At 43.4% G+C, this 139,077-nt stretch overlaps 3 protein-coding genes across 9 annotated transcripts; 2 read left to right on the top strand and 1 right to left on the bottom strand.

Moving 5' to 3' along the window:
• Nucleotides 1-1,977: 1,977 nt before the first annotated feature.
• RPL5 (ribosomal protein L5) lies at nt 1,978-11,255 on the bottom strand. Its single transcript, XM_083445061.1, has 8 exons — nt 11,084-11,255; nt 9,569-9,638; nt 9,353-9,468; nt 7,075-7,209; nt 6,012-6,214; nt 5,254-5,431; nt 3,767-3,855; nt 1,978-2,136 (listed from the first exon to the last, which is right to left on the bottom strand). Exons 1-8 carry the CDS (start codon nt 11,084-11,086, stop codon nt 2,037-2,039), a joined length of 894 nt encoding a protein of 297 aa, XP_083301187.1. The 5' UTR covers nt 11,087-11,255; the 3' UTR covers nt 1,978-2,036.
• Nucleotides 11,256-17,801: 6,546 nt separating this feature from the next.
• Nucleotides 17,802-82,793, top strand: EVI5 (ecotropic viral integration site 5). 5 transcript variants are annotated; one of them, XM_083444871.1, is made up of 20 exons: nt 17,802-18,365; nt 30,871-31,088; nt 35,961-36,150; nt 36,476-36,700; nt 41,561-41,635; nt 42,880-43,005; nt 43,580-43,723; nt 44,164-44,253; nt 44,346-44,443; nt 46,530-46,590; nt 48,286-48,339; nt 51,993-52,025; nt 52,564-52,710; nt 56,010-56,144; nt 57,748-57,888; nt 58,919-59,077; nt 60,657-60,803; nt 61,930-62,025; nt 67,882-67,977; nt 81,530-82,793. In XM_083444871.1, exons 2-20 carry the CDS (start codon nt 30,940-30,942, stop codon nt 81,830-81,832), a joined length of 2,469 nt encoding a protein of 822 aa, XP_083300997.1. In that variant the 5' UTR covers nt 17,802-18,365; nt 30,871-30,939; the 3' UTR covers nt 81,833-82,793. The 5 variants fall into 5 exon arrangements, with proteins under 5 accessions (XP_083300997.1, XP_083301000.1, XP_083301001.1 ...); XM_083444872.1 differs by lacking the exon at nt 17,802-18,365 and adding an exon at nt 29,679-30,009; XM_083444874.1 differs by lacking the exon at nt 52,564-52,710.
• Nucleotides 82,794-90,114: 7,321 nt separating this feature from the next.
• GFI1 (growth factor independent 1 transcriptional repressor) lies at nt 90,115-131,791 on the top strand. 3 transcript variants are annotated; one of them, XM_083445017.1, is made up of 8 exons: nt 90,115-90,224; nt 99,714-99,874; nt 106,875-107,140; nt 107,726-107,923; nt 120,485-120,891; nt 122,223-122,360; nt 125,716-125,881; nt 130,168-131,791. In XM_083445017.1, exons 3-8 carry the CDS (start codon nt 107,026-107,028, stop codon nt 130,344-130,346), a joined length of 1,203 nt encoding a protein of 400 aa, XP_083301143.1. In that variant the 5' UTR covers nt 90,115-90,224; nt 99,714-99,874; nt 106,875-107,025; the 3' UTR covers nt 130,347-131,791. The 3 variants fall into 3 exon arrangements, with proteins under 3 accessions (XP_083301143.1, XP_083301144.1, XP_083301145.1); XM_083445018.1 differs by having other exon boundaries at nt 90,149-90,224; nt 99,610-99,874; XM_083445019.1 differs by lacking the exon at nt 90,115-90,224 and adding an exon at nt 92,519-92,589.
• The last annotated feature ends 7,286 nt before the right edge of the window (nt 131,792-139,077 follow it).

Below are 139,077 nucleotides of genomic sequence, written 5' to 3'. Positions count from 1 at the left end.
CAGTGGCTGCTAGAACACTAATAGCACAAAACTGGAAAACATCAAAAATCCCAACTACAAATGAGTGGCAATCTAAATTATTTGATTATATAGAATTGGCAAAAATGACACAGAAAATAAGAAACCAAAAAGGTACAAAGTTTAATAATGAATGGAATAAATTTATGAAATATATTGAAACAGATGTAAAAAATCTAAAAATCACAGTAGGCTCAATATAATGCCTGCGACGCAGAGTTTTAAGAAAACGAAACTGCAGATAGAAAGCCTTTTGTAACATATTCCGAAACAGAGTTGAAGGGAAGTCAATTATTGTTGTGTGATTTAGTTATTTAGTTACTGTAAGTTTAATTTGTTGGTGTTTTATGTTATGTAATGTTTTTCTTTTTTGTGTGTGTTTTGTTTGTCTTTTTTGTTGCTTTAATGTTTGGTGTTGTATAATGAATTGAAACTAATAAAAATTAAATGGGAAAAAAAAGACAGTTCAGTGCCAGCTGGACTTACCTTTATATTAGTACATAGTCAGGCTGCTACATGATGTTATCCTCCCAAATGAGGCTCTGAGATAACAATTTGCTCCAGGAACAAAGAGGCACCAAGGCAAAGTAGGGACTACACCCGAAGTCTCATGTAACATCAACTATTGTGTCACACTGCTCACCTTCAGCAGCAGGGATGAGGTGGATAAGGCAAGTCTTGCTACAGAGAAATGTAGAGGGAATCTGATACTGGGCAAGTTTCTCAAATTTGCCTTGTGTTCTTCCCAGAAGAAATCTGATAAATCTGCTAGATGGTTGGGCATTATGTCTGGTCCTGGCACAGCTAGCCCTTAAATCATCTATCAGATTATCCTTCCTGCGTTTAACATTGGAATTTCTTCAAGGTCTAACAGCACGTCATTCTTTAGTGGAACATGTGAGGAAGTAGGCAGGTTTTTCTAACACTTTTGCTTTTACAAGTATTTACAGCACAACTTTCCTTTTGTCAGGCCTGTGGATTGGATTCAGGCATAGTCATACTTAGACCCACTGAGTGCTACCATCTGACTCTTCCCACTCTCCACTCATATTTTAAGATGGACTGCTTGGTTTAGAGGAAGGTGCTGCCATCTCTCTCAATGTCTCGTACCTCAAATGTTAGAACTGTGCCTGCTACCCCACAGAAGGGAAGGTGTTTGTTTTAAAAGGAGAGCCAACACTTTTCTCCAAAGTGCCTGTTCTGCCATTTTGACTGAATTAGACAAGCAACACAGAAGATGCTTCATGCACACATACGGCAAGCATACTTGCATGCCAGTTCCATTCTCTAAAGCCCACCCCATTTTCCTCCTCCCCTACTGGCACCATGTCATTAAGGCTTGGGAGTGATGCTAAGTTCATGGAAAAACAACTACTGTTCCCAGAGCTGAACCCAGTTGAGGGATTGGGGTTGGTTTGCATTTCCAAGACCTGAATGGACTAAGAAAGTGGACTTCAAATATCCAGAGAGGTCCTCAGCTGAGCACCAACAGACTCCATGATGGAGCAAGGGCAGCTCTGAACTGCATCCCTCTCGAGGTTCCATTTTGAGAAAGCCCTAATTTAGGCTATGGAAGTTGGACAGAACAGGGATTCTGGTAGTGTGCCTTAAAGCTTTTTCCCCGATTGACTCAGAAATCATTCTCTATAATTAATCTGTACTTGATAAGCAGGAGCCCAACACATGCAAAAGAAGCAAACTCCAATCTTCTCACATGGTCTGAAGGCCACATGAGACCACCACTTTCCTGAAGCTAAGCCCTTAGATGGGTTAACTGCCCAGAAACCACACTTATGGCACCTTGGACTCCCTGACAGAAGAAAAGAAGGATATAAATGCAAAGGGATGGAATCTGTATTTTAAATAAAAGAATAAAGCAGGTAAAAAGAAGAAGCCAGCAGGTGTTCAGTTATCCAACAGCAGCTATGATGTAGCATCAGTAAGTCAATGCTTACAACATTGGTTCAATAAGTTTATTCTCTTTTCTGACATCTCCATAGAAAATTATGGAAGGCCTCTTAGCTATCAGCCACACGCTCCTGGGCCCTTAGGAAGCTAGCCTTCTTTTGGGCCACACGATCTTTCTTCTGGGCAAGGGACAACTTGGGACGGTTCCACCTGCAAATAAGAAATTGGGTTAGTGTTGCTGATGTGTCAAGCATAAGGCATGAGCCTTATGAACAATCTTCTTTTTTTTTAAAGGAAAAACTTGACCTCAACCTACTATTTCAAAGTGCCACTCTACAGGCTACCATTGATTTTGTTTACCTTTTTAATCCATCACTGTGCCACTCAGGACTATCTTATTTTACCATGTAACATAGTCAGGTATTGAGAGGCAGTGACATTCTTCCCAGGAATGTCAGATCATTCTAAACATGCCTGTATGTTATAGCTCCAACAGCAAGTATATGACATCAATACAGTCCATCCTCAGAAGGCAGGGTTATTATAACTCTGCATCATATGCTTACAGCAGAGGACCTACCATGTCACTGCCTCCCCTCCCCCAATTTCTGGGGTTATCAGTTCTGCAGTGGCTTAATTTTCCGACTATATTTAAGTCTACCTGATGTGAGTCTTAACATGGAAGGGAAGGGGAAAGTTTTCTTATGCGGCTGAATAAAATAATTCAAATCACTCAACTCTGGCCAAGGTTATAGCGCAGAGATGGGGAGCCCTTGTTTGCTGTGCTGAGAACCAAAGATCACCTAACTGGGACTTTTGAAATTTAGCCAAATATTGCATGTGGCCCTAAAGCCACAGGTTGTTCACATATATGATCACCTCCCTCAAATACCCTTCAAGACCCTCAGAGATAGATGGCCCCATTCCATCACTCAAGTGTTCACTGCTAGATTTGCTAATTTATACCAAATACAGACTGGCAGGTCCACCAGGAATACATCCAAGTTCTGTGAGATTTACACTCTCCACTAACTAAACTAGGTAGGCAAATGCACATGGCTGGGACCCTTGAATGCTTTACAAATGCCTGTGGAAAACTCCTAGAAGAGTAGGATACAAGGTGATTTAAAGGTTAAGATGACATTCACAGAGCAAAAGGTGTTCTATTAACTTGAAAACTAAGCAACCACTGTCCTTAGCTTTCAACCAAGAATGGAAAACTCTGTGTTTGTCATACCAAAGAACACTAATAACCAATGCAGCCAAACACCTCTGGCCTATAGAATCAGGCCAGAACAATCATAGGAACTAAGTGAAACTGCTGCTTTTCTCCTGCAACCGAATTAAGAGCAGCCCATGAAATTACATGTTAAGTGATAACAAACGGAATGAATTGTTATCAGTTCTGTTCTACAGCTGCTCATATTCAAACTGCCAGTACTGCCATTTCTAAGATCCCTTCTTGTTTTGATCTACATTAAGCAGAGATCTTAAGGTTCATAAGCAGCACCCAGCTTGCAAAAGCAGAACTTCCTGCCGGGAACAAGCTCATGAAGGCAACACAGGAGGAGCTTTAGCAGCTTGGATGCAACCCTCAAGCCTAAAACGATCTAGCCCAAGCTGTTAAAGCACACAGGGCTTTAACACTAAGCTTCCCAATAAGCAAAAATGTTTCTGAAAATGCAGATTCCTGCCACAAAACTAAGACATCTTCCCATCCTAGTATTCGCCAATTTTCAGTGTTAATGCATTTCAAAAAGTTTCAGTGGCACAGCACTTTCAGTAACAAACATTTCTTTATGGCGTATCATCTTGCAGGAGGAGAAAATGACCATCTCACCTCTTCTTTTTGACTTCCCTCTTGGGTTTCTTTTCGTGGACTGGATTTTCACGTATTCCAGCGTGGGCTTTTTTATACAGTTCTTCGATCTGAAATAAGGATTTTAGAAACCAGTTTTACATTTTGTACATGTTGACCAAAATTTACTTGGCACTCCCGCCCCCGCGCTGTAATGTATTATAGGAAGTAATGTTTTAAAACTAACTCATATACAATATTGTCACAACTACATACCCCAGAATTATTCTAGATAAGGACACAGAATGAATGCACAAATCAATATGGAGTTCATGCGTATGACCTTTCTTCCAACATTTAAGTACGTATAAAAGAGACCCACAATTAGAGGAACTTGGGGCAAATTCACATTTGGGATAAGTGGGAGGCAGGAAACACCTGTGTATGAACAGCCATCATATGCGCAGCACTAGTTTTTACAATTTTCAGTACTCAAGCAGGCTGGGACTAGTGACCACTGACCATTGAGTACCAACATCCTTCACAAGAAGCGGTCAGCCACTTTGCCACTTGAATATTTTGATTCCTTCACAGAAGCAAAATTAGCTTAGTCAGGCTCTAACTTCACACACACAAACAGAGATCTATGTGGTCCAGAGGTTTTCAGCCTCCTCCAAATCAACGGAGGGGGTGGGGACTAACATCTCCAACTAGGAAACTTGCATCTTACTTTCAACAATAAATTATGATTTTGCAAATGTGTGGACATCTGTTCTTCTGCCTAACCACTCTGAAGCAGCCAACCTAACAGTTTCTTGGTTACCAGCTCATGAACTCGGGCAAGCAAAATTTCCACAGGGGCTCTGGAGTTCCCAAGTACACCAAATGGCTTAATACTACAAATGCATTTCCTCTGAAGGGCAAATTATGCTAAAAATTTATCACAAACCAAAGTACTCGTGGTTTAAAGTAGCCTTGCATATCAGCAATTTTATCTGTGACTCCCAACAAGAGTGCTGGATGAGTGGCCACCTGCAAGGCTGGATTTAAGACTCATTTCCTCATATCCAATTAGCAGTGCAAGAAAGAAGGAATTCATGCAGCTCTGACTGTTCACGTCCAACTGAATTCCCAGTGCTTTCTGCCCCCTGCTTCCCAATCCAAGGCTACTACTATTAAGATGCTCTCTCATCAAACAGGAACTCCAAAGGTCTGAGCAAGCTTTGAGCCTTTTAAACAGCAGAAAGGAAGACAATTTAGGAGTTAACCAGGGAATTTACAAGCAGTCAGGAAACCAGACACGTATTTGTGGTGGGTTTACAAATGGAATGATAGGTCATTATTTAATAAGATGTTTTCAGAGATGTGCAAAGCTCATAACACAGAGATACTAGGCCTGAGATCTGAAAGATCCCAGATACTTGCTAGTATTTTCCCATAAAAGTGTCCATTGCCAGCAATATCAGTTTGACGCAAGACACACTCCTAGTACTTGCTTTTTCAATCACTGTGAACAGCAAGCATCTTACCATATCAGGCGTCACGTTGTTCTTTATATACTGGGAGAACTGTTTCTTGTAAGCATCTTCGTCTTCCTCCATCAAGTAACGCATGTAATCAGCAACATTCTGGCCCATGATGTGCTTGCGGTGGACCTCTGCATTGAATTCTTTGCTCTCCGAGTCATAACCAGGGAAACGTTTGGTACTGTGAGACATGAATTGAGGACCCCTCGTTAACATTTGGGAGAAAGCATTTCTTAAGCAAAAATCAGTCAAGACCAGCCAGAAATTTCAGCCGCCATCAGTCCCGTCTTGAAACACTGAGCTCTCTCATAGACATGCCAAGGACCAACTACAACATGTTCAAGTCAGTGGGACATCATCACATAGCAGCCAGATTGAAGACAAGAACAAAAAAAGGTGAATTATTAAGGAGGACTGTAATAAAGGGTTTTTTTGGTGGGGCAGCAGAAACGACAACCTGTTTTACTCTTCTGGGTATTGCTTGTACAATCTACTGCTGCTGTCAAAGTGATGAATGGTGGTAATTATCGTATGAGCCATATCTCTGAGCGTCTGGTGTGTGGAAGACTGTGGTAGAGAGGAGGCGGCAAGTGAAGTCCGCAATGGGAATATCATACCCAGGGCCAAGATGCAGCAAGCAGCATTAAGCACCACCACCACCAATGGCGAAAGTTAAATACAATGAATTTAAATTTCAAAACAAAGACATCTCCATTTCTAGAGGAAGTGCCTGAACTATCAGTCGGAGGGGGGGAGGTTACCTGTGTGGAATGGAAAGACCACCATCCACAGCTCCTTTCAGAGCACCGAAAACTTTGTTCCCAGTGGTAGTGCGAGCAAGGCCTGCATCCAAATAGCACGTAAAGGCACCAGGTTGCCCATCCACGCTTTCTACATTATACTCATCACCCGTCACTTCAACTTGACCTTCGTAGATCTTATCAAGGCCAAATTTGTTCAGAAGCTGCAAAGAACAAGGCAGACAGGTCTAAGTTCTTCTTCATATATCTACTGCACTGGAGACCAAAACAGGCTTTCGGTGAAACATTCCACATATCATGAGACAGAAAGACAGGCAGCTTGCAACCCATTCCAAGGGCCAGTTGTGACCAGAATGGTAAGCTATTAATTTTCAAGAAATTAACTCATGCACCAACAATCTTTTAGGAGTCAATCGTGTGCACAAGTGATTCTACAGAAGCAACTTTTTGAGACCACAGTCAGCAAAATGTTTTCCAGCCCATTTTCAGCATGGGATTTGCCATTTGGATAACACCCTGATGCGAGAATTCTAAGTTACTAAATGTAAGTTGAACTTGCCATACCTCTACCACATACAATGCAAGGAAATCTTTAAAGCCATGGCTGAAAGGTGGGAGAACATAACAAGAGCTACCGAGGAAGGAAAATAGAGCCTTGCAGTAAAGAAATTCCACTGATATAAGAATTCTGCGAAAGTAATTTTACTTTCATCAAGTACTAAGGAATAACTGGTGGCCGATATGCTGAAATGACAGAAGCACAGACACGCCCCCCCCCCAAACCCAACGTTCTGCCATCTTCTCTAACCCAGCATTTATTTCTTGCCCAGTTCATTTTACAAGGTGCCGTCTTAATACATACAAAATCCCAGGTTTGTACTTGAGGACTAAGACAGAAACAGACTGGCTGAGTGCTGATGTGCATATCCCACCTCCTACAGACATACACTTTAAGCCAGTACTATAAAACCCTTAATTTCCATTATTTGTACATTGTGTGTCCCAATTTGTGTCAAACAAGCTGGTGCAGATGTTATTCTGATTTTTCAGAACAGATACATACCCTGCGGGCCAGCAGCAAGCCTGTGCAATAGGCAGCAGCGTAGTTGGTCAAGCCTACTTTCACTCCGTACTTTGGCAGCTCGTGAGCGTATGCAGCACAGACAATCATGTCGCCTTCAATTCTGGCATATGCGATCTGACAACAAAAGCAAGGTTAGTGGGCGACCTCCAACCAAACAGCTGCAATATTAATTCACCACAGTCTTCCCTCTATTTGAGAGGAGCGCCATCAAAGTCAGCAGTCCTGTAGTGCCAACCTTCCCTCATACCAGAGTGTACCCACAATGTGTGTAAACACTGTATATCTACCTAAGAAGCATGCGTGAGTAAAGCACATATAAGCGACAGCTAGATCTTTGTCGGAATAATAAAACCTTATAAAAGACACTGACCAAATCATTCTCTCCCTTCATCATCTGCTCAGTTCCCACCTTGCCCCCTACTGTTGATCTATTGATCTTGGACCTCCTTTCCCATGCCCTCAGAGGGACATGTTGAGACTCTCTTGACTGTGAAGGACTACTGGTACTTTAAGCCAGACAAAGGGAGAATACACATACACAGTAGCTACAATAGTCCTACATTTTAGTTATTCAACTAAAAAGAATGGTGGCAGCAGCAATAAGGTCAGTTAGGCAAGTGCTGCTATAAGACCAGGACAGTTTGCCACTCAACTTCTCATCCAGGACAGCTGGTTCCTCAGGACTGTATGGCACATGATTAACCTTTTCCAGGTTTTCCAAGGCATTCCAATATGAAAAGATAACAGGGGAAAGACTGCCAGTGATGATATACATATTTAGTCCAATTTTTTTTCAGTTTTTGCACCCCAAATTACAAAGACTTTTGAACACTGTTGTCAAAAAGTAAGAGATGTGTAGACTAAAGAAACCTGTTTCATTCATAGCTTTGGAAATCAATAGTACTTCTGGAGATTTGCTTAGCACATGGCAATTTCCACGTAAAAGGGTCTACAACAGCAAACCATCAAATGCAACTTTGCCAAGTAGAATAGAAGCATTGCCAATCAATCCTACCCCATTCATCATTTCCCCCCTCCACCTCTTTCCCCCTTTTCTTCCTAATGTAACATAATGTCTCAACAAATGAAACTGATCTGCAGAAAATGTAACCTGAAAAACAGACATCGCATACTTTTGTAAACCAAGAAATCGTTAATATTTTTTAAAAATGCAACTTTGCCAATGATATTGAAGTGAGTTTTTTTTAAAAAAGCTGTCCAGCAGTCCTGTCTTCCAGATTCATGTAAATTAAGCATAAAATCTCTCTCTCTTTCACACACACACAATGAAAGATCTACAGCTTTGAAAACCACTGACATACACTTATCCAAGATCAGAAGTTACACTCAAAATGGAATTCTGACAATTTCTGTGTCGGTCCTTACCAAATTCAGAAATGCAACACATGCAGTGTAAGTTTAAAACTGATTTTACACTAGTTTAAGTTATGGCTTCCTCAAAAGAACCATGGGAATTCTAGTTTGGGAAAGGCACTGAGAGTTATACTAGTGAATACTAGCCCTTTTGCAAAACTACAATTCTCAGTGCTTGTTGGTAGCCAAGCCAGTTAAATAGCTAAGAAATGTCTAGGCAATTTGTTCCCTGCTTCTTTTCTACATGATTCTCATAAGCAGGAAGGGTCAGGGGAAGATTTTTAGAAGAACTAATAGAACAGTTAAAAGAAAATGCCACACAAAGATTTGTGAAAGAATAATTTCACCTTCACTCTCAGCATTTTCTACAGGCTGGTAGCTCTTTTGTTCCTAATGAAAGCATGCTGAACATTTTGAGATGCAACATGTATCTTTGCACAGAGAAGCACATCAGAAATTAAGTGGCAGAAAGCAGAGCTTGTTCAATAAGCTCCTTTGAGCCAAAAAGTAAATGTGGATATGAAGTAACACATATACCTGGCAAAGAATTCCAGGGGGTGAAAAAATGTTTTGAGATGGTAACATAAAGGGCCTATTTTGCTTATTTTAAAGATTTCTTCTTAGAAAAAACATTCAAGACACTTCCTCAAATTTATCCATTACCAAGTCTTGCTTTCCTACAAAAGGAAGTATTGTCACAGGATATGGCCTATTCTAGAGTTTAGAATAGTTTCTGCCCAAGAACTACCTTAGAAAAATACGAAGTTCTTCTCTTCCTTTATAAAGGCTTATGTACATGTTACATAGGCATTTCTATGAAGGAAATTTGTGAAATGCAAAGCATCTCTCTGCAGTACAATCAAGGACAGAAAGGAGACCTTACCTGGCAAATGATATCTCTGTTGGTGACACGTACAATCATCCTATATTTAGGGGTGTTGTACTTGTTTTTATCTTGAATCACCAAACGTTTACGAGCATAGTAATCAGTCTTTCCCTCTGAAACAGAAAGGTGGCAGATTGGAATGTATTTAGAAACTGCAGGTTCAAGGCCACAGCCATCTAATTTATTGAAAGCTTGCCAAGAAATAAAACATACCTCTCCTTCTTCGGAATTTGACTTGATACCTCTTGAAGTAGGCCTTATTCTTGACAACTTTCACGAACCCCTTGAATAAATGCGACACAGAAACGTTAATGTCAAAAATGTTTGCATAAAAATCTTGCAAGTGAAGATAGCAGGAACTTAAGTCAACAAGGAGAAAAATGGAAATGTGTTTGAAAAGTGCACACACTTATTCAGACACACAGCCTAAAAAACACATATTATAAACTTAAAAGACTTCTTTATGGCTGTGATGCAGAGGAAAGGAAAGTCTTCAAACTTGCTCAGTAGCAAAGTGCTTAGCACCCATTGACACCTTCATCTCCAATTATGAAACACTTACTGTTTTAATATAACATGTCACTGAAAGTTTCAAGGCTTTCCAGAATCCAGCAACTACAACTGGACTACGTAAAGCATTTATGATAGGAAAAATATAGTAAATACTAAGTCTGAAAGTAGCAAGTAGCAAAGTGTCTGAATGGCACCGTGGAAATCAAGTCTTCCCAAAACTGAAGGATTTATGCTGACCATCCACTAGAGGGGAGAAAACGTTAATAAAACCATCTCACCTTACTTCAAAAAGCCATCACACCTTGGCATCATTACATTTTCCTATAGGCAACAACGAGACAGTTCCACAGGCCCTGGGTTGGGATGGCAGCTAAAGCTCTAGAACCTGCCTTTCAGCAAGTTACACACATGCCAGCAAATCCAGCTTTGCCAGTGACACGTATTTGACAAAGTCGGGGTGAAACTGATGTACTGTAGATGTTTACACGTGATAAGACATGTGGCTCTTCCAAGACAGTCTTTAAACGGGACCAAAGGGGGCATCGCCTGACCCCCCCCCGGGAAACAACACAGCGCAAAGCTTCCAGAAACGAGGGGCGCTGCTTTACGCGAGACCTGCGATTCGAGACTCTCCCCTCCAATTCCCCGCAACGCCTTCAGACGGGTCCTGACCTGCAAGTTATCCATCACGCTTCCCCCCACCCCCGCTTCCCGATCGCGCAGCTATCGTGAAGACAGGCCCGGAGTCATGTGTGCACGCCTTGGGGGGGGGGCGGTTTCAGACACGCAAGGCCCGAACCTTTCGCCACTGCTGCGCTCGCTCAAGGGCCGGAAGATTTTGGGAGGCAGGAGGAGAAAATGCAACCAAGTCGGAGAGCGGGGGGAAGAGGCGCTGTGCGAGCGGGACCGAAGAAGGGGAATGCAAACGGAACCAAAACGGGGGAACCCGAGGCGGGGGGGGGGGCCCAAAGAAACCGACCCGGGGAGGCGTGTTTGGGGGGAGCACCAGCCGCGGCCCTTCTACTGGCAGCGGCTTAAAGGCGGCTGGTTGCAGCCATTAGGCCACGCTGGAACTCGCTTCTGCAGCCGGGCCTGCCAGCTGCGCAATCCGAATCCATCCGGCCGGCAGCGGGCGAGGAAGCGGGCAGCCGGGGTTCGAGAAAGCACAGCCGACTCTCCCCTTCCCATCCTGGCCCATTTGGTGCCGGTACTGACCATGGTTCTCGGTTCTGTCCGCTTTCGCTTAGGCCGGGGGCCGCTCAGCGAAACGTCCGCAAGCCGCAGCGCTGGGGGAAAAGGCCGAGCTCAGCGCGCAGGCGTTACACGTCACTTGGCCGACAAGGCAGAGAGAGGTTCCCCTACCCGCCCGCAAAGGGAGGGAGCGCTGCCCCCTGGAGGCTTGGAGGGGAAGTGCCCTCATCCTCTCCCCCCGCCCCGCCCCGCCCCGCCCGCCGCTCGCTCTCGCGTCCCTCTTCCTGCGGCGCCAGCGATGACGCCAATCCATGTCGTCGGAGCTCATGGTGTCCTCCGCCGCTCTGAGTGTGACGGCAACGCGCTCAGCAGAAAGGCGGCGGGTGCGCCACCTAGTGGCGCCACGGTGCTAAGCGGCTTTTGCTCATACATTTCAACGCGAATTCTTCATACTGAGCACTGGGATCATGTGGTCCTCCAGATGCTGCTGGACTCCCTTCAGCCCCAGCTGGCTTAGCCAATGCTCAGGGGTGGTTGGGAGTTGTAGTTCAGAAACGTTCAGAGACATATAGGTTCCGCCAGCTGTATGCTATTTGCATATATTTCTTAATTTGGCTTTTGAGATCCACATCGTCTCTCATTAATGCTCACTCTCTCTGTGGGAGCATTGCTGGGAGTGGGAATTATATTCAGGAGAATGTGTTTGTAAAGTTCAGCCCATTTCACAGAGAGGATGATTGGTTGGCCTTTAGGGACCTTCCTCCAAACGACCATAATGAAAGAACTGCCCCCTTTTTAATAGGGTCCCTTGATCAAAACTGGGAATATGTGTCCCATTGTGCTGCTGGAAGAAGCAGAGAATGACTTCCAGCAGCAAGAATTTGTCCTACTCTTTTGTTGCAGAAAATGTCTAAAAGGACTTTATTAAAAAGGGAGGAAAAATACACCTGTATCTTACTCTTCAATTAAAGGAAGCCATATGTGGTTATCCCATTTTATAGTCATAACAACCCTGTGAGGTTGGTTGAGGTAGTTTTTTACCCAAGGAAGGCTGCTTCCTCTCAATGAGCTTATGACTCAGGATGAATGGATCTTCTTCGGCCAAGGCCAATACTGCACTATTCCATAACAACCACTCTCAGTTGTTTCCCCACCTGTCAAATGTTAGTTTGTATGCTTTTAGAGACAGTGATCTGTTGAGGGAGGAGGGTTTTTAAAAATCTTATTTCAATTATGTTGGTAATAAAGTAAATATACTACACACAAAAATATACTACAATATAAAATAAATATACAATATACAAACAGTATGAAATAGTACAAAAACAGAAATCGAATCCTGTGGTCTCCTGATGAACTTTTAAAAGTATGTTTTATACATTTGATTCATTTGTCATTTTCACTGGAATTATGAAGCCTGAGCCCATAATTTCAGAAAGTTCACTGTTGGTGCAATGCTGCTTAATCCACAACTCACTAGTAAATTTCAAGCAGCGTGAAATGAGGAAACAGCTAGGGTCTCTCCCCTATAGACAATAGTAATTGTGACATGCCCATGAATCACAATGTCCCTCACAAAAGTACAAGTCATCCACAATTCATAACACTGCAAGTTTTGTACTGCAACCAGTTGTGAAGCTATTTCAGTGCTGTACTGTACATCCACCAGACATGATACTCTACCCATGCCCCATTCAGGATGTTGAATCTATACCGTAGTTTGTCACACTGCCAAATCCATGTTACACCTGTAAGCTGAAAAAGGTAAAGGTAAAGGACTCCTGGATGGTTAAGTCCAGTCAAAGGCAACTATGGAGTGCGGAACTCATCTCACTTTTCAGACCAAGGGAGCCAGCGTTTGTCCGCAGACAGCTTTCCAGGGCCATGTGGCCATCATGACTAAACCACTTCTGGTGCAACAGGACACTGTGACGGAAGCCAGAGCGCACGGAAACGTTGTTTACCTTCCCACCGCAGCAGTACCTATTTATCTACTCGCACTGGTATGCTTTCAAACTGCTAGGTTGGCAGAAGCTGGGACAGAGCAGCGGGAGCTCACCCCATTGCACAGATTCGAACCACTGACTTTCCGATCAGCAAGCTGAAAATAGCTGCCCTGCTTAGTGTAGTCCTCTCTTGTTTAGAAATACTTCAGGAGTTGGCACGTATATGTCAACCTCCTGCCAAAGCAGGTATCCTGTTCAAAAGTCCAAGTCAAAATTTATAAGCGTGTTCAGTAGAAAGATAGCAATTTTGCAAAGGAAAGATGCAGGGCTACAGGATTAACAAAGCAGAACTGATGGGAGTAGCCTACTAACAAGGATGCCGCAAAAGGAATCTAAGTACTGTATTCCTCCTCTCATCTCTCTCCTTTGCAGAACGTTCCACCACACAAACTGTTACATGGACTATTATTAAGATGGTCTGAGCAGAAAGACTGAGACCATAGCAGAGTCCCAATTCTTCTGCGGAGGAACTTGTCACATAAACATTCTAGGTTTGACCTTCCTGGAAACCCACTTTATAAAAGGGCAAGCAAAAGTGATCAGGCAGCTGGAACAAAGCCTCTGTGAGGAAAAGTTACTACATTTTGGGCTTCTTTTGTTGTTCAGAAAAACATGGACACATAATGGAGGTGTACAAGATAACCGTATGTATGTAGTGGAGAAAGCAGATAAGGGAGAAATCCCCTCTCAAAATGCTAAACCCCAGGGACCCTTAAGGGAAGCTGAATGTCGGGAGATTCAGGTCAGACAAAATACACTACTTCTTTATACAGCACATAGAATTTGCTCCCACAAAAAGCAGTAATGGCCACCAACTTGGACAGTTTTGAAAGAGGACAGGACAGATTCCACTATCAATGGCTACAAGAGCCTAGGAGACTCACCGCTCTGGTATTGCCTACTATAATAGTTTAAAACAATGCTGTTTTGCTCTCCTGTGCATGCAAAGCAAGGGAGGCTACCACATAACAATGGTATTAAGTTGATCACCTCAAGGGAGATGAAGTTGTAAATCATTATCACAGGAAAAATGTAATACAATCAAGACAACATTCCAGTAGGAATGTCCTCTGGAGATAGGCCCATTCAATCAAGAGTCTAAATTTAATTATAGTCTTTCAAAGACTGTACCAAGGCCGAAATATGGTTTGAAGCTTTTGGGTAGAAAGCCACATAAACACAGGGCTTCAGGGACCTTGGTTCTGCCGCTCCAATTCTATGCTGATTACAGTTCTGTCGTAGGATGCTGAAGTCGTCCTTTGCCCAAAAAATCACTTTGCTACCTGAACATCTGAACTCTCAACACAGAACCCGGAGCCTGACTCTGTTTCCCCTCCTGCTTTTCTTTCACTGCCTCTGCCTTCCTGCCTCTCTGGACCCCCAGTTGCTGAAGCAGTGGTCCTTACTCCAGCTGCTCAAAAGTTTTTATCGGCGCTCCCTCTTGACAGCTTTCTCTCACTGTTTCCTCCTCACCCAGGAATTTCAAGACTCTGATCCTAAACCTCCAATGCTTTGCGGAATATCTTCGGGAGAAGGAAAGCCTAAGAGGTATACTCTATGTGTGTCTGTTGTTTAGTCGTGTCCAACTCTTTGTGACCCCATGGACCAGAGCACGCCAGGCGCTCCTGTCTTCCACTGCCTCCCGCAGTTTGGTGATACTCATGCTGGTAGCTTCAAGAACACTGTCCAACCATCTTGTCCCCTGCCGTCCCCTACTCCTTGTGTGATCTTTCCCAACATCAGGGTCTTTTCCAGGGAGTCTTCTCTTCTCATGAGGTGGCCAAAGTATTGGAGCCTCAGCTTCAGGATCTGTCCTTCCAGTGAGCACTCAGGGCTGATTTCCTTCAGAATGGAGAGGTTTGATCTTCTTGCAGTCCATGGGACTCTCAAGAGTCTCCTCCAGCACCATAATTCAAAAGCATCAATTCTTCAGCGATCAGCCTTCTTTATGGTCCAGCTCTCACTTCCATACATACTATATGTGTGTCTACTCATAAGTAAATTTCACTGAATTCCCACTCTCAAGTAAATATCAATCCCATGATCTTTAAACACCTATTATCCTGTAATCTGTTAGAACTCCCCAACCAATGCTATGCTGAACAGAACAGGAGACAGGATTATTCCATATAGGAGGAATCCAGCCAAGTCACTAGCTCCGCCTCTTCTGAGGGGTGGGGTAAGTTATCTATATAAGCCCTAAAGCCCCTTTTCCGGGGTGTGTCATTTAGCATTGAGAAATGCTCCTTTCTTCTACTGTGGATACTATCTCCAGACGCAGGGGTTTCAAGGCAATAGTAAGCACAAAAGTATTTTTTTATAAGCTTTATGCAATAAAGTCCTTAAAATGAAATGGGGGGGGGGGGGTTGTGCCCTAATGTGATGGTTGGTTGTAGTCAACCAAGTTCTACTCAAAGCCAATGAACTTAAATTAATGTTTGCTAATTTCAATGGTTTTATTCCGAGTATGACTAATGTTGGATACAACCCAGTTAGCTAGTAGTTGTTGTACGCATATATATATTTTTAAAAAATGTATTCAAGTCCAGTATTAAAGGTTCTGTGAGAGGGCAACAAATAACCTACTTAAAGTGATTTTGTCCCTCCTCCTTAACTTTCAGAATCACTTCCTAGTGGAAGTTTAGAATCAAACTGCTTTGAGGGTTTGTTTGTTTACAATCAAAACGTATATAAATTTTATGAAAAAAGTAGTTACAGACTTACATGGTTGGGTTTTATTCACTTCACTCACATACGGTTCTGTAGAATATAGTTTTATTGGTTATCAAAAAGTTTAGGGTCTGTTCTGATACTGTTATTGCTAGGAGTGATGCTTTGTGTAGCAGTATAAATGACATATTCAAATAAGTTGTACTCAGTGTAGGCTCATTGAAATCAATGAACATGGCTAAGTTAGGTCCATTAAGTTCAGTAGGTCTACGCTGGGTAAAACTTAGTTGAATACTTAGTTGAATTCAGCTTAGTTGAATACCACGCTTCATTTCATTTCGCTACTGGCATTGAAGCTAGGTCAACTAATTTATATAGACCAATTCTCTGATGAATTGAGCATCACTAAGTCCTTCTTAAATAAAAAGGCTGACTTGTGCTTTGGCCTTTTTAAACTGTGTCGGGGTGGTTATTATTTTGGTTTGTTATTATGCTATGCATTTTTGTGCTTTTATATTGTACACTGCCCCGTGATCTTCGGATGAAGAGTGGTATAGAAAATTAATAAATAATAATAGAGGCTAGTTTACATTGCTGACTTATACCTCATGCAATGAGGTAATGGCTCCAGGTTGTTTCACAGTAACTTGAGTGGAGGTACCGTATTAAAAGATTTCCTTGACATGAACCTATATTCTGTAACAAAAAAGGTATATCTGAATTTGTGTTGTTGGGGCTGTCACTACACTCAAGAACTTCAGCCATTTAACAATCTGGCTTTTAACCCAAACACTAATTAAACAATTAGAACTTTCAGTTTATCCAAACAAAGCTACTTCCCAGGTTGGAAGGAAAGGCTACCTTTAATGTTTTCATTTTCTTGTGGTAACACACCAAAAGCAAAATAGTTAAAAAACTTAAATATGCATGCCTTTAATTAGAGCTGCCACGTTTTATCAACCCCTCTGCTCCTGAGTCTTTAAATGCATTTAACATTAGCAGGTGAGACTTACTCCCTTGTCTGTTCAGGATTCCTACCTTGTTTATGTAGCTGGAACCTTATTTCCTACATTTTTTGGACTAGGGGGAGGTTGAGGTGTTGTTTATTTGTTAATTAGCGGGTATGAGTATTGCTTTATTATTTGAGTGTGTGTGTGTGTGTATATATATATATATGGATATTATGTGATATGAAATATTAATGGATTATGATTTCTCCCCCTTTCCCCGCATGGTAATACATATTGTAATATATATGACTGTAAGTTGCTTGTAGACTTTTGGGTGACAAGTGACAAATTAAAGTCTAATACTGGGGAAATAATAATAAATGAATTGTGAGTGTTGCCACCTGGTTTGGTAATAGGTTGGGCCCAACAAAACAGCGATCTCCTGACTTGGGACAGGGGTGAAACTAGGCTTTATTTCACCTGGATCAAAGACCAAGTTTCGCATTCCAAATGCATTTGTGTACACACACACACAAACAGGCTGGGAGTCTCAATGGTGCTCCTCTAGAGGCTAGGGGAGAGGGGAGGGCTTTGGGAAATCTGTCAAAGAGGACCATTGAACTGCTTGCGTGTGTTGTCTGTGAAAAAGGGCGAGTGAAAGTATGGTTTTATATTATGATTCTAATTAGGGTTGATTTTTGTAATTTATCATTAAAAAGCTCAAAAACTATTTTGTTGTTGAGATTTGGCAAAGAAAGCGGAATGTCCCTGTTTTCCAGTGGTAGTCCCGGATTTACAGAAGCCATTCTGATTTCTGATTTCATCCTGGAATGTCCCGCCTTTCCTTAGGACGCCCCTGTTTTCATTGAAGAAATGTTGGAGGGGATTGTAGGATGTCCCTGTTTTCATTGGAGAAATGTTGGAGGGCATGGAGTTATCTGACTCCCGAACCGTCTGAAGGCAATCCTGTATAGGGAAGTTTTTTTAATGTTTAATATTTTATTATGGGGGCCGTATACAAATTTGAGGAAGAAGCAAGAGGAGGAGGAGGAGGAAGGAAGGAGCAGAGGAAGAAGTATGGTTAGGAAGAACCCATGTGTTATGACAACACAGTTCCCATCATAGATCTTGTTTTCTCCTAAGGAGACAGTGCCCTTCCCCCCGCCGGGAGAAAGCAGAGAATCAAGTTAGCATTCAAGGCAGCCAAACCAGGCGCGAGAAAAGCTGCCCGGCTGCTGGATGCCGCGCAGCCCGCATTATTTCCTCGGTAGGGAAATCAGCCCCGCCGAGAGGCCGGCCTTCCTCCCAAGCCAACCCGCGGGGCGTTGCAGCCCGGCTGCCCGGCGACGTCCCTTTCCCCGCCGTTCGCCCTCTAGTCCAGCCTCGAGTCGCCTGCCCCGACGGCGGAGGGGGCGCGTGCGCCTGCGCGCGGGTCTCTCCCAGGGACGTGGCCCGCTTTCTCGAGGCTGGAGCTGCTGGAGAAAGGGTGGAGAGAGAAGGAGGGAGGGTAGGAAGGAAGGAAGGGGGAAAGAGAGGACGAAGAAAGGCGGGACGCCGTCCGGGCGGGGAGCACCGAGGCAGCAGCAGCAGCAGCAAGCAGCGGCGGCGGCGGCTCCGGGCCGGGCTGGCTGCCCAGGAAACTGATGTTCTCGCCTCCTCTCCCCGGCAAAGGCTTCCAAGGTGAGCGAGCGGCGCCCCTCCTGGCCCCCATCGCTCCTTTGCACCCCAGGGGGGAGGAGGAGACCCCATGGGAAGAGACCACCCACCCACCACCCCGGGGGAAAGGGTGCCTGGGTTGGGGAGCCCAGTGGCCTTGGAGAGGGCCAGGGCGCACGGAGCCCCCTCGCCGCGCTGCGCCCTGGAGACGCGAATGACAGGAAGGTGCGGATGCCTCTCTCTCTCTCTCTCTCTCTCTTTTTTTCTCTGTCTTCTCGGGCCTGTTGTGACCTTGCAAAGAGGGCTGCTCTGCATGCTCTCCCTTCCCCGCGTCTTGCAGGCGCTTGGCTGCAAAAGGAATCGCAACCCAGCAACATCGGAGAGCGCGCTGCTTGCGCCGATGCGGGATTTCGTCGGGGTTTCCTCCTCCTCCTCCTCCTTTCCACCCACCGGATTTCCTCTCTGCGGCGGGGGGAACGACCCCTGTGTTGTGTGTGTCTGTGGTTCGTCTTTGTGGCAACGTCCCTTTCTTGGCTCTCCCAGGCTGAGCACCAGCTCCAAGTGAAGGGACCTGATCCGGCTTTATCAGACAGGGCATAATCCCTCAGAGATGCGGCCGGGTTTTTCGTTGCAGATGATCAGCCATCAGCAAGAGTGCCCCTGAGTAGGGCAGAGCGCTTTCTGCTTAAGCACAGAAAGGTTGCACTCGCAGATGGCGTGACACAGAGCGTCAGCCTTCTAGCTCACTTGTTGAGGATTGATTTCAACCCATGGGATGCACCCAACCTAAGAACTGAGTGGCTCCAGTCAGTCCGCACTAGGTCCACGAGGGGCCTCTACAATCTCATCCCAACCACATATGGCAAAGAATATTTTTTCTTGTCCTGCATGTAATTCTCGGTCAGAGGTGGAGGTGTCTTAAATCAGATGCGCCCATTTTAGAGATCCGTTTATGGCAGCGGCAAGCTACATACATGCACACACGATGGCATGCATTTTAAGATCTCTGCATTCTCTCCTGCAAAACAGTTGGTTGAGATGGGGAGGAGGGAGGAGCCCCAAAGGAGCTCAGGCGTGGAGTTAGTTCCTTAGAGAAGCTTAAGTATGTCTGAGACACTGTTTTGGAAAAAATAAGCTCTAGGCCTCTGGTCCTTTTGACTTGGCTTAGTTGCACCACCCATTACGGAGACTGGTATGTTTTCCCTGTTTAAGGCTCGAAACCATTTTTCCTGAGCTGCTTTTTCCCTTCCCTTTGCCCAGCTATGGTATCCCATAACGGACACTCTGGGATAACAGCAAGGTTTTATTACTGATACTGCTCATTCTCATAAGAAGATTCCATTACCCTTGCAGTGGAAGAAGAGAGATTCTGTTGATATGTGTGGATCTTGCCTGGGGGAGTGAATTACCCAAGACATCTAGTTTGAGCCCAGTGGCTTTTACAAGGGGCAACATGTTGATTTCAGCTGGCTTGCAAGCACCTAACAGAATCAAACCGAAATACAAGTTTCTACATGAACCATGTTAACTGATGCTTATCTCTTGCTTAAATGGCAGTAGAATGAATTGAGGTGGTCCTTAAGAAGATGCTAGATATTTATTTAAAAGTGACTGATCCTCTTGCATCCCCGAGGCATTGGAAATATTGATCCGTCTGTTTAAACTTTCATGAGTCTCTGCTTGCTAGTTCAAAACAAGATTTTGTCCATTATAAATACTCATGTACCAAACATTCTTCTGCCGAGTTGCAATTTGGACAGACATTAACTTCAGATTGACTAATTCTAAACCAGAAGGCTTGCATAAGAGTGATGAGCTTGCATAAGGATATTGTCATTTTTCCACAGAATCATAACCCACTTCCTGTAAAAAAAAGTGTTTTTAAAAAATCCCTGTTAAGTCAGCTATTTGTATACTCGGCATGCTGAGGTTCAGTCCAGGATAGCTTTCCGGGAAGTTCAGTTTGCTTTTGGAAAGAGTTTATGTTTCCTCGAAAATCCACCTCAGAAGATACTGTGATGAAACTTTTGAGAGAATAAATGACGTTTAAAGCAGAGGTGCATACTCAGATCTGCGAGGGTTGCTCAGACCAATGATGGAGGCTTGGGTAAAGTGCATCATTCAGCATAGCCAAAAACTATGCACTTCTGAATCTAGGAACAGCGTGTATTCCCCTCCCTATTCCCACTCTTGATTTGCCTGTGGGGCTTAGCTGATCCGCAAAGATGTGGGAAAAGCTGCAGACAATGGGTGTTTGGAATTCCCCCATGGAGTAGCGAGTGGAGGAGGTCGAAATCTTATTTTGTGCAGGCGTCTTTGTAGGGAGGAGAAAGCTGACCTTGAGGGAAAAACAAAAGCTTGCTACAGTTGGAACAACGTTTGTTTCCTGAGTTAAAAAGAGAGAGGGCTATCCCCTTAGGATATCCAACTTAAATACTCTGGGAGATAGGCTGAAGGCCAAGCCACACATTACAGTTGGTTTATTATATCACTGGTCTCCTTTTGTCTGTACTAAATATAGTTGGATTGGGCAAAGAGGGGGTGGGGGGAGTGGAACTGATTTGATTCCGCAAGTGGTGCCAGGGAGGAGATGTTTAAAACTCTCCCTTGCACAATTTTCCCATTCTAAATTGCTTCTCTCACGCTTCTATCTGCTCCAAAGGGAAGTATATAAGTGCCTGTATCATGGCTGCATTCCCTCCCATTCCCTCCCTCCCCTTGCAAATTAGCAGACAGTATTTTTGGGGAAGGGTTATTTAAATTGAGGGAGGTAACCTTCCTCCTCCCGCTGCATTTTTTCACTGCTGCTTTACTGATCAAATCAGCGTCTTCTTTCCCTGCATGCAGATGTATTTAGTTAAAAACAAACAAACACCAGGAGATCAATCGAAGATTTCCCAGCATAGCATGCAATTTGTCCCTAAAGCAGCTCAGCACTTGTTACCTTCCTGCGGCAGGCTACTATAACCTAGTTTGAGATTAAGATTTACTTACATTTTGACACTATTTTTTCGTTTTTTTGATGGTTGCTGGGATTTTGAGCAAGGCCAGAGAAGCTCACATCAATGTTTGGGGGAGCGGCTGTCAGGTGCATATTGAAAAGTCAAGGGGGTTACTGTGTGTTTTTCCCTTGACCCCATTTCCTCACCATTGTTTGATGCTGAGGCCTGGTGTTTTGTGATTAGAGGGAAATTACATGGTTTTTCCAGCAGATGGTTGATAAGAAGGTTGATAATACAAGACAGGGCTTGTATTCAGGAGGTTCATGAAGACTAGAGGAAGACTAAGAATAGGCAACTGGTGCATGGTTTTCTAGGATTTTGTGTTTTTAATGTGGACAGTTGACTTTACCCCAACATAATTCCCTTTTCTTTATTTTACAAATAGGCGACACGCTTAAGATTCTCATTTGCCCTTCAGTTTTTTAAGCTCCTGCATACTGCTAACTGCATTTAAACAAAATCTCTTCAGGAAATAAAATCTGTAAGGTCTGTAAGGGCCAGGTGCTAGGGCTAGGGTTAAGCTGACACTAGTGGGTTGTGGGAAGAAATAACAGGGGTAGAATCTCACTCTTTTAACAGCTGCATTTTCCCCTCTGAAAGGAAGGGAAGGAGACCTGCCATTAGCAGTAAAGTATTGAGATAGCTTGAAAGTAAATGCAATTAAACCCAATTGGACCTCTTTCCAAATAAATGTGGTGAGGGCTGTGTGTATCTCTTAGGTCTGTCCCCTAAGGCTGCTTTCCACATTTTTTTCTTTTTTGTACCAGGGTAAAGGTAAAGGGACCCCTGACCATCAGGTCCAGTCGTGGCCAACTCTGGGGTTGCGGCGCTCATCTCGCTTTATTGGCCGAGGGAGCCGCCGTACAGCTTTCGGGTCATGTGGCCAGCATGACTAAGCCTCTTCTGGCGAACCAGAGCAGCGCACAGAAACACCGTTTACCTTCCCGCCGGAGCGGTACCTATATATCTACTTGCACTTTGACGTGCTTTCAAACTGCTAGGTTGGCAGGAGCAGGGACCGAGCAACAGGAGCTCACCCCGTCGCGGGGATTCGAACCGCCGACCTTCTGATCGGCAAGTCCTAGGCTCTGTGGTTTAACCCACAGCGCCACTCATGTCCCTTTGTACCAGTGTACAAAACGTTTAATATATACACCCATAAACTGTTGCATGCATGAGGTAAATGTGTATATATCCCATTGGGGCAGGACCGAGGAAACCCAAAAAGCAGTTGCTCCTTGTTGCTTGTTTAGCTGGGGGAACTGCAATCTGCTGATATATAATGGGCAGAGCGGCCCTAATTTTTACTGGCTGATCCCCATGTAAAACAACCTTGAAGCACACAGTTCTGTGGGTTTGGAGATTTATAGACGGTGATGAAAGGTAAGATCTACTTTAATGTAAGGTGAGCATAGGGTTAGCATAAGATTGGCATCTGTTACTCCTCTAAATTGTTTTTCCATTCTTGTGTCCTGATCCTAAACTTGCTTTGTAAATAGAATGGATGTTTCACGGGTACCGATAGAATTTTCATGGAAATATGATTAGCATCCTATCACACAAGCTGGGTTATAAACGATCAAAAACTGTCCTCTATTGAACTTTTAAGACTAGCAACATTTTTTAAAATATTGCCTGTCAGACAGCCCTTACTGTCAAAGTTCTTCCTGGTGTTTAATCGGAATCTCCTTTCCTTTAACTTGAAGCCCTTGATTTGATTCCCAGCCTCCAGAGCAGGAGAAAACAAGCTTGCTCCATCTTCCAGGTGACAGCCCTGTAGATGTTTGCAGATGGCTATCATATCTTCTCTCAGTCTTCTCTTTTCCAGCCTAAACACCCCAACTCCCTCAACTGTTCCACTTAAGGCTTGGTTTCCAGACCCTTGATCAGCTTGAGTGCTCTCCTCTGCGCACGTTCCAGCTTGTCAATATCTTTCTTAAATTGTGGCGCCCAGAACTAGACAGAGTACTCTAGGTGTGGTCCGACCAAGGCAGGATAGAACATTACTATGATTTCCCTTGATCTGGGCACTAGACTTCTGTTGATGCAGCCTAGAATAGCATTAGCTTTTTTTGCTCCAGCATCACACTGTTGATTTGTGTTAAGCTTGTGGTCCACTAAGACCCCTAGATCCTTTTCTCATGTGCTACTGGCAAGCCAGCTATCTCCCATCTTATATTTGTGCAGCTGGTTATTCCTGCCTGGGTGTGTAGTACCTTAACATTTGTCCCGATTGAAATTATATTGTTAGTTTGGGCCCAGTTCTCCTATCCCTTAAGGTCATATTGAATTCTGATTCTGTCTTCTGTGGCATTAGCTAGCCCTCCCAGTTTGGTGTGATCTGCAAATTTGATGAGCATCCCCTCAATTCCTTCGCCCAAGTCATTTATAAAGATGTTGAACAATAACGGGCCCAGGGCAGAACCACCCTCTTCTCACTTTGTTCCAGGATGATAAGAAAACCATTAGCGAGCACTCTTTGGATTCGGTCAGTCAACCAGCTACAAACCCACCTAACAGTTATCTTGTCCAGCCAACGTTTTACCAGCTTTTTCACAAGAATAACAAGGGAGACTTTGTTAGAAGCCCAGTGGCGTATCGTGGGTTGTCAGCACCCGGGGCAAGGCAAGTAATTTGCGCCCCCTAACCCGTGGATTTTAGCAGGGGGCAGAGAGCTGTGAGTGCCTGCGCGCCCCCCCCAGATGTTGCGCCCGGTGCGGCTGGCCCCCCCTGCATCCCCCACGCTACGCCATTGTAGAAGCCTTACTGAAATTGAGATCCACAACATTCCTCTGATCCACCAAGCTTGTAACTTATCAAAAAAGAGATTTGTCTGGCCTGGTTTAATAGTTTCATTCAGCAGGTGTACATCAAAGATAGGATTCCGTTGTAAATCTTATTTCAGTTCTTGTTGAGTATAAATTGTTTTCTGTTTGGCTGCTTTCCCATCTAACAAGAGCTATCTGATGGTTATAGTTGTTATAACCTTTTTTGCTCTGCCTGTTTGTTTTTATTGGTTGGATATTATCTTGCTTACCCTGATAGTGCAGGAAAAGGAAAGTTAAGTACATCTGTAGGTCATTGCAAATACAAGACTATGCCAATTCTTATCTAAAACAGTACCGTAATTTTGTGCCAATTCATGTTATTTTTAACAGAAGTTTTTTCTTAAGTGTTGGGTTTAATAGCTCTGTTCACCACAATCCACTTACGGAATAAATAATGTTCAAAGAGAATAAAGTAAAATATATTAATATATGATAATGATTGGTCATATTGAAGAGCTGAATGTGAGGAGTAATTTATATCTCCCATCTCGTTTTTTAAACAGGATATTCAGGACCTTGCATTCCTGTAACCTTTTAATAACATTTCTAGTTGGCATTTTTATTGCAATTTGAATATACTTATTCTTAATTGGAAAATTCATTCTTAATACATATTAGTATTCCCTGTCTTAGATTATCTCTTTAATCTTTCTGAAGGCTGGGATTAACAAAATTTCTGAATGATTTCTGTTTTATGGGGAAATGCTATAAAATTGTGAAGTCTTAAAAACATCATTTGGGGTTTTAGTCTTCTACTTCCTCTATAATTACTTCCCACAAAATAATACGCATTACCATCTTGCAAACACCTCATTTAGACATTGGCCCCCTGTTAGAATGACAACATAATTTATCGTAGCATAATATTTAAGATACTGGCTATCATTAAACAGCAGTAAAGTAACCATTAGTGTGTTTTATGGTACATGAAAGCATTAAGTAAGTGTAGATTAGTAATGCCCATGGCTTAGAACTTGGCGAATCCATTTTCCATTCGGCAGTGGACCATCAACTTCACAGATGGCTTATGATTTGGCTACTGTACTTCCATTTAGGAATAAAAAAATATTGCCACTGACCCACCAGAGAAGCATCATTAGCACTTAATGGGGGAAAGAAATAAGGTGCACAGGTCTAGCCTTATAAGAAGTGTTTGCTCAGATAATAAATTCCCTGTTGTGTGGCCTGAGGGCCATATTGCCTCCAGGGGAGTGGGGAGATTAATTTCCAAGGCTGCCATTTGTTGGGGTGACTGGTACATAACAGATATGGTGTGATACCATTTGGAACTGCACTGCTCAGTATGGGCTGGGTGTTGCTGGCAAGTATCAGGGTCCATCTTTCATCCCTGTTGTGTATTCCTATTTTCTATAGATTACAGTGGTATCCTGGGTTAAGTACTTAATTCATTCCGGAGGTCCGTTCTTAACCTGAAACTGTTCTTAACCTGAAGCACCACTTTAGCTAATGGGGCCTCCTGCTGCCACCACACCGCCGGAGCCCGATTTCTGTTCTTATCCTGAAGCAAAGTTCTTAACCTGAAACACTATTTCTGGGTTAGCGAAGTCTGTAACCTGAAGCAGATGTAACCTGAAGCTTATGTAACCCAAGGTACCACTGTATAGGAATTTCCTGGGTGCTTTGAGATCAATTGAAGGGCAAACACTTTAATATTTGTTGTTTCTTATTATCATTTTACTATTGTTTGCTTTACGCGCTGGGAAATCTAGGTGATCTCCCCCACCCCCCAAGGTGTGCTGTTCTTCCTTCGCATCTCGTCAATTCAGCTGTCCTCACTTAGGTTCAAATGCATTTACACTTGAGTTTGGATACAAAAGCAATGAATTTTGAGGTGCGGATTCCATTAACCTCATTAAGTCATGAAAAATCTGACACGCTTCGTATAAGTCAAGAAAACGGTATTGGAGAGCTAGTGATTTCCGGTACAGGTTAGCGAAAAGCAAGAGCCGTTGGCATCCGTCCATCCTGAGAGAAAATGGAGTGTGCCTCCAGGGTGAATTCGAACCATTGCATCGAAGAGCTCTTCCGCGGGGCACAAGCCTGGGCAGCGGATATGAAGGTCCTGGATTGCCCAGAAGACAAGGCCTGCGCCACCTTGTCCTCGCTGATGGGGTCCAAAGAAAAGCAGAGCAATGCGTTTGGCACCAGTTTGGCTGTAGCAGTTGCAGGAAGGAGGTGTAGAAGATGCCAGTCAACCGTCTTAGGGACTTTACTCCGGAATTGTGAGGGGTTTTCTCCTCAGCCTTTTCTTCTCCCGAAGATGTCCTGCAAGGCAGCAGAGGTTTAGCACCAGAGTTTTCCTTCTCTGAGATCAGCTGCTTTCCCAGGTTGATGAGCCCAACATGCACCTCACTTCCCTCTACAGCTTATACAGAAACCACTTTCTTGGCCACTGGACTCACTACTTGTCTCATCTGCTCAACCTGCCAGAGCCTGTCTCCACGTTCAGGGGAAGTCCCTAACTCACCAAGGGTTTGAGACCCTTGTTTAGCCAGCCAGTCAGAGTCATTCCAGCTGTTTAGGGCTAACTACCCCAGAAGGAGCACAGTGTGTACTTACACTCTTACTACTACCCTGAGTGGGACGCGGGTGGCGCTGTGGGTTAAACCACAGAGCCTAGGACTTGCCGATCAGAAGGTCGGCGGTTCGAATCCCCATGACGGGGTGAGCTCCCGTTGCTCGGTCCCTGCTCCTCCCAACCTAGCAGTTTGAAAGCATATCAAAGTGCAAGTAGATAAGTAGGTATCACTCCAGCGGGAAGGTAAACGGCGTCTCCGTGCACTGCTCTGGTTCTCCAGAAGCGGCTTAGTCCTGCTGGCCACATGAGCTGGAAGCTGTATGCCGGCTCCCTCAGCCAATAAAGCAAGATGAGCGCCACAACCCCAGAGTTGGCCACGACTGGACCTAATGGTCAGGGGTCCCTTTACCTTTACTACCCTGAGTAGACCTGTTGAATCAATAGACTCTAGTTCATAATTAATTCATTGAGTTCATAGACTGCAATGCAGGAATCTGAACATTTTTTACTCCAATGCATAATGTACATTTCCTTTAAAGCTATCCTTTAAACATTGTATTCTGTAACATGTACTAACAGGAGTAAAAAATCAAGTTTACATATATGTACAAATACACAGAGAGAGTATTCGGTACTGTACATGTATTAAGTAGATTAAATCAATAGGGGTATGTCGGTGAGGAAAACTAAATATCTGTCACCAAGGGCAACCTCTTTTCAGCTGACTCCAAAACCTGGAGTGAGCAAATCTGGGCAGAAAAGTGCTTGAGGCAACAGAAGGGGAAAGGAAAACTTTCCTTCCCCATGTGCCCTTTTAGTTGTAAAAAATAATAATAATCCCTCTGTTTAATGTGGGTTCAGAGAAGACATGTGAATAAATAACAAGGCTGCCTCAACTTGTTTGATTTGGCCCTTAAATGAGTGTGTACGTGAAATCTCCAAAGAGCATTTTCAGTCGGTTGCTGTGTGAAACCTGGATATACTTGTGCCCGGCACTTGTATGAGACAAACTGGAAAGGTCAAGCCTACCTTGACATGTCCCTTTCTTGCTTTTGCCAAACATGGCGATACTGTTACCTGAGAAACAAAAATGCTAACCTGTGCTGGCATTTACAGGCACATAGTGACCGTGTTTTGCAGTTCTGCGGAAATATTTCAAATTAAAGCGTCAACAAGTCATGCAAATTAGAAAACCCCTGGGCTCAGACCAAACAACATTTTCAAGTTCTCTGGAAACTTGCTTTGTGGGGGAATAAATACCTATCATTGCTTTAAAAGAAGAGGGAACGTTGCTGTTCTTTGAGGCTTTGTGGGTTTTTTAACATGTTAAAATTATGCATATTTACTTCTTCAGTTTTTACTTCTCCTTTCAAGTTCAGTCAGTGGCTATTAAAAAAACAACAACCTGGTGTTTTTGGGTTCCACTAATGTAGAAGAACTTTCTCGGAGTGAAAGTTTTTCTCTTTTCTTGGCACAGAGCAATTTCTGCCTTGCTCTTGGTTGCTTCTATTGTGCCAAAGAAAACAAATGTCTTGGCTTGCGAAGTATCACCAACAAGAAGAAACCTCTTGCATGTAAATACGGCTGGCAAATGAGATAGTCGGTTCCAGGTTGGAATTGTTCTCTGTATTCAAATTTATGGAGGTGAATCAGAGACAAACATTGGCACCAGAGGCCTGTAGGAACAAACAGGAGCAGGATGAGTACAGCTTACCCTGTAGCAAAGCAAAACAAAAAATCCAGCATCCTTGATAAGGGGAGCTCTGTTGACTCGGGTCAGCGGTTTATACAGTGGTACCTCAGGTTACATACGCTTCAGGTTACAGACTCCGCTAACCCAGAAATAGTGTTTCAGGTTAAGAACTTTGCTTCAGGATGAGAACAGAAACTGTGCTCTGGCGGCGCGGCAGCAGCAGGAGGCCCCAGTAGCTAAAGTGGTGCTTCAGGTTAAGAACAGTTTCAGGTTAAGAACGGACCTCCGGAACGAATTAAGTACTTAACCTGAGGTACCACTGTATAGTCTAGCAGCCTATTCTCACAGTGACCAACCAGATGCCTACAACAGTGGTTCCTAATTGGTGGTCTGCAGACCCCAGGGTGTCCACGTGACCCACCCAGGGGTTCTGTGGCACATGCCCTTCAACTGTCTGGGCCATCCTGTTGGGGCGGGCAAATCATCATCATCATCATCATCATCATCATAATATATTATTTATACCCTGCTTATTTGGCTGGGCTTCGCCAGCCACTGTGAGTGGCTTCCGACAAAATATAAAAATACAGCAATGCATCAAATATTAAAAGCTTCCCTAAACAGATGTCTTCTAAAAGTCTGGTAGTTGTTGTTGTCTTTGACATCTGGTGGGAGGGTGTTCCACAGGGCGGGTGCCACTACCGAGAAGGCCCTCTGCCCGGTTCCCTGTAACTTGGCTTTTCGCAGTGAGGGAACCGCCAGAAGGCCCTTGGCGCTGGACCTTAGTGTCCAGGTAGAACGATGGGGGAGGAGACACCCCTTCAGATATACCGGACAGAGGCCATTTAGGGCTTTAAAGATCAGCACCAACACTTTGAATTGTGCTTGGAAACGTTCTCGAGTGAGAGCTTGGCGCCCAAAAACGTGTGAGATCACAGCAAAAGCGCAGGTCACGTGACTTGCATGAGAGTGCGGCTTGGTTTTGTGCTGGGACATGTCGGAGGGTATGGTGACACTGTTCACGTAACAAAAACTACCTCAGAGAGATCAATATTTTCAGAAGTAGACAGTGCGCATTGGTACTGAGGCAGCCCCGGTTGTTTAAATTTTGCGCCCCTAATGATTTTCAACCCGGGGCAACCGGGTAGTATGGAACACAGTATTCCAAGTGTGGTCATATCATAGATTTGTATAATGGCATTGTGACATTGGCAGGTTTTTTCCAGTCCCTTTCCTAATGATCCCTAACATGGAATTTGCTTTTTCATAGCTGCCACACACTGGATCAACAACTCCATTGATCTTTCCACTGTATCTAAGGATCTAAGGTCTCGCTTCTGGTCAGTCACTGAAGTACAGACCCCACTAGTTTATATGTGAAGCTGGCAAAAAAAAAAAGACCCAGTGTGAATCACTTTATATTGAATTCTGCTTGCCATTTTAGTGACCATTTTAGTAATTTAGCTTTTCTGGAGCTCCCTGAAATCCAATTTTGTTTTAACCAAGAATGATTTCATGCTTAATCCTGAAGCAAACCTGGGTTTCTCACTGCACGTCATCTCAGCAATGCTGAGAAAAAATTATCACCCATCTGCTACTGTAAAAGGTATTTAACATACATTTAAATCTCTTAATTATCACCTGCTGTAATTTTCTGCCTTCCATTTCCCACCTTGATTCTTTTTTCTTCATATACCTGCCAGCTAAGATTTCACTTCATGCATCTAAAGAAGTAGGTTTGAGTCCACAGAAGCTCATGCCATTAAAAAATGTTAGTCTTTCAGGTGCTACAAAACTCCTTTGTTTTTACTGTAAATGTGAAATAGCACTGGTCATGGGTATAGCCAAGGGAGGCTGGAGTGGGGGCAGCTGCTCCCCTTAGATCCGCAAATATTATTGAAAAGCATTGAAAGTAATCACTTATCTGAGGTTCTGCCCACCCCCAGCAGAAGCCTGCCCTCTGCAATGTCCTATTTATGAGGTATTTTTACCCATGATTTCCCCAAAAAAGCTCAACAACTTAGATTTCATTTTTTTAAAAAAAAAAGCTCAAAAATCCATTGCACTGGTTCTCTTCTTTGTTAATACACAAACTACTGGTAAGATATCTGTGAGCAGGCCAGCTAGTAAAATTTGGCTGTGGGACTAGGCATTTTTGCAGAAGTCTTATTAGCAAGGCTGATGTACCTGCAAGCTTTAGATGTCGCTTTTTCAGAACTTGCAAATGCTCACTTTTCTACCAGTTCTTTCGTCTCATTAAATAAAAGCACCAGTGATCATTAATAGATACCTGAGATGATTCTATGTGGTTGAACAAATTACAGTTGCATGGAAAGGGAAGGAGAAAAAACAAAGATGGGGTGTGTGTGGAACCACTGGAGGGATCCAGCTAAACACCTATGGCTATGTGCTTGCCATTCCTGACCAAGGAGCTGTTAAATGCCTCCTTGTATGCTTTCCTCCTCAGGTGGCGACAGACAAGGTTACAGGGAAGCTGAGTTCTACTCTCTCATGGGTGAAGAACACTGTCAGTCAAATGGCCAGCCAGGTGGCAAGTCCATCTGCTTCATTACACACGGCATCCTCCTCTACCACGCTCTCGACTCCAGCGTTGTCTCCTTTGTCCCCTGCGGAATTGAGTCCCGATGACTTAGAGCTATTGGCCAAATTAGAAGAGCAAAACAGGTGAGTGGCAGCTTAGCTTTCCTGGCGGTGCTCAGGTTCGGAAATCGGTTCCAGTGGCGGGGCATGTTTTCCAGCTTATTTGTCTGGCCGTTGGTCGCGAGCCGTATAATTACCTGGCAAGGCGATAAGCTCAGCTTGGAAGGTATCCAGTAGCCTGCGGCGTAGCCATTCTGTCATATTCGTCTGCTGCCAGGTGAGTGAGTCTGGACAACCTGTGGCATGTCGAATTGTGCAGGTGGGTGGCTTGGTTTTAAAACAACAACAGCAGCAGCACGTTCCTGTGCTTTCTTGGAAAGCTAAGCTAGTGTGTTCAGAGATGTGGAACATATAATTGCCTTTAAATCTCCCAAGTTTCCATCTGGTTTTTCGGAAGAACGCTGGGAATTCTTTCTTAATCAAGACTTACATACCTTGCATTCCGGTTCAGTTTCATATTCCTCCCCAACCAGACGGACCATAGCTTTTGTCACAATAAAGGGTTGTGGCACTACAGCCTTACCTGAATATACGTAAGACTGCAGTACAATTGTGTTGTTGTTGTTTTTAATGCCTTCTCGATAGGCTTGAATGCAAAAAAGATCACATTACGGTCCTAAAAGTACAATAGTTATAAATACAATTGACTTGAGCAATGTCTCTTCATCAAGGTCCCTGTGCTTTGGCATTTTGTGTTCTTACTTGGCCTTGTCCACACGGCAAGCCAAACCATGGCTTAATTTGTGATTGTGCCTCCGCCCACCCCCACCCCCAGCTGCTACGTGCAGCACAAATAGTTCCCCCTGTTTTGTGAACCCAGATCATAGTTCACTTGCTTGTTGCAAACCAACTGTGAGTGCTAAACAAAAAAAATAAGCCAAGAACAAACTTTGGCTTGTCTTTCTAGTTTTCCATGTGTAGTTTGTTTGAAACAGATAAAGCAAACCACAATCTGGGGCCATGCAACAAGACCAGGTAGACTATGGTTGGTTTGCGACTCGTGCGTCATCCACGGGGGCTGGCAGGAGGAACATTCACAATTCAAAGCAAGCTGTGTATGTAGTTGTGGCTGATTGCTATAAACAGTGCAACTACAGGAGTGTTACAGGTGCCCATTGTATACCAGCTGTCCCTTATCACCACTGTCAAAACTATCCCTTCTGTGTCATTGCCCAAGTATTTTAAATTTTAAATTACTATTTTTCTTGATGGAATACGGTCTTGCTGTGCTAAAGCTGTATGTTGGTGCCCTCTAGTTTGGTGGTTTTTTGTTTTGTTTTGTTTAAGAAGCTGGTGTTTCATGTTTCGTGTATTGATTTGTGACCTTTTGATGGCCGCTTTTAACAATTTTTGTTTGTTTCTTAATTTGGTTGTGAGTCTCTGAGAGACTGTGTTAGGCAAATAAGATGAATATATTTTCTTCTAAATCCTCTCTCCCTGTAGCACTCAGCTAGAACAGTAGTTATCTGTCCTCCTAAAAACAAGTCATGAATGCCAGCAAGGATATATCCATGTGCCTATCTTTCTAATTTTATACACTTCAGTAGGTTTTGTTGTTGTTGTGTCCTCTTTTTCTTTTAGAGTGCCTTTTGTGTCATTTCATCTTATCACAGATCTCTCCTAGTCCTTCCATTCTCTGTTTCACTTTTGCTCTCTTTCTCTGTTTGGGTAACACTTATATTCTTCGGAAAACGGAAGTAACTATTTTCAGGTGCTTGTCTGTGTGTGTTCTTAAAATGGGAAATTCCTTTAGATTTACTGTAATCCTAAGAGATCAAAGCGGAATACCAGTGTTTAGAAAGCCTTATTGAAAACGTGCTTAGAAACCTGAGGAATTGCCTGCTTTCACTCACGAAACGTATGAACCTAACAGTTCTTCAGAGCTCTGCAGGATTCAGATTACACATTCCGTCACTGTGGAAAACAAACTTTGACCTGAGCATGTGCATGAGCATTTGACAAAAACCGGAAGTGTGAAAAAAAGGAAGTAGGGAACCTTTCTCTGGACAAGTACTCGGTTTCTTTATTTTTTTAAGTCACACGGGGTTAAGTTCCCCTCCAATATAAATTGGGATGGTTCATTCTTAACCAATCACGAATCTGTTTGGGGAACGTAAATCATTGATGGAAATGAAGTGGTTTCTTTTCTACTGACTGCTTACGTTATCATAAACTGCAGATTCTGAATTAAAAAGGAGCCATGGACTTATCAAGGTAAGGATTACAACAGAGAATTAGGATAAATACTTCAAAATACAAACCTTTGCCCCAGTCCGGGTTGCAAAATTATGACTTGTTATGGTGAAGTATTTGTTTCATTCTTCAAGAGTAGACAACCGCGCTTTCTATGCTTATCTGGAGTTTGGACTTGTTTACTGCACTGCTTGTAAGGGAAAGGTTTTCTTTGTGTTTTGCAAATGTAAGGAACGTAGCAGTTTTGCCTTGTAGGCCAAGTCGGGTAAGAAATTATTAAATTTCATGAGCCATGTCTTAACATTCGAAAAGTAGTCCATCACTTGCACACTGATGGTAAGAGTTCCAGTTCCAAATCTTGTATTTGGGCCTTATGCTTCCTTTTCTCCCTGCTTTCCCGTCCTGTGCCCTACCCTAATATTTAGTTACGGATAATCCTCATGTCTTGCCTGTTCAGGTAAATAATTGCTGTTTTAACTGAGTTCAAGGTTGATTTAAACATAAACAGTGACAGAAAAGCTATTGTTACAGCTGATTCATAAGCTTATGATAATCTTAAATGCTAAAAAAGCTAAGGAAGTAGAAATGGAGCAGCGCCTGCTGTAAGTCCCCCTTCCCGCCTCCAGAACATTAATTCTATATTCCCAGGATTAATGTTAAGCCATAAAGTGGTCTAGTTCTATCATAGGTGGCTCATTCCCTCGACAGTTTATGAGAATTTGTCGTTCTCTTTGTTAACTGGCAATTTTCATTAAGCTAACAACTGGAAATAGGGATGCGGGTGGCGCTGTGGGTTAAACCACAGAGCCTAGGGCTTGCTGATCAGAAGGTTGGCGGTTTGAATCCCCGCGACGGGGTGAGCTCCCATTGCTCGATCCTGCTCCTGCCAACCTAGCAGTTCGAAAGCACAACAAAGTGCAAGTAGATTAATAGGTACCGCTCTGAGGGGAAGGTAAACGGTGTTTCTGTGCGCTGCTCTGGTTTGCCAGAAGCGGCTTAATCCTGCTGGCCACATTACCCAGAAGCTGTAAATCGGCTCCCTCGGCCAATAAAGCGAGATGAGCGCCACAACCCCAGAGTCAGTCACAACTGGACCTAATGGTCAGGGGTCCCTTTAGCTTTACCTTAACAACTGGAAATATAGAAGCATTTGGGTATTTGCTTTTCAGCATAACAAGTGTTGCACATGCTTGTTTAAAGTATTTCTATAAAGTTGATGAGCAAACAACTATTCCTTTAAGGCAGCCTTTGCCAACTTGGTGTTCTCCAGATGTTTTTGGACTACAACTCCCATTAGCTCTAGGCAGCATGAGTGGCCGGGGGTGATGGGAATTGTAGTCCAAAACATCTGGAGAGCACCGGCTTGGCAAAGGCTGCCTGAAAGGAAAAGTGCAGAGTAAGTTTATTAAACTCAACTCATTTGCTCAATATATTTAGTAAGGAGGTGGTAAATGGAGCAGGGAAATTGGGTGCATGGGGGTGGGAAGCTTACAATTCTAACTTGGGCATTTTGGCAGAGCAAACCGCAAATGAGAAAATAGTTTGGGATTTGTTTCTGTCATTGATAAATCAAATGTCCCAAAGTAGAACCATAACACATCCAAGTGAACGGCAAAATTGTAAGCAATATATAACTGCTGATAGGGCTTCTGACTATAAGAGGAGAGGAAAGTGAACTTTCCCCCAGTTATTGGCAGATGATAATGATGATGATAGCATCAGTTCAGTCCAATCAACGGGACTTACTCATTTCTTAAATGAGGCTTAGTCACTACTTAGTATGTTCATGGTTTCAACCTCACTTATTTTACTAATAAGTTGGGCTTAATACTTAGCTAGGGACGTGGGTGGCGCTGTGGGTTAAACCACAGAGGCTAGGACTTGCTGATCAGAAGGTTGGCGGTTTGAATCCCCGCCACGGGGTGAGCTCCTGTTTGTTGGTCCCTGCTCCTGCCAACCTAGCAGTTCGAAAGCACGTCAAAGTGCAAGTAGATAAATAGGTACCGCTCCAGCGGGAAGGTAAACGGCGTTTCTGTGCACTGCTCTGGTTCGCCAGAAGCGGCTTAGTCATGCTGGCCACATGACCAGGAAGCTGTACGCCGGCTCCCTCAGCCAATAAAGCGAAATGAGTGCCGCAACCCCAGAGTCGCCCGCGACTGGACCTAACGGTCAGGGGTCCCTTTACCTTTAATACTTAGCTACAACTTGTTCACACATCAAGAATGGAATTGCCGGCAAACACATTTCCCCTAAATGTGTGTATTCTATTACTGCAAATATAGAATGGGGAAACATGGACAGATCAGGAGCAGGGGATATACTTGAGCTTTTCAATACCTTCCGATTCTTCCTGGCAAATGCCCCCTTTCCATTTTTGGAGTCTGGCTGTGACACCCATCCACACCCACCTGTGTGTTCCATTTCTCCCCTTAATAATTCTACCTTTTGATTTGTGAGCTTCATTAAATACACTCTTACGGGGGGGGGGGACCATTTCAAAGAACAAGATTCTGATTCCAGCGCTAAAATATTTAAACTTGGTTTGTTTGTTACTTTGCTTAGTCTCAAAGGGTAATCAAGGAGGTCGTGCAAACAAGCGTGCTTAAGTTTAGTTCATGGCAGAGCTGTCAATTTCAAATGCAAAATCTGGCCTGTTCTTTTCAATACGTCCAGAAGATTCAAAGCGTTTTGTGTTTACCGCAGATTGTTGGAGACCGACAGCAAATCGCTGCGCTCCGTCGATGGGTCAAGAAGAAACAGCGGATCCTCACTTGTTTCTAGTTCATCAGCTTCTAGCAACCTCAGCCACCTCGAGGAAGATTCCTGGATCCTTTGGGGAAGAATTGTGAACGATTGGGAAGATGTGCGGAAAAAGAAAGAGAAGCAAATTAAGGTTTGTTGATTGGCAGTGATCAAAATCATTAGTCGTTGGCAGTATCTGTATTTAGAAATATAACTCTCTAAAATCTGGTGGTTCAGAATGTAATGCCTCGCATCGTAGACTGTGATAGACAGTAAAACGTAATTGTGTTCAGTTACATGTTCAATATTATCCTTTTTGCCTTTTTTTGGTCTTTCTGCTATCACATCCTTCTTAAAAAATGAGAACATGTGCGCATGAATATGAAGATTTTGGTAAACTGCATGCTTTGAGATTATTGCAAGTAGAGCAGTTAATAAATAAACGCTCATCAATTTATTTATTTTTTACGCTCTAGGAACTTGTTCGAAAAGGGATACCGCATCATTTCCGAGCAATAGTTTGGCAGCTTTTATGCACAGCTCAAAATATGCCAATTAAGGATCAATATTCGGAACTCTTGAAAATGACTTCACCTTCTGAAAAGCTTATAAGAAGGGACATTGCTAGGACATACCCCGAGCACGACTTTTTTAAAGAAAAAGACAGCCTTGGGCAGGAGGTTTTATTTAATGTAATGAAGGTAAGTCAGCAGCTCATATCTCTTAATGGAAAAGTAATTGTTTTAAGCAAATATTTGCTTTAAAACTGCCATTTTATTTATATTTTGCTTTAAAACTGCCATTTTATTTATATTTTGCTTTAAAACTGCCATTTTATTTATGTTTTGTTGAAATGTAAGTCCGTTGTGTTTTATCATATTTTAATGGTTTTTAAAACGTAAATCATAAATCTTAGACTCTTTCATTGATTAAGCAGTATATAAATATGACATGTTCACTCTGGCACTAAACTTAAGCCGTGACACCCAAGCTATGTCTCTATATGCTGAGCATATTGTTGCACGGCACTCCAGTCTCCAAGCTGTGCATGATTCCAGGGGTTCCAAGCCTTGGATTCAAACAGAAATCAAACATTGCCCTGTTTTTCTCTCCCCCAGCATTGGCGTTTTTCTAACTACAGTGGTTGTTGTTGTTTAGTTGTTTAGTCGTGTCCGACTCTTCGTGCCCCATGGACCAGAGCACACCAGGCACTTCTGTCTTCCACTGCCTCCCACAGTTTGGTCAAACTCATGCTGTCCAACCTTCTTGTCCTCTGTTGTCCCCTTCTCCTTGTGCCCTCCATCTTTCCCAACATCAGGGTCTTTTCCAGGGAGTCCTCTCTTCTCATGAGGTGGCCAAAGTACTGGAGTCTCAGCTTCACGATCTGTCCTTCCAGTGAGCACTCAGGGCTGATTTCCTTAAGAATGGATAGGTTTGATCTTCTTGCAGTCCATGGGACTCTGAAGAGTCTCCTCCCGCACCATAATTCAAAAGCATAAATTCTTCAGCGATCAGCCTTCTTTATGGAACTACAGTTCTTAACCTGAAGCACCACTTTAGTTAATGGGGCCTCCCGCCGCCGCCGCACGATTTCTATTCTCATCCTGAAGCAAAGTTCTTAACCCGAGGTCATATTTCTGGGTTAGCGGAGTCTGTAACCTGAAGCATATGTAACCTGAGGTACCACTGTACCACCTAGCCATTTCCCATCTCACACAGATCCACTTCCTTCATTCCCCTGAACAGCCCATCACCCAGACAGATCACTAAAACAATCTTTTACTTAATAACAATTTAAACAATTTATTTAACTAAAACAATAACATTATAGCATATGTATCCATGTTTGCTAACTGATGTGGTTAAACTTTTTTTAAAAAAACAAAACCCAAAAACCTTAGACTGAGTTTTAGCACACATGAAAAACTCAAATCCTTATTTCCTGATGAATAGCCTTTGGACTATAATGTGACTTAAATAGAAAACTATCTTTAGATTTTTCCTCCAAAAGCAATTTAAATCCAATTTTTAATTTTGTTTTTTTAAAAAAAAAACCATTAATTTTTAGCCACCCTCGTCCCTTGGCATAACCTAGCGTAAGACTCACTTTTTTTACGCTCGTGTACATACATGCACATGAATTTATATTTATGAGTATTCATCGGCTGTATGTGTACCCCAAATTAGAAGGCAAAATGGAGTAGTTGGCAGAAGGTTTTTGCATTTCTGAGTCAGATCCCATCATTAACAAGGTGTCTCATGACAGATGAGGACTCCCCAGTCTGCTACTGGGTATCTCTGTGGTTTGGCTCTACGGAAAAATTCGCCACCCTAAGCAATGAAAACAAGTTGACTGGTAAAAGTCCCAGATCTTTGAAGGGAGAAAGGGAGATCTTTTTGATGGCTAAGACTAGCTTTCAGTCACAGTGAATTATTTTCCTATGGTGTACCAATCATAGTGATTTAAAGGTAAAGGGTAAAGGGACCCCTGAGCATTAGGTCCAGTCGTGACCGACTCTGGGGTTGCGGCGCTCATCTTGCTTTACTGGCTGAGGGAGCCGGCGTACAGCTTCCGGGTCATGTGGCCAGCATGATTAAGCCGCTTCTGGCGAACCAGAGCAGCACATGGAAACGCTATTTACTTTCCTGCCAGAGTGGTACCTATTTATGTACTTGCACAGCATGCTTTCAAACTGTGAGTTCGGCAGGAGCAGGTCCTGAGCAACGGGAGCTCACCCCGTCGCGGGGATTCAAACTGCCAACCTTCTGATCCACAGAGCCCTAGGCTCTGTGGTTTAACCCACAGCGCCACCCGCGTCCCTCATAGTAATTTAGGGGAGGGCTTTTGGTGCAGGGCACTGTTAAAAGTTTTTTGTTTTAAAACAAAGGAAACGTCCATAACTTTTTGCTTCTCAAGCAGCGTAGCATATAAGCCAGTATATCGTAGATCTCGACTGTCCCATTTTCTTCCATCTGTATTTTTCATCTTTCAAAGACACGAACTGCTGCTAGATTGGCTCATGTGAGTAAGACTTCCATGAGAGAAATACTGGAATGTAGCACGTGGACTGACCTTTGGGAAATTACTTGGGCTCATCAATTGCAATTAGACTTTCTGACAGCGAAGGGAAGAATTACCCTGTTGTTGCAAGTCAGGCACATCTGTTGTAGACATTAAGCCAGCCAAGAGAATGAGCTCATGTTGAACTGTCAATTGACTTTTTCATGCGAATGCACTCGAAACATTTCCTGCTGATTGCTGTTTCCTTTTGATTGGAAGTGTGGTGCAGCTCGTTATTTGTGCATTGCGCAGCACATCAGAGGTGGTATACGTAATCAACACGCTTTCCTTTTTTAATGCCCTGGAATATAAAACATGCAAATATACAGCTGGAAGGGTGGGGATAACCAGGAGACGGACACTCATATCTCTCAAATCAAAAACCTTAGAAAGGAAGATCTCAGCTCTGTTTTGGACATGTATCTAACAGCTATAGTGGGAGTTCTTGTACAGCATGGAGGGAAGCCTTCTTGATTTCAAGGATAAGTTCAGCCTTCTGCCCCACTTTCAACCAGTAGCACACATGCAAATGTTGACCGCCTACCAGTTAGGATTGCTGGTTTTTCACTTAGCAGGTTTGCAGGTAGCAGATAGGGTAAAATTGCAAACATTTTTTGACTCTACACTCCTTCCCACAATCTGCACACAGCCCCTTCTGTGCTTGTGTCCTTATACCAGCCCTACTAGTACAAAGGTTGAGAAAAGAGCCCATCCGGCAAATTTCCAGGTACATCTGTTGCTCACCGTTCTTTTTTTTCCTTTTCCATTCCTCGTATTCCATTCCTGTTGCTGCCTCCAGTCTTCCTTCCTGAAGCCCTCTGCTTCCTTCACTTCCCCACACTTTCTATGAGTGGTCATTTGACCTTTGGGTACTGTACTTTTCCTCCGACGTACAGATCTGCTTCCATTATAGCACCGCCACGTAATTGATTGCCTCTTCCTCTTGCCATGTGTTTGTGGCATCCTAGCATCTCAGCCTGTAGCCAGGATCCTTGCAGGCTAGCATGCATACAACCTCTGGGTTTCAGTAGAATGTGAACTTAATTCAGTATTAGCAGAACCTCTGTGCACTTCTTGTTTCTTGTGTTAAAGAATAATAAGGATAATATTGACGGTGATGTGCCCAAGAAACCTGAAGTCTACAACCTGCATGAATTAAAGGGTGCCAAAATGACTTCTCGTCTTCCCCTGAATTGGCTCTGGAGGGTCTCTCTTTGGAGCAGATTTTAAGATGCTCATGGCGGGCTCGGGGGGGAGGAGATGAAGGGGAAGTTCCTTTGCATGTCTGGGCAGCCATTCTTGTGCATGAACACTATTGCATACGATCCTGTACACATTGATCAAATTCGAACCATTTCTTTTGGCTACTTCTGCATTTACTGCTTAAGACAGGGGCAATGATGCAGGGGCAGAAATGGAAAACCTTATCCAGCGACTTCTCTGAGTTTTGAAATGTTAGCAGGCAAGTCCCCACATGCTTCTGCAACAATAAGAGCTAAAAACATGCTTGAAAGGTAATAGGTAGCATCCTCAAGAAGCAGAATTTTGTGACCACCACCATATTCTGTGCTCCTTTGAATACTGGAAGTGGTTTGCCTTGTAGTGTAAACCAGAGTGGTGTAATATTTGTAGAGTGTGGCACCAGGACCTGGGAGGGCAGGGTTCGAATCCCCCACTCAGCCATGAAGCTCACTGGGTGAGCTTGGAGTCAGTCACCAACTCTCAGTCTAACCTACCTCACAGGTTTGTTGTGAAGATGAAATGGGGGAGCAGGAGAACCATGTATGTACCCCGCTATTCTTCTTTGTGGCTTAGGGCCCTTGTATTTACGGGATCTCCTCTCCTGGTATGCCCCACAGAGGACCTTAAGGTCCATGAATAATCATAGTTTAGAGGTCCCGGGCCCTAAGGAAGTCAGATTATCCTCCACCAGTGCCAGGGCCTTCTCGGTGATGGCTCTGACCTGGTAGAATGCTCTGTCCCGTGAGACCAGGGCCCTGCAGGATTTAACTTCCTTCCGCAGGGCCTGTAAGACAGAGCTATTCTGCCTGGCTTTCAATTTGAACTTAGCCTGATCTTTTATTCCCCTCCCCTCTCCTTTTTATGAAGATTACCCACTTTGGGATCCCACAGCTAATTCTCCCCTGGTCTCCTCGCTGGCCCAAATAGAACTAATTTAGCCAGCTAGCCCTGGTACTCATCAATGTTTATTGGATGAATTTCCCCTCTAAATTGATTTTTGAATTCCAAATGTATTGTTATTCATGTTTTATACTGTATTTTATGCTGTTTTTGTTGCATCAATTAAGTGTTTTAAATTTGTTGTTAGCCACCCTGAGCCCAGTTTTCTGAACCAGGAAGGGCGGGGTATAAATAAGAAATTATTTATTACTTATATTAGGAAGGAAAGGTGGTATATAAATGTGATGGGTTTTGGAAGCAGATGTGCTGTGATTTCTGCTGCTTGGAGTCTTACCAGTTTTTAAAAAACCTTTTCTAGGCTTATTCATTAGTGGATCGCGAGGTTGGTTACTGCCAAGGAAGTGCTTTTATTGTTGGATTGCTTCTCATGCAGGTAAGTAAACCACGCGGCTTCGCGAAACTATATATTACTTTGGAATTTTGCTTTGTCCAAAGCAGTATGGGATGATGATAAAGCGTAACACTGGATCCACAAACTGGGGCTCTTCTTGTGGGGTATCTTAACTGGTCTTTACCACAGACTTTGAACGCACATTGTTTTACTGTAACAGTTTAAAAAATTCTAAGCCTGGGCTTAATGTGAGTCAGGTTGGAGCCTTGCTTCTTGTTGATCTTCTGGCAGCTAGCCCCTAGAATGTAAATGTGTATTTGTTCGCTGCTTGTTAAAAGAGAAATGTTTGGCCACAGGTAGCTTTTCCCCTGGCCCCAGGCACAATGACATTCATTCTGCAGAGATGTTATAGAATATAGTAATAGAAAACCTGTTCTACAGGATAAAAATTCCTGGGCAAGCTTGAGATTCCCCAGCATGGCTTTCATAACCCACTAACTCTCCTGGCTATTATTTTTATTATTATTTAATTTAAAAAAACCCTACTGCAATGTTTAACATTGGCCAAAGGTTGCAAGTGTTTGAAGGCAATGACAACATTCAGACAAACAAATCTCCGTTTAATAAGCCAAGTTATGCCTGATCTTTCGTGCAAATGCTTCATTCTTCCCTTCACACAAGACTCAGGACAAGCCAGGAAGCTTAACTATGGCTTGCCTTTACATCTGAACCAGCAGCTAATGATTTCCACAGCGCAGCTTGTTTGGAAGCCAACTTTAAGCCCCTCTGGCATCCTGTTCTGCCTCTTTGGAAGCCATCAGCCATAGTTTCCTGGTTTAAATGCAACGATGAACTATGGTTAGCTTGCAGCTTCCTGTCTTGTTCCCTCCCATGGAGAGGGAATGGTGTGCAGGAGCCAAAATCTTGTACAGGCTCATTAATCCGAAAATGGATAATCCAAATATGGCCAGTGCTTCCAAACCTGGGTGTGAGCTCGTAACGGAGGGAGTATCTGCAGTGCTTTTTCCATGTAACCACAGCTGTCACAATGAGATTACCAAGCCACGAGGACTTGAGAAACAGCAGTTCTCTTTTCACTTGTTCAGATACTGCAATAAAAAAGAGCTACAGATGAAAATTGGTTGTGAAGGGCTAGGAAACATCATTCCCCCCCCCCCCCGATGATACCTGTATGTAGCCACATGGTATTGGAAACTTTTGGGGCTTTTTTAGGGTGACTATGACAATGAGTAATGAGCTCCTAACTCGGTTCTCCTTCGAAACAGATGCCTGAGGAGGAAGCGTTTTGCGTGTTCGTTAAATTAATGCAAGATTACCGACTTCGAGAACTCTTCAAGCCAAGTATGGCTGAGCTTGGCCTTTGTATGTATCAGTTTGAATGGATGATACAGGTATATATAGATATATATGAGGTCGTTTACCAGTTGCATGCTTTGTAGTTCATTTCTTTTTGTTTTTAAAGTTGCAGATATTTCCCACTTTCTCAGCAGTGGGTTAGGAGAACTGGGTGGCAGAGAGGTGGAAGGCCATAAATTAAAAGCACTTCCGAAAGGAATGGTGTGTCGAGAATTGGCCAGAGTTCAGGAAGTGGAGAGCAGCGCTTCAGTCTATAAACCCTGCTGAACTAAGAAAGTTGAACAGCTTTGTCTCCAGGATTATGTTCACACTCCCTTGTTATCCCTATTTTAATACTCTCAGTAAGAGAGAACATCAGTGCTTCATAACCATTAGATGGGTATTGATGCTTTCACACAGCAAAATGCAGAGCGATTCAGTCTGAGGTAAATTACATGGGAACTGTCTAAATCAGTGTGTAGACTTCAGATGATATAAATCATATTATTGAAAGAGGGAGACCACCATTTCAAAGTGTAGTCCTTTAAATATATAGATAGATAGATGCTTATTTTATGATTTATGAAAGCCTTAACTAAAAAAAACCAACAACGGTAAATTTTCTTTCAGGAGCAACTGCCAGAGCTGTATGTACATTTCCAGGCTCAGAGTTTTCATACCTCTATGTATGCCTCGTCATGGTTCTTAACTATTTTCCTTACATCTTTCCCATTACCAATTGCAACAAGAATATTTGATATCTTTATGTCTGAGGTAAGTTATTGTCTGATGCCTGTTGTCACAATCAAAACACTGTATCTCCCAAGGCAACTCTTTCTGATGTAGACTGTGGTTGTTAGTTGGGTTCAGGGGTGCCAACTTGAATGAAATATTACACAGGTCCAGGTATAATTGATCACATGACACAACACATGCACACCATTTGAATGACAATGCCCATCAATTTGGGGGGGGGGGCGATCCCCTTAAATATTTACCGGGGGGTAGAAAAGACCTCGGTCCCTAGCGGTTGGCTCCTATACTTGGGTTAAACTTGACATTCTGTGTCAATCTAAGTGGAGCCTCATTTGTTTTAAGTGTGGCGCTGAAATCTGTCAATATTAATTTTGTCAGTATTCAGCTAAATGGGAAAATATATTTATATTAGATATCAGAAATGCTTACCTGAAATAAAACACATACCTTATTCCTAGGGTTTGGAGATAGTGTTTCGGGTTGGCTTAGCACTACTCCAAATGAATCAAGCAGAATTGATGCAGCTCGACATGGAAGGGATGTTACAAGTAAGCTAAATGTGACATTGACATATCAAATTGCTGGAATGTTTGCCTATAACGTTGGTATTAATTACCGTGACGGTGTGCTTTGTTTTTAGCACTTTCAGAAGGTCGTTCCGCGTCAGTTTGATGGTGGGCCAGATAAATTAATCCAAGCAGCTTACCAGGTCAAATACAATGCAAAAAAGATGAAAAAGTAGGTAGTACGTTTTGCATAAATAGCATCTGTGCTCTAAAACAGTTCCTGGGTTTTGAATTGCTTTAAAATCTTGTTAACGTGCTTCCGTTGAAGAGTCTCAGCAGTTTCTTTGCCAATGATACTAGCTAGAGTACTGTGTATCACACTTGGGGGGGGGGATACATCAGCCACCTTGGCCTATGTTACTGTGTTATCATACCTCATGTTATGGACACTTCAGGTTTCGTGTTTTCGGGTTGCGGACTGTGGGAAACCCGGAAGCACCGGAACGGGTTACTTCCAGGTTTCGCCTCTCGCGCATGCGCAGGCGTGGCGCTTCAGGATGTGAATGCTGCGGGTTGCGGACGTGCCTCCGTCATGGATTACGTCCACACCCTGATGTTCCATTGTACGCAAAAGCATTGTTAGCAAAGTAACTTTATCCAGATCAACTGAAAGTCACAAAATGGCAAACTAGGTATTGAGCTTCAGAAACTCTTCAGGCAAAGCAGACAAGCGTGCCACTAAAAAGAGCTCGATGGAGATTTGTGTTTCAAAAGCTACTGTTTAGGACCTGATGGGCAAAAAATAAATAAAATTAAAATCTGTTTTTGGATAGTGTCTATTCCTGTTGTTGCATTTATGGAAACTTTTGAGCCAAGTGGAAGCTTCTGTTTTTGCCTGTGCCCTTCATCCCCTCTCAGTTCTTTTAGTCATATAAGTCTTCACTGGATCACAGAATCTCCAGGGAACTAAAGGGGTCCCATTAGATATAAAGTCTTAACTTCCTTTCTTTTAAGAAAAACAATCTTAGCAGATCTACTGCTAAGGCCCTTTTTTTGTTTTGTTTAGAAATCAGTCTTATCACACTGCACTCTAGCTATGGGCTTTTGAAATGGGCTTCACAATTCCCATTTATAATTGCTTATTGAAAGCAGTACAACTTGGTGTGTGTTTTCTGTTGAGTTCTAAATGAGGCCTCAATTGCTGAAGCATGGGCACTTAATTCATATATCAACAATTTCACGCAACAATTTTCTTACAAGCGGATAGCTCAGCTGGTTAGAATGTGGTGCTCATAATGCCAGGGTTGCAGGTTCGATCCCTGTATGGGACAGCTGCATATTCCTGCATTAGAAGGTCGGCAGTTCGAATCCGCATGATGGGGTGAGCTCCTGTTCCTCGGTCCCTGCTCCTGCCAACCTAGCAGTTCGAAAGCACGTCAAAGTGTAAGTAGATAAATAGGTACTGCTCTGGTGGGAAGGTAAGCAGTGTTTCTGTGCGCTGCTCTGGTTTCGCCAGAAGCAGCTTAGTCATTCTGGCCACATGACCCGGAAAAACTGTCTGTGGACAAACGCCGGCTCCCTCGGCCAGTAAAGCGAGATGAGCTCCGCAACCCCAGAGTCGTCTGCGACTGGACTTAACTGCCTTTAGCTTTACTTTTTTAAGGATATACATAGGAAGAAGAGATTTACTTGTTGGGTGCCGATTTCACAAGTTTTCATTTTGCCAGGCACAGGCTGGCAGGTATTGCTTTCCAGCAAGTAAACTTACAGCAAAATAGGCACTTGTGTGAACTGCTCCATGGTGATGTTTGGTGTGGTTTTCTTTTTCTACTTCACTATGTGTGTTAAAACAAAACCTCATGTACCTTAAGACCATAGACATGGTGAAAAGAATTACAAAGAATCGTGCCTTTTTCATGGACTTACAGTTTCAGGGTAAAGGAGAGGAAAATCAGGTTTAGTGAATGTAAAACAAAAGCTTTGGTGGGAGTCAAGCAGAGGAATATTGACAGACAATCTGCACATTACTTATTCTGTTCAGCACATGCACACAATACAGTCATTCCTCGGGTTGAATGTGCTTCAGGTTGAGCATTTTCAAGTTACGCTCCGCGGCAACCCGGAAGTCACGGAGCGCGTTACTTCCGGGTTTCGCTGCTCGCGCATGCGCAGCAGCAGCAAAACACGACCTGCGCACACGCAGACGCACAGTCGCGTCTTACGTTCTATTCAGGCTGCGAACGGGGCTCTGGAATGGATCCTGTTCGCATCCCGAGGTACCACTGTACTAAAAAAAAGTCTTAATTTTTTCCCTTCAGGTTAGAAAAAGAATATACCACTATAAAAACAAAAGAAATGGAAGAACAAGTTGAAATTAAAGTAAGTGGAATTTTGTGAGAGAGTGTTGTAACTAATGTGGATATTTTCAATCCTTACCTGGGCAGCAGGGACTATATGCATGCTGTCCTGAGGTTCTTGGAAGAAAGGCAGGATACGAAGGTAATGAATAAATAACAAGTCTTTTGTGGAGGCAAGTTTCCATAGTGCATCCTCATTTATTATGGAAAGCTAATATAGTACCTGTAACTTTCCACTTTTCAAAGGTACATTTAAAACAAAGCTGCAGTGAAAGATGTGTGGGCTGGGATATGATCGTTTTGTGGAGGAATATGTAAGAAAATAAAACCCTGATGTGGCAGGCTGAGGGTGCTTTCAAACTTAGACACTCCCTGGGAGTAACGCTTGAGAGGTCTGAGATTCTCTGTACGTGGCAGGGTTTGCTAATATTGATGATGTGAAAAGAAAAGCCGTGACCATTTATCCCTCAAAGTAAGGATCAGTCCCGACGGAAGCAAAACTGGAATTTTACTTAAACACACTCAATGAGGATTAAAGCCTAATAGTGACCCTGATAAGGCCCAGAGCTTTTGTTCCAAGCAGAAATGCTTTACAGAAATAACTGAGAACTTTACTTAAAACTTCCACTTTAGAACTGTTTCTAATTAAACAGATTCCTCCTTGAATGGCTGTTTGTCCTGCCTGTAAGAACTTCTAGGATCTTTTCCTCAGGGAAATACTCGTGAGTTGCCCTGTCTAGCAAATCCCTATCCACCTATCCCAAGTCCTTTCCAAGCACTAACTCACAGTTTTAACTCTCAGCTTCTCTCTTTTAACTCTTTGTTCTCTCCTGACTGGTTGACACTCCACCCTGCTGTTTCCAGCAGCGTCACCCAAAGTGACCATCAGACCTTAAACTTAGAGTATTTTTTGCTCTATAAGACTCACTTTTCCCTCCTAAAAAGTAAGGGGAAATGTGTGTGTATCTTATGGAGCGAATGCAGGCTGCGCAGCTATCCCAGAAGCCAGAACAGCAAGAGGGATTGCTGCTTTCACTGCACAGCAATCCCTCTTGCTGTTCTGGCTTCTGAGATTCAGAATATTCTTTTTCTTGTTTTCCTCCTCCAAAAACTAGGTGCATCTTGTGGTCTGTGCGTCTTATAGAGCGAAAAATACAGTATTTTTCTCAAAGGTGCCACGTTGCATTCCAGCAAGGTTTCTTTTCTTTCTTTCTTTCTTTCTTTCTTTCTTTCTTTCTTTCTTTTAAAGAAGCTATCAGCGTTGTGATAGCAAGCAATTTAGTAACACTGATAATTTCAGAAGGCCTTCTACTGATCTGAATTAACAGGCTGCATCCACAGTCTTGCTTTCAAGGGAATGTGGTCAGGATTTAGCTCTTTGTGATGCTGGGCATTAGGTTGTATAATTTATAATTGATCAACTGACCTTCCAATATAACAACATTCATAGAAGCATGACTTTGCCACAAGTGTGTGGAATCGGTACCCTAAAGTGGAGGCACCATGCATATAAGGTGATCATTGAGACTTCTCAGTTAATTTAAATTGCCCATCTGCTTTGAAACTCTAATAAGGGAATAATTAGGGGAGAAATCTAGGATGTTTCCATGTAATGTTTACCAGGTGATATTGTATCTTGTAACTTCAGTGGGCCTTGAAGGTTACTGGATTCTTCCTCACTGCATTTAGGTCTCAGTTAATTTTGCTTGCTTTTCAGAGATTACAGACAGAAAATAGACTTTTAAAACAGCGCATTGAAACATTAGAAAAAGTAAGTATTCTAGTCACCATTATCCTGTATTTGATGACAAATTTTACAATACCAGTGCAGTTCTGAATAGTTGTACTAATATGAATAGCATGGCAAGAACAACACTGCTAATGTCTGCTTTATAGCAGTGTCATGATGCTTCTTCATAATTAGACAATTTAGAGTTCTAAATTACGAGCACTTGCTTTCCGTACAACCGTAACTAAAGAAGTGAATTCAATAAAGTGTTCTGTGGCCCCTTAATAATTAACGGTTATATTGAAGAGCAAGGCATTGGGTTTATGAAAAGTCAGACAATGAAACTGAAAGATGTATGTAATGAATTTTGGATGGAAGATCAGTGTCCTTGGCCAATCTCCTTGTTGGAAGGAAGCTGGAACAAAGTTTTGCGCCAACGTTATTTTGGTTCTTTGCATCACCAAAAGCACTGAAACATTAAGCCAGGTGTCTGAAATGATTCCGCACTTTGCATAACCACCGTATAGAATATATTCAGAAACCGAAAGCAAGTTTCTATTTATTTGTTTTTGTTCAGCACACCATAGAAACCACAACACATATACAGCTTTGACTTGCAGTCTTCTTTCTTAATTCAGTGGCATTCTGTTCAAGTTCAATCCCTGGACTGAATAGTACGATGAAGTTGAGAGAGCTCATTCTTAATTTAGGTTAAAGCAGATATCTCTCACAAAGTGTGGTAGATAAGGGAAGGCTCTTAGTTTGGATTATGATTTTTGTTCCCAAGCAGGTTGAGAGCAGAACACCCACCCTTCTTACTTTTTTCACTAAAGAGCTTTGGAAAATAAGGGCTTCTCACTGTTTGTATTCTGCCTCATCTCAATCTCTTGGCCCACTTTGGCTTAATGAAGAACCCTAACTGTACCTGGAAACATTTTCTTCCTTCTCCTTCTTATCTTAAAGCCACTAGAGCTTCCTTCTTCTTATTCCAAGCATATGGACACTACCGATCATTTGATAGCTAGGGGGAAACAGGACTGTGGGGTGCCAGAACCAGACAAACCTAGTGATAGACGAAACAGTCATCCCTCGGGCTGTTGAATGGTGGTGCTCAAACACTTCTTGAAACAGGAGAGTTGAGCATTTCTGAATAACTGACACGGGCGTAATACGAACAGTTTATAAAGCGCTGAGGAATGTATGCTTTTATTTAAAAAAAAAAAAATCCCAAGTCTTCCATTTAGTATAGGCAATCTGTTAATTTGAGTAGTTTCAGAAACAGCGTTTGAAGCAAAAAACTGAACTGTGTTTGTACCTGGTTGTGTTGTGGGCGGGTGTTTTGGACGCCTTGGAAGAACTTCAGCTCCATTCTTTCAGCCTCTTGAAAATATTTGAGTATATTTGTGGCACTGGTGGGAAAACAGTCTTAGGAAGTCATTCTCTTCTGAGGATCTGTTCTTTACATGTCACATTGGCCTTGACTAGACAATGGGCTAGCAAGCCTGAGGCAGCATGTTTATCCTCTAAGATGATCCTCTCATTCAGTGTTGCTGCTTTTTTTTAGTCTCACTACCATGGTAATACTTTGATCACTCAGTTCTTTCAATGGGCAAGGGCAGTTGGAGGAATAGGAGAACCCATTATGAATTCTTTATTTTCTTTTCGTTTTGCCTTAGTGATAGGGACGCGGTTCTCTAAAAAGAGGAGGTTTTTGTAACATTGTCCTGTTATAGTCTGAGCAAGGTTGTGATATGTTTTTCTTTATTGTTCTGAATTCCAAGACAGTACAGAGTTGTTCTCAAACAAAATCCACATTGATTACCTTTCCAGTGCCCAGGAAACGATGGCATCCAAACAGTGCAGGTGATGGAAATGTCTAGTCCAGATCTAATTCAGTCCTTCCAAAGGTTCTATAGACTGTTTTCCAGTCTGTTGCAATTGCCCTTAGCACCTAGAGACCCTGACAGCCACCTTCTTGCCAATGTGCCAACCTTGTAAGACTTCAAGCTTGCTGTAGCACTGTTGGAATACTGCCAGGGAGACAAAGCACACAGCGAAAGATGCACTCAGGAGAGCATTATTTACAAGTTTATTTCTGCGTTGATCAGAACAAAGAAAAACATGACTGCCTGCTTCAATGTCTCCGGCAGAGAGAGAGAGAGAAACGAAAGCAGAGGCACAACATAAACATCCTGTGAAACAGGAAATGCGCAGGCTGTGACACAAACATCCTGCTCCCTTTTAAGGTGGAACGGAAATATCCTAACAAGCACGACATATAAGCTTCTGGAGACTGATACTTGTTTGTTAACCATTATGAGAGTGGCTGGCTATCCTTTTGGTAGAAGGCAAGCTTTCCTTGATCTCTAATACAGGTGTTTCTTCTTCAAGCATTGGGGCAACTCTGAAAGGGCAGGTTTTGTGTTTTTCTACACCCAAATCACTTTCTCATGGTTTTTCTTTGTCATATGAAAATTTCCCAATAATCTTATGATATTGTAGCCTTTCCCCTTGGCTCTAGAATACTTGTTCCCAAGTAAAGAATGCACTGTCTATCTCTAGTGGATGTTGGATAGGAATAGATTGGATCCCTGTTTCTGGTAAAAAAATTTTCTAGGCCTTCAAGCCTTTTACAGCTATAGCTTCCTAGTTTTTGAAATTATAGTTGGCAGAAGTCTTCATTTGTGACTTAAAAGAGGAGTTCTCTCTATGTGGGGAGTGAGGTTTGGTCTTTTCCCATAAGCGTAGAAAATGAACTTTTTCCAGTGTGCATTCCTGGTTCCAAGGGGAACAGAACAGCTGTTCCTGTCATAAAACAAAAGTAGGAAAGCAATATGGAAATTCTGTTCTTAAACAAATCTCACTTCAGAGAACAATTGTGCATTCAGCTTGAAGATAGTTTCCACCTAATTTATGCTAATTAATACATTTCTACTTCTACTGATACAGCTTCTTTGGGCTCCTTGATGCAGCAATTTTCATGTGGATGTGTTAACAGTTTCTGCCCTCTCTGTGAATTTGTAAGTGCATAAGGGAGGTGTAAACTAACTGATGTGGATGGGTTAAATTGTACCTTTCCAGGTTGAAAGCTGCCTGGATTATTAGATTGCTGTGAAGATTCTAGTTTGCTGCAAAATCTGAGCAAGGGAAGATTCAACTGTAATAGCGTTAGTGATAAGAGTTGTCCGAAATCAGATCAGATATACTTTGCATATATTCACTGTTCTTTGTGCCTGACATTTTGCATCACTAGACTCCTGCCTTTTAAATACTGCTGTTGTACAAATGGCTCTGCCCCTTCACTAGCTGAACTTTGAAATGTGCTCAAATTATACCTCCTTTCACTTCACAAAGCTTGATCAAGTGAGCTCTACATGAATTTGCATACCGTATAATGTTTGCTCCATGCAATAAAGTGCCAACTGAAAATTAAACAACTTACCCTTTTTAAACGAATATTATTATTCGTTGTTATTTTTCTCAGTGTTATTTTTCTGAATTAAGTCTTCTGCCTGTGCTGCTGAGATATGGCTGTTAAACTGTACCACCTTTAACGGGTGAAAAAAATGAATATTTGGGAGTTCATTGCATATGGAAAGTTGGTAGAATTTGGGCATAATTCTCCACCATTGATTTTGTCACTTGGTTTTCCTTTTTTTCTCTTACTCCTATCTGAATTTTTTTCCTTTTTGTAGGAAAGTGCTTCCTTGGCAGATAGATTGATACAGGTATATACTTCTTTAGTATCTCACGCTTTCCGATTCTAAAAAAAACAAACAGCTTTCTGTTTTTAATGCATGCATTAATAACTACATGCATTTTTACGACTGAATATCTACCCTAGTAAATTTAAACAACTGTAATCTAGCAGCTCTGTGTTAGAATAATATTTAGGCATATCTCTGCACGCTCATTCTAATGGCGCCCGAAATTCTGAGTAATTGCTGGGCTCTAATTCTGTTTCAGCACTAATTCTGTAGACCAGCTACAAAACTTCTAACAGATGTGCATGCACAATGGAGTAATATATGCATGAACAGAGTTCTGCTGAATGCGAATACACAATTGACCTTGCTGGCGGATACTAAAAGCGTTTAATGCGGTGCAGTGCTAAACTGCCTTTACTTCGCTAAATTGATGTACTGGCTGTAACAGTTCTGTGATGATTTGCAAGATTTTAACCATATGGCAGAATAAATATGTAAAACTCTCGGTCTTCCCTGGATCGGTCCTCCAATTGCTTTAAAAAGAAAATTATGTCCTAAGGGACAAGTGACAAGGGCCCAGGAGGCTGAGGAAAACTACCTCATAAAACGGGAGCTGGCCACCATCAAACAGCAGAGTAATGAGGCCATTACTAAACTGGAGCAAGCTGAAAATACCATCAGGGAGCTCCAGCAACAGCAACAAGGGGTAAGGTACCTGGTCGTAACCTAATCTCTTATCTTTCTCATTCACTTCTGGTTATTTCTGTTGGACATGGCATGATCTCTGTTCTGTTTCTCTTAAATATATTGCTTTCTGTGATATATGCATGGATAAAAATTAAGCGAAAACGAATTAGCCTGTTTTTAATAATTAGATTAAGGGGTTCCTAACCCTCTGCTCGTATCACTAGCAACCAATATAGCCATAGAGATGATGGGAACTGAGAGTCTTGGTGATGCATAAGGAACTTGAAGAGAGGACACAGTTCAATGCAAAACAGGGCTCAGTTGGGTTGGAATAACCAAACCTTAAATCTGCTTAAAGGTGGATTCCTCCTCTATCCTTAGCCTGAGCTGACAGCAGGCCTTTAGGTTGATCACCCTTAGCACAGTTTTCAAAATTTTAGGGCACCACCTAGTGGGAAAAAAGAGAAATTAAATTTGACCACTTAGGCAGGAAGGCGATTGAACTTTGTGTGACTGACAAGTGAATGTGCTTAAGATGATGCTGCACAACCAATAATTTGACATTTTTATTTTTATTTTTAAAATAGATACCTGTGGTTTCAATCTCATACTTTAAAATACTGAGATAATGTCAGTATGATTGTTTCCTTGGGTAAAACATGTGCTCTCAATTCGCCTGGCCGTTGTTTAAGAAAATATTTTGTGTGTGTGTGTGTGTGTGTGTGAGAGAGAGAGAGAGAGAGTGACTTCATTACTGGAAGAAAAGTAATTAATTAGGATAACATAAATGTTCCTTTCTAGCCTGCCCTGAATAATAAACTTTATGTGAAAGATCATTGATCTTGGTAGCTCTTAATTTTGTTCCATAATTTGTTTCTCACAAGTAATATTATTGGAACCCAACCAAAACAGGAAACTTCCTACTTGGTTCTTTAGCTTTCTTGTAATCAATAGATATGTATGGAATAATCCAAAAAATTTTTTATGTGTTGAATATATGTCTTGTAATGAAATGTGGAATTAAAAACGATATTTTCATAGGTATTAAAATATACATGTAAATGAATACATCTGATGGGGGACAGGGGACGGAATAGAAATATAGCTAGTCTGAATAATTTGGATTATTATAGTGTTGTGTTACTATTGTGTTGGAGACTGTTGCGCAAGTGTAAAGACAGAGGCTGTTTTCCTGGGAAAGCTAAAGGGAGATTATTATACTCACCAAATTTCTAGGCTTTGTGTTTCTTTGCCCATTCTTGGTGGATGATTGTTACCATGAAATAATTTTGAATTGCTTGGTATTTGATATATTGGGGTTGGTGCTCCTTACTTATCTATGAATCAAGTGCAGATGGCCTTGGATAAGCCACTGTCTCAAAGTGATTGGGAGATAAGGAGGTTAAAAAGCAATTCTTACATACAGTGTGGATTGAGGTATAAAACAAAGAACAAGAAGAGGGGCCAGCATAGCTTTTTAAAAACAGCAACACAACAACACTGAGATTCTGAAAAAGCCCAATTTTTGGAACCCTTCCCATTTTTATCGCACACTTCTCTAAAAGCAGGCTCCTTAAGCTTAGTTTCCAATGAACTGACTCTCAGACCTTCTGTCACTTGGGAGTGTATGTCACTGAAATTTCATTTAAACGGAGATTCAAGGTCAGAATTGTATCTACTTAGGTGGCACTGCAATCTCCGCCCCCACCCCTGAAGCTCTATGAAATATTTTCTCTTTTGGAATGAGTGAAATGCTTTTCGATATGAGATTTTATTCGCTCAAAATGCATCGTAGGAACGTTTGTTTTCAAATGTAAAGCAGTCCCCACAGCATTAGATAATGGTAAATCCTGGGTACATTGCAGAAACACAGGTCGCTCAGCTCTAATATGCATTTCTACACATGGAGAGTTTTGCTGTTTCCATGAGAAAAGCAGACAGGACTTTTTGTTTTCTTACAATTAGCTGCTTAGAAGCGTGTCTGCCGCACCTCCCCATACCTTTTGCTTGTACAAAAGAAACCTCACTCTGCAATCCTGTGCACCAGAATTGGGAAACTTCCAAAGGTTGTCCTCCCTTTGTTGGGGGGGAATGGGCCTTACTCTGAGTAGGCAGGTATAGAATTGCAGTGTCAAAGTTAGTATATTTTCGATGCTGCTGTTTATACTTACCTGGGCCTAAGTGCCACTAACCGAAAGTAGGGTCTTCTGAGCAAACATCCTTAGAATTTGTCTATAAACATAAATCAACGAAACACGATTCTATATGCTAAGTTGTGGATGGTAGTTTTTTGTTTAAGCAGAAAGTTTAAGTTTGCCAAAATAAGCTTTGCAGACTTAAACACATTCTTTCTCTCCTTCCCGCCCTACGGGGAAAACCAGGAAGAAAATACTTACCCCCATGACTTACATGCCTTCGCTTTTCATACATCTTTCCACTAACCTATAGTGTAAAAAACAATGTGCTATTGTACTGTATTAAATTGTTCTATGCATAACCCTTTGGGATTCTTTCATTAAACTCTCTGGTTTATTGGCTGCGACTTGCAGGAAATGGTGACATCTTGAATGCGGCGATGGTGATATCGCTGGTGAAAGGCCTGAGGGAGATCCACCACAATAACCTTTTAGCTGGGTCCTCAGCAACAGAAGCGCAAATGCAGATCTGTTGCCATGAAGAGTAGTTTTCCGCAAGTGCTCTGTGAAGCTCCATTGTGCTTGGAGGAGAATAGCTCTAGCGGCTTTGCCAAATAAAGATGGCCTGGAATTGCAAGGCCCAGCCTTTCATTAGTCACCACAGCAGACTGGCTGACTCAACGTGAACTGTACTTGGGAGAACACAATGACTTAATGGCTAGCTGGCAAAGTAAAAATATTTAATCCTTAAAATAGCCCCTGTTGTATCTTGAAGATTGGGTCTAGTTTGTCAACAGGGACAAACTTGCAGTGGCGCCACAAAAGGCTGAAAAATTCTGACTCACAGGATGACCAAAACAAAACCTCAGAAAACTGGAGGTGTGTTTCCACAGCTTTAAAAAAAGCAACCTGCTTCACTACTTAAACTTCAGGTTTGGGGTATTATAAAAATCACTGTAAAATAGGACTGGTTCCTAAGTTAGCAGGTTGTTACTGTTTTTTAATGTCTGCTCCCTAGTGGGAATAAACTTTGTCTGTATGTAAGTCTGAATGGAAATGCCTGAGGGGGGAAAGCCTTTATAGTTCACAGCAGCAGCACCCCTCCCCATTGCATCCTCTTGCTTTCTGAGCACGCTTTCACTGCTTCCTCTCATTTAATGCTGAACTTACTCCCTCCATATAGCAAAAGTGCAGCTCCCGCTATAGTGAAGACTTCGTCCTGCAGCTGGAGAAAGAGTTGGTGCAGGCAAGGCTGAGCGAAGCAGAATCCCACTGTGCCTTGAAGGAAATGCAAGACAAGGTTCTTGAGATGGAAAAGGCAAGTCCAAACCAGAACGCTTTGCAGAGTGAAACCATTTCACGAGTCCTTGGAATTTAACACAACATTCCGTAAAACGTCGGTCCCTTTTGGCACAACTACATTTAGCGTGGAGAGAGTGTGTGTCCTACTCAGAAGCACAGTTGTTTGGGGCACAAGACAAGGCTTTTTCTATTGAAGCTCCCACTTTTAGGAACTCTCCCTAGAGAGGTTCTCTCTTTAAACTTCAGGCAAGCTGCTTTTAGTATGGACTATCGTTCTGCCTGCCTGTTTTATCCATATTGAATTCTTGCGTGCTGCTACCGGGCTAAGTTCAAGGTGGTGTTGTTGTTTATTGAATTTATATACCATGCTATACTCCGGGGGTCTCAGGGCACTTCACAGAATAAAATCAAGATATAAAACCACAAAATACCTAATAAAAATAAAAACAACAACCCAATAGCCCCCTCAAAAAAAAACACAACAACATTTTAAAAGGCCATAGGATGTAAATCAGATCAACCAAAGGCCTGCTATTAGTATCTAAAGCCCGTAGCAACAAAATCGCCTTACCCCACATGTGCCCATTTGGCAGAATTGGCACATAAAACTGTTCCGCATTTGTAAGAACTCGGGTCGTTTCGTGTGGCAGCACCTGCACTTCGGAACTCCCTGCCTATTGAGATCAAGCAGGCGCCTTCGCTTTACTCTTTTCAGTGCATGCGAAAAATGTTATTGTTTAGACAAACCTGCCTAGATGGTAGATAGGACGCGGGTGGCACTGTGGGTTAAACCACAGAGCCTAGGACTTGCCGATCAGAAGGTCGGCGGCTCAAATCCCCATGACGGGGTGAGCTCCCCTTGCTCGGTCCCTGCTCCTGCCAACCTAGCAGTTCGAAAGCACGTCAAAGTGCAAGTAGATAAATAGGTACGGCTCCGGCGGGAAGGTAAACGGTGTTTCCGTGCGCTGCTCTGGTTCGCCAGAAGCGGCTTAGTCATGTTGGCCACATGACCCGGAAGCTGTGCGCCGGCTCCCTCGGCCAATAAAGCGAGATGAGCGCCGCAACCCCAGAGTCGGCCACGACTGGACCTAATGGTCAGGGGTCCCTTTACCCTTTACCTTACCTAGATGCTTAGAAAGTTGAGATAACTTTAACCCTGTTTTAATGTTTTAAATTTTGTATGTCTTAGAGTAGGTTTGTATTCCCCACCCCCTTGATTTTTATTGTTTTGTCTTTCTGTAAACTGCTTCGAGTTTTTACTTTTATTTTTTTACAATCAAGCAGTGTATAAATTTTATGAACTAACTAACTAATAGGCTAGCAGGTCCCCTTTCCTTATATAATGATCTTGATCAAGATAGAGAGTTTTGTTTCACTGAAACTTTAAGCCCATTGATCCAATGCATTTTCATTTGTGAAGATTTTAATGTCCTTCAAGTTTGGGGGGGCGGTTCTTTCTGTGCATTGTATTTCTGAAATGCCACCTCAAAGAGTATTACGCAGTTGCAAGAGGTTTGAGCTAGATGACCCTTGCGTTTCTTTCACTTACGTCACGTATCGTTTAATGCAAATAGCCTGCCTTATACTCTCGGTTTCTTAAGAGCTTGCTTTGTTTGCAGAGGAACAGCTCTTTCCCTGATGAGAACAATATTGCTAGACTTCAAGAAGAATTGATTGCAGTGAAACTAAGAGAAGCAGAAGCTCTGATGGGTCTAAAAGAACTTAGACAACAAGTTAAAGATTTGGAGGAACACTGGCAGGTAAGTCTATAGACCTAGCCCTAAGACCTAGGGCTAAAGGTGATTCAACAATGCATTGTGTAAACTGGACTTACAGAGAGCTAGTGTACAAGAGGGATGTTTGAAGAGGCTGGGGATCATGAGAAGAGACAGCAAGTGAATGAGTTCTAGTTGCAGAGAGCCATTCATTTTGATCCCCTGTTTAGCAAATGCAGGTTTTTACATTTGCCTCTGCAGCTGAGATAGCTATAAACTTTCTGTGAAATATGCAGTTTTCTGTGTTAGCAGAATGTCTTGAAGCTTATTTACTCAGAAGTAACTGCCACTGGAGGGACGAGGGTGGCGCTGTGGTCTAAACCACTGAGCCTAGGGCTTGCCAATCAGAAGGTCGGCGGTTCAAGTCCCCGCGATGGGGTGAGCTCCCGTTGTTTGGTCCCAGCTCCTGCCAACCTAGCAGTTTGAAAGCACATCAAAGTGCAAGTAGATAAATAGGTACCGCTCCGGTGGGAAGGTAAACAGCATTTCCATGCGCTGCTCTGGTTCGCCAGAGCATGCTGGCGAGATGAGCGCTGCAACCCCAGAGTCGATCATGACTGGACCTAATGGTCAGGGGTCCCTTTACCTTTACCTTTAACTTCCACTGAGTAGTTCAATGAGAGTAATGCCCAAGCAACTATACGTTATAATCTTAGAGTAGCTTTTAGTGATCAGTTGCCAAGGATTTCAAATAATGCTGTCTTAAGCAATTTAAACCTTATTTAGGAGTGAGAAAATATGAGGAGACCGTAAGTATTTCAACGGCTGGGGAATTTTTTAAATCATTAACAAAAACATTCAAGATATTGATGTGCCTTTTTGTCCTTATGAGTATATGTACAGTTTAGTGCTCGGCTGCTGAAAATTTGCTGCTTTTAATCTCCGTGTTCCATATTTTTCCTGCTTTTGGTTACTCAAGTTGAATGAATTCTCCTGCATCCTTATGCCAGTTGAAGATTTGTTTTTTATTTTAATTCAAGTTGGGGATTTTGTTAAAACATAGCAATGTTTTTAGCGCCATCTAGTTCGCACTACTGGGAGGTGGAAAGACCCCCCTAAAAAGAACGCTGTAAATGAATTGCAAGATGAACTGATGACCGTCAGGCTCCGAGAAGCAGAAACACAAGCCGAGCTGAAAGAAGTAAAGCAAAGGATGATGGAAATGGAAACACAGGTAAGGGCACTCGTCACCCAGAGGAAACTGAATGTCAGGTATTGCATGGAAATAATTCCCTAGGTATGAAAATCACTTGCATATCTAAACGTAGTATGTTGGGTTTGGAACCGGGAAGTATAGAGCTCTGTCCATTGAGGGCAGACCCAGTGAAATTAAGGGACATGACTAACTTGGGTCTATTAATTTCAATAGGTTTACTTTGAGTAGATCTTAGATCCAATGTATAAATTCGAAGTGCTACTAATGTCTGAAGGATGCTGGCAGTGACTAGTAGAGAAGAGAATTCTTTAATGATACTATTGTACTTTCTAACCTGTAATAGTGTGTGGGGTTTGTCCAATCTTGAAAATGTGGTGCCACTTTTGAAGTCACTTAGAATATAGTGAGGTCAGCCTAGATAGACTGACACTTATATCATACCTAAACTGATCTAAAAAAATTGATTACTGGGTAGAAATATGTGGATTCTTAGGCAATATGTTTTGTTGGCATGAAACTGTTTTGATCCACCTTCTCCTGCCAGTATATGCTCTCTGGCAACAAAAGCGCTGTCTAAGACTTATCTTCCATATAAAAGGTAGCAAATAACCGTAAGGCAATACATAAAAACCAAATTAAAGTAGCAGAAAACGAGAAGCAGCTGTTAAAACCATTGAGCAGCCTCCATCAGTAAAAATAACTGTATAGCATGTTAATAAACATCAGTACCGAAACTAAAAACCCATCTATTTAATATTATTTTATCTGTTATGCAGCAAAAAGTCACTGGTTTCCACAATACTTTCAGCCTGTAGGGGGTGCAATTGTTCTATCTGATCACATGTGCAATATGTGTCATAAGAGAGAGGTGTGAAAGCACTTAATGCTGAGTACAAATACCTTCTTTTGAATAAGCAGCACATTCATATAAGCAGCACACACACAAAACAAGTACATCAAAAATACTGCTAAGTGTAACTTTTCGTTCTTGAGTGGGTACTAGTACACCACTGAGTGGGGATTGTTATCCTCCACTCTCCTGAAAGCAGGGAAAAAACACCAACGCTTAGAGAAACTTCTAAGTTGCTCCTCCCTTAAGAGTAACAGTTGGGTTTTTTCCTCTGCCTTCCTTGAAGTAGACCTTTCTTTCCACTGGTGCTCTTCTGACTGTTTCTGGTTTATTTGTGTGATTGTTGTTTCTGTTTTGTAGTGAATCCTGTTTTTTTTGTGGGGTTTTTTTTGAGGTTTTTCCTCTGTGCGAGTGAGTCTGTTTTCCCCCCTTGGTGTCTATCTTTTCTTCTTGTTGTTGTTGGAATTAACTTTCCATCAATTCTGACCCTTTCCCTCAATTAATTCACTGTTACTGATTAATTATACCCCCCCCCCCAAGAAAGGTTTTTCACAGTTAATAGATTGGGACTGACCAAACCATTGCAGAAGCAAGTAAATGATCATTGTCTTGCTTTGCTAGTGGAAGTTACAAGCCTTAGGTTTGCACGAGCTTTCACATATTTACGACTCCAAATGTATAAGAAGACCGAAGTCAAGGCTAACGTAATCCCTCTTTCTCCCCCTTGTTATCGCTCCTAAACATCAGAACCAGATAAATAGCAACCATTTGCGGAGGGCAGAACAAGAGATTTCCAGTTTGCAAGGGAAGGTCCAGTATCTGTCCGCTCAAAACAAAGGACTTATGGCTCAGCTGGCCGAATCAAAGCGAAAGCAGGCAGAGATTGAATGCAAGGTAACCCAAAACAGAAATGCAGTGAACACTATCTGTGTACTTTAAAACCAAGATATCTTGGAGAACTAGCAAATTCTACCTGCAGGCTTTCCCAGGATGGATATTTGATTTATATTACAGAATTGTATTAAACAAGCTGACATCACGTTTGATTTTTAAAACCCTTTCACTTTATGATTAAGAGAATTGTGTATTTCTGCACTCAGGGTGTTTGCCTCATATTTGTAAAATGCAAGTTGTGCAGTTCAATGTCAGTGTTTTGATGCATTACAGAATCCATTGCAAGCAGAGGTGCCATAGGCAAAAATCTAAGGACATTTCGTGATTTCTGGCACCATTTATCATCCTAAAACTAGTCATCGCCTTACATTTTAATCGTGCACCGTTTGTAAGGGGACTTCCCAGGAGTGTGTATATTCATCTGCAACAACTGGGTCTAATGTACAGTTTTATAATAAACCTTGAGGGCGAAGCAAATGCTAATTGGATGCCTGTTTATGTCAAGGATGTGCCTCTGAAGACAGGATGAGATTCTGCATTGTACAGTTCGTTTCCTGTTTTTAATTATTTGTCCCTTTTTATTGTGCTTCTTGTGCACGTACCCTCACACACATGGGAAAAGCAGAAATGTAACACGTAGGGGACAGACCAGCTTTTACTACTTCAGACTGCAGAAATGCAGAGCAGGGTGTATCTTCAGCATGCATTCAATTTTCTTATGTTTTGAATGCTGGAAAGAGATCTGCATTGGCAAATGTAACTTTAGAGGCTGCCTTCAGTTGCACATTCTCCTTGGCGATAGAGCGGCATCATTCAAAAATGTTTTATATATCCTTGTATTCACAGGCCGACTATCCTTGCTTACTAAAACCTCACAGGTAGAATTGTTTTTAAGGGGGGGGGATCTTGGGGGAGGAGAGACCGCAACACCAAAAAATCATTAATATTGTTGTATTTATTTTGATAGCATGGTCAGTCAGTCTCTTGAAGTAGCTTGTTGAATGAATTTAGAGCAAAAGGATACTTCTGGATCAAATCAGTTTTTCCTTAAATGTGAGCCAGCTTGCTTGGAATTACTTTTTTCCCTGAACTTTTTCTATTCCCTCCTCACCCCTGTTATTCCTAGAATAAAGAAGAAGTCATGGCTGTCAGGCTCCGGGAGGCAGATAGCATAGCAGCTGTGGCAGAACTCCAGCAACATATTGCAGAACTAGAAATCCAAGTAAGAGTGTAAACCGTTCCCTTTGTTTTGTTTTTTCACTTCCTACCACTTTGTGTTTTCACTCTTTTCCCCTTCAGTTTGACACACGTTGGGTAACTCTTTAACATTTCCTCTCAGTGTAGACATAATTCTGCCTGCCCTTTACACTCGTTTACGGAATTGGCGTCAGGGTTCCATTGCCCTTATGTGTGAGCTCCCCTTTAGATGCCTCACTTGCATTAACTATCGGTTATGCTGATATTGAGGGACACGGGTGGCGCTGTGGGTTAAACCACAGAGCCTAGGGCTTGCCGATCAGAAGGTCAGCGGTTCGAATCCCTGCGACAGGGTGAGCTACCGTTGCTTGGTTCCTGCTCCTGCCAACCTGGCAGTTCAAAAGCACATCAAAGTGCAAGTAGATAAATAGGTACCCCTCCAGTGGGAAGGTAAATGGCGTTTCCGTGCGCTGCTCTGGTTAGCCAGAAGCGGCTTAGTCATGCTGGCCACATGACCCAGAAGCTGTACGCCGGCTCCCTCGGCCAGTAAAGCGAGATGAGCGCCGCAACCCCAGAGTTGTCCACAACTGGACCTAATGGTCAGGGGTCCCTTTACCTTTTTTATGCTGATATTATTTATTTATTATTAAATTGATACCCTGCCCAAAGGAGCCTCGTAATCATTGTTCACTCCTACCCTACAACTTGAATTCTGCTTTATTAAAAATAAAAAGTATAATATATTTTATTTTTATTTACTTCGTTTCTACCAAAATGCACACGGTTTTCCTTCTCTGTTTTATCCTGGTAAGCACCCTGCTAGGTACATTAAGCTGAGAGAAGAGGGTGACTCTCCCAAAGTCCCCTAGCCAGCTTAAGTGGGGATTTGAACCTCAGTGTCCCAGGTCCTAGGCTTATGTTCTAACCATGCTATGCCACACTGATTCACCGACCACTTGGAATACTACCACAGAGAAGTGCTTTTCAGTGGTCTCTATTAAGACACTTGACTGATGGCTCAGTAGTCAAAAGTAGGCAGAAGTGAGTGGACTTGCATATAGGTAAGTTCAAGTCTTCGGAGTGCGTTAAACATAGCATTAGGACTGTACATACACAACAGTTCTGATGTACAGTGGTACTTCGCGTTACAGACGCTTCAGGTTACAGACTCCGCTAACCCAGAAATATTACCTCGGGTTAAGAACTTTGCTTCAGGATGAGAACAGAAATCGCACTGCGGCGGCAAGAGGCCCCATTAGCTAAAGTGGTACCTCAGGTTAAGAACAGTTTCAGGTTAAGAATGGACCTCCGGAACGAATTAAGTTCTTAACCTGAGGTACCACTGTAGTTCTTTAGCTGCTGGGGTGGGAAGACTTGCTGTCCAGTCTAAGCATGACGATGTACATGAAGTGGGCAGGGCCTATTGAGACATACACTTGGGACATGGATGGCGCTATAGTCTAAACCACTGAGCCTCTTGGGCTTGGCGATCAGAAGGTCAGCGGTTTGAATCCCTGTGTCGGACTGAGCTCCCATTGCTCTGTCCCAGCTCCTGCCAACCTAGCAGTTCAAAAGCATGCCAGTGCAAGTAGATAAATAGGTACCACTGTGGCGGGAAGGTAAACGGCGTTTCCATGCACTCTAGCTTCTGTCACGGTGTTCCATTGTGCCAGAAGCGGTTTAGTCATGCTGGGCACATGACTTGGAAAGCTGTCTGTGGGCAAACGCCAGCTCCCTCAGCCTGAAAATGAGATGAGCGCCGCAACCCCATAGTCACCTTTGACTGGACTTAGCTGTCCAGGGGTCCTTTATTACACTTGCTGACTGAGAAGACACCGCTAAACTGTGTCTTAAAACGCAGCACTTAATTTGATTATTAATAATAATTATAATGTTGAGAGTATAACATTGACTTGCCTCAAAACAATTTCTCTGAGGAAGCCACAGAGCTTTCCTTTTAAGTCAAACTTCTGTGAAGATTCTGAAACCAAAATCCTGGCGGCCACTTCCTACCCTGCCAAAATCTAATTGCTGCTTCTACCTAAGCATAAGGAACTAATCCCTTCAGTGATACAGTACTTCAAGTCTTATAAAATTGCAGCAAAGTACAGTGGTACCTCAGGTTAAGAACTTAATTCGTTCTGGAGGTCCATTCTTAACCTGAAACTGTTCTTAACCTGAAGCACCACTTTAGCCTATGGGGCCTCCTGCTGCCGCCGCACCACCAGAGGACAATTTCTGTTCTCATCCTGAAGCAAAGTTCTTAACCTGAAGCACAATTTCTGGGTTAGCGGAGTCTGTAACCTGAAGCGTATGTAACCTGAAGCGTATGTAACCTGAGGTACTACTGTATTTTATGTGCAGTGTGCCTGCTGCTCAGAAGCCTATAGTTCATAGCTCGTTCTTAAAACTGTTCCAGATTTATTCACTTGTTTATAATAATAAAAAATACTCATATACTACATTTTTTTAAAAGGCAATGCTGTGTACAACAAACATATATGCACACACGATAAAAAGATTGCAATTGAAAACACAAACTGCTAGCTAACTCCTAGTTCGGGAGGCATACGAAAGATGCAATGGAAAAATAATTCTATCAGATGCATTTCTTCTTCAAAGTAGTTTTACTCATTTGAGAATCTAGGAGTTCCACTTTCAGGGTCAGAGCTGGGTCATAGCAATTACCTTAAAGCATACAGCTTTCTGTGAAGAGTTTAGGTGTAAGTGTAAGACACGTTGGCATTAAACATCTAAAGTGCCCCTAGTATCGCTACACCCACATTACTACGGAAATTACAATCAAGTCCCTAATTTAAATCACAGTTTGGAGAGGTTGTCGGGGGGATTAGCTAAAAGTGTTGGGTTCTCCCCCCCCCCCAAAAAAAGAAATCCCAAGCAAAACAAAGGTGAGGGTTTAATTTATGCTTTATGTGGATACAACTAACATGTCCATCTCTAGCAGTATTTTCTGAACTTGGGTCTCCAGCTTTTGGACTACAGTTCCCATCATCCCTGACTGCTGGTCCTGCTAGCTAGGGATGATGGGAGTTGTAGTCTAACAACAACTGGAGACCCAAGTTTGGGAAACGCGTTTCCCATGATCTACGGTAATTTGAATACGTTCTTGTTCTAACTACCATATTTTTCCATGTATAAGACACCCCCAAGTATAAGACAAGACCCTATTTTTTGAACCCCAAATTAAGAGGATTTAATTGAGAGTACAGTGGTACCCCGCAAGACGAATGCCTCGCAAAACGAAAAACTCACTAGACGAAAGGGTTTTTCATTTTTTGAGTTGCTTCGCAAGACGAATTTCCCCATGGGCTTGCTTCGCAAGACGAAAACGTCTTGCGCCTTTTTTTTAAAACCACCAATGCATTCCTATGGAAAACCGTCAATACACATTGGTGCTTCGCAAGACAAAAAAACTCGTAGAACGAAAAAACTCGCAGAACGAATTAATTTCATCTTGCGGGGCACCACTGTATTTACACTGATACTAGGATCTCAATCTTTTTCTTCTTTTACATATATAAATTAGTCAAAAGTGTGTGTGTGTGTGTGTGTGTATTAATATGTTTTTTCATGCTATTACAGTACAAAAAGTTAAACTTCACACAAGAAATCTATGTTGCTTCTGTTTGTCAGTGTTCAGGTTTAGCATGTTCTGCAGAACAAATGCCTCCAGCATTCACTTTTAAGGAAAAACTAAAGGCACCTTCCCAACAGTAAACTCTTACCTTTCATGGAAAGAAGCCTGTCTTTATATCTTAGAGCACCTTTCTTTAATATCCAGGACTTGCAGAGTTCTAAAGAGAGGATTTCTATTTTTGCAATTACAGGAAACTCTTGTTGTACTCTTCAGCAGTGTGATGCGTTTTCTGAAAACCTAAAATGAATCATCCCTGTCACCAAAAGGCCATGCATCCCCCACAACTGCCCTAATGAATAAACTTAATTTATGTGTTCAGTGTAAAATGTCATCACCATGTAATAGCAAAAGTTCATAAAACTGAGAAAAGGTTGCAAGATAGCTTAACTTCCACAATCCATTTTTCCCCACTTAACTATGGATAATCCGATTAGTTAGATATGAAATAAGAGTATGTCTGTTTTCCCCAAAGGTGAGCATGATTCATGTGCCACCAAGCTTTCAGAAGAAGTCAGAATTCCCCATCTCTCATGGCCAAGCCTTTAGCAAGCAGTGCCCCCCCCCCCCAGTAAGCCTATATAGAATCTCTCCTTTCTGTGGCTTCTGTGGCTACCAAAAACAGAAGCATACAATTAAGTATTTGTGCACTTTCTAAAAATCACATTTTGATTAACAAACCAGACTTATCCTGAGGGATCAGCATGCTTGGTTTCAAAACCTATTGCATATCAGAGTTGTGGCCATTGATTTCAATGGATCTACAGTGGTACTTCAGGTTAAGTACTTAATTTGTTCTGGAGGTCTGTACTTAACCTGAAACTGTTCTTAACCTGAAGCACCACTTTAGCTAATGGGGCCTCCTGCTGCTGCCGCGCCGCCGGAACATGATTTCTGTTCTCATCCTGAAGCAAAGTTCTTAACCTGAAGCACTATTTCTGGGTTAGCGGAGTCTGTAACCTGAAGCGTATATAACCTGAAGCGTATGTAACCTGAGGTACCACTGTATAGTGTCCAGATCAAGGGAAGTAACAGTTCCACTCTATTCTGCCTTGGCCAGACCACACCTGGAATACTGTGTCCAATTCTGGGCACCACAATTTAAGAAGGATGTTGACAAGCTGGAATGTGTGTAGAGGAGAGCAACCAAGATGATCAAGGGTCTGGAAACTAAGCCTTGTGGGGAGTGCTTGAAGGAACTGGGTATGTTTAGGCTTCAAGCTGAAAGAAAGGAGATTCCAACTAAACATTCGGAAAAACCTTCTGACAGTAAGAGCTGTTCAGAAGTGGAGCAGACTCCCATGAGAGGTGGTGGATTCTCCTTCCTTGGAGGTTTTTAAGCAGAGGTTGGATGGCCATCTGTCATGGATGCTTTAGCCGAGATTCCTGCATTGCAGGCGGTTCGACTAGATGACCCTTGGGGTCCCTTCCAACTCTGATTCTATGAACACTAATAATGTAACCCAGTCAGATGGGCGGTGTATAAATAATAAATTATTATCATTGCTATATTTCAGGAACGTATAAATTACTTCCAAAATATGAAAACGAGTCGGAAAAGTTTTAAGGTTTATATGGCATTAAATAAAGCATGTTGGTTATATGAGGCTGGTTATCCCACAGATTTGGGGCTAATTAAAATACATTGTGTTTTTTCACTGTGTTGAAGTCAGGTTTGATGAGAATAATTAATTACTATTCTATTGTTAAAAGGTTTTGAAATAGATTCTTTCTCCCAACCGCTACCTTTTTACTTTAATTCTACTTTACACTCCTTTTAAATGCGTTTATGGGAGGTGGTTGGGGATATTGGTTGGTTTGTTTGTTTTTGTTCCTGTTTTTATCATGTATTTTGTGCTTTTATATAGTTTTTTTGTGAACTGCCCTGAGTTCTGCGGGTGAAGGGTAGTATTATTATTTCTGAAATAGAATGCATGTTTGTATTCTGTTTAAATTCTGTTTTTTTAAATGTAGTTATAAGCATTTTTTAAAATAATAAAGAAAACAAAGGTAATACAATACATTATATAAACCTGGAAAGCTCTGGGTGGTATCCAGTAAGTCATACGTGGAGCAGATCTGTGGAAATCAATAACTTAATTCATTGATTTCAGTGTTGTCTTCTAAGTATGATGTTATCTTCTGAATCCACCTTTCTGAAATAGTAAAATGGAAATAAAGTGCTACCTGATGAACCTTTTTTTCTTTTAATATTTTCTGGAACAGAAAGAAGAAGGGAAATTTCAAGGACAGCTTAATAATTCCGACTCAAGTCAGTATATCCGAGAACTGAAAGATCAGATAGCAGAGCTCAATCATGAGGTAAGCCGAAGATTATAATTTTTGCTCACTTTGGTTTCTTTTAGTTATCTTGAACCACTTTATGCGGGGCTTTTTTGCTGATCGTAGGTAATTACTGTTTCAGTGTTTTTAACATTCTTCATTTAATGATTCATCATGACTTGATAATATCCATAATCTGACAATGTTCTGGAACATCTAACCCAACTAAATTAAGAATTATGAATTGTAAGAATGTGTGTTAGGGGTGTAATACTCCAGTAACATTTGATTTATTTAGATTTTTCATCTTAAGAGGCAGTTGCCTGTATGTGAAATAAATTTCCATAAATTCTTGCATTGAAAATAAAACAGCTTTTAGTTTTTAAATGACTTTACTATTTCAGTTCTAATTTTTTATGCATTTCCACTCTTAATGTGAATGTTGATCTGTCTGTATTCTTTCCTTTCTGCCATCAAGAAACGTGATATACTTGTACAAATGATATATTTTGTGCGAAAATATCACTGTTCTAAAATGTAGCAGCAGTACACGTTGTCCAAAACATGAACATAGTAGATTTCAACAGAAGCAGCTGGGAGATGCAGCTTTGTCGTTGGTATGTATGAGTAATCATACAAATCAGCAACGATTCAGAGGTGCCTGGGACTTCTGTACGGCCCGTCTCACTTGAGATTATAGCAGAATTCCTGCTTTGCCTTTTTATCAACAGCACCTTTAACAATCGTTAAACTCACTTGAGAAATCAATATCCAAGCATCTTGCATTAAACATTTATACTCCAATCCAGCTAAGGACATCTGTGCATACAAACAGCCTACAGGTGCATATCACTTGCTGGTGGAATCGGAACTGTGGACATGCAGTAAAGATTCAGATATGCATCTGACATGAATTTGCATCCATGTAAGGATGCAGTCTAACTGCCCTGCCCTGCTGTGAATGGGATCCATATCCCAGACACCCATTCTAATACAGTGGTGCCTCGCAAGACGAAATTAATTCATTCTGCGAGTTTTTTCATTCTAAGAGTTTTTTCGTCTTGCGAAGCACCACTGTGTATTGATGGTTTCCCGTAGGAATGCATTGGCGGTTTTAAAAACAAGCCCATAGGGAAATCCATCTTGCGAAGCAACTCAGAAAACGAAAAACTCTTTCGTCTTGCGAGTTTTTCGTCTTCTGAGGCATTCGTCTTGCGAGGTACCACTGTATAGGAAGTTGCAGATTAAGAACTTATTTTATGTGCGAGTTCAAGCAAGTGTTTGCAGTCCAGTACCTGCTTGGAAAGCATTTTGTAAAATTTTGTAAAACAAAAGACGGTGAATTCTTTCACATGTGGTGGAAGTGTGAAAAAATGAAAAAATATTGGGACATGATATATAACAAAATGAAAAAACTATTTAAATACACTTTCCCAAAGAAACCAGAAGCATTTTTGCTAGGGATAACAGGGGATGAATTAAAAAAGGAAAATTACAAACTATTCATGTACGCAACGACCGCCACTAGAATCTTAGTGGCTCAGAAATGGAAATCCCAAGAAATCCCAACTTTAATGGAGTGGTAGACAAAAATGTTTGAATACATAGAACTGGAGAAATTGACTTACAAGATTTGGAACCAAAAAGAAGCAAAGTTCAAAAAGGATTGGAGTAAATTTGTTGAATATATACGGAGTAATTGTAAGAATTTAAAAACTAGCAGGATTAATGTAAATCTTGTGATGTAGATGGAGTGTAGATAAGAAACTGTAAGAAAAGATTTGAGACATGAAAACCATTGAAGGGATGGAAGGAAGTCCGGGCGCAATAAGGTGCAGGGTAAATAAGAAGACATACAAATTTTTGAATGTAAGAGTATTTGTTTTATTCGTTGTTGTTACAAAAAAGCAATAAAAAGTATTTGAAAAAAAACCGGAAAGCAATTTGGGCTGTGGGGGAGAGGTATTTCCAAATGTATACAGTGGTACATCAGGTTACGAACTTCATTCATTCCGGAGGTTCATTCTTAACCCAAAACCGTTCTTAACCTGAGGCGCGTTTTCGCTAATGGGGCCTCCTGCTGCCACCACGCCGCAGCTGCGCGATTTCCATTCTCATCCTGGGGCAAAGTTCGTAACCCGAGGTCAGGCATATTGGCTTCATTGCCACTTTTGTTCCATGCGTAGAAAGGAAGGTGCATTGGAACCATCATCAGTTCAAATTGGGTCTTGAAGGGGTCAGCGGAACAAATATCTAGACAGCCTCATCCAGTCTGGACTAAAATAAACTGTCGACTGTGTTAGAGTATATTCTCTCACTTGCATTAGTTCCCAGTTCATACTGATTGATTTATAAACTGCCTAAACTGCCCGGGAGTTGGTGGGGAGTGGGGAGTTCCTGTTGCTTCTTTATATGCTCTGTATTCCTAAACAGTTGCTTGGCTTCCTGTTGGATGTTGCAAGGAACAAATGTGCAATGTAGATTACAAGAGTGGTGCGTAAGATTAGAACTGATAGCCTTTCTCACACAAACGTAACAGACCACAAAATACTTTGGGAGCCAGAAGCAAGGAATAGTGGCTTCTAGTTGTAGAGTTGAAGAAGAACTTTGGAACTGTGTAAAAAAAAATACGTTTGTGTCGTACAGTTTTCTGTGTCTGCTGTAGTTCCACGATATGCAGATTCTTTCCGTCTCCTGATAACATTTTCCCATACAACAACATGCAGTTTCTGCATTGTAAATCTCATGGCAGTAATACCTGATTTATAATGCTGAGCGACTCTTCCAAGGGAGAGCCAAAAGCAAATTGTTTGCTATCGTGCGTTTTTGCAGAATTAATTGAACCTCCAGTTTCAGATGGTGAAGTAGTTGAGGCTCTGTCCGAAACCTTGTTCTGAAAACTTTTCTATTCTGAAACAGCCCCTCCTATATTTTTCCAGTTCAAAAATTGTTGGATTCTGTGATGTCCTCAATTAGGATTGAGTATTGCATGAACTGCGTGCAGTATTTCCCCCCTGCAATTAAATGTAAATATTATTTACATATCAGTATTGATATTTATAAAAGTAAGTCTATATTTACTAATATTTCACACACTTGTTATCATTTCTTGTGAGAAGAGTAACTGCATGCAATAGACCTTGTCTAGTCTTCCTCCTTTAGCCTGTGCAAGCAATAATAGTGATTTAAAAGTAGTTCCTTGCTGGTGGTTCATATGCACTCACCCCAACCCCTATATGCGCAACACAATTTCATATAATCAGCCCCAAAGAATCCCCTATTTATGGCCCCTTGATGCCTTTGCCTTATTTTGCTCTCTGGCAGCTGTCACATAAGGGGAGATGAGATAAGCTGGGGCCCAAAACTGCTCAGGTAGGGTCTGTGATAAGAAGGGAATGCTTTTTAGCTAAATAACATGTAAACAATCGTCGTCGTGTGTCATTGACTTTCAACCACACCAAAAACACTTGCTTGGCTTATTCAGATAGGAAGTTTTTCGCAAGAAAGAAAGATAGATTGCACTTTCTTCTTCTTCTCCAGCATCAGAGCTTGAGGCTCATTCTTGCTATCTTCATGCACCTTATGCTCCAACCCATCTGATATTTCTGTCCTAACAACCTAATGCAAACGGTAACAGATTCTGATAGAGGCGCTATCTCGCCTTCAAATCGCGCTTCTCTTGAACTAACTCAAGATGGACTTAATGAAGATCGACATTCAGCTGCAGATCAAATGCCCTGCTTTTAAACGATTCGGCTTGTAAAAATGAAATTGTAAACACTAAGTAATTACTCGTGGATAAATAATTCAGGCCATATATGCAAAGGGCCACCTTGGGACGAGGCTGAATAGTGGGAGCATATGTAGGGACTTGCTTTCCTGATCTGGTCATGGTGACATGCGCCTTAGTTACATCACACTTGGGTTTGTATACAATATACATAGGGCTGCTTATGAAAAGAGCACCAAAACTATATAAATGGTCCAGACTGTGGCAGCTGTTAACGGGGAGCATATAACTCCACTATTGAAGCAGCCACCCTGGCTCCCAGTTTTGTTCTTGATGAAGTGCTGATGAAGCGTCCTAAAATCTGCCCATGGTTTGGGGCCAGGGTTTCCGGAGGACCTTCCACTCCCATACAAGCCTGCCCATGTATTTAGATCTTCGTCAGATGCTGGAGCAGCCTGCCTGGAGAGGTGGAGCCACAGCTATGGCTTCCTGGCAGCGGAATCACTGCTGCTTAACAGTGTCAAGCTCTGGTCTGCCAGGTTGGCTCCACAGGGGCACTCGGACTGTATTTCCAACAAGGTTGTTTTTCTCATTCTTCCCTCCAGTAGTGATACCACTGCTGGAAAGCTGTTGATGGCAGCTCTGCCTCCCTGGGCAAACTGGTTATGACCAGAGGTTTTCCTATGTTTCCCCAGAAGTGTGCTTAGTTGGGAGCAGGAAAGGACCTTTTTCAGTCACTGCGCCCAGGCTCTGCAATTTCTCTCAAGGGAGGATCATCTTCTTGCCCATCATAAATTGCCTTCTACTGGTTGGCTAAACATTTCTGTTTAGAAGGCTTTTGGGGGCATGTATGGTTTTTAAGTTCCTGTGGTGATCTCTCCCCCCTCCTTTATTATTCTTAATAATAATAATAATAATAATAATAATACATGTACTGCTGAAAGGTGCCCAGGTACATTAATATCTGCTTTGCAATATTTTTGTTCTGCTTTTAGTAACTTGATCATTTTGTTCTACTGAGTTTGATTTAAGAGTGCTGACTTCCTTGAAAAAAGGGCATAAATGTGCTAAATAAAACTTAGACTTCAGGAAATAGTATTCTAGAGAACTAACCAGCCTTACCCAGGAAACTGAATTAAAGGAATCTCAGTCAGAAAAGTTACTAGCAGACTAAACCTTAAAATAAGTGGAAAATCCCATCTAGATTGAGGTTCCTACCCCCAAGAATATTGATTTGTTTCAAAATAACTACATACCTGTTTGGAATGGAATAAAAAGGGATTTGGAGGTGTGGGGAAGATTGAAATTATCTTTTTGGGGGAGGATATCTATGATAAAGATGAGTGTGCTGCCAAGGATGTTATTTCTATTCCAATCACTGTCGATAATCAAAGGGGCATCAGTTTTTAAAGAATGGCAAAAAACAATTTCAAGATATATCTGGCAGGGTAAGAAGCCAAGGATTCAGTTTAAACTATTGACAGATGCGAGAGAAAGAGGTGGCTTCGCCCTGCCAGATTTGAAACTGTACTATGAAGCGTCATGCCTCTGTTGGTTAAAGGAATGGATTAGATTAGAGAATGGAGAGTCGTTGGATTTAGAAGGATTTGACACTTGGATTCTGGCAGGTTTTTTCCTCTTTAACCAGAGAACACGCTGATCCAAAACAGAAAACATTGGGGCAACATGGCTCCCTGTAGGGTAATGATGTTCTTGGAACATGGAGAAGTAAGATAACTAACACCACCATGGTTAGGCTATACATTATTGTATTTGGAAGAGAATGTGTTGGCATTCGTTTCCGGTCACCTGATAGGTATTTGCTCTTCCCCAGGTAGCTTCTTCAAACTGCCACTGTACTGTAGGAATTCTCTTTCTTTAAAACATGTAAGCCTATTGGAAGAGATCATGCGCTGGCTAAATTGAACCATGGTCAACATAAGGATTGCTGCATGGTGTCTAATCCCTAGAGTTGGGGCTGAAAAATGTGCTTCACGAATGAAGCAATGCACATGGTTGTCTAAAGGGGTGGCCCCATAAGACCTTTTGAGTCAAGAATCTAAAATTAGGTAGCCGCACCACTGCCTGCCACATTCTGCCCATTGTTAAAACCAACAATGACCTGTCATCAGCACTAAGAAAATTAACTTAAGCAACATAAATAGCAAGAGCAAAGGGTAGTATCCAGCAAAGTGGCCTCTGGCTGAGCAACAAAGTGCAAGTAGATAAATAGGTACCGCTCCGGCGGGAAGGTAAACGGTGTTTCTCTGTGTGCTGCTCTGGTTCGCCAGAAGTGGCTTAGTCATGCTGGCCATATGACCCAGAAGCTGTCTGCAGACAAACGTCGGCTCCCTCGGCCTATAGAGCGAGATTAGTGTGCAACCCCAGAGTCGGTCACGACTGGACCTAATGGTCAGGAGTCCCTTTACCTTTACCTTCAAACATGTTGAATTAGGTCCAGAAGCTGATTGGGAACTGATTGGTATATGCTGCTGCTACCCAACTCCTACCTATATGCAGGCTGCCAGAAAAATACATTCCTGGCTACAATCATTAGCTGAGCTTCCAGAAGCACCCTGAAACTATTCAGGAAGGGTGCAGCCCCATTCAAAACAGGGCTATTTGAACTACCGGCCAATGACATGTTGGCTTGGTCTATGTTAGTTTCAGTTCATTTGCTGACCTCCAGCCTACCTACACCTCCAGAGCTTCTCCAACTTAACTTGGTTGAGATAAAAAAAGAGGAATGGGAGATAAATGCCATCTGCGTACTGATGGCACCGCTTTCCAAACCTTTTCAATAATCTCTCTTCGTGTGGATATTAGAGTAAAGGAAGATGAAACAGTGTCGCATTAGTTTCCATGAAGTGGAACAGCCATTCCATCCAGAAGACCTTCTTAGGAGACCTTTCAGGCTGGTAAGAGTGAGCTACTGCTTAGCAGTAGTCATCCCACAAGGTTGCCATGGTTGATGGCATTCATAGCTTCTGGTTGCTGGGCTACAACTCCTCGTCAGCCCTGGCCATTGACCAGGCTGGCTGAGGTCAGTGGGAGTTGGTGTCCAACCAACTTCTAGAAAGCCACCCTTCGGGAATCATGGTCTGTAATGGAATTCCATCAGCTTTGTGGGTCTATAATGGCATTTTACTGTTGTCTTCATCTGCCTGCCCTTGGGCTCATCAGCACACGCTGCCAGAGTGATGCTTGTCAGGCATTCACGAGCAAAGCTTTTTCAATACACTGAAGTGCAGCCATTGTGATAATCTTAAGATAAGCATTTAAAAGCTTTGCCTCAACTCGGAAGATTAAGGGTGAGATTTCCCCCCTCTAAATAAATAAGTAATACGACATTTGCTCTAGGTAGAATTTTTTTTAAAAAACCACAGTGCAGCATTGTAGCCTAAATCAAGTATGGGAGAGAACGCAAACCTTTTTTCTTTCTTTTTTTGCCCCATAACCCCCTGACATGAAAAGGAAACATGTTAGCTCTCAGATTTAAAATGTGAGTTTTTCAACTTGTGGTTGAAGCTTACAGAGCAATAAATCATGTGCTTCCCTTACATGGTATCTTGGAAGTGCAGTTAAGACAAGACCACCAGATTTGCCCTCCCATAAGTCAGCGCAGCCATTGGACAGCTAGAAAGTTGCTGTTTTTGCTAGTACGTGTCAGATACTGAACCCCTATGCTGGCGGAGTCAGATTTCAATAGTTGTGGTCAGTCTGAGGAAACTGTGATGTGATAAGATAGCGCTTGTGAGGTCATGTGGTTAACAAACACCCAATCTAAAATAGCAGCTTAGTGGACCTTAAGTTAAAATAAGTATAGTTCCTCAGCTGTGTGTGCTGTGTTTTGTCCGTTCTTAGACCCAGAGCTGCTGTTCATGCTGAATAACTTAAAATTGAGGATTCAGTAGCATTTTTCATAATAGGGTCTCGCTCCATACTTTGTTTTCAACCTCATTCTTTTATCTTAGTGGTGAACATAGGTATGTGGGAACAGCACAGTGTCGGTGAAACACTACAGAATTCTAGAAAATCAGGTTGTTCGTGTTTGTTAATGAGTTCAGCATCCTCCCTCAAAAAAGGAGTACTTCACTTTCAGAGCTGATGGTTTCCTTCTCAATAATGTTTATTGCCATGATCTAGTGGAAGAGATGTTTCTTTTGCTGAACCTCTAAAGCACATACAAATGATTTGGGTTTTTTTTTCATGAAGTCATGAGACATCCTTAAGAGGAGAGATGGAGAAAGAGAGGAAACTACTGTAAAAAGATATCAAATCAATATATGCATTTAATAGAATGTTTTCATAGGCAAATAACATTGAGAGAAGGGAGTTGGTTATAATCATCCCACTTCAGAGAAATTGATGGAAATGGGCCTATATTTTGCAGATTTCTAACTTCAGGATTGAGATGTTGGAATGAAATACTGAATGAAGTCTGGAATAATTTTAGCTATGGTTAGATAGGGTTGAATGGATTTTTCAGTAGATTACTGGATGATGCTGACACATAGGTGAACAAAATTTTTATTTTATTTTCCTGGCCCAGTTATAGACATGAAAGCCATAATCTGTCACCTTAAGCAACCTTTCCTTTCCCAACTGTTTACCAGAAAAAAACATAGATTGAGATCTATAAATAGCTTCAGAGCTATTGATTTAAAATAAACCATGGCACTTGAATAGCTGCCAAGGATTGTAATCCGGCATTTAATTTTTGTTGCTGATTTCTATATGTCACCCTAAAAAGGAGAGGGTTTTGCTATTGTTTTAAGTAACTTCTCTCTCTGTTGCTTGAAAATGGCACCCAAGGGCCAATTTCACCAACATACGAATTCACCAAATTTAACAACATACAAGAGAAGTAAAATTTGACGATGCAATTACATAGTACGACATGGAAGCCTCTTCTTCTGACTACTTGCTATCTTTTCAATCACGTACTTTCTATTAAGATTTCAAAACTTTTGATTATATGGTAATACTCTGATCAAAAAGTCATGACCTTGCCTGATCAAGTTGTTGCTTTCCTGTTCTGACATGAAAGCTTCTGGTCTCAGTGTGTCGCTAGTTTTGATCTTTGTCATGTAAGCAGTACAGCTGCCCTGCCTTAGCCTCTTGTTTCCTTTCGGCAGTTTTGCTCTTGATAACTGCTAAAAGCTGAAAACCCCAACCGCTACCACCTTGATTTTTTTTTTTAATAGAACAAAGGAAATTTAGAAATTCAATATTAAGTCTTTTACATAACCTTAAAGATATATACCGGTACTTCATGCTTCTGTATTCTTGCCAACTGCATAACCTAGGGAGGTTTGCTGTGACAAAGCTGCTTCATTACAGTGCACTGTTGCATACATCAAAGTAAACGATGGTCCTGAAAGACCTACATTGGCTCATAATACATTTCCGAGCATAATTCAAAGTGTTTGTGCGGACCTTAAAAGCCCTAAATGGCCTCAGCCCACTATACCTGAAGAAGTGTCTCCACCCCCATCGCTCAGCCCCAACACTGAGGTCCATCTTCGAGGGCCTTCTGGCAGTTCCCTCACTGCATGAGGTGAGGTTACAGGGAACCAGGCAGAGGGCCTTCTCGGTAGTGGCGCCTGCCCTGTGGAACGCCCTCCCATCAGATGTTAAGGAAATAAACAACTACCTGACTTTTAGAGGACATCTGAAGGCAGCCCTGTTTAGGGAAGTTTTTAATGTTTGATGTTTTATTCTGTTTTAATATTCTGTTGGGAGCTGCCCAGAGTGGCAAGGGAAACCCAGCCAGATGGGTGGGGTGTAAATATTATTATTATTATTATTATTATTATTATTATTATTATTATTTGTAAGACAAATGTGAACAGGGAGGAACCACTCTGATCCTCAGGCTCACATGCTCACTCCGTGCCTTTCCTGGTCAGGAGAAGGACTTCAGCAACATTAAGCTTCACTTCGCCTTAGTTGCCTTGTCCTGTTATCTAGATCATAGAATCAAAGAACGGTAGAATTGGCAAGGACCACGAGGGTCATCTAGTCCAGCCCTCTGCAGTGCAAGAATCTTTTTGCCCCATGTGGGGCTCGAACCACGCCACTGAGAATCCTGTGCTCTACCGACTGAGATATTTTGAGATCTGGGTTAAAGGTATAAAACAAACTCCAGTTGAAAAAAGGCAGCTTCAAAAGCACATTTTTGAAGTTGGCTGGTTTTGAAAGTTACCGGATTTTGTTACAAACTGTCCACATGACACAAAAGGGGACAGGGAAACTGAGGCTTGTGGTTGTCTGCATCTCAGGAAACCTTGGTTTAGTGTGACATGTGAACTGTGTTGATATGTTATATACATCAGGGGAACTTGTGCCCCCGCCCTCCCCGTAAGTTGCTGGTTTCCACTTCCTACCATCCCTGCATATGGTGGAAAACACCAGTGTGGAGCTAAGAGCAGCTTGAGGGAGAGTAGTTTAGATCAGGGAAACACAGGAGAAAGAGTTAAATGCTAACTGTTCAAAAAAGCAGAGATCTCTAATAATTCTCAGAACCACCACAAAGCTGCAGTTCTGCAAGATTCTTTGAAGGAAGTAATAACTGATAAGATTTTAACCTTTTATATTTGTGGTAATGGAAGTACCGTAATTCTAAAGATCTTACTTTCAAAAAGTGCATGTTTGATATCAAGGCAATACAGCTGGCTTCTTCACGAACTTTGACTTAACAATTGAATTTTTGCACTAAATGTTTACAGTTCTACACACACACACACACACACACACACACACACACACACAGAGTTTTAACAAGGAAATGACTTTAGAAATTAATATTCTATTTTCCCCCAGAAAAATCAATCTGCCCTTGAAATTGAGTTAATTCAAGCAAATATTTGTATTTTAACATGCTTCCTTAGTTTGCGCGTTTTTAATCTGGATTATTTAGGAATGTTTTAAACCTCTAAATTTTTCTCTGCTGTCTTTTTCCTTTTGCCTATGCTTGGGTTGACAGTCAGCAACAGGTAAGAGCATGTTATGAGAAAGTTCAAGTGGAATGGATTTGACTACCTTTCTAAGCATGGCTGCTTTGTGTTCTCAAATATAATAATCCACAGCTTGGTAAATAACAAGTACATAAAGTATAAGTACAGGGCGAGTCTTTTAAAAAAGGCCCCATGGAACATGTGTACTCTGTATCCAGTGGGCCTCTAAATCAGGTATTTTGAGCCACTAGTCAATTCTGCCACTTTCACTGGAGACCATTAATGATGGACATTGTAATTTTTGACAACTCCATAAAAGCCATTGAATAGTTGGGACAGTAGCCAGCATGCTATGGTGTCTTATATTTAAATTTGGCAGGATCTCTTGAGAATTTCCATTCCTTAATACTATGCGCTGTGGATCAGCCCTATGTTCTGATACCATGCTTCTTCCATTAAACCAAATTAAAAGGGGATTGAGTCCACATATCTATTTAGAAGGAATAATTCAGATTTATGTCAGTAACACAAGATATTTTCTACCGCTTTTTAGTATGAACAAGAACGTTCTTCCGTGATCAGCATCCCTAGTTCTGTTCCGTCAAAAGAGATACAAACAGAACGACTTGTTCCAGTTCTGGTTTTGAAAATAGACCCTTCTCCTGCAGTTGGAGCTAAGACCTGGAATATTCTTCCTTAGTTATAAGCTGGGAAATGGCACCAGCTTTCTGTGTGATGTTCAAACAAGTGGAAGGCGGGTCAAGGACTGGAACTAGGGACAAGAACTATTGATCAATTGTCCTCTATCTGGAAGGTCACAGTACTCTTCCCCATTTTGGAATGTGGTGTCTTCCCACTTGGGGTAAACTCATAGCCAACTTTGTTGAGTTGGAGAGAATAGCTTCCTTGTCCGTCTGTTGAACCTCGGTTAAAAATTTTTTTTTAGTCTAAAGCCTATGGAACCATCCTTAATCCTGACACATACTGAACACTAACCATCTCATTTACTCAAGAGCCCGTCATGGACATGTTGCATCATTGCACATTTCAGTCAAATCTCTAGTACTACAATATTGGCATAAGGAGAATCATAGAACTGTTGAATTGGAAGGAATCACAAGGGTCATCTAGTCTAACCCCCTGCAGTGCAGAAATCTCTTGCCCAAGGTAGGGCTCGAACGCACAACTGTAAGAGTCTCATGCTCTGTTGACTGAGCTATCTACAGGGATTTTGCTGTTTGTTTGTTCCTTTCGGGTATATAACACTGCTGTTTTTAAATATTGCAAGGTATTCAGAAGGCGTGTGAATGTGTCTATTTTGAAACTTAAGAAAGCTTCAAAATAAGATGTTGAAATTGGTCCTAAGGTGGCTGGTTTATTCATGCTTAAAGTTGAGAAATGTCCCAAATGGTGTCTTTCTGTCTCTCTCCCTCTTTTTGTCATAATACAGAACCAGAAGGAGGAATTCTACAGCTCTGCTTGTGCATATTTACACAAGATCAGGTTTAGAGAGGGCTCCTAGTTCTGTCAGACACCATTGCCAGCTGTAGTGGACTGTCCCACAAAGTGTCGCGAAATATTCGTGAAATAAAACTCATAGCTCAATACATGGCTTCAGCTTGAGTCGCCCACTGTGCATAAACTTCATGCAAAGCATCCATGGCAATTTCAGTTTGTATAAGGGCTTCACTCAGGACTGGAGGAACTTGTGGCCTGGGGGCTGCACGTGAACCACAGCCTAATTTCAACGTGGGAAGGGAAGGGGGAAAGGGAAATATGTTGCCAAACACCTGCCTTTTGCCTTGCCCACCTCCAGCCTGCACCCCAACAAAGTACCCCCACAAAACACACCCCTCAACAGAAAAAAGGTTCCCCGCCCCTGTCTAAACATATTGATTTCATTTCAGCAGCCCCTCTGTTTACAGTGTAGCATCTTACTTAAGGTGTTCTGCATGTAGGAACTGAGCATGTCACCCTTTGGCTTGACATCTAGATTGTTCCATTTGCGGTTATTGAAATTTATAGATCACTGCACTAATAAAGCGCTTGTTCAACAAGCTGGAGAAATGGCTTTAGAAATCTCTGGAATGCAGTCAATGTCTCCCACCCCCCACCCCCATTTTTTTTAAATAGCAGGAGTATTTGCTCTATGTTTCTAACCATTACACTGTAAATTCTAAGAATGGGCACCAGGAGTAGAATTTAATTGTCCGGTCAATGTGAACAGAAGATGGTGCATTTAACATGAATTTTAAGTAAATTTGGCTATGTTTATGTACTCTGCTGTTTATCAAATGCTATAGTGAACTAAAGGTGTATTGAGGGTGACAGTGGAGTATAAGTGTGACTTCACTAGTGAAAGCTTGCTGTGCTTGTGTTCTGTTTTTTTATTTTCTCTAAGGGGAAAGTACTTCTTTACTATAACACATCCTTTTCTGATCTTTGGCCTTTGCACCATGTCGAATCCCAGATTTCCCACCCCCGGCCTCATGCCGTGTAATGCTGTCTAGGAAGCAATCCCCTCTGCCACCAAGAACTAGAGGATTGGGGTACTTTCCTGAACAGTGGGGGGAAGTATTGCTGGGGGTCATGGGGAGGGGGAGGAGGAGGAGGAATTGGCAAAAATACCTCCTATCTTCAGTCAGCAGGAACCTGTGAACGCAGCTCATGAAAGGAGGGACAACTTGGGATCATTATATGTGCATACACACATTTGTTTTTGTTTCTGGTGAGGGTGAGCAGTGATTTTGAGTACACTCAAATGCTACGCCTGTCCTTATAACTTGCGGGTGTACTTTAAGATATAAATGTTTAGTTGAAAATGGGCATATTCTCCTTTCTTGAGCTGAAATGATAGGCCTGTCGGCTAATGTTTGTATGTGTCTGTCCTTTCTTTTTACAGATCAGATGCCTAAAAGGCAAGAAACCCTTCCCAGGCCCACACACCTTTGATGGGATTCATATTGTGAACCATTTGATAGCCGATGATGAGTCCTTGCATTCGTCCGACGAAGACTTTATATCAAACCACGTTCAGGAGTCTGGGGTCCATTTTCACTTGCACAGGAGGACTGGTCCGATGGACTTGACTCCAGCCGCGGCAAACAGTAGTGACAGTGATATTGAAAACACTGAAACATCAGACACCATCGTTCAGAAGGAAAATAACCAAAAAAGAGTGGAGTCTTACTCTACTACTGTGTAACCACTGTGAATGGTATTGGCCTTCATTCTCTAGGACCTTATTCCACGGTCAAGAGAACTATCTTAAAGTTCTTGGACTTGACTGGCTCTTACATCTTATCTGACGCGTGATGTGTTGCACCTTACTATTGGCCTCTGTATTTGCCAAATCTTTTATCTCCAACTTGTTGTTGCCATAGAGTAGGACTGGGAAGATGTTGGATGGATGAGAACTCTAACAGTATTAATATTTCCCGTATGCTTCTCATGCTAGAAAATGCATAATCACAACTTCTTCCCACTCAAGGACCATACTACATTTTGTAAACATGGGAAGTCCTTAGTCTTCAAAGGAGAAGTGTACTTGTGCAATATTTAATGCTCTGTGAACAAATGTGTTCTTTTTACATAAACTGTTTGTGATCACAATGGATGTATCAGATACGACATTTATCTGGCCGAGTGTCTTATTTTTAATTAACATAACCTCTATTATTGGAAACCACCAAAGTTTCCAATCTAAAGCCTTTACTTGTGCTATTTTATATAATAATTAATGGTCACACTTTGTTCTAAAGGATTAAAGAAAACCTTTTATTAACCGTTCTGTGCATCTGCTTTTGATGTGTTGCTAATGGACCTGATCAGAGTATGTTAACTACAAATAATGTCTATTTTGTATATATTTATATATCCTTGGCCCTGCATAAAAGTGTACATTGAATTTTGTATGGGAAGTGTAAATGTTACCATATGACTGGACTCAGCATTTTAAAAGGAAATGAAATTCTGTTTAAACCAAGTAAAATTGGAAAATGTTTATGAGAAAAATGGCAAAAACACTAATTTTAGTTTTAAGACCTCTGCTTACCAAATGACCCACAGATTCATGCCCTATTGAAATGTGTTCCAAATGACACTATTGACTGAAATTTTAACTTTGTGTATATGTAACTATATAATAAATTTTTTTCATGATTTAATAGATGCTAAATAGTTACTTGTTCACGGGTTTCTCAAAATACAGTATCGATTACTATATTTTATTAAAACAGCTCAACATTATTACCCTTTACTACATAACAATAAAATCAAGGGGGGGGGGAATACAACAATAGTACAAAACATACAAAAATGTTTACTAACAGGAAAATACACTTAGGAGATATATGACAATTATGAATAAGAGAAGGAAAATATTGCTTTTGTTTACATGCTGCTTTCGGTTTCTCTGTCTTAAGCTAAGTAATCAGGAGAATGAATTTTGTGCCACAGATGCTCTGCAGAGTAAGTACAAGGAAGAGAGAAACCTAGGACTGGTTGCAGGAAGAAATGGCAAAATCTAGATGATAATGGGGTAAAATGCCATGCGATAAACAAAAATGCAGAAATTACTAATAAAACTGCTGCAGCAACCACAGGAAGCAGATAAAAAAAATTAGGGTAGAAGAAGAGAAAAATAAAAAGAAACACTTAGAGGGACACACAAAAAGATGTGGGCCACAGGAAGAAAAAATTGTGAGCTCCATCGAGGAAAAAGTGAGGATGGAGATCAAAGAAATGGTTGCTGGTGGTGCAAAAGCCCTGCTGAACTTTAGGCAGGGGAAAACACTGCTGATAATTCAGTACAATATCTAAGGAGAAATAAGTATTTAGGGAACTCTATCCCATGAAAAAGATGGCATATTTTCTATACTCGGTGCATTACTTTCTTCTTTTCAACTTTCAAATATTGTCTTTCCTGACACTTGGCTAACACACCACCAACTACACACCTTCTTAAACAATCCAGCAGTAAAATTAGCAGCCTTGAGCAGCTTCGAAAACAACCTCTCAACAGCAGAGGGACATGGCAAAGGGATGGTATCCACAATATACAAAATGCTGCTCCAAAATCCCACAAACCCCCTTGATGCAATCAAAGAGCAACAGGAACAAGGCATAGGCTATGAAATTAATCCCATCCAATGGACTAGAATCCATCTCAGCCAAAAGAAGGGAACTCAACTCTGAAACTCATCTACAGATGGTAACTAACACCACGGAAACTGGCGCTGATACACCTAGGAACCTCACCAAGGTGTTGGAGAGGCTGCACCTCCACAGGCACATACCTCCACATGTTGTGGGAATGCTCCAAAATCCAACCCTCCTGGACAGTAGTCCTGCAAGAGAGATGCAAAAGAAACCCACACAACCTAAACAGGTATTAGAATTCACCCCAGAACTGACCCTACTGAACATTTTCCAAGATAATAATGATCACTCACTTTATAAAGAGCTTATAATCCACCTGCTCTCAGCCAGAAGCATACCTTTAACCCTGTTCGGCTTCCCTTTGTCACATACACAGCCCAACAAAACAAGAAGATGAACCCACCAACAGCATACAAATCAATATGGCTTGACCCAACAATCCCTCCCTCTCTCACAAATGCAAACATACCTCACTGCAGGTATGCCCACACCCTGGGCCCTCCTAATCCTTCTCACTACCAAGGAAATGTAATAAGCAAATAGAAAAAGAACCTACCCAGTTGACGCTGACACAACCCCACATGTACACTAAATAATAGGTTTTACCATCTCACCCCTTCTGTCCCCGCTGTCTTCTTCCCCAACCTTATACTGTACACAACACTAATGTCTCATATCAAATGTGACTGATCTGTAGAAAAGACTTGGCAACCTGAAAAAAGAGACAATGCATGTACTTTTGTAAACCAAGAAAATAGTTAATAAAAATATTTTAAAACAATAAAAACAACTACAACAATAACCTGACAGTGAGAACATGATGTGATGTTTGAAATAAAGTGTCTAGGGGGGGGAATTATCTTTCCTCATTTATGATGATGACGCAAGCTATTCAGGAGAAAACAGATTGGGCCAAAATTATGTAATCTGGAGTGAGTTTTCAGATTAAGGCTGAAATCCTATGCACACTCAGCTGGACACACTGCAATGTACTTTCAAGTGAAAATATATACAGGTTGTAGGTGTCCTCAAAGCAACTAGTACAAAAAGTTATGAAATACACCTGTACTTTTTAAAATCTGGTCCTGTTAGTTTACTCTTGACTGTACATTTCATGAGAGCACTGATGTACAAATCACTTGATGATACATGATGTTCAACTTTTAGTATTTACACAATTATTTTTAAAAATATTTTTTAAATATTTTTAACTATCTATGTAACAGCAATTTTTGCTGAGTGCTGCTTTGTTTTGATGAATATTGGCTTTATCAATATGCTCCTTTTTATATTGTAGCTATTGTAATGTTTTATAATTTTTAATGCTACTTTCATTGAGTCACTCTGAGCTGAACGTTTGTTGTGAGGAAAGCAGAATACAAATATTAAATCAAGTCAAATCTCTTTACCCAATACAGTGGTACCTCGGGTTAAGAACTTAATTCATTCTGAAGGTCCGTTCTTAACCTGAAGCACCACTTTAGCTAATGGGGTCTCCTGCTACTGCCACGCCGCTGCTACGCGATTTCTGTTCTCATCCTGAAGCAAAGTTCTTAACCCGAGGTACTATTTCTGGGTTAGCGGAGTCTGTAACCTGAAGCGTCTGTAACCCGAGGTACCACTGTACCCTGATTTTAATTATATGCATTCAGAAGTTCAACTGAATTCAGTAAATTTTACTTCTTAGCAAAAGTGCTTAGATTTGCTCATGTACCTGGGAGGAAGCCCCTCTAGATTAAGTAAAAGTAAACATTTCGAAGATTGGACTGCATGTCAGTATTTCGGAATGGTATCTTTCGATTGCTTTAGTTCAAAGGGTCAAAGTTCTTAATTTACTAACACTGTACTCCTATGCATGTCTACTTGGGAATAAGTCCCACTGAGTTCAGTTGGGTTTTCTTGCAGGTAAGCATACACAGGATTGCTGCCCAAACAATGAAACCCAATCAGCTGCAAATTGCAGGGGAAGAAATAGGTTTGTCTGGAAGGCCTGCTCATATAAATAGATGGTATCCAGGAAATTCTTAAACAACCTTATGAGCTGCTCTAACTTTCAGTTTTTTTGCTTTCGCTATTTTTATCAGCGTACAGGAATCATTGAACTGCATTTCTCCGAAGAAGTGTTGATGTTTCACTGGACTGCGGGGCGAATGTTGCCCCCATTCAGATGTAAAATGATGCCGTTTCCCAAAAGCAAAAAATAGTTTTTGAGTTCTGTGTCTAGTTTTCTTTGTAGATTGCATCTGCTTTACCTTCCCCGGAGGGAATCCAAATATAAGCAGCTGACAACCTCTGCACCTGGTGCTGGGCAGCTGAGGTTGCCTAGAAAGTAGCTGCCTGTCTATCGTTGGCAGCACCAGCTGCAGGTCTCTTTGCAAAAGCAAAGCTCTTCAGTCGGTGGCATGAGAAATTCAGTTGAAAGTTGGCCATAAAACACATTAAACAGTGAAGTGCAATGATCTTGCAGTAACTGCCATATTGCACAGGTGCTTGTGAGGGAGACTGAGCGACAGGCTGTATCTCGGTGTTTGCTTTTACGTGGAAGTAAATGTGCACCCAGAGCGTGCCCACTTTTGTATTAAGCTGCAATACGTTCACAACGGTAGGGGGAGATGCTTAACTCCCATTTTCCCTGTCAAATATGGCACATGTCCAGCTTTTCGCCCCACAGAAGAAGAGAGAGATTTCCCCCACCCTCGAGGGGAAAATAAATTTTGCAGGGGGTGGATTTTTATAAGAAAAAAGGGCACACAGGAAGCTAAGCACCTGCTTGCCTGTACAAACCTCCGCTCTCAATTGCAGCTTCCCAGAACCAGTTTGGGTAAATGCAGGCACACATTGGAAGGGGTGGAGATAGAAACATCCTCATAACAAGGGAGCAATATGTGTGGTGTTTGGCCCAGAAAATGAATGGATTCAGGAGGACAAACAGTATTAGGGTGGCTTCGAATGCATATTTTAAGGACAGAACCAGACCACATATGGAACTCAAGACTGCCACCCAAAATGAAAGCCTTGTGTCAAGAGGTCCCTCCCATGCTCCACAGTATATCACAAAGTTTACCCTCCGCCCTGCAGTCAGTCATTATATGATGTACAGTGGTACCTCAGGTTACATATGCTTCAGGTTACACACTCCGCTAACCCAAAAATAGTGCTTCAGGTTAAGAACTTTGCTTCAGGATAAGAACAGAAATCGTGCTCTGGCGGTGCAGCAGCAGCAGGAGGCCCCATTAGCTAAAGTGATGCTTCAGGTTAAGAACAGTTTCAGGTTAAGTACGGACCTCTGGAATGAATTAAGTACTTAACCTGAGGTACCACTGTACTCGCTTGTCACTGTTGGCAGCAACCAGAGAAGTCAGGCAGAGATGCATTGTGTATTGATGTCAAGACACTATGGCTGACTACATGCCATGCATTTAAAGCACTTTACTTCCCTCAAAGAATTCTGGGAACTGTAGTAGACCCCTAACAAAGATACAATTTCCAGAATCCTTAACAAACTACTCTTCCCAGGAGTCTTCTTTTTGGGGGGTGGGGTTGGGACAGAAATGAACTTTAAATGTGGTTTAAATGCATGGTGTGTTTACATGTTGTATTATGCCTCCTGGAGTAGAAGGCAATAACTGAACACAGAGCTTCCATTCTCTACAGCAGATCCATGTTTTTAGTAATAGCTAGCTCTGCCCTCATGTTCAAGCCCATAACTCTCTCTCTTTCTGTGTGTGTGTGTGTGTGTGTGTGTGTGTGTGTGTGATGCTTGCTCTGTGCCTGTTTCTTCAATTAGGTTTTAAGCCAGAGGCAAGGCTCTCCAGATGTTGCTGGAACAATTCCCATCAGCTCCTTCCAGTACAGCCAATAATCAGGGATGGAGAAGTCCACCAGTCTCTGGAGGGCCACAAGTTTCCCATCCCTGGTTTAAACTCTCTCTTTTTCTCCCTCTCTCTGCTTCATATGGCCACAGAGAACTGTCTCCGGCAAGTTAAATCGTCACACAGAGCTGCCCACACTCTGCAGAGAACAAGGAGCTAGAAGAGTTCTAATTAGAAGAGTTGTCAGTAGTGACAACTGCAGTGCCACATTGTTGTTGTTGTTTAGTCATTTAGTCGTGTCCGACTCTTCGTGACCCCATGGACCAGAGCAGGCCGGGCACTTCTGTCTTCCACCGCCTCCCGCAGTTTGGTTAAACTCATGCTGGTAGCTTCAAGAACACTGTCCAACCATCTCGTCCTCTGTCGTCCCCTTCTCCTTGTGCCCTCCATCTTTCCCAACATCAGGGTCTTTTCCAGGGAGTCTTCTCTTCTCATGAGGTGGCCAAAGTATTGGAGCCTCAGCTTCAGGATCTGTCCTTCCAGTGAGCACTCAGGGCTGACTTCCTTAAGAATGGATAGGTTTTATCTTCTTGGAGTCCATGGGACTCTCAAGAGTCTCCTCCAGCACCATAATTCAAAAGCATCAATTCTTCGGCGATCAGCCTTCTTTATGGTCCAGCTCTCACTTCCCACTTTAGGTGGGAATTAGGGGAACTTTAGTGCCACATTGGGGTTCATTTTATGCTTCGTTTAGAAGCTGGGGTGAAAACATCCAAAGTTCTTTCTACGTCATCTGATTACAGAAGTGAATAAAAATACTGTTGCTCTTATAACACTAAAGTGCTCCTTGTAACTGTGGAATCAGATCTGGAGACATGGGCCAGGCCCAAAGTATTTGCTTGGGTGCGCACAAGGGACACTGCAGAATGTCTTTGTGTTTGAATGGCTGACATATCTCTCCCCATCAAACCATGCCATACTCTAAACCACTTTGAAATCCCCCTTGGTTTCACAATAGCTAGACATGCAGCCTGGAGGTCAGACAACAGAGGCCAGGCATTTCTAGGGATCAGACAGCTCATTTTGTGATTCTTTCAATCCTACCCACGAATTGGTAAGACTGGTAAGATTAGTGCCTGCTTGCTGGGTATGTGTTGCCCTGATCTTGTTCCAGATAATGAAAAGCAAAACTCTTACTGTATTTGGAGTGATTCAAAAACGGCATCCGGATAGATAATGGTTATGAAACCTGCTAATCAAATGATCGGTTGCGCCATACATCCCATAATAGAAACTATGAAACCTTAGAGATAAGTAAGTTGCAGTGACTTTACTTTTCAGTGCCTGCCCTGCAAAGTGCCAAATGCTGTCTATAAATCGCACTGGTGCAAAAAGCCTTTTTTTCAGCATGCTTCTCCTGTTAGCTACAGACAGGCATTAAGATAAGCCAATCAGGAAGAATTAAGGTAGTTTACTGCCAAATCTTAACACCTTGGTCCTCTTTGCATTATCTAATTTAGCAGTGGAGTCAAACAAATACTGACTTAGTGGAAATGTTAGAATGAGATATTCTGTCAAGAGCGGAAGTGACTAAGACTGCAACCTTATACACATTTACCTGGGGCTTACTTCTGAGTAGACATGCATAGGACTGCAGGTTACCCAACTATTTCTTCAACGCTTGTGTCTACATAACTGCTGCATGCTATTCATGAAGGATAAGCCTGTCAACCGCTTTTAGTTACAATACTTAAAGTTTTAGTTTTTGTTGATTTTTGGACATTCGTCACCATTGTACCCAAGGTGGCATGTATTGCGGCACCAAGCTTTAGAAAGGTGGTAGCCCCTCATATTTCTTCAAACCATACTCGGTCTGGCACTCCCTATTTTCAGAATGAAGCCTCCCATCTATCCCTGAGTACCAGATGTTCTGATTGAGCACAGCATGGCTATCCCACCTTGTCCAATTTGTGAGCTTTTTGGTGACCTAAGTGGTCTGATTCAGCAAGCTAGTTATTATACGTCAAATCCTGAGAAGGCAAATCCTTCAGTCAGAAATAGTGGAAATGTAACCATTTTCTCTTTAGGTATGTGGTTCTGTTTTTCAAAACTCTGTGGATCCTAAGAAGGCAAACTCTGTTGACAGTTTCAGAACTATCATCGCCTAAGGACTGCAGCTGTGCCTGCTCAGACTCTCATGCAAGAGCTGATATATCATACTATGGTAGGCAGAATAGGCAAGCACACAGACTTCCCTACAACCATGAAACCCAGAGACATTCACTTTATTAATCTAATTTGCTGGTGATGAATAAATAAATTTATGTAGGCTTGCAGTTGGCCAAAAACATTGCCCACGTATACAAAGATCTGGTGTTGCTCCAAACACTTCCAAATGCAACATTTTAAGTTGTCTTTTTCTGTGACCCAGTTCTAGAATTCTCTGGCTCTGCAAACACTTTCTAGCACTGTCATAATAAACTCAGGCATCTATGTCTGTTCTAAGAACCCCAGAATGTGGCCATGGTTTCAACCAGGACTCTATAAACAGATTTAACAGATCTTTCGCATTGCAAGGCATCAGTCTAAGGGTCTACCTTGGCGAGATATTCATTTGATGAACTGGTAGGTTTGCGGGAAAACAGAATCCTATCACCTTTCACCTCTCCTCAAAATGCTATCTTTCTACAGCAGCTTCCCTTAACCTGGTATCCTCAGACATTTCTAACTCCCATCAACTGTTCTGGCTGTGGCTGATGGGAGTTGTAATTCAAAGCGTCTGGAGGGCAACCGGTTGACAAAGGTTGTTCTGTGGTCTATAAAGTATCCCATGAATTCCACAGCCACGTTTTCAGGAAAAGGGACAGCTAAATATTTCTGTATGTTCCCCAACTTGTGAGTTCTCTGGAGGTGTATCCAGAATGCAGTGAACTTAAAGGTAAAGGTAAAAGGACCCCTGACCATTAGGTCCAGTTGTGGCCGACTCTGGGGTTGCGGCGCTCATCTCGCTTTATTGGCCGAGGGAGCCGGTGTACAGCTTCTGGGTCATGTGGCCAGCATGACTAAGCCGCTTCTGGCGAACCAGAGCAGCGCACAGAAACGCCGTTTACCTTCCCGCCAGAGTGGTACCTATTTATCTACTTGCACTTTGACGTGCTTTCGAACTGCTAGGATGGCAGGAGCAGGGACCGAGCAACGGGAGCTCACCCCGTCACAGGGATTCGAACTGCCGACCTTCTGATCGGAAATCCTAGGCTCTGTGGTTTAACCCACAGCACCACCCGCGTCCCTGGCGCAGTAACATTTGCATGCTGCTAACTACATGAATCAGCAAGACCGCTGACTACCTGTACTGTGTTGTGCAGTTGGGTGTAAAGGGCCAATTAGAATGGGGGTAATGATCAGGAATGTATTGGAAGTTATAGTAAGGTCACCAGATTTTTTTCAATGATTCCGGGGACACTTTTCAACTTCTTACTAATCAGATGAATTTTGTCAGGGGACAGATTTGTAAATCTGGGGACTGTCCCCAGGAAACGGGGACATGTGGTAACCTTAAGTTATAGATACAAAGGACTTCAGGAAAAGGCTCTGTATATACTAAGTTTAAGGGAAGCTGAGCAGCGCAGAAGGAGACAGAACCTATAGTTCTCTAGATGTTGTTGGACTCCAATTCCCATCAGCCACAGCCAGCAGTGGCGTAGCGTGGGTTGTCAGCACCTGGGGCAAGGCAAGTAATTTGCGCGCCCTCCCCCCCCCCGCTGTACTGTCCCTCCCCCAGATAGTCCCTCGCTTTCTCTCCGCACCGCACCGCACGCCTGGCACCCTCCCCTCCACAGTGGGTGGCGACCCGGCGGCTCGGATCGGATTCGCACAGCCAGCACTGCAGTGAGAGAGAGTGAGTGAGCCAGGTAGGGCAGAGAGCTGCGAGTGCAAGCGCCCCCCCAGATGTTGCGCCCGGTGCAGCCGGCCCCCCTGCACCCCCCACGCTACGCCACTGACAGCCAGCATAGCTGTTGTCCAACATCAGGAGAGCCACAGGTTCCCCCTGCTTATTGACTTTAGACTCCATAGACAGGATTGACTTCAGTCCATTTCTATGAACCAGCAATTACCTTGAAACGGACATTACAAAACACCTGTCACAAAATAGCTGCAGAGTTACTTTAGCAGCTTGCTTTGACTGTGCAAACAGTAACTTGATTTATTTTTTGTTTAAAAAGCGTTAGCTGATTGTGGATACCATAGCAATGATATCAGAACTAATTTCCCACCTGGCCCACTCTTCTTGCATTTAAAGTGACTGGCATTTGAAGTTTTTTTTTACAACAACAACAGCAGCAACACCACAAACAAGCAAGCAAAACCTAGCTTTAAGTGAAATACCACCATATAATATGATGCCTGGAGCAATAATAGGAAATAGTCTTACACTGTCAGGCCGTAGGTCCATCGAGCCCAGAGCTTCCCAAACTGTGTTGCGACACGTTTGTGTGTCGGCTGCAGTGTGTGGGTGTGTTGTGCGAACGCTCCCCGCTCTCCGCCTGGGGCTGGGAAGGAGTTAGTTTAAGCTCTGGTTTGCTAGTAAAACTGAATTACTTTGTCACGAAATGATGAATGTCTAAAAAGTGTGTGTCACCAACATGAAAAGTTTGGAAAGCTCTGATCTAGCCCCTGAGCATCCGCTTTGACCGGCACCAGCTTTCCAGGGTGTCCTGCAAAGGACTTCCCCATCAACTGCCATCTGATTTTTGTTCACTGGAGATGCTGAAGTTTGCACCTGGGATTTCCTGAGCCGTGACCCTTCTCCACACTCCTGAATGCTGCTTACACGTTCATATTTCTGAGTTTATTTTCTAGCCCTTGGGTGGGGCAGACTAATCTCCCTGTAATGATCTGGAACACCTTTCAGAAGGAAGCAAATGCCCTTGGTAATTCTTAACCAAATATCTGCAGAGCTACAGAGATAATTGCCTGCTCACTGAGTGAGGTGAGTTGGGACCCCATGAACAGTTTGCTAAATGGTGCTACAGCACTTGTACATAACCATGTGCAGAAGCAGTGGCGTAGCGTGGGTTGTCAGCACCCGGGGCAAGGCAAGTAATTTGCGCCCCCTAACCCATGGATTTGCGCCCCCTAACCCTAACCCCAGATGTTGCGCCCGGTGCGGCCGCCCCCCCTGCACCCCCCATGCTATGCCACTGTGCAGAAGGCCCTCCTATAAATAAGATAATGGCAATACTTCACAGGATTATAAAGCATGCTGTCTGTACCTTAAGTGCTATTTACAATACTAAGCTTAAAGGTACTTTGAATGCATATCTGATCATTATTCTAAATCCTCATATCCTTTTGTCCCTTCCCCAACTTGTCAGCGTAAGTTTCCAAAGAACAAAAATGTTGCTATTAATAAGTTGCTCAAATGTGATCCTGCAACGTCTTTGCTTAGGGCTACTGCCACCTTCTGGGGCAGGGCGCTTGTTCATGTAAACTCTATAAAACATGTGTTAATTCAGCAGGTGCAGATTTCCCTGGCATTGCGGGGGGTGGGGGGGATCTTAATGATGGATGAGGCTTCACCTGTTGGTTTTCTTCCTGTATTAGGATGGGAGCATAGCCTGATGGGAAAGTACATGCATTGCATACGGAAAATATATGGTTCAAGTCTCAAGTTCTCCAGTTAGGAGGGAATAGAAAACAATCCAAAAGACTTTTGCTTGAGACCCAGGAAAGCTGCTGGAAATCAGCATAATAGGCGGACAAGAGTTGTGCTTTTGTCTGATTTCATAAGCTCTGTCCGTACTGGTTTTTCTGTACTTTTCCATTTTTGTTTTACAGTGGTACCTCAGGTTAAGAACTTAATTCGTTCTGGAGGTCCATTCTTAACCTGAAACTATTCTTAACGTGAGACACCACTTTAGCTAATAGGGCCTCCCACTGCCGCTGCGCCGCCACCGTGCAATTTCTGTTCTCATCCTGAAGCAAAGTTCTTAACCCGAGGTACTACTGTATTTCTGGGTTAGCAGAGTCTGTAACCTGAAGCGCCTGTAACCTGAAGCGTCTGTAACCCGAGGTACCACTGTATTTTTACCCTTGCTTTCCCTGCCTCAGATCATATGATGAAGGGTGGACGAGATGTATATAAGTATATTGTGCCTTAAAAGTGCTATAGAATACACTAAGCTACGTGATAACTTTAAAATGCATTTAAATTTTTTAAAACAAAAAAAAAAATCCCCATATTGTACATTCACTTCCCACAACCCCACAGGTTATATTTTTAAATAGTAAAAAATTAAGTCTTACCTAGCGTAAGTGGGAAACAGGGAATCTGTTGCTAAGCTTGGGCTCTCACAGTGTCAGCAACCATGACCAATCAGTGGCGTAGCGTGGGGGGTGCAGGGGGGGCCGGCCGCACCGGGCGCAACATCTGGGGGTTAGGGTTAGGGGGCGCAAATCCACGGGTTAGGGGGCGCAAATTACTTGCCTTGCCCCGGGTGCTGACAACCCACGCTACGCCACTGTGACCAATAGTCATGGCAGGAGTTGTAGTCACTTCCTAGGATTGTAGAGCTACGCACGGGTTACTGCCAGGCCTAGAGTTTGTTTGAACTGAGGAATGAAAAGTGGGGAACGTCACCTCTTGGATGTCTGCCTGTCACCTACTTGTTAAACATCATAGAGTCCCTGTCCAGCAATTGTGCTCTGAAGAATTTGGGGGAAACCTTGTCCCTTTTCCCCCTTTCCTTCCTGTTGTTGTTACCTTGGGGGGGGGGGCGGGGGGGGCTGTCCGAAGGCCTCCTGCCTCCTCTGGGTGGAAGCCATTTGAGTGCTGCAAATGGAAATGTTTTGAGTGTGTGTGCATGTGTGTGTGTCTGGTTTTTTTTTTCCTGTGAACTCTGTGGTTTCTGAGACCTCTTTCTAATTTTACAGGCGGTGTGATTTCATGCATGGAGTTAACCAAAGCTTTGCTAAAAACAGGGGTAGTCATAACGATACAGTCATGGCTATGTGTTATGCGCACACACATACAAACAAACACACACACACAGAGAGAGAGAGAGAGAGAGAGAGAGAGAGAGAGAGAGAGAGAGAGAGAGAGAGAGAGGCTGCCAGTCCCTTCTCTTCTGTCTCCAGAGCCTTGCTGACTTTGGCTGGGCTCCACAGACCACAGGCACCTTTGGAGATTTTGCAAATTGTGTCCCCGCAACACCACTAGGCCCCAGAAAGGAAGGAGAGAAAGGAGGGCAGAGAGGCTTTTCTAGGCCGTGGACAAGAATCCCTCCATAGAGGGAAGGAGCAATCCTCCCACCACCTCTTCCAAATTTATGCATTACCTAAGTTCCCAGGGGAAATGAGCAAGCCTGGAGGGGCAGGGTGGGTGCCAAAGTATTTCCAGCCATGTTTATCCCCACAAAAGTTTCCACAACAAGCTATTAGGAGGCCGGGAAATGGCCGCAAGCACCCTGCAGCCTGTCACCTTTGTGCAGGCAGATAATCAACAGGTGAAGCTCTCACGACCAGCACCCTCCAGAAAGCAGCTGCGCCCATATAATGTCTGCCTGCCCTGCCACCACTGAAGGAGCAGGAGATATTAGTTCTGTCCCACTTCTCCAAGGAGCTCGGAACAAGGGTTGACATATTTCAAAAAGTAAAAACCAGGATACCCCAAAAGTTGTTGAGTATTTTTTGGGGGGGGGGACCCCAAAATTGTTGAGCTTTTGACTTTTTTTTTTTAAGGAAACCAGCAGAAACTCTAAAGTGCAGAGATCCAGGACAAAACATACATGTTTTTAAGAGGTGCCATGTTGCTACCAAGTGACAATCCCTTGACTGCTTAGTGGTGACTCCTTGGAAAGTCTTGAAAGAGTGCTGGGTCTGTGCAGGGGAAGACAGCAGCCTGCTAGTTATTTTGAAGTAAGCTAGTTATTTCGCTTCCAAGAGGAGCAACCGGACAGCGCACCTCAAGGGGAGCAGGCTCTCAGACTGTGCACACACCATACATTTAAAAGCACTTGACTTCCCCCGAATAATCCTGGGAACTGTGATTTGCTAATGGCACTAGGAAATGTAGCTGCGTGAGGGGTAAACTACAGTTCCCAAGATTCTTGGGAGGATTATATGCTTTAAATGTGTGATAACAAAGTGCCTCAGTCTTGGTAGGTGCAAAAAATGCCTGCTTTACCCCCTTACCACTGAGTAGCCACATATCTGGGGAGAAGGGGAGATCTTCCCACATATCTGGGAAGAGGGTTTTATCAGGTGGGCTTCAGCCCCAGTGCTGCTTCTTTCAAAAGCCAGCTGTACCAATTACAGGTGCAGGGTTGCCATATTTCAAGAAGTAAAAATCAGAAGACAATAGTTGTTGAGCTTTTTGGGGGGGATTCGCCCCCCCCCCCAAAAAGGCAAAGAGTGATACTCAATCACACACTTCTGTGTTCTGTTGTCCACCCAGGCACTAATTTCGCTGCTCAGTTCCTAGACACGTCCGTGAAATTCCAGATGTACGGCAACCCTAACATTGGGGTTCCCCCTCCTGCATTTATGACCCCTACAAAACCTACATTGGCGAGGAGGTGTGATTTCAGACACCTCTGCTTTGAACTATTTTCCAGTGACATTTAAATGCTATATTCTTGATGCTTGTATTGGTATCAGCTTTGCTAGAGTGCACAGGTTTTTTTCCTTCTCTCCAGCCCACATCAGTAATGTGTTACATGTGAATGCATATGCTTTAGAGAGGCGAAAAGGTGCTATTAACCTCATGGGTGTGGGGGGAAATATTGAGAGAACAATGATCCTTTCCTGGTGGAACTACTACCTACTACTGCCTAGTAGTATAAGGCTGATGGACGCGGGTGGCATTGTGGGTTAAACCACAGAGCCTAGGGCTTGCTGATCAGAAGGTCGGCGGTTTAAATCCCTGTGACGGGGTGAGTTCCCGTTGCTCGGTCCCTGCTGCTGCCAACCTAGCAGTTCAAAAACACGTCAAAATGCAAGTAGATAAATAGGTACCACTACAGCGGGAAGGTAAACGGCATTTCTGTGCGCTGCTCTGGTTCGCCAAAAGCGGCTTAGTCATGCTGGCCACATGACCCGGAAGCTGTATGCCGGCTCCCTCGGCCAATAAAGCGAGATGAGCGCCGCAACCCCAGAGTCATCCGTGACTGGACCTAATGGTCAGGGGTCCCTTTACCTATAAGGCTGGACCTTGCCAGCCAATGAAAGGGATGTGGCTCTCCTTGCTGCAGTGTACCTGGGGGTACAGTTTTGGAAGGTGGCTGATTGTGGCATGTAGCAAGTGAGGTGTTTTCAACTACCAGACAGAGTTGACCCTCCTTTCTGTATATAACACAGACAAGCAGTAATGTGGGTAATATTTGTGGGGGATTGGAGATAGACTTGCTGAACGTGCGAGGAATGAGTGGCATGCCCTATTGGCACAAATGTCATGTGCATCATCCAGTCACTGTCAGCGACACTATTAATGGCATTACCTCCACAGGAAAATACCCAGTCAACCATTGCACTTACTCACTTGCAATTCTGGTTTCTTGTCTGCTGATAAACAGCAGCAGAGTTGCTGTGGCAGCAGTGGCGTAGCGTGGGGGTTGCAGGGGGGGCCAGCGGCACCGGGCGCAACATCTGGGGGGGGGGTGCTCGCACTCGCAGCTCTCTGCCCCTACCTGGCTCACTCACTCACTCTCTCTCACTGCAGTGCTGGCTGTGCGAATCCGATCCGAGCCGCTGGGTCGCCGGCCACTGTGGAGGGGAGGGTGCCAGGCGTGCGGTGCGGTGCGGAGAGAGAGCGAGGGACTATCTGGGGGAGGGACAGTGCAGCGGGACCAGATTTACTTGCCTTGCCCTGGGTGCTGACAACCCACGCTACGCCACTGTGTGGCAGCATCATTTAGGCAGTACAATGCATCCCACTGCTTCTTTGCGAAACCATGTTATGTGCATCATAGCCAATTTCAGCCGTACGGTCCATAGCTACTGCAGCCAAGTAGGCAAATGCAGGGTGAGGGCTGGAATCAAGAGGCCTGGTTAGTAGCTTCTGTGTCCAGAAGAGGCCTGTACAAGAGTTGAATCTTAATTCAGCACTGTAACAGGGCACCATCCTCCACCACACCAGAGGGGGCAACAGGCTAGATTATGGGGTGTAAAGGAGGATGCAGGGCACACACAATTACCATATTTTTCCATGTATAAGAGTTGTTTTTCCCCCTAAAAAACAATGTCCAAAATTTGGGGGTGTCTTATACACGGGGGCCATCTCCCCCCATTTTCTTAAATCGGGGTCCCCAAAAGTAGGTGTCGTCTTATAGATGGGGGTGTCTTATAGACGGGAAAATACGGTATGTCCTCTCCGGTCCAATACCTAACTGAGATTGCCAACCCTCTCCCCACAAACCCAGCATCCGCCACCTGAGGCAATTGCCTCATTCTGCCTAATGGTAGGGCTGGCTCTATAACAAAGTGTAAACTAAAAAATAAATAAATCAGAAACCTGTGTAATGTGAGAGGACTTTGCCATGGTGAATGTATTTTGAACTGGGTTTTGTTCCCTTAGACAAAAATACGTGGAAAGGATTTGTTGAGGGAAGGAAGTTTGAAATTCACCAGGTTAATTTCAGTATCACACACTGTTCTTTGCTGTGCCAATGGGTTGGAAGAAGGCATTTGACTTGATGCAGGAGGAATGCTGTGTAACTTGAAAGTCTGCATACTCATCCATTCACTCAGGTTGCACCTACTTGGGAGTAAGCCAATTCAGTTCAGTAGGACTTATTTCAAAGTAAGCACGTCTAGGACTGTGCTGTAAAAGAGATGGAAAATTAATCACTCCCGCCCACTTAGAATTTTCTGTCTTACAAGGGCCAGCTATCTGGGCCAGCCCTACTGTTAGGCAGAGTGAAGTTGGCTTGCCTGAGATATCAGAGATTGCAGTACTGTTAAAGGCAGTGAGTCATCAGTGATTTACAGTGCAATCCAACCATGTTTACTCAGAATTACGTTCTATAGAATTAAATGGGGCTTACTCCCAAGTATATAGGGATAGGATTGCAGCCATATGGGTTGTATCCTAGGAAGTTGTACTCAAGAGTAGACCCATTGCTAAGAGTAGGCCCATTAATTTCAAGGGCCTGCTAATTTAGTTCAAGGCTTACATTTATCACAAGGATCTTAGGTTATCTTTGATCTATACACAAAAACGTTGCCATTATATGAAGATGAAGAATGGTATGCAACTAAGATTTACCCAGAGCAGAACCACTTGAAATTACTAAATGTGACTAAGTTAGGCCAGTTAATGTCCATGGGTCTACTCTGAGCAACATATAGCTACCACCCAAAATAAACAGGGTAAAATTAAATGTTGAAGGGTACTGTGTCCTGTATTAAGGGACGTGGGTGGCATGTGGGTTAAACCACAGAGCCTAGGACTTGCCGATCAGAAGGTCGGCAGTTTGAATCCCCGCGATGGGGTGAGCTCCCGTTGCTCGGTCCCTGCTCCTGCCAACCTAGCAGTTCGAAAGCATGTCAAAGTGCAAGTAGATAAATAGGTACCGCTCCGGCGGGAAGGTAAACGGCGTTTCCGTGCGCTGCTCTGGTTCGCCAGAAGCGGCTTAGTCATGCTGGCCATATGACCCGGAAGCTGTACGCTGGCTCCCTTGGCCAATAAAGCAAGATGAGCACTGCAACCTCAGAGTTGGCCACGACTGGACCTAATGGTCAGGGGTCACTTTACCTTTACTTTGTCCTGTATTTTTCCGACCCTGATTGGATCTGCAGTCCTTCCTGCTAGTGGAAGCCAGATCGTGAGGGGTAGAAGAATAGGAGAGCCCAATGAACAGAAGAACCCATCATGGCCACTTTGGTCCTGAGCCCTGGCTGACTAGACACACCTATGTAGCAGGGCTACCGTAAAGGCCAGAAAAGAACGAGTGAGCTGGCCAAGCTGATTTATTTTATTGTTATTTTATTTATGTTTTGGGTGGCCTTTTAGAGAGAGAAGGAGGAGGAGGTGAAGAAGAAGAAAAGCAAGATTTTGGTGGTATTGCAGCAGCAGCAGGCTCACTAACGCTCAGGAAGTGGAATTTGTGGTTTCAGGGGCTGAGCTCAGAAGGGGTGTTTAGAAAGAAAAGGTCCAGCGCAAGACACCGATTCTTCAGAGACGACGACGAGGAGGAAGAGGGGGCTGTGTATTGAAGGTCCCCGAGGAAAAACAAGAGGCAGGCAGCAACCGTCTCCTCCCATCGCTTTTCTCCATGGTAAGTGAAGCTCTTCTTCTTCTTCTTCTTCTTCTTCTTCTTCTTCTTCTTCTTCTTCTTCTTCTTCTTCCTCCTCCTCCTCCTCCTCCTCCTCCTCCTCCTCCTCCTCACTCACCTTCTCCGCCTTCTTCTGAACCCGGGAGCGCAAAGAAAGTGTGGGGGGGGGGACAGACAGACGAAGGACTCGCGCACCCAGATTTCCGTCCATCGGAGGGCGGCTCAGTTCTCCGCGCCACCCACTCGTGTTTGCGTCGCTGCCTTCTTTACGCACGTGTGAGCGGGGGAAACGGACTCTGCTTCTTCTCGGAAGTGGAGGCACCATCACCCCCCGCCCCCCCCCCAAAAGGGCTCGTAAGCTCAGCTTCTGCTTGCAGCCTAGGAACTTTGTGGCTGTTAGTTCCTGAGCAAGTGCAGAGTGTGTGGCTCCTATTCCGCACTCCGCCTCTCCACCCGCCTGTTCTTGTACGATTACAATCAGCTCTGGGATATGATAGGCTGCTCAGAAGGAGTGTTTTTTCCCCAGGGCAAGCTTCAGGCCTGGCCCTTCTCACCGAAGAAAGAAGGTAAATTAGTGGATGGGTGCAGAGCAGAGAGAGAGAGACTCCTGGTCGCTTCGCCACCACTGCCCCTCTCTCCACTGGTTTCTTTGTCCTTATGGGTTTGTTTGGGGGGGGGCAGGGGCAGGTAGGGCTGGGAGAGGAGCCCCCATCTGGGATCCCGGGTAACGCCGAGCTAGCAAGAGGCAGCTTCCTATATCCAAGCAGGCTTTTTTGCATTTGGGAAAGGCAGCAAACTCTGCCAGTCATGGAATCATAGAAGTCGTGTAGACTTGGAAGGGACCACGAGGGCCATTCTAGTCCACCACCCCCACCCCCGATCTAGCACCCAGACTTCAAATCCCGCCTTACTCCGGATCAAGCTCCCGATGAAAGGAATTGCCTTCCTGGATTCTAAAACCCTCTTGCAAGGTGGAGGGAGCTGTGTTCGGGCCAAGTGCCACCCGACCCATCATACATACACCTCCCACTGGCCACACGTTACAGGCAAACGCGTGCCACCGCCAGATGCGCATCTTCCAGGGTCTTTCCTTTCGCAAGTAGCCCTAGGCTTGCCTTACTCCGAAGAAAGTCCCAGGTCCCTGTGTAAGGGGGACTGTGAAGCCTGCGTATATTTAAGAAAAATAGGGAGGGACGGTGTTGGGTTGTTTTTGTTTTGGAGGGATTTAGAGCAGTGAAGCTGTAGAAAGGAGGATCCTTTACTCCTGTTAGCCGCTTGCTAACAGAGAGAGAGAAGGATTACAACTCCGGGGAGGGCAAGCCATTTCCCCCACCCATGTATCCAGACTTCTCCTATCAAACCTTCCCAACTTTGTTCCTGGGAGCTCCTTCCATTTAAACGATGGTTTGCGCAATGGCGAAACTGGACGAGGGAGCCAAGAAGGAGTTGTTTTGTTTGAAACCGAAATCCAGCCGCAGGGTGGGGGGTGAGGATGCGGGGCGGGGGCTTCTCTATCAGCAGGGGGGGAAGGTGAGTGGGGTTCACCACAGATCCAAATTACTCAGCGCCGAAGGTGGTTCAGTGACAACAGCCTGGGGAATGAGGTTTCGTGTTGATAATTCCCATGGACTGTTGCTGCCCAGACATTTAAATACACTGCTTATAAAAGGGCAGCTTCACACCCGAAGCTTCTCTAGCCTATTCTTCTATATATACAGTGGTACCTCGGGTTAAGTACTTAATTCGACCTGGAGGTCTGTTCTTAACCTGAAACTGTTCTTAACCTGAAGCACCACTTTAGCTAATGGGGCCTGCTGCGCCGCCGCTGCACGATTTCTGTTCTCATCCTGAAGCAAAGTTCTTAACCCGAGGTACTATTTCTGGGTTAGCGGAGTCTGTAACCTGAAGCGTATGTAACCCGAGGTACCACTGTATATATAAAAGGCACGGGGCATGTTCACCCGTGTATGGCATATTCGCGTTCGCCCTTGTAGCGTCGTGCGTGTCTTCCCGTTGAACCAGTGGTTCAAAAAAGAAGGTTAGGTGGCCCGAGCGCACTCGGAACAGTCGAAAAAAGATGTGGAACGCTTTGTCAACGGATTGGATTAGCTCCCCAGCCCTGCGCTATGCTGGAAATTGCTCTTCAAAGACCATGGAATCCAAGGCGCACGCGAGACCCCCTTCCCCATAGGTGCCCGGGGCCCTGGCTGCCCGAGCACCCACAAAATTCCCCATGGAATTTTTCCCCGTGCACAGCCGGGCACGCTGCATGGCACCCACGGCTCCGGGCACCCACAGTCATGGGGCCAAGCTGCTACTCCTGCCCTTTGCATTTTCCTACCTAAACCATTGCGCTCTCTCTCTCGGAAATATCTAATCTGGCGCTGCTCCTGCTTTTCTTCCAGCGAATCAATAGAGGGCAGGGGCGAGGGAGGAGGAGGCTGGCGCAGATAAGTCAACCAATCTATCAAGGCGCTTTGATTTTCGGTCCCCACTTTCCGCTTCTGCGTCTCCTTCTCAAGGATGAATGGAGAGGCAGGTGGAGCGACCGGGAAATTCTCCCACCAGCAGTAAAACGGCAGCAGAAACTACAACAACAAAGCCCGCGGATCCGGCCTCCCAGCTGCCTTTGATGCCTCCCTTTTGAAATGGACAGGATGCGGCCAGCTCCTTCCAAAAGCGCGAGCTTGCAGCCACACCACACACGCGCATATTACATATATATGCGCGTAAACGTTGGTATTACCATGAAGACCAGCCAAGCTAAAAAACTAAAATCATGTTTAAAAGTTTGAGCAGGAACGAGAGCCGCGCAAAGCAGGTTACCTGTAATCTGGCGGTGGTTTGCAAATATTGCACTTTGGGGGGGGGGGGGTGCTATCTAGTATAACTGGTGTCTTCGGCAGCACCCGCGCAGTTCCCAGTTAGATCTGTGCCGGAGGCCAGACTTTTCCAAGCGGAATGGGCCGCCTGGACTTTTTAAATATAATAAAAAATAGTTCGTGTGGGTAAAAGGTTATCCTCCATTTTTTATTATTTGCAAAAGCCTGTTCAGGACTCTGCACGTATATAATAGGGACCAGCGTTCGTCCTGCTTCAGGCATTCCGATCACAAGATCCAGCGTCTTATAGTAGCCTAATGAGTCAGGGCTGCTTTTCTTCCTATCATTATTTTTCCTGGGAAGGAGAAACCCTTTCTTAGAAACCGGCAGAAGGGCGCATCCCGCAAGCGCATCACCCAGCTCCTGCAGCGGGATTTGCGCAGAGGGGAAGTCCCGCGGTTCGTGCCCGGATGCACTCAATGCAAATGCGTAAAAATAATAATAATCGAAATGTGCAGCCATGTTTTACTTATGAGACTCGTTCTCAGGTAAACGCGCCTAAGTTTGTACTATCCTCCTGACGCTTGTAGTTAATTCAGCTTTTCTGAACCCCCGAGAGCTCGGCACTTTGAATCCAGCGACTCTGGCCAAGTCTAGTCTATGGGTTTCATAGAAAATGATCCCCTAGTGCAGCCCCTTGCATTTTCATTCCACCTGCCACAAACCACCTAAATACAAAGCGGTTGCATCTGGATAGACACTGTGCGGGCTCAACACAGGTTCACTTATTTGCTTAAAAGATCGAAACGAAACTAGGCAGAAAATGCTCAGGAGCACGGCAGTGGCGAATTGCGGGGCCGTGGAGGCGGGACCAGATTTTTGCCGCTATTTTCAAACTAAACTAACTTCTCAACTCCACCAATTCCTTTTAAACCCCTCCTATTCAACAGGACAGGACAAGGAGATAATAAATACTGCGTGACGTTTCGATGAATTTGAGGCTGACTTTGGGGAGGGGGCTCTCAATATTTGACGCTTCCTTCTCCCGCCTCTCCCCCGTCCTAGCTTCAGATTCAATCCTGATTTGGGTGCCCATGGAATGAAAACCTTGCCCGGGCATCCGGTCTACCTAACCAAAATGCTGGTTGGTTTCCATAAAGTACATGATGCGAATCTGCCAGTTCCTGCAGGATACTAAAAGCGCGACTGTTCTACAATTCCCGCCGCCTCCCAAAAATGATAAGAAGTTTGATCGTTTCTCGAGGTTCCTCTAACGGTTCGTGTTCCCCCAAGGTCCCTAAATCCTAATTTAAGTCACTCCTCCGCAGCCCTCAGCCAACCTACTTTGCCTTTCACCCGCAGGCAAACTGGGTGAAGCAATGAGTTATTACCCTTTCAATCACTATTTCTTATCTGAGGAACATAAATAAATAAATCATGCAGCCCACGTTTATTTTTGGTTGAGGGAGCGGTGGTGGTTACGCATTCATTTTCAGCCAAAAGAGAAGGATATTTTTCCACCAGTAGAAGTTGGCAAGAGGAGAAAAAGGCCACCCCCGTGAACGATTGACCCTGCATTCTCAAATGCAAACTCTGGAGCAAAAAAACTCCACGGAACAGAGAGTCTTACTTCCGAGTTAACGCGCGTTAGGATCGAACTGGGTGGCTCATTTGGGGGCTTCAGTAGCGACACGAAATCCCAATTCAAAAATAATCTGCAGAATCAGCTAAAGAAAGGACACGTCACCATTGGAAACACAGCTTTAATGATGGGAATCAACTGGCTCGCATAACTTTGCCTCCAGAGAGGAACAAGGCGGTCAGACGATCTAGCCAAAGTTTACAGTGATTTTAAAAAGAGAATTCAATGTTTACTTGCTTGTGCCTGGATCTTGCCCATGAAGTCTGCATATTTGCTATTAGGATTCATACGCCACTTTTCAATACAGTTATCAGGGCGGTTTACAATAAAATAGTTGAAGCACAATAATTATTGGGTGAAATCTGAACAGCCGCAAGTGTGGGAGGAGACAGATTTATGGCACAATAAAATGTTGTTTGTAGACATTGCCTTTGTAAAATCAAAAATCAAAATCCATTTTAAACGTCAGATTCTCTCCGCCCCTTCACTTTGCTCTGAATTAGAACGAAAGTCTACGATAACAACAGCTGTTCAACGCCACATTGAATTCCACTTTTTGAAAGCAAATCCCAGGGGGAGTTTAACTGTACCCGCTTTAGGATCGGAGTGCAATAAATAAAATTATTCTAGTACATTTAGCAATTGCAGTTTATAATATGCAATTTGTACCAGATCCGGTTGGCAGGGGAATATTCGCGACCTGTGTTCCGGGTGTTGTTGTTTTTCAACAGATCAATCACAATACTCATTGACAGGCGATCAATCCCTTTTCTACTGTTCCTAATATATAATATTCGTCCTCCTCCCCTCTGACTAGTTTGTTAGCGTTGTCACCCCTCCTGCGTGGGCGGCATCCCAGGAAAGTTCACGACACGCAATAAATGCGATGTCTTTAAGGTATCATGGGGTGGATTTTGACTCTTCGGTTGCTGTTCTGAGCTCACCTCTCTGAGGATCAAGGCCACGAGACCGTCGCTTTGGATCCAAACGCTTTGGTCAGAGTTTAAAAGCCAGAGCGCAAACTTTGCAGCTCGACACTCCTCAACAACTTAAAAGATGTGGAGGAGATATTCCCTATTTTGTCCCGCGTGGTGCTTGCCCGACTTTTACTCCCCTCATTGGAAGGATTGAACCCCGCCCCCCGCCAACCCCCCCCCCCAATTCTGGATCTCCCCAGAAATATCGAACATCTCTGGAAGCTCTTGCGCACTGCCTCTTTGGCCAGCTGATTGTCTCACCAGAGACCTCTTGGGGGAATCAGTGTCAGCCCGCTGGTTTTAGGAGAGATAGGCTAAACTAGACACGTAGAGCACGAGACACTTAATATCAGGGTCGTGGGTTCGAGTTCCACGTCGGGAGGGAAATCCTGCATTGTAGAGGGTTGGACTAGACGACCCTCAGGGAACCTTCCAGCTCTACAATTCTGTGATTCTATGCGGCTCACGGGGAGCAAATTGCATTACGAACAACGAGGCTTGCTTCGGAGCGGGCTTGACTAATAGGATCGCGGGCAGGTACTGGCGCGCGCGATTCCCCCTGCCTGCTTTCTCGGCCCAAAGTTAGTCCATTAATGTCAGGGCTCTGAGGATGACTGAGCCTAGGTTGCAGGAGAGAGAGAGAGAGAGAGAGAGGAAGTAAGAAAGAAAGAGGAAGAAAGGAAGGAAGGAAAGAGAGGGAAATCTGTTTGATCAATCATGAGAAAGGGATAGGGATGTTTAAGCCCCTTTTCTCGGCCACATTGCTAGAGAGTTTGCTTTTACCGCGCGCGAACCACAACCAGTGCTGGGCGGCTGATTGAATTTGAAACACGGGGGAATTCGAGCACGGGATTGCTCGCACCGACGTGACAGGCACCCTTTGATGAACGGATTCTGTACGGCAGCGCTCCCGAGCTATTTGCGCCACCAAAGAGACAGAGACAGAGAATCGGGTACTGCAGAGTTTAACTAAGTGGTGGGGATCCAAACTTTGCGGTTGTTTCTTTGAAGATCTGCGTCAGCCACCGTCTCTTGGGCTTTTTGCGCGCTTGAACCTTGCGAGGAGAATTTGGCCCTCTCCCGCAATAACGCCCCACTCCTCCCCACATTAACATGTGAAGGGAGAAAGCATACTTCCTTTGTCTTGCGCGGTCGATTTCTGGAGCAAGTCGCAACCTGTAGGAGAGAACGCTTAGTGGTTGGAGTGCCGCAGCAGGAACCGGGGAGCGGGGTTCGAATTCGGCCAGGAAGCTCACGGGGTGCCCCCCCCGCTTCTCTCTCAGCCTCACCTCTCCCGAAGGGTTTGTTTGTGTGAGGATGAAATGGGAGCGGGGAGAAGCCCGTGCGTCACCTCGAAAAAAGCAGGGCTACTGCGGTTGACAGGTGAGCCGGCTGCCTGACCACCTGCGCGAATGCCACCTGGCGGAGGGTAGTGGCGTCCTCTTTCCGTCGCAGGCATCCAGCCCGTCAGCCACGCTCCTCCCTCCCTCCCCCCTCCCTCCCTCTTCCGCCCCCTCCAGCATATTCCCTGGTAACCAATGGCTCGCCCGACCTCTTCGCAGAGCACTTCCCGCAGGACTGGGGACGACTTGGAGAGAGCCGCCGCCGCTCGACGGGACGCGCCGAGGCAGCCCGCGCCGAGGGGACTGGTGGCCCGAGAGGCGTGAGGAGGAGGAGACGGAGGACTGAGCACCGTCCACCCCGCGAGGCACCATGCCTAGGTCCTTTCTGGTGAAGAGCAAGAAGGCGCACAGCTATCACCAGCCCCGAGCCCCCGACGGGGAGTACAGCCTCAGCCTAGAGAGCGTCCTGGCACAGATCTGCGCAGGTGAGAGCCAAAGCGGTTTCTTTGGCCCGGATTCTTCGGGTGCCTCCGGACCGAGTGGCAGGGGCGGGTCAGGGTTTACTTTCGACGGAACAGCCAAGTCGCCGGAGGTGGTGGTTATAGGCAAATGGAGATGATTTTCCATTTGACGCCCGATACGCAGGCATGTATCTGAAGTTACCACGTGCTTTTATTTAGTTTGTTTTATCTTACTGCATTATGAAAAAAGTATTGATCTTATTTTAAAGTGTTTTTTTGTTTAGATTAGTGTCTTTTTATCTTATTGCCTTCAGGAAGAGTTTTAATAATATCCGCTTTTTCACTACCCCGTCTCTCAAATCCACTTTTTCACAGGTAGAACAAGCGGATAAAAGGGCAGCTACTGCGTGATAAATATATCTATCTATAGTTATCACGGAGTAGCTGCGCTTTTGATCCAACAGGGGAAAAGTGGATTTGAAGGTAGCGCGTTTGTTGGCTGGCTTTCTCCTCGGGCACCTGCAAATGGGGATTGTGCGACGGGGCGTACACGGGAAAGCAGGCTACTCACGAGATCTTTCTCCTTCCTCCCCCTTTCTTCCTTGGCAGACACTAAGGTTCCGGGGCAGATGCCTCTGGGCCTCCCGGAGCCTGAGCCCTCGCAGGGCCGCTTCTCCCCGGAATCTCAGCTGCCCGACGGGGCGGACGGCACCTCGGAGTCGGCTCCCAGCTGCGAGGGCAGCCTCTGCGACCGAGCCGCCGAGCTGGAGGATTTGTGGAGGCCGCCTTCTCCCTCGGCTTCCCCAGGTAGGAGCTGTCGGAAGGGCTGGGTGGTGGACGCGTTTCTGGGCTGCATTGGCACAGGATCCGAGCGTTTTATGGCCCTCGCTTTACAGCCCAGTCCTGGCAGTCTCGTTGCGTTTAGCAGGGTTTACTCCGAAGGATGTGTGTAAAAGATCTCAGCTGCCCACTTGCATGTGCGTCCGCATCTTCCCTCCTTAAATTTCTCCCCTGGGTCTCAAGTTTTAAACCCCCCCCCCCATCCCGCATCTCCGACCATTGCCGTGAGGATGGGGGAAAGAGAAACCCTCTTTTGCCTGCAAAGACGTTCGATGGTTTGCGCGCCCGGTTCATAATGAAACGCGATTTCAGACGCGCGTGTTTACCTCTTAATAATAAGGCAAGAGGAATCGCAGAACAAGTCCTCTTCTTGCTGACCCAAATTATCCCCTTAAAAAAGAAGAAGAAAAGAAAGAAAACGCTTCCTTTCTTAAATCCAGAGATTCAGGCTTAAAAGGTGTGAGAATCTCTGGATTTCCCCATCCAGATTTTTGAAAGAGCCAAACTATACCTGAGTAATTTCTCTTTTAATATATTTGAAAAGGGCAAGGTGGGGATGGGAGCCACAGGACGAGCGCGAAGTCGATCTGGATTAGTCGAGGGAATGAGGGAGAACACACCCCACCCGCCCCAGTATCGGTAGGGAGCTCTTTTTGCCAGAGGGAAGCGGGGCTGACCAGTAAGGGATCCCTAGCAACGAATTCTGCGCTCCAGTTCGAGGGCGGAGAGATTAAGCGCAGTTGTGTCCCAGCGGCTGCATGAAGGATCGGGACAGAGCTCAGGATCGGGCCCCCGAGGCAAAAGTGCAGAGCCGCACTCAGGGAAAAGAGCCCCCAAACGCAGCCTTACATCATCATCATCAAAAGCTTGATATTTTTTTAAAAAAATTATCTCTGAGCGGCAAAAAACCAAGTTATACCATCCCTGCTAGTGGATCCCCGTTAAGACCAGATGAAGTCCATAGTGAAAAATTTCCCAACTGCATTACTCTGTACAGAGGACATTGTGCATTGGGGGGGGGGGTCTCCATCTTATTAGTAGACTCTCTCTCTCTCTCTCTCTCTCTCTCTCTCTCTCCCTTCCTTCCTTCTTCTTTCTTTCTTTCTTTCTTTCTTTCTTTCTTCTCTCTCTCTCTCTCTCTCTCTCTCTCTCTCTCTCTCTCTCTCTCTCTCGCCCCTTCCTTCCTCTCCCTGCCCTGGACTCGATCCGGGCGCACGTCCTCTCTGCGAGAGCAGCGCAGCCTCTGGCTGGCTTTCCCTTTCCCTTTGATGTGGTCGGCTCCGAGAGGAAGCTGAACTCCTCACTTGGGGTCAGTCGCCCTGATCGCGTTCAGAAACACAGCCCGAGCAATTTAGAACAGTTTGCTGGCGTTTTTTCCTTTTCCTTTTAGGAACGAAGGAGTCATAGAAAAGCGGATTTTTTAAAAAATAAAAATAAAAATAACCGTAGCTTAAAGGCGTTGGCTTTAAAGCTAGAGAGAGATCACTCCTGGGTCTATACTAGCAGCATGTAAGTGGAGAATGGGAGAAGGGAGAACTCTTTGGCTGAAAAGAAAGCAGAAAAATTGTGCTGCTGCTGTTTTTAATATATCTCAGAAGGCTTCCTCCAAAATCCTTACTAAACAATTCTCCCTAAAATGACTGTAGTTGTGCAGTAAGAAAGACAAGGGCGCATGACATGTATTGATAAAATAGGCTATGTCTTATGCTGTATATCTGGGGAAATGAATGAAAGACAGGGAAATATATATATATATATATATGCTTTCGTAGATTTTCACGGGTACAGGAATGCAGGTTTTGGTGTCCTCGGGTGTCTTCCCGTGTAAAAGTTGGGGTGTCTAGGCGACGTTTCGACGAGGTCTCACTCGTCATCTTCAGGCTGGTGCTTTCGGCTTCTTGTTACTGGAACAGAGCAGGATCTCAGTGTTTGAGTTCCTATAAATACTGTTGAGGAGGTGTGGTGTATAGCCTCTAATGTTCTGGGCAGAGAGGAGGTTCCCAGGCTAGTGTGCCTTTTCTTCTTTTGTTCCTTAATTACTTGAGGGATATCTTGAGTGATTTCTTGAGTGATTTCCTGAATCCCACTTAGGTGGGTCATTAGGTGTGGATTAGTTGCTAAAGCCTTCGTGTCTTGAACTCTTGAACTTTGTGAAGAGTTTTTCTGAGAAGATGGCTGTACTGCACTTGGTTGTGCTCTGGCTTGGCTTCGTGTATAGGGGCGAGCTGTGGTTTTGTGGCCTGTGCCAGCCAGATCTGTGTAGGGATTGCAGGGGGGTGCAGCATCCGGAGGTGCCACCCTGGTTTGGCTACTGGATGGTGTCTGTAATTTATCTGTGGAGAGGGTCTGGGTTTGGGTCTGGTGTGGTTGATTGGTGATGGCGTTCTGTGTGCCTCTGGATCTGGTGTCAGATTTTGTGGGGAGGGCTAATTTCCAGATGTCTGGCAAGCGGGATGTGTCGTCACGCTTGTTCATGTTGTGAGGGTGTTTCTCTATCTCGATGGCTTCCATGATTATTCTCTTGTGGTGATGTTCCATGTTAAAGAGCAATTTGGAATCTGCAAAATTAATTTCGTGTCCTGTTTCTTTCATGTGTTGGAAAAGAGAGGAAGTTTTTTCTTCTTTTTTGACGGCATTCTTGTGTTCTGCGATCCGTGCATTTATTCGTCTGTTTGTTTGTCCAATGTACGTGGCTGGGCAGACTTTGCAGGGTATTTCATAGACCCCTTGGTTTTCCAACTGAATTTTATCCTTGGGGTTTCTGAGGATATTGGCTATTTTTTGGTTGGTGCAAAAGGCTGTTTTGATATTGTGTTTATGGAGGATTTTGCTAATTTTATCTGTAGTGCCCTTGATATAAGGAAGGAGGGCTATGCCATTGTTTTCTTCTGTGTCTTGGTTTTTGGGGGGTGTTTCTTTTTGGATTAGCTTCGTAACCCTGTTTTGCTGGTATCCATTGGCAATTAACACATTTGAGAGATTCTGTAACTCTTTAACATGGAACATCACCACAAGAGAATAATCATGGAAGCCATCGAGATAGAGAAACACCCTCACAACATGAACAAGCGTGACGACACATCCCGCTTGCCAGACATCTGGAAATTAGCCCTCCCCACAAAATCTGACACCAGATCCAGAGGCACACAGAACGCCATCACCAATCAACCACACCAGACCCAAACCCAGACCCTCTCCACAGATAAATTACAGACACCATCCAGTAGCCAAACCAGGGTGGCACCTCCGGATGCTGCACCCCCCTGCAATCCCTACACAGATCTGGCTGGCACAGGCCACAAAACCACAGCTCGCCCCTATACACGAAGCCAAGCCAGAGCACAACCAAGTGCAGTACAGCCATCTTCTCAGAAAAACTCTTCACAAAGTTCAAGAGTTCAAGACACGAAGGCTTTAGCAACTAATCCACACCTAATGACCCACCTAAGTGGGATTCAGGAAATCACTCAAGAAATCACTCAAGATATCCCTCAAGTAATTAAGGAACAAAAGAAGAAAAGGCACACTAGCCTGGGAACCTCCTCTCTGCCCAGAACATTAGAGGCTATACACCACACCTCCTCAACAGTATTTATAGGAACTCAAACACTGAGATCCTGCTCTGTTCCAGTAACAAGAAGCCGAAAGCACCAGCCTGAAGATGACGAGTGAGACCTCGTCGAAACGTCGCCTAGACACCCCAACTTTTACACGGGAAGACACCCGAGGACACCAAAACCTGCATATATATATATATATATATATATATATATATATATATATAACACACACACACACCCGCGCCCCTCCTCGACCCTCTTGTTTGCCAAGTAGTTGTTTGCAATGTGATCAGGTTGTGAGTTCAAGGAAATGGAAAGAAAGCGATTCGTTCCTCCAAGGAGAAGGTTGCCCTATAAAATAGCAAGGGAAATGGGGATAAGTTTACTGAATCTTGCCTGCCTGCCTGCTTAGGCATCTCCTCCACCCACCCCACCCCCCAAAAATCACCACCTGTTTCATAGGCTACAACAGGGGACTCCGGTTTGCAACTTCAAACCGGCACTTCAAGCAATCACAACCCAAAGGAACCTGTCTAAGCTTATGACATAAATGAGCAACAGCATGATTTCAGACTAGACTCCTCTGCACACTTTGCCATTTTAATGTTTGATGTTTTAAGTTGTTGGAAGCTGTCCAGAGCGGCTGGGCAGCACATAAATAAATTATTATTATTATTATTATTATTATTATTATTTGGAGTTCAGCTCCATTGAACACAGTGGAGTTTATTTCTCAGTAATCTTGCTTAGGATTGTGATGGGTAATATACAGATGTAGATACACGTTCTTGTGTATGCTTTATGTATCTATATATACATTCCTATTGACAACGATGATTGTATTAATCTGATGGTAGGAACAGCTGAATAGTGTAGCGATAATGCTGGAGCTGTATTCACCTCACTTTACCCTTCCAGACTATTAAATATTACTTGTTAGGCTATGAAAATCTTTTATGGCTGTTCAGAAGGAAGGATGAGTAACCCACTGTGATACTGTTTGCTTTCATGGCGCAAAGGAATAGATCCTTCCAGGGATCCACAGGAGGAAAATGAAGACTCAGCTCTTTCTTCCGGTCTCCCACTAAAATATAATTTAGAAATCTATACTTACATTTTGTAGCCTGGCTACCCTTCCAGGACCTCCAGGTGCCATACATGCTTGCCCCCACAACCCCAATTTTATCCTCACAACAACCCTGAGAGTTTGGTGGCATTGCATGCCTTTATTTAACAAAACACTGCTTGATTGTGGATCATACCTCCAAGCAGTGCAAAACACTAACATTGTCAATAAAGGGCAAAGTTAAAATCAAGTATTAAAAAAAAAACAGCAATCCCCAAAATAAAATAAATAGTTCAGCAAAGAACTTACTAAAACACATGTCAACTTCTACATGTCTAGCTTGCCCAAAATGTTTTTAGCAAGTGCCGAAAAAAGAACAGTGAAGATGCCAAAGTTTAGGAGCTGCCACACTAAAAGATCACTTTCTTATGAGTGAATTAATAAATATTATGTGTTACCTGTAACAGTGCCAGTTCTGTAGATCAAAGCAGTTAAGTGGGCATATATGGGATGAGGTCATCCTGGAAGTAAAGACAAATGAACTGAAGGCATACAACTGAGAGAAAATGTGTGTGTTAACAGCAGCAGCAGCAACAACAACAACAACAGTATTCCACCCGTCTGATGCACACAATGCATTGATTCTCCACATATAGTTTCTCTGTAAATCTAGTTCTGTGGCTTTTTGTTTCGTCATGTGCCTGGATGTCATTGATGTCTGCGTACAACTTCTACAAAAATTAGCATCCTTGCTTGTCCAAAATAATATCCATCAATAGCATTCAAGAGCCCTTTGGAAGCCAGAAGGCCAGCCTCAAAAATATCAAAAGTAGTTGCAAGGGGCCAAAGTCGAGCTTACAGTGATAGGACTGAATTAAGAGATTACAAAGTTTATGATTGATTAAAATAGTTTCTCTTAGAGACCGACTGCTTGCCAGATCAGACTGACAGCAGCTAGCCTTGCTGCGTTGCTCGCTCATGATCAGAGATAGAATAGATCTCTGGTGTACTCCTGGTGATGAGATTCCCACTGTTTGAGCTGCATCCTAAATCGGTTCGCATCCAACATCTCTAGTCAGCTTGCAAAGCAAGCTGAACTTTTGGCCCATTCGACAAAAAGCACAACATAGAACAGTTCATTTGGACTTTTTGTGTAGTGTTTGTTTTCAGTTTTGCTCAGAAACGGAAATTGCTGACAGCATTTCCACTGATGAAGTGACACTGTGGTGAATGCTGAGAATAGTAGAGTTGCCACCTTCTGGTTTTTTCCCAACAAAATAGAACTTGGGGGAATGGGTGTGTGACATCTCACCAAGGTGGGTGTTAGACTTTTGCTTGACCTGTTTTTTAATTCTGCATTTCAAATCCTTGTAACCCACCCTGGGACCTGCTGGAGAAGACTGGGCAATACATGTAGAAATAAGAATAAGAATAAGAATAATACAGCCAAAAAGGAAGATACATATGATAACCTTCTTAAAATTGGAGGTAATGTAAGACATTGTTGTTTCTTCAGGCAAAATACTCAAACAGTACCTACTGTAGAGGTAGAAATGTAAAAATGTAATGCAATTTATATTATTAGATGTCAATTTAATAATTAACTCCTTTAACTATACCCCGAAATCTGACACTGAGGGCTGGCTTTCTCCTTCTGCCTAGTGATTGGCTTTTATTGTGCTGATTTATTTGAAGAAGAGCATCCAAGTGCCCCAAACATTCTCTTAATGGCACTAACGGCTTAGCCCCCATCTCTCTCTCTCTCTCTCTCTCTCTCTCTCTCTCTCTCTCTCTCTCTCTTTCTCTCTCTCTCTCTCACACACACACACCATGCTCAAATGATCAAAATGGGACCCAGTGGGTGATCTGCCTGAGTGTGAGAAAAATATCGCTACTGCAAAATTGTTTTGGTCAAAGCAGAGCACAAACCTGAGGCTGTAATAAACATGTAAAAAAAACCCTCAAAAAACCTTGCTGGCTCAATCAATTCATACCGCTTTCCCTTTTGATTCTATTTTGCTCTATTCACTTGTAAAGACATTGCTTAAAGTTTTAATTTCTTCTTCTTCTTCTTCTTCTTCTTCTTCTTCTTCTTCTTCTTCTTCTTCTTCTTCTTCGCCTCTATAATTGTTTTATTACCTTTTCCTGTACTTGCAGAAAGTGCTTTTTTAACCCGTCTTTTTCTTGCCGGGGTGTGTGTGCAGATAGAATATTATTAAGCTACAGTCATTTTTATTTTTACAGTTATTTTTATTCTCAGTGGACTTAATCGCATCTCTTCATTCCCCTCTCTATTAAACCGTTGATTATATATTGTTATTGGATTATCAGTCTGATAAGCAATAATTCAGGAGTTAGTTGATGGTTTCTTGTAAACCGATTATTCTACTGCAACATTTTATCTTGTATTTTTCCTATGATTATTACATGTGTGCATGTGCTTTAAATATGCTCCTTGATAAAATTAGCTAATAATGTGAACCACAAGGTGTTGGAGGATTAAAAAACACAGTTAGTATCTCTTACATGTAGCATTTTTATTTTTTACATGAAATGGATTCAGATAACATATGACATTTGATTTGACTCCATTTCATGTAAAACTTATGAAACTGGACTATTGTTAATAATATAGGAGTAGTGTGTGAAATCTGTAATAACCATAGCTGTCAACTTTCCCCTTTTCTTGCGTGGAATCCTATTCGGAATAAGGGAATTTCCCCTTAAAAAAGGGAAAAGTTGACAGCTATGGTAATAACCCCCAATGCATATTTTCCCTTTAACTCAAAACATATTGCAGGCATGAGCAGAAACAAAAACCTTAATGCGTTCACACCTTAGAGGCCATAACAGCACAAATATATATTTTCGGCTGTGGTTTGCCTTTTCCTATGCAGAGTAAACCCACTAAAATTAATGAACTTAAGCTGGTCACATTTATTAAGGCCAGCATGAAATATTTATTATTTATTATTTATTTATTATTTATTAAATTTATACGCCGCCCTTCATCTGAAAATCTCAGGGCAGTTGACAAGATAAAAAATACAGGATAAAAGCACAAATAAATAAAACAGAAAACAAAACAAAAAACAACAACCATGCCCCCTCCCACAAACACTATTTTTATTTATTAATAATGAATACCTTTTGATATTCAAATTCAGAGTTTGGGTCATGGTTGGGCTCCAATTATTTCAACATGTAGCATTATATACTCTGGTTTCTCTTCAGATTGTATAAATCTTTCGCGTTTTATATTCCCAGCCTCCCCTCTGTTAAAAATAAAATAAAGTCACAACATAGCAGGGCTTGAAACATTACGGAACAGCTGACCCTCTGATTTATTGATGTTAAAAACATCTCTTACTGCGTGTTCTTTCTTTCCATGTAAAAATATGGCCGACTGCTGGGGAATACACAGGGCACGAAGTGGCGCAAGTTAGGTTAAAAAAATCACCTCAGGCAGTGCTCCCGCCTGGGGGGTACTCAAGGGTACGCAGTACCACCCCCAAATGTTAAAATTGTGGGGCATTTACTGTAACAACTTCATAGTGAGCACTGGCACCTTCCCCCCCCCCTTTTAATTTATTTATTTTTTAAACGCACCGATCACCTGTATTGGTGTGTGGGTGTGTATAGGGCGGGAGTCAAGTACAACCCCAATGTACACGTTGCCCAAACCAGTCAATACTTGCATATTCAAGTTATGGAACTGAGGTACTGCTGTTATGCTGTGGGGTGTGTGTGTGTGTATGTATGTGTACATGATTCTTGCTGCGAGAGAAGCTTTTTTGTAGATAAGAACAGCACAGGCATTCACTAGCAACACCGCATGAGCCAACAGGCGCTGGTAATAGCCTGCAGTTCCACATGGCTTTCAGAGTAGCAATTGGTGTACTACCTAGAGCAGAGGTTTTCAACCTTTCTGAGTCCACGGCTGCCTTGACCAGCTCCATTCTTTCTGTGGCACCCCTGTGGGGCTCAGGAGCTCAGTTATGTCACCCTTTGCCTGCAGAGCTGACAGTCTCTCACCCTTTTTCAAACACCCTCCCTTGTGGAGTGTCCCCTCAGCTTCCTTTCCTCTCCCCTCTCCTTGGGGGTCCTCTGGGCAGCCGCTGCTGCCCCTGGTCTCTGAGCTGCCCGCCCTGCCCCAAAGAGAGGTGTCTTCTCCCACTGCCCCACAAGGGCCTAGGAATCAGCCCCTGGCCAGCCCTAGAGGCACTATTTGTCTGGGGCGCTTGCAGCCAGGGCTGCTGCAGCAAACTGCTGTGCAAGCCTTTGGGAGGCAGAGATGCAAGAGGGTATCAGAGGAGGGAGGGAAGGAAAGAGGGACAGAGGCCAGTGTTGCCCGCGGCACCCCTCACCGTCATTCAAGGCACCCAAGGGTGCCACGGCACACTGGTGGAAAACCATGGAGCTAGGGGAAGAAGCATTCAAGGCTTAGAAAGAATATCTGTCTATGACAGAAGCACAATAAGAGAGCTGCATCTGGTGCCACAATTGCTATGCATTTGTTTAGCTAAGACTGATCATGCAGCAGACACGATCTGGTGGAGTCACAGGGCAAGAACCTCTGGATAAGTCAGGCAATGCCATTACTGGGCTGGTTACGATTTAAAATGATGCAAGTGAACTTTTGCGAGACTTCGATGTCATGCTAGAAGCAAAATTGTTGTTGTTTAGTCGTTTAGTCATGTCCGACTCTTCGTGACCCCATGGACCAGAGCACGCCAGGCCCTCCTGTCTTCCACTGCCTCCCGCAGTTTGATCAGACTCATGCTGGTAGCTTTGAGAACACTGTCCAACCATCTCATCCTCTGTCGTCCCCTTCTCCTTGTGCCCTCCATCTTTCCCAACATCAGGGTCTTTTCCAGGGAGTCTTCTCTTCTCATGAGGTGGCCAAAGTACTGGAGCCTCAGCTTCAGGATCTGTCCTTCCAGTGAGCACTCAGGGCTGATGTCCTTCAGAATGGAGAGGTTTGATCTTCTTGCAGTCCATGGGACTCTCAAGAGTCTCCTCCAGCACCAAAATAGAGGCATCCAGATATGCCCCCCCCCCCAAAATCAGCACCAAGTGGTCAAAGCTTCCTTGGCTGCTGCTGCAGGTGGGAGGCTGTCAGTGCAATACTAGGCTCATCTACTCAGAAGTAAGGCCACCTGAGATCAGTGGTCTCCCTGCCAGGTAATTTGTAAGCTGCCCAGAGACCATTTGGTAAAGGTTATAAACACAAGTGATAAATGCATAAGGGATGGGAGCCAGAATGTTTGAACCCTTCTCCTACAAATAAGCTTCCCGCAGGTAGAACATTAGCTTGTCTTCCTCAGGGACATTCTAGTTTTCAACCTGCTGATTTCAACCTCACGGCAAACCAAGGGAAAAAACATGCAACCCCCTTGCCACGCCTACAGCTTAAAATGTTGTGGTCTTGGACCTCTTGAGTCACCTGGTCATAAATAAGGGAGATCTTTAAAAAGCAAACCATGCTTTAATATAGCTATAACTACTGGTCTTTTTGTAAGAGCAAGTATTCTCTTCCCTTACTGTCTGAGACCTTATAATCTAGCTTGGCAATTTCAAATGTTGCCATTGATTTGGGAAGTGGCATCCCCTTTTCTACCAGAGGCTTTCAGTATCTAAAACATCTCTCTTCATCTGCCAACCTGGACCTTGGGATCTGCATGGGGAGGCGGTTCTCATGGTCCCGCTGATGGGACAAGGCCTTTTAGCTGAGATTCCTGCATTGCAGGGGGTTGGGCTAGATGACCATTGGGTCCCTTCCAACTCTAAGATTCTCTGATTCTCTGTGGCAGCACCCTATTTGTGGAACCTCCCTCTACTGGAAATGCATCAGTCATCTTCAACATGGAGTTTTCATTGCCAGCTAAAGATGTACTTGTTTCCTAAGGTGTTTTGCGTGGTGTTGGAGTAGTTGTTTGACTTGCTTGCCATCACCCTCTTCCTAGGAGCTTAGTTTCTTGGGCTTTTACTTCATTTTTCTGGGTTGGCGAACTACATACATTTATTGCATTTGTTTTTATGATGAATTGTGAATCACCCCGTGATCTTTATCAGCGCTGGGTGGTTTATAAAGGTGGGCGGAATTACCAAAATAAATCTGACGTGGTTGAAAGCATCTGCAACTGTGCAAATTCTTAAATTGTCTCCAAAATGAGATCAGCGCCTTGTGTTATGTGTTTTTTTTTTACTTTCCAAAATGGTGGTGCTGTGCTCCTAATCACTCATATAACTGAAAAACGGGGGAAATGATTCACTCCTGAATGATTTTGCAAGGAAACAGGTTTGAGATGAGACTCGTGAACGACAGAATTAGCCTCACTGTTCCCTAGTTTTGTCTCAGAAATCAGGGCGAAGAAGAGAACTATCCTTTAATCTCAAATGTTTATGAACTGGACGGCGCAGAGCGTGAATTTTAAAGTAGCTTTGTGCGGAGCAAAATGAAGATGTAAAACGTTTAGCTGTTCCTTGCAACCACTGCCACTAAACTCGTGAAAATCTCCGGTGGTTTTTAAAATGAGCCAACTGTTATGAAGCTGTTGTTGAAATGCTTGACTAACAGAGCTTCTTGTTATTGCCTATTCTATTATCTCCAGGAGGGCTTGCTTCCTTACTGTTGCATTTTAATTTTGACAGAGCTTTTAGGCTAATGACAACAGAAGTGTATTATTGTTCCGTCAAATACATCTGAACTTATTTCAACCTGTGGGTGAATGGGAGGGAGGGAGTAGTTCTCTCACACATGAACTGCGGCCGTTAGTGACTGTGGGTGCTTCCAGGCAGGCATTCAGTGCGAAATGTGAGCTACCCATGCACACAGGTGTGTTTTTTTACACTGTTCATACAAGGATGCCACCAACAAAATCCCAACCCTGTCCTTATGTTGCTTTGTCTTATCTGGATTTTCCTCTTCCATGGCAAATATGATGAGGAAAAACAACCCATTGTGCCTCTGCAGCCACTACTGGTATGGAAGCTTCTTAGCACGAACCACAAAATACGTAATAAAAATAAAAACAACAACCCAATAACACCCCCCCAAAGCCACATTTTAAAAGGCCATAGGATGTCAATCAAATCAATCAAAGGCCTGGTTAAAAAGGAACGTTTTGCTTGGCGCCTGAAGGTGTATAATGAAGGCGCTTGGCAAACTTCCCTGGGGAGAGCATTCCACAGACAGGGAGCCACCACAGAGGAGGCCCATTCTCGTGTTGCCACCTTCTGGACCTCTTGAGGAGGAGACACACAAAGAAGGGCCTCAGAAGATGATCTCAGGGTCCGGGTAGGTTCATGTGGAAATAGGTGGTCCCTGAAGAAATGTGTGATATATATGGAGGATATATGGAAGAGAAGTGATTGAACCAGACAAGAGAGCCTTCTTGGTAGTTGCACCTGCTCTGTAACACCCTCCCATTAGATGTCAAGGAAATAAATAATTACCTGACTTTTAGAAGACATCTGAAGGCAGCCCTGTATAGGGAAGGTTTTAATTTTTGATGTCTTACTGCATATTAATTTGTTAGAAGCTTCCCAGAGTAGCTGGGGTAACCTAGTCAGATGGGCAGCATATATTATTATTATTATTATTATTATTATTATTATTATTATTGACAAAGAAACTCAGCCCAGACACATTCCATCAAGCTCCACCCCGTGGTGCAGATGTCAGGTGGTGGTATAGCAGTCAATAGCATGACTGGAGAAAATGGAGTATGTAGACACTCATGTCAATCATGAACAAACAGAAACAGGATCTGCACAACCTATTTGTAAGATAAGCCTGGAAGCACCATATATACTAAAGAGCTAACACAACGAAGAGGTCGAGTGTGTGTTCTGTGTGAACCCCGTTTAACCGCCTCCACTCAATTTGTGTCTCGACAGCCTCTGAGCGCTCCATCTGCCCCTCCTTGGACGAGGTTCCCCCCTTCTCGGTGCCCTTGAAGCCCTATGCCTGGAGCAGCCTTGGGAATTCTGAGCTGAGACATTTGGTCCAGAGCTACAGGCCCTGCCCAGGTCTGGAACGTAGCTCATCCCTTGGTCTCTTCTGCGAGAGGGGATCTGAGCCTGCTCTCTATGGATCGGAGCGCAGCTCAGCGCTGGGACTCTATGGTGACTTTGGCTCCTCTGGACTCTTTGAGCGGCCAGCAGCAGCATCCGGGATCTACGTGGAAGGCCCACCTGGACTGCAGCAGGAGAAGAGTGCAAATAGCATCAAATTGGAATCAGAGCTCCTCTGTCGCCCCCTGTTAATCAGCACTGGTTCCTACAAGTGTGTCAAATGCAGCAAGGTATGGACCATATTCTGTGATCCCCTTTGGTGGCATTCCTCTGTTCCACCCTACTCCACTCAGCCAGCTTCGGTGGGGGTTATTTAGGGGTGGTGAGGTCCAAAGGCTTGGGCAAGGTTGGTTAAGGCAGAGACAGGTCCCTCTTTTATTGCTTAATTTAAGGATGTGTGACTACGAAGCTTGTATGGGGAAGGTGGAGCCATGGCATATTAATTGTTCAGATAGCTCTTATGAACATAAGAAGATTCTTGCCCATGAGCCCAACATCCTGGGTCCTACAGTGGCCAACCCAATGCCTCTCGGAAGCCCCAAAACAGGACATGACAGCAAAAACCCTTTCACTGTTGTTCCCCAGCAACTGATATTCAGAGGCCTGCTGTCTCTGATCCTACACATAGTATACAGCCATCACTGACCAATAGCCTTCAGCAGGACTTCACAATTGTCCTTGTTTTGTAACATTTCTAATCTTTGCTTTTGTCACAGACACTCTAAGCTGTTTGTAGCATTTCTAAATCAATCAAATTAGACAATGAAAAAACCCTGCTACATATGACACCACACACACGACACACCCCTAAAATCATAAACTGCATATGAAGCAGTCTCAGTTAGATATGCTGCTAGACAAAACAGTATCAATCATTACAGCAGACTACGTACTTGTCAATCAGCATTTCAGCTTGCAGTAACAGCGGCACAAGTAGGCAGTGGTGTAGCATTGGGGCAATTTCCCTGGACCCAAAATTGTTAGGAGCATAAAATTTCAGCACCTGGTGCTGCCTCAAAACAGCTGTGCGCTTTTGTTGTTGAGCTCCATTGGAAAAGGCTTCTTCATGTAAACCAAGAAGTGACCTCTCCGGACAATGAAATGACTCTTCTTTTCTTATTTCTGTGGCTGCCATTGCCTGGGTGACACACGCACTATTAGGGAGTTGAATGTGCATGCATGCCTCACTCGTTTACCTCCATGTAGCCCCGGGCGCTCACAACGCTTGCTACACCACTGCAAGTAGGAAATATTAGGCTCTGGACTTAATTGTCTTATGAGGCCCGCTCTCTTTAGATGGCAACATGCATTACCTCATTTGTTTCAAAATGTGGCCATCTAGCCGGGCTGTGGCTGCAATCCCTCTTGCTCATTCCGCTGGCTTGGGCCATTGACACCTGCCCCACCCTGATGGTACCAATACCCAGTAATGTTAATTGGTTGAACCACCGTGGGGGGAAACACTCTCCTAAACAGCTCTGATATCTCAGGTTCGGGACCTGCTGTGAGCTTCAGCCCTTCCTGAACCATAATTCTCTTTGTCTTCCCCGCTGCTTCTCAGGTCTTCTCCACTCCCCATGGCCTGGAGGTGCACGTTCGTCGTTCGCACAGCGGCACCAGGCCCTTCGCTTGTGAAATGTGTGGCAAGACATTTGGCCATGCAGTTAGCCTGGAGCAGCATAAAGCTGTGCACTCACAGGTGAGAACCCCAGGGATGGTGGCAAGTGGTTGGAGAGGGTTTGTCCACACGGTGGCTTAATGCGAAGAGCCCGCTATCTGTATCTCTATTAATTTTCTGACGTTCTCGTCCAAAGCGCTGCCTCCTCACACTTTCCCCTCCTTCAGTCCAGATTTACTCATACCGGGGATACTCTGAAACAGAGAGGGTGCAAGGAAATCTGGATTGAGGGAGGGGAAAGTGTGGAGAGGCAGTGATTGGAGGAGAATGTCATACAGACAATGAAGAATTAATGGCTGTACAGTGGTACCTTGGTTTATGAACTTAATCTGTTCTGGAAGTCCGTTCTTAAATCAAAGCATTCTTATACCAAGGCGTGCTTTCTCATAGCAGCGGGAGGGGGGGGCTGAGTTTACAAATGGAACTCAACAGGAAGAGAAACATGCTCTTATTCCAAGGCAAAGTTCACAAACCAAAACACCTACTTCTGGGTTTTGCAGCGTTCTTAATCCAAGTTGTTCATAAACTAAGATGTTCTGAAACCAAGGTACCACTGTACAGTAAACTCACTATCTAAAGTACATCAGAGTTTCCCAACTTGTTTTTGGACTATGTTTTGGACTACATTTCCCACCATCCTTGACCATTGGTTCTGCTGGCTAGGGATGATGGGCGTTGTAGTCCAAAAACAGCTGGAGACTCAAATTTGGGAAACCCTGATTTACATTAAATGACAATATAAATGAGCCCAGAGTGACAGATTCATGGGACTAGCAGTCTCCTTGCCAGGGAAAGGTATGTGGGTTATCATGTAGGGCTGGTGGGGATTAATCCTGAATACAATCCTACAACCAACCTGAAAGGTGCTCACCAAAGAGACGAAGCAGTGATATTTCATATGTTTTTCTTGCAACCTTCCCCACCCTGCACAACAAACCCATATGCGCGCATGTACACACACACACACACACACACACACACAAAACTTCCATCAAATTTGACTTTCTTTCTTTTAAATAACTTTTTATTGGGTTTTAAAAATAAGAATAATGTTATACAAATAAGTATACCAAGTTTTCTCATGCCATTTGTCTATCACAAAAATAGCATAATAAATATGGGGTAATATCTTCAACATGTGGTTCCTTATTAGTGGTCAATGTATAAGTTCTTGGCTCATGAAATGGTTAAAAATATTAGGAAGAAAAGAGAGGGAAAGAGGGGGAGGGGGAATAGTAAGTGGGGTGGGGGTCAGGTGATTATGCTTCTGTTCTTCTACTTAGTGTATGTGTGGGGTTTTGTGCCAGTGTAAACTTCCCTTCTTAAAATTATTAGAGATCCTGGAACACAAAAGTGAAGTTTGAGGGTTTTGCGATCTAGATTTGGAGAAGTGTTAATACCACTGCAATAAATCTAAGTAAATCTCTCTTCCTTCCCCACTCCTGTCATGCATTAGAGTACGAATAAAAGAGTTAGAAGGGACGCGGGTTGCGCTGTGGGTTAAACCACAGAGCCTAGGACTTGCCGATCAGAAGGTCAGTGGTTTGAATCCCTGCAATGGGGTGAGCTCCCGTTGCTCGGTCCCTGCTCCTGCCATCTAGCAGTTTGAAAGCACCTCAAAGTGCAAGTAGATAAATAAGTACCACTCCAGCGGGAAGGTAAACGGCATTTCCATGTGCTGCTCTGGTTCGCCAGTCATGTTGGCCACATGACCCGGAAGCTGTACGCCGGCTCCCTCGGCCAATAAAGCGAGATGAGCGCCACAACCCCAGAGTCAGCCACAACTGGACCTAATGGTCAAGGGTCCCTTTATCTTTAAAAGAGTTAGAATAATGATCTGTTGTGACCTTGACGTAAGCGTACAATAGACGAGTCTTCTTGTGTTTTGGTTCATTTTCCTCTCCCCCCCTCCCCCTCCTCCTCCTTCTTTCCTTTTTCTTTTTTCTTTCCTATAATGACTTATGCTCTATGCCATGTACTTTGATTTTTTTGTAGTTTTTTTTAGCTTTTCCCATTATTATGGATTTTTCTTTTGTAATTTTGGTTGTTTCTATTTATCTATATTTGTTTAAAGCAAAATAAAAGTATTTTTTTTTTAAAAAAAAAAAAGAGTTCTTGTCCCCAAACCCAAATTATGTACCCTTCAAAAGCTTCTCCCTTTCTTCAACACTGTTGAAGTGCTGGGGGGGGGGGACGGGGACAGCAGATATATACCATAAATTTAAAGCATATCCAACACACATTTAAAGCACATGACTTCCACTAAAGAATCCTGGAAACTGTAGTTTGTCAAAAGTTCTAGGAATTCTGACTCTGTGAGGGGGAAACTACGGTTCCCTGGATTCTTGAGGGTCGTCATGTGTGTTCGGTGCACTTTAAATGTATGGTGCGGATCGAGTGGGAAAGAAATGTACAGTGGTACCTCAGGTTACATAGACTTCAGGTTACAGACTCCGCTAACCCAGAAATAGTGCTTCAGGTTAAGAACTTTACTTAAGGATAAGAACAGAAATCGTGCTCTGGTGGCGCGGCAGCAGCAGGAGGACCCATTCGCTAAAGTATTGCTTCAGGTTAAGAACAGTTTCAGGTTAAGAACGGACCTCCGGAACGAATTAAGTACTTAACCCGAGGTACCACTATACATAGATTTTCTTGACTCTGGTGACAAAAAGACACCTGCCTGAGAACTCTAGGTGCTTTTTCAAATTGGAGCTGGGAGGATGAACACTAAAGGCTTTTCATCACAAAATGTAACTCTTTCTGTAGTACACATGTAAAACCTGTGGAACACAAGTATCACATGCAGATGTTTCCTGGTTCAATTCTCAGTATCTCCAGAGTGGTTTGGGGATGTTTTCATGGTTTGGGGAAAAACTACTTGATAAAACAGAACATTTCAATATAATGAAATATAAGTAAAGTCCCAGGTTTGAAGGAGGAGGCAACTTCAGGCACACACAACCTTATCCAATGCAGTCACTATGGGATCTATATTTTGCGACAAAGCAAATGGCCACCGTATATCTGAATTATTTTGAATAATTCTGAGTTTTGTTTAGGCAAGAATACCCATAAATGTATTTTTAAATTATTGGATATCTGCTTTCAGATCTTCGGGTTTTAATCTGTATTTTGATATAATTGTATTATTCCAACGTGTTTTTCCTTGTGAATATTTTATATTATTTTATGTAAGCGCCTTTAAGCGGTACGTCAATCTTCTTAAACCAAAGGGGGGGGGGGGAATCAATTATCAGATTTTTTTTTTTTTTTGAAAACTGCTTCTATGTAAGTGGTTAGCTATGAACAGTTATTCTAAACGCATTAAATGAAGAAGGTGTTGCATCTGCATGAAGGTCCTGCTTTCTCTCGGCAGGAGCGCAGCTTTGATTGTAAGATCTGCGGTAAGAGCTTCAAGAGGTCCTCCACGTTGTCTACCCATCTTCTCATCCACTCAGACACCCGGCCTTATCCATGCCAGTACTGTGGGAAGAGATTTCACCAGAAATCCGACATGAAGAAGCACACTTTCATCCATACAGGTGAGAATCGCTACATCCCTCTTGGCTTCCCAGAATCAATCAATCAATCAATCAAATAAATAAATAAATAAATAAATAAATAAATATCAATCCACCTCCCACCCCCTGCTGTTGGGATAAATGGACACCTTTATCCGCTGGTTTCTTTTTTTGTTAAATCGTTTTTATTAATTTTCCAATTAAAAAACATCCAATTTAGCATATCAAATCATAATCCAATAAAAATAAAAAAACTAAAATAAAAAAGATCAAATTATCTTCCAAATTATAATTATTACTTTTTGGGACTTCCCATAGTCTAGACCTTGAAGCACATCTCCAAATCTCAATCCTGCCTCTCGTCGTTATTTCCATATTTCCACATCTCGATTTTAACATTCTAAACTTCTTTTTATCCACTGGTTTCCTCCAGAGTGATGCCGGGAAAGCAGGGTGGACTAGCTGACAAATTTATTTTTTGTCTCTCCAAGGTACAAGTAGTTTTAGAAAGACAGACACGCAAGCCCTCTTCAGCTCTTCCTTTAAAGCAGAGGAGGTCGCAAATGTTTTTCTATGTGAGGGCCACATTCCTTTCTAGGCAACATTCTGAGGGCCACATGCCAGGGGCAGAAAGAGCCGCTGGACAGAGCAACGCAGTGCTTCCCCCCCTAAAAAAATGCTTAGGGGTACTCTCATTTTCCTACTCATATTGAAATACAGTCGTACCTTGGGTTACAGACGCTTCAGGTTACAGACGCTTCAGGTTACAGACTCTGCTAACCCAGAAATATTACCTCAGGTTAAGAACTTTGCTTCAGGATGAGAACAGAAATTGCGCGGCGGCGACAGCGCGGCGGCAGCAGGAGGCCCCATTAGCTAAAGTGGTGCTTCAGGTTAAGAACAGTTTCAGGTTAAGAACTGACCTCTGGAACGAATTAAGTTCTTAACCAGAGGTACCACTGTACTGCCCCTCAATGAGGCCAAACTTAGATTCACAAAATGTTTAGGGGTATGTCTACCCCTGCGTACCCCGGGGTGGGGTGGGGAAAGCACTGGAGCAATGAATGTCAATTTCCCCTTTGTATTGTTATTTCTACCCACACTCCTAAGGCAAGAAACAAGATGGCGTCCTCCCCATTGCATATGTATAGAATTCAGCTGACGTCGCTACCAATCCCTGCGCCCTAGCATTTGCTGCCTGCATTTTGTTCTGCCTAATGGTAGGCCCAGCCAGAAAGTTGGAGGATGCAGATCCAAACAGTCAGTCTTGATACTTGCTCTGGAGCTCTCTTGTGTATTATTGAGTTTTTCCAATCGAACTGCTTGAGGGCTATTTTCAGTGGTAGGCAAGGCACCATGATTTTGAGTTTCTGGGGAACATGGAAACAAAACAAAAACGCAGATTGAATAGCTGAGGAAAACTGTTAGGAGAAAGACAAACAAAACATACTGCAGATTTAAATGGAGCTTTTCTCAGGGGGTATGTCTTCTGACCCAGCAGCCTTCTTTATCCACTGAAGCGGGAGTAAATTACAAAGATATTATTCCCCATGCGAATAAAAAACAGAAGGAGAGCTTTGCAGAGATCTATAGAGTCCGACACCTGTTTCCTACAATGGCCAACCAGATGACTATGGAAGGCCCGTAAGCAGGAGGTGAGGGCAATAGGCCTCTCCTGCCATTTGCTGTTTGGCAACTGATATTCAGAGGCATGTTGCCTCAGTTATTGGATGCGATGCAAAACCATTATGGCTAGTGGCCATTGAGAGCCTTATTCACCATGAATACGCTTAATCCCTTTTTAAGAATGTCTACGTTGGTCCAGCACTACATCTTGTGGTAGCAAACTCTACTATTCAACAATTTAGCTTCATCAGATAATCCCCATTCCAGTACTTTTCAGAGAGGGAGAAAATGGCCTCTCTGTTCACCGTCCTGCCTGTCGCTCACAATTTTTCTAGGCTAAAAAAACCCAAACCTGTTTCTCCTAGGGAAGTTGCTCCAGCCCCCTGATATTTTGGCTGCTCTTTCCCAGCTCTAAAATATCAGCTGTACACTGTATTATAAGAGTGGTTGCACCATAGTTTTGTGTAAAGGCATTGTGTAGGTGGTTCCATCGTATCGTAATGATTCCCAACATGGAATCTGCCTTTTTCACAGCAGTACCACACTGGATCAACATTTTCATTTGGCCACCCACCACTAATGCAAGATCTATTTTCACTCAGTGCCAGCTTAAATCCCATTGACGTATACCGTATTTTTTGCTCTATAAGACTCATTTTTCCCTCCTAAAAAGTAAGGGGAAATGTGTGTGCATCTTATGGAGCGAATGCAGGCTGCGCAGCTATCACAGAAGCCAGAACAGCAAGAGGGATTGCTGCTTTCACTGCGCAGCGATCCCTCTTGCTGTTCTGGCTTCTGAGATTCAGAATATTTTTTTTCTTGTTTTCCTCCTCCAAAAACTAGGTGCGTCTTGTGGTCTGGTGCGTCTTATAGAGCGAAAAATACGGTATATGAAATGAGGATTTCTGCATGACTTTGCACTTGCTTAAATTGCCATTTTAATGTCTATTCACCCAGTTCTGAGACAGCCTTTTGTTCCAAAGCTTTATGTCATTCTGTATGGCTGATGTGAAAAAACACCGCATATTACACCTTGGAAAATGCAATTCATGGTCACCACTGTTGTGAGTTTCCATGTGCAATCTGATTGCAAGAGCGTCACTGATATTGTCCATCTCCGCATTGCTAACTCCATTCTCCACCCATGTCCTGCCCCATTTTTGTGAACTTTTATTGGTTTTTAGAAACCAATTGCTTGTCATGGTTTCAAAGTGCGCTAGTCTACTCTCAGCGTAATGCCACTTATTTTGAGCGTGTGTTGATGGAAAACTAGATGCCCCTCAGCAAAACCTCGCAACGTGTAAGAACAAATGGCTGCACAATTATTTCCCCAGGAAGCGTGACCATGAACATTTCAGAGACAGGGAAGGAGGCAGTGAAAGAAAAAGGCCTTCTGTGGTTAGGACGAGGGCAGCGCCCGGATTTTTAAATCAGGTTCTTCCACTTTCCAGACATGCACACTGGCTTAGTGAGCAATGAGGGCCACTATCTGTGTGCATGTTTGGGAGAGGAAATTATTTGTGCAATTGGAAATAGAAACGAACGATCTGCTGCATCGAGACTGGGGCTACTGAAATGCTCTTTTCATCTGAAGAGGAGGTGAGCAATGAAGAACGAGCTGCTTAGGGGAAGAGGGTGGAAATCATCTCCTCCAAAGGTTTTCAAGGGAACTCTGATCAGTAGTTTGCCAAGGATGCTTTGGGAAGAAAAGGATAGCTTCCTAAGTCTGAGAGCTGAGATCCGCATTGAGCTGGCTGTTTAGGGGCTGCACCCTCTGACATCATTGCCAAGCTCTGAGTTACCTGAAAGGGTAAATGTGAGAGCTCCCTTGTCTTCTTCTTCCAGTTCTGCCTTGTCAGAGAGTGGCTGGTACTTGTCCTAAACTAGGGCGATTAAAATCAGCACAAAACTTGACAAGGATCTTAAGGATGCTATCCTAGGGTTGCCATATTTCAAAAAGTAAAAACCAGGGCACCCCGAAAGTTGTTCAGCTTTTTTTAGACAAACCCCAACGTTGTTGAGTTGAAGGTTTGTTTATTTTTTGTTTCTTTACAAAAATACGATTCTCCAATTGACTTGCCTAAGATCCAGTACAAAGCGCTGCCTTTTAGAAATTCACCTCCAGATGTCTGCCTTTTGAAATCCCAGGAATGTCCAGACATATGGCAGCCCTATGCTATCCTTAGTATTTATTCCGAGCCACCCACTCGTATTGGATATCTGGGGGTGCCATTTTCTTTATATATATAATTTTTATTAGTTTTTTAAACATATCATTTTCAACAGTAATTAAACATACTTTTACATCTTATTCAAATTTTTGACTTCCATCAATCCTGTCTGAAAATTTTCCAATCTAATCTCTCAGTATGCATTTCTTATCTTCCCTATTACATTTCAAACTCATAACCAAGATCTCGTATCTTTTCCTACTTTGTAACACTTCGTATATTTCTCCTTACAAAACTCCTTGTAGTCCTACTAGCGTAATTTGTTGATTACAGTTGCTCTTCAAATAATTCATATACTTCTTCCAATCTTCTGTAAATCTCTGGTCCCACAGGTTTCAAATCCTTCCTGTCATTTTGTCCAATTCTGCATTTTCTATTGGACTTTTCAAGCTGGTTTGTTAAGGGTGCTACGTTGTTGTAACTTTGTGCCCATCCTTTTGTAATCCGCAGGTGAGAAGCCCCACAAGTGCCAGGTGTGCGGCAAAGCCTTCAGCCAGAGTTCCAACCTCATCACCCATAGTCGGAAGCACACGGGCTTCAAGCCCTTTGGCTGCGATCTGTGTGGCAAAGGCTTCCAGAGAAAAGTGGATTTGCGGAGGCACCGAGAGACGCAACATGGTCTGAAATGAGAGCCATGCAGAATCTGGGCGGGGAGGGGGAGGGAACCCAGCAAACCCCCAAAACACTATGTCAACAGACTTTTCCTTCTCCCTTGGTGGGCTGCCCTCTTCCTGCCCCCGCCTCTCTTGTCTGGCCACTTCCTGCCATGTTCTCACTAAACAGGAAGCCAGAGCAGACTGGCCAGCATTTTGTAGAACTTCACCGAAAGGTCTTGGAATGAAAATGGAACGCCAAGGCTGAAGGAAGGTGGGGTGAAGTCTTTTCCCCCCACTCTGTGTCTCTTCCTTTAAAATTAAACACTGGAAAAATAACATGCGCACCCCACCGCCTTAAAGCCCCCAAAGTCTTTGTATACATAAGCTACTGGTGCCTATGAACCAGAAAGTCCTTTAAAAAATGAATTTCCCTCCTAACCTTTGATTTCCTGAAAGTTATTTTTTTATCTGGGAAATCTAAACTACCTGAGTTTACATGGTCAACACACTGAGCAGCTTGACAAAGGAGAGAGAGTGACTGTATTTGATTTTCTACCGTTTAACAACTTGTGACTGGTTTTCATCGATTAATTGAGCCTGGACCCTCAAGGTCCTGCCTTTTTCAGAGTTTATAGAGCTCCTATTAGGCAGCTTCCTAGGATTGCTCCCAGCTAACTGGTCCTAGGCTCCAAATTTAAGAGTATTGAATTGTGGCCCAATACATTTTTCCAACTGAGGGAAAGAGCCCTTGGCTACTTCAGCCAACCTTGCCTAGTCCTGGTTGAGAATGCCTGAATAAATTGGAGGTCAGCATTTGGATGTTGTGCAGAGTCCGGCATTCCCCACATGCTCCCCACATGTGTTTCACCAAGATGTCATCTCTAATTTTTAGTCTTCGTTGCACACCCAGGCCAGGTGTTAATCTCCAGTAGCTCCCTTCATGCCAGGGATTTGCAACTTTTAGGACAACACAATGCTCCTATCCAAGAATTTCAGTCTACCTACTTTATGTCCTGGTTTTTTTTGTGGTGCATGTATGGCTTTTCCTTTGCACCTGTTGGGAAGAGCCAATAAGAAAGAGCCTTATTATTAAAAATTGTTGAAGAGGGCAGAAATAAGGGATGAGGACAGATTTTTGCTTTTAAATGTCATTGGCATTCTGTGATTAGATAACCAATAGGTGAGAAATAGCTGAGGAGCTCCTGTTACTCTGGACTGAATATTTAGGTTATATGCTCTCAGATGGTCTCATGCCTGGAAGGACCCATAAATTAGTATCAGTTTGTTATAGTATGAATTTGCCTTAACTAATCCTGTGCATACCTCATTGTGGGCGGGGGTGGGGGAAGAATCTGTTTTTACTTTATAGATAGGATTGTAAATGCCTTTATTTAGATTTTACAGTGTGTCTTATGTTCATTGATGCATATTTATTGGAATAATGTTTTAAATTAATAAAGTCCCGAGGATCCTCAGAAGCAGTATTTATTTCAACAGGACGTATTAACCAAACCAGAGGTGGGATTCTAGTTGAATTTACTTGGAAATCGGGTCCACAAATCAATGGACTTATTTTCCCCAACGGTGTAGGAATTGCAGCAAATCAGTTAACAAAGCTCGCTGTACGATCAGACAAAAAACAAGACAGAACACTGAAGCTGGGAGGAAGACAGACAAAGCGCAAATCAGCCAAAAAGGTGTCACTTTAAGGCCACACTTTGACAGGCATATTCATGTCAAATCAGTGCCAGAGTTGGAATCCTATCAGCCTGTGCACCATATATATATATATATACCAATATAGTACCAAACAGTACAAAGGTATGGACAGCTGCACTGCAAAACAATCTGATTCCCCCACAGCGGTGCCCTCCTCCTCGACAATGCAGTCACTGCCTGGACAGGAGTTTATATTGCACATGATACAAAAAAATAATAACCAGCCAGCACAGTCTTGACTGAGCAGGATCATAGATAAGCAGATTCTTTTTCTAGGGTGCAACCTGATACACGCCTATTCAGAAGCAAGTCCCGTTGGCTTCAGTAGGGGCTTACTCTCTGGTAAATTGGTGTAGGGTTGCAGTCTTTTGATCTCCTCCGCAAGCTGTGCGCATGTAACCTACGTGGCAATTATACAGGCTTAGAGAGCATGCGAAGGAAGCTATTTCAGCATATTACCAGGATGTGACACATTTTTTGAGAACGAGAAAAGAGACCTAAAGAAGCACAGGGTTCAGAGAAGGGCTGGATTTACACCCACACTTTTGACTTTCTTTGGCTTAGCGTGTGGAAAGCTCAGAGAAATGAATGCTGAGTTGTTTAGGACTCGGGGTGATCACTGGTCACACCTAAGAGGAGACGGTCAAGTTCAGGGATGCAGACCTGTGGCCCCCCGATTTAGCTGGAATATAATGCCCATCATCCCTGACCATTGGCACTGCTGACCAGGACAGATGGGAACTGCAGTCCAATAATATCTGGTTGCCCACCTGCGACCTAGCTCATTTCATTCCTAGCAGAACCTCTAGGCGTTTCTTTGTTTTGTTTTAAATCGTGATGAATAATTAGCAGTTCTGAATTTAGTGTAATAAATCCATTTAACTAGGAGAGTCTGAATAGTGCCACCTTGCTCGTTCAACACACAGTTCATTTTTATAATAGATCTGGGCTTCCCAAACTTGGGTCTTTAGCTGTTTTTGGACTACAATTCCTATCATCCTTGACCACTGGTTCTGCTAGCTAGGGATGATGGGAGTTGTAGTCCAAAAACAGCTGGAGGGCCAAGTTTGCGAAACCCTGTGATAGGTTGCCAAAGTATCAGGCTCGGAGTGCTGAAATGGGGTTCTGTTAACTGGGATAGCCAGGAGATCTTGTGTGAAGTAATAACCAGGGACTGTGCAACATCAGGTGCTAAGTAGACCAGCAGACAAAGAGCAGTATCAAGACAGTTCCTGCCTTCAGACTTACAATCCAAAAGACAAGGCATATGAGAGAAAAAGAAAGCTTCTGGCTCTGTAATAATAAAGTTATACCGTTGTTTTTTTAAAAAATAATAATGCCTGGGAGTTCTGTGGGAGATGGAATATTTCAATGTGCCCCGCTTGTGGAAAGCTAGCCTGTCAGGGATCTAAGTCTAGCCTGCCCTCTAGTCCCCCATGACAGGTTAGTGCGAATAAGTTTTCCTGATGTGAAATATTCACCCACATCACCTCCCTAGGCATTCTGAAACAGTACACTTTCAGGAGGGCCACACTATAAGATTCCTCTAAATATGGGGCTTTGAACACACATAACTCCTGCCCCCAGGTCTTGGAGCTGTACACTCAGGATATCCACAAAACCAGCACAGGTTTTTTGCATTTGGAGGGCAGTATGGATAGTCAACTCAACACAAAGGAAAATGTAACAAAATCCTATTCCAGGCATAGGCAAACTCGGCCCTCCAGCTGTTTTGGGACTACAACTCCCATGATCCCTAGCGAACAGGACCAGTGGTCAGGGATGATGGGAATTGTAGTCCCCAACAGCTGGAGGGCCGAGTTTGCCTATGTCTGTCCTATTCAAACCACCTGCTCATTTCTTGATCTAATTCTGCACTTCCAGTTGTGTTGTCCTAAGGCACTAAATGACATGGTTCTCCTTTTGAGAACTATGGCCGCCTCGTTCTGTAGGGGCTTGGGATGAAAACTGGTGTTCACACTGTTACTGATAAAAAAATTGTTTAAATAAAGGACCTTCTCTACATGATAACCTCCAGCTGTCTGCAAGCTCTGGCTACATGGTTTGTCAGAATGTGCCACACTCCTAAAGGAAAAGTTTATGGATTTAGGATGGACAAATCTGTCAAATTTCCATTTCTCATTTTTGCAGTCCCAAGTTCAGTTCTGCAGCTATCTGCACAAGTCTGCCTTTTGATATAAATTTCACCAGCATTTAAAAAACACATTTATATAAAAACACATTTATATATAATAAACACATTTTTATACAACTCTGCCTGATAAGACACTGTCTTTTTGCAAGCTATTTCCCCAAATATAATACATTTTATATATCATTTTCATGAATATATGCATTTCAATACAAACTTTCCCCTATCACACACACACACACACACACACACACACACACTTTATTTGGTTGGAAAACTGCATCAAAAAATTCAGAGAAGTGCAGCTGTGTTTTGGAACATACTGTATAGTGTTTAGGAAAGTTTGGATTAGGTAGGTTTGCATTAAAATCTTAACCACACCAAACGCCTAGTGTGGATTCAGGTCAACACTCTCTCTGTGCCCCCCAAATATTAAAGTCCATGATGTGAGACATTTTAAAAGTCGAACCTTTCAAAGCAATTATGGCACATGGTCACTTTTTTCGCCACTTTTGGATGTAGTTTACTGGGTCATCTCTTTGCAATGCAGGTGAATATCTCTATTTTCATTGTTTATTAAAAGAATTTATGTATTGACCTTTTGTGTGGAAATACCAAACAAACAAAACGAAAAGGAAACCCCAGCAAAACAACACAATAAGACCAAGTCAACAAAACAATGTTAAAACCTCAATCACAACAGAACTACGTTGAAATATCAGCCGCAGTTAAGCAGGAAGAATGTTAGAAGTCGGTATTATTGCACCCTGACAGGCAAAAATAAGTCACACGCAAATCTGCTGTTTAAAAATAACCTTTTTGCAGTGAAAAACGGTGCTGGGGTGGGAAATATCGTAATAATCTAAGCAGGTAGGAATCAGAACAAATTATTGAGGCTGTTACAGTGTGAAATTTGAAGATTGCAAATATCTTCCTTAATGTTATTACTTGGTTGCATTAAAAATGCATCGCCTATATTATGTGACTCATTATTCATGAAGCGGGTTCCATACCTTTTGTCTGCCAGAGTAACTGAAGGAAAAGGTAAGAGGAGACAACGGCTGTGCACACCTTTATGTCTCTCACTGAATTTTTTATGGCCCCTCCAGCTAGCCAGTTGGTGAAGCTCTGCGGCCACACAAGAGTGGAAAAGCAGAGCTATCTCAGAAAGACTAACCCTTTCAGGAGCTAATTTGAGCTTGTGTTCATTCACGCCAGCGGTGATTAAATTACCTATCGAGTGCGCTGAGCTATCATGATTCAGGGCACGGGAGAACAAGGTGGATTTCACCTGATTGATTTGAAACGCGCGAGATGGGATGGGGAAGGGGAGGAACAGAAGAGCGGAGGGAAAGAATGGGCAACAAAGAAACCACCCCCTGCTTGCCGATGTTATCATTTGATCCTGACAGAAAATGGAATGATTATTTATTTTGCTAGCGTTAAAATTTTTCATTCCCCACTCCACCCCCAGACTTCCTCCAATGAGCTCTGGATGGCTCCTGATCCTTCCCCTTGCTTCCCCATCAGAATAACCCTGTGAGGTAGGTTAGGTCAGACCATGAGTAGGCAAACTAAGGCCCGGGGGCCGGATCCGGCCCAATCGCCTTCTAAATCTGGCCCGCGGACGGTCCAGGAATCAGCGTGTTTTTACATGAGTAGAATGTGTCCTTTTATTTAAAATGCATCTCTGGGTTATTTGTGGGGCATAGGAATTCATTCATCCCCCCCCCCTGAAAAATATAGCCTGGCCCCCCACAAGGTCTGAGGGACAGTGGACCGGCCCCCTGCTGAAAAGGTTTGCTGACCCCTGGGTCAGACTGACAGACACCCAACAAGCTTTTTATAGCTGAGTCAGGATCTGAACCCAGGTCTCCTGGCTCACTGGTACAATTGGGGAATTTCAGACTCCAGACTTAACGGTCTTACAGGAGATGGGGCCTATTTAGATGGCAATGGGTGTATTGCTTTACTTTAAAATGTGTTATGGCAGCCTTAAGAACCTAAGAAGAGCCTGTTGGATTTGGGGAATGGCCCATCTAGTGAAGCATCCTGTACAACTATAATCTCTGACCCTTGGTCATGTTGGATGTCTGGGGCTGATGGGGCTTAGAGGCCAATACCATCTAGATCAGTGTTTTTCAAACTCGGGTCTAACCAGCTGTTTTTGGACTGCAGTTCCCGTCATCCCTGACCACTGGTCCTGCTAACTAGGGATGATGGGAGTTGTAGTCCAAAAACAGCGGGAAACCCAAGTTTGGGAAACGCTGATCTATCTAGAGGATGGTGAGTATTCAGAGAAGCATGTGGCCACAATAATCCATAATGAATTGGGAAAAAATGTTTAAAAGTACTTTAAAAAAACAACAACCAGAGTCCTTTTGGTTCTGGATAATTTAGACAGAAATTCCCAGGTGTAAAAAAAGGTTATTTATGTGTGTCACTACTGCAGCCTGTGTTTTGTTAGCCCAAAAATGGAAAACGAGTGAGGTCCCAGCTAAAGAAGAATGGCAACTTAAGCTGATGGACTAAGCGCAGCTTGCGGACTTAACATATAGAATAAGAGAACAAGAACAACATACGTTTAGAGAAGATTGGAAAATGTTTATTGAATATATGGGGGGGGGGATTGTGTACACTTGAAAACATTGGCAGCATTAAGATAAATTCAACAGTGTAAATAAGTTTTGATGGATGCAATAATGGAATACAGAATGGTTTAGTTTATGTAAAATATGCAGGGATTTATGATAAGCAAAATGAACCATGGAAACAGAAGAAGAGAAGTCACTGATATTTTAAGGTTGTTTAAATGAATATTCTAAATTGTAAAACAGAAAATTTAATAGTGTCCCATCATAGGACGTTTCTAGCCCTGATCCAGAACCTGGAGCTGATCCAGAACGAGCCACATGCTTCTCTGTTTGTCCATACGAAGCATGTGGCTCATTCTGGATCAGCTCCAGGTTCTGGAGTAGGGCTAGAAATGTCCTGCGATGGGTCCTTGTCCCGGCCCCCCACACTGGTGCTCTCCTGTCCACTTTCATGGCAAGTGTTCACCCAACCTTTAACCAGTAGGAAGTGGTGGCCTCAGGGAGTGGGTGGGGAGAAGCTCCAAGGAGGATACAGCTATGTTTGGAAGACATACAACAGTTGTCCTGCTGCCCTCCCATGCAGTAGAGGACACAGCCACAGTTCGAGTAAGATTCAATCGCCGCTCCAGTCAGCTTCTGAGAGCCAGTGTGGTGTAGTGGTTAAGAGTGGTAGACTTGTAATCTGGTGAACCGGGTTCGCGTCTCCGCTCCTCCACATGCAGCTGCTGGGTGACCTTGGGCCAGTCACACTTCTCTGAAGTCTCTCAGCCCCACTCACCTCACAAAGTGTTTGTTGTGGGGGAGGAAGAGAAAGGAGAATGTTAGCCGCTTTGAGACTCCTTCGGGTAGTGATAAAGCAGGATATCAAATCCAAACTCTTCTTCCCGAATGTGTACACGTCACCTTCTCCTTTCTGCAGGCAGCAATATGCCATGATTTGCCCCTGCTCCTGGCCACTGGCACATTTGGCAGCAGCAGCAGGATGTGGGAAGCCACCTGCCATTTTAATTTCCCCAAACTCCACAGCAGCAACACTGTTGTCAGGGATTCCAGGGGACTGAGGGAATATTTAAACGGTGAGCAGCTTCTCAGTCAGCGCTACCAAGCACTCAGGGGCGCAGGGTTCCAGCCTGCTTAATGGACCCTACTGGATCCCTTAACCTTTGTCGTCCGAGGTTGTGGGTGCTGCCAACTGGCAGTTGGGGAGAAAGTCAACAGAAGTTAAGTCACTGCCCCACTCATGTCCCTGAAGGCATGCTTCTACTCTCTTCCATATAAGGGATAACTAAAGTGATGGCTGAATGGACACCGCTGCGGTTTGCCAGAATTTGCCTTTCACTCTTGGCACTGGGTTGCCCGGGTTATCTGAGACACCTGGATACCAGTGATCAGCCTTCCAACAGTTGCGTTGTTTTTTATTATTATTACTGAAGCGCACCTGCAGGGGGCTGTGAAACTGATAAGACCAGCAGCAGCATGGGAGGGGGGGTGCAGAACCCCCCAGTCAAAATCAGGCCCTCTCAGCTGGCTTCCCAACCACACGGGAAAGGCAAATTCATTTCATTTTTATTTTTGAAAATAAGCCTGCATCCCCTGGCATCTCATCTAGTTTGGACTCCCGTTCATCTGATCAATTTTTATCACACCTGTTCGTTATATGCATATAAATGCCATGGAGAGCAAATAGGAAGCTGGGGGTGGTTGTGGAAGCCTGAATCTATAAAAATGTCAGGCACACATCTAGCAGGGATATTTACTGCCCATTGCTTGACAAAGATTAACTTGGTGTTGGCCATAAAATCTTTCAGTGAAAAAATTAAGAAAGGGAGCACTTTCAGTGGGGAACTGCCCCAGCATTCTGATAATTAGTTTCTTCTGCACAATGAAAAGACAGGCAAGGAGGGCACCTGGAAATTAAAAGGATCTGTTAACGTTTGGGTTTTAATCTCCATTTTTGCCCCCTGGGTAGCATGCACAAGATACAGAACTGGAAATAAGACAGCAGGCAATATTCCCTTCATATATGGTTTGAAAATCACACAAAGCAGCTGAACAAATGACAGAAATACACACACATCACCCAACACCTGTGTGGTTTTGATGTTGGTCAGTGTCCATTTTTTTACCTTAACTGCTACTTCTATGCCCTCATCCTGCTCTGCCTTTTTTCCACACTCTTGTTACAGGGTTGCCAACTTGAACAAAATATTGGAGGGGTGGGCAGGTAAGCCCTGACTCGCATAATCAATCACAAGATGCACCAATTGAATGGCAATGTCCATCAGCTTTTTTGCGGGGG

The sequence above is a fragment of the Podarcis tiliguerta genome, assembly GCF_965153285.1.
Source record: "Podarcis tiliguerta genome assembly, chromosome: 6".
NCBI lineage: Eukaryota > Metazoa > Chordata > Lepidosauria > Squamata > Lacertidae > Podarcis > Podarcis tiliguerta.
Note: the sequence above shows the minus strand (reverse complement) of the source record. Positions and strands in the feature narration are given on the sequence as shown.

Coding starts and splice junctions, on each gene's coding strand:
- GFI1 (XM_083445017.1), top strand. CDS start 107,026: ATGCCTAGGTCCTTTCTGGTGAAGAGCAAGAAGGCGCACAGCTATCAC. Junction 107,924..120,484: donor TTCTCCCTCGGCTTCCCCAG/GTAGGAGCTGTC, acceptor GTGTCTCGACAG/CCTCTGAGCGCTCCATCTGC. Junction 120,892..122,222: donor AGTGTGTCAAATGCAGCAAG/GTATGGACCATA, acceptor GCTGCTTCTCAG/GTCTTCTCCACTCCCCATGG.
- RPL5 (XM_083445061.1), bottom strand. Junction 7,210..9,352: donor ACAGAGATATCATTTGCCAG/GTAAGGTCTCCT, acceptor TTTTGTTGTCAG/ATCGCATATGCCAGAATTGA. Junction 5,432..6,011: donor GGTCTTTCCATTCCACACAG/GTAACCTCCCCC, acceptor CATGTCTCACAG/TACCAAACGTTTCCCTGGTT.
- EVI5 (XM_083444871.1), top strand. CDS start 30,940: ATGGCCAGCCAGGTGGCAAGTCCATCTGCTTCATTACACACGGCATCC. Junction 43,724..44,163: donor TTGATATCTTTATGTCTGAG/GTAAGTTATTGT, acceptor CCTTATTCCTAG/GGTTTGGAGATAGTGTTTCG. Junction 46,591..48,285: donor AAGAACAAGTTGAAATTAAA/GTAAGTGGAATT, acceptor CTTGCTTTTCAG/AGATTACAGACAGAAAATAG.